Source organism: Strongylocentrotus purpuratus, unplaced genomic scaffold (genome assembly GCF_000002235.5).
Source record: "Strongylocentrotus purpuratus isolate Spur 01 unplaced genomic scaffold, Spur_5.0 spur5_scaffold_1, whole genome shotgun sequence".
Taxonomy (NCBI): domain Eukaryota; kingdom Metazoa; phylum Echinodermata; class Echinoidea; order Camarodonta; family Strongylocentrotidae; genus Strongylocentrotus; species Strongylocentrotus purpuratus.
In genome coordinates, this window is record NW_022145594.1 from 51777037 (window position 1) to 51921215 (window position 144179).

The 144179-nt window shown below is 37.9% G+C and overlaps 2 protein-coding genes across 3 annotated transcripts; one reads left to right on the forward strand and one right to left on the reverse strand.

Moving 5' to 3' along the window:
• Window positions 1-28360: 28360 nt before the first annotated feature.
• On the reverse strand, window positions 28361-37482 carry LOC588082 (succinate dehydrogenase [ubiquinone] cytochrome b small subunit B, mitochondrial). The gene is made up of 4 exons (XM_787783.5): window positions 37319-37482; window positions 31765-31872; window positions 30975-31119; window positions 28361-30369 (listed from the first exon to the last, which is right to left on the reverse strand). Exons 1-4 carry the CDS (start codon window positions 37344-37346, stop codon window positions 30204-30206), a joined length of 447 nt encoding a protein of 148 aa, XP_792876.1. The 5' UTR covers window positions 37347-37482; the 3' UTR covers window positions 28361-30203.
• A 551-nt stretch (window positions 37483-38033) lies between these two features.
• On the forward strand, window positions 38034-81281 carry LOC583615 (probable glucuronokinase 2). 2 transcript variants are annotated; one of them, XM_030978455.1, is made up of 20 exons: window positions 38034-38188; window positions 39176-39282; window positions 39692-39736; window positions 40427-40513; window positions 41507-41573; window positions 42057-42128; window positions 43573-43661; window positions 44173-44329; window positions 55075-55152; window positions 55853-55947; window positions 65472-65577; window positions 69169-69317; window positions 70140-70200; window positions 70719-70793; window positions 71309-71386; window positions 72703-72950; window positions 74001-74133; window positions 74902-74973; window positions 79966-80113; window positions 81089-81281. In XM_030978455.1, the coding sequence occupies exons 1-19, from the start codon at window positions 38132-38134 to the stop codon at window positions 80062-80064; spliced, it is 1875 nt and encodes a 624-aa protein (XP_030834315.1). In that variant the 5' UTR covers window positions 38034-38131; the 3' UTR covers window positions 80065-80113; window positions 81089-81281. The 2 variants fall into 2 exon arrangements, with proteins under 2 accessions (XP_030834315.1, XP_030834314.1); XM_030978454.1 differs by lacking the exon at window positions 81089-81281 and having other exon boundaries at window positions 79966-80385.
• The last annotated feature ends 62898 nt before the right edge of the window (window positions 81282-144179 follow it).

Below are 144179 nucleotides of genomic sequence, written 5' to 3' on the forward strand. Positions count from 1 at the left end.
AGAGAGAGAGAAGGAAGGTAAAAATCTAATCAGGAGCTGCAAAGACGTGTAGATAATCATACTCTACTCTTAAGGACCGCTAGATGAACCTCCATAGTAATATACTATACAAAAAAAACTGCAGATCACAGCTATCCAGTATACAGTGTAGGGTAGGCCCCGATGGTACATTTATAATTACTCTCAACATGAACTTCACCAGAATCTTGGACCTGATTTTTTTTACATGTAAGTTTAAAAGAATAAATAATAAGTAAGCACAAATTATTTGCATCAGAAATTCCTTGGAGCACTCTCTTTTGGTTCTAGTACTATGTATTTCAACTAATATATATTCATGACATTTCAGAGATTGCTAATGAAATAGCAATTTGAAATGTATCAGTGATGATTATCGGTGATGCCATGCATCATGCTTTCTTTGTAACATCTAAAATATGACACATATACATGTAGCAAAACAAATCCTAACTTGCAGATTAGATCCCCGTACGATTCATAAAGAGTACTCAGAAGATACTAAGACGGCACTACTGGCGAAATGGATGAATGAGTGCTGTTTAAGATGTTGCCAATCAACATCTTGTTGCACATTTTTTTGAGATGCCGTGTATAAACAAAAAGATTCATATCATGTTAGTGCCAGCTATGATTATCATTTGACATGGCAATTATATAATAATAAAGTTTTGCCAAACCTTGCTATGGACTGTCCACAAAATTGGTCTCAAAGTCACTATAAAGGTTGTTCTAATCCATCGCAGTCATTAACTTTGAACAGAAGAGGGGTGAGGAAAACAAATCATCCCCAACCCTCCTTAAAATACTAAAGCCAAGGGATGGCTCTACATATTAAATAATATATGAAACGCAAATGAAATCATGCTGGAGTTAAAGAATAACATTTTATATTGAGTGCTGTGCTTAAGCATAACAGTGACCACAAAAAAACGCGCACTCACCACACACACACAAATCCAATAACGTTTAAAAGAAAGGCCAATCATTATGTGTAGGAGATTGTATTTGCATAAGGAATATCCTTATCACATAGAGCAACAGAGTGGAAATGGGATCAAAATAGAGAAACATTTTATTTGAAGTAGAAAAATTATGCAAAGAATAACTTTGCACACAGAAATTATAAAAACAAGTTATGCTTTAGTTTGCTCTATTTGTATAAATATTGAAAGAAATTTCAAAGTATCATGGCCATGGGCAGATAACTGACCATAGTTAGTTACATCTTGGGTTATTAATGCTATTTGGTGGTTAGGATCCTCAGGGAGAAGGGATTTATAAATAAAATAATAATTATTATTTTAGCTTTTACCAAATCTATAGGACAGAATGGAAATTAAATGGACAAACTGCATCTTTCATTCAAGCGCATGACTGATCAGAAAATATGTGCATGTATGTACATGTAGGGCCATGCATGTCATTTTAAGAGCAAACATGGATGCTTGAAATTATACCATAGCTCATTCTGTCTTCAACATTAAGACACATACTAGGATATTTTCTTTACATTGTTTGTCACAAGATTAGTAAAAAAAAAAAAGAAGCTGTCCAGTTTTTTGTTAGAGGAATATGTGACCGATATATAAAAAAAAAGGGCGATAACAGAGTTGATACAAAAGGGCCGATTAGGAAATACAAAAGGAATACACTTTTATAGTATAAACATATATGTACTTAAAAGGGAATTTTGGTACTTAAAAAAACAGCAAATTTGATTTCTAGACCATTCTAGATGCATTTGACTGAAATAAGTTGAGTTCCACAAATTACTTCATGAAATTAACTTCATGAAAGCAGAAATGGATCCATCACCACTTTCAAAACATCACAGCTCTCTGTACTACTGTTAAATTTTAAACAGGCTAATCTTCCACATGTTCAGGGTGGTCCACAAACAAATATTCAAACAAGTAAAATTAGAATGTGGAATAAGTATGATTTGATGCAAATGACAAAGTCTCTTGTGGCTGGGCTCAAGGGCTTGTTTAAGGGTTCGCAGGTTCCTAGATGTATTGTAGTACAATATGTGCCATCTAATGAACCATTTCCATGACTACTATTTCGAAAATGATTTTTTGGTTGAGAAGTACTATTAACCTACTGGTAGCGATGATTTTCAAACCTGTACAATCACATTTCGAAACTGTTGCTGTTACATAGTATAACCCTTATAAGTATGTGAGAGCTATTGGCAAAATGGTATTAAAGGAAGGTATTTTGGAGAGACTTTGTTCAGTTCTGCATTCCAACTAATTGAATAACAATTAAATCTCTCATATCTAGCTGCAGATTCTACAATGTTCATGTAGCTGCACAAATCTAGAGTCAATATGTAGTGACTGACAATCAAAATGAAGCTGAACACTTCCAAATGTAAAGTTATGCGCATTACCGAATAAAAAATCCCAGGTCAACCCCATTACCATATTAATGATTATACAGTGTACATTTTAAGTTGCTACGCGATATAAATACCTTGGCATTGTTTTGAATAATAAAATGACCTGGTGAAATCATGTTGATTATGTTGTATCAAAGGCTAATGGAATGTTAAGTTTCATCATCAGTGTAGCAAACAATCTGTCAAGTGACTCTCTGCTGTGTTTGTACAAATGCCTCGTTCTCCATAAGCATTATTGAATATGGCCAACGTGCCTGGTTCATACACAGTAGAGAACATGTTGAAAAAATGAATAGATACAAAGATGAGCTAGACGAATTATTCTCAAACATAGAAAACAGGAAATGGAGTATTCTGTACCAGGCGACATTATCTTATGACTAGCTTTGTTCTCAAAGTCTTTGTTGGCCTTATAAAATGTGAAGCTGTCCAAAATGCTATCTGCATAACCAAAGATATTCTGACACTGTTTGATTCAAACATTTGACAGCTTGCACTCAAAGACTCCATGGCTCTGCCATCCACACATTTCCCAGTGTCTAGTATACTCTCAATACTGATTTGAAGACTGTTGTTGTGTTATTATTTCTTACTTGACTTTAAAACTAAAAGAACAAATTCTCAGTATACAGATGAGTTAACATAAATTAGTTAATTATGATGAGCTGTCTCTGTCTCAATTTTGTTTGTTTGCTGTTTTTGTTATCATACCCAGCTGCACAGTGCCATCTTCAGGTAAAATTCCAGGTTAAGAGTCGGATTTGAGTGCATGTATTCACCCTCCCCCCCCCCCCCCATTTTTCCATGGTGCTATATAATGTACATGTACATGTACACAAAGCGACATTTTCCCTCTTTTTTGTTCAGAGGGGGGGGGGGGGGGGGTAAGTTTTTTTACAGGGAATAATTTTCCTCAAATTTTTTGATTAGCAATTTCAGACGATGGATAAATATTTCAAATGAAATTCTGTACATTTCTATGGAAGAAAACTGCTACACAAAAGATATTTTGTATAGCAGTCATGCAAAAATGCATAGCAAATTGCGATGCGATACCAGGAAAATTATTCCCTGATTTATGTTTTTAATAAATTTTTATCTTATCAATGATTATTGTTGATTAATAGTGATTTATAAATTGTTATGTATACCTCACAATTTTATTGTTACCATTTCTGTAAAGTCACATAGATTGGAAAAGAAGACCTCTGGGAAATAGTTATTAAGTTAATCTTTTTCTTTTCCCAGCATCCATGTGGCTCTTTTCCAAATGTACTCTTTTGGTATTCAATGATTTTCTTTGTTTTTTCCGAATAAAAAATATTAACAAATTTACAGAAACACTTGATTCTAATCTAAAAATCAATGTTTTGAAACAAACTTTTAAATTTGATGATTTCTTTCTTTCGTGCAAGCAGTTAAAATAACATGGCCCCTATTCTACTACAATTATAACATAATGCTGAATTTGATGTACATGTAGTCTGAAGTCTAAGATATCCTTTTGTTTTATATAAAGAGAAAATACAAACCCATAGATTTATTTAGACTATCTTTTGATTTGATGGTACAATTAGTTTGAATTTAGAAAAAAAAAGATGTCTAGAGTCAGTTTTACACGTTAAACAATGAGTGGTTGACGCCCCCCCCCCCCCCCCCCCTCCCCCAGGGTAAATAAATTTAAAAAGCAAAAAGAGAGGAGAATAGGAGGAACAAGAGGGCTGATGACCTTATTAACATTAATTAAAAAAAACAAAAAACAGAAGCCCTACCCTTCCTGGAAATTGATAAAAATAGTATTTAGGTACATATATGTACCTTACTTCTCTGGAGCAAATTCTGTAAACAAAATAATTAAATGCTACAGTGTCCTAAAGCTTTGGGTACAAGTATGCAGTTTAACTCCATACATATGCACATGTTCACACAACCATTAAGGTAGATTCTCACTGGAACTCTTAACAATGTAGCTTTTGAATAATATTATTCATGTTTTGACATTTCAAAGGGAAAGTAAATCAGATGCCCTGACTGGGCTGGGTTGCACCTCCCTAACTGCCTAGGTCTAAGTTTACATTATCCAAAATATATGATGTTCTCATGGTTAATTTCGTAGAGCCATGTCTACATGTTTGTTTATTTGGCTTGGTGTACAAATGTCAGAAGTAAAAATACAAGTAAAAATGTCAAATAAGGCAAAATGTTCAGTTTTATTTGCTGTGAAAGATCAAACTCTGAAATTGACAAATTCATGATCATGAGCAACATATCAGAAACATAGTTTTACTGTACAAATTCATAGAATCATGAGACTGCTTGTACATGTATACGATAATATTGTTTGAAGGATATTCCAATATTTGGTGCAGGATTGATAAAATGTGTGCTGGCATACACTGTATTCCAGCAAGTATATATTTGTACAAGTCTACACATTAAAAAAAATGCACCATAAATTTGGCAGAAAACAACGAGTGGAATTTGAAGGACTTGAACTGTATTTCTCTCACGTTTCTTAATCACAAACATGATGTTATTACAGTATATACAGTTACACTGTGTTATGTTTAAACCAACAAATAGAATAACTTCTGCCATAAAAGGCGAAAGCACATTACAAAATACCTGGCTAAATATGTCTCAACGTTTACTACATGTACATGTAGGCCTACTATCTGACATTCTTCAAGCAAAGCTCTGACATTGTTTGTTAAAATTTTGTAATAAAGTATTGATGAGGGGGGAAGCATATGTGTGTCTTTTTCTTGATGTTTTCTTATACAGTAGGCTTGTTGGTGCACCGTGTTCTTGTCATAATAAGAGGCTCTGCTCAGTCTGCTGGGATCAACATGAAGATGGGTCTGATGTCTGAATTTGTGGAATTTCTTTGCAATCTTTATAACTGATTCCCTGTTTTATCTCATTCAATCTTAATATTCTATGTAATTACTTCCTCAAAACCAAATAAACATTAAAACATCAACCTACTTTAATAGAAAATCGAAAAAAAGGTTAGAAATTCATACAATGTACATATGCAAACCTGATCACAAAATATAAGTTTCGAATTTCCACATAGTATTATCCTTAGGACATACTTGTACAAAGTAAAATACACCACAGTCATTTAGAAAATATACATTATGATATGGAAGAAGGAGATATAATGGACTGGCCCGGTAGCTTGAATCTTGACATTTTGTGTGATACAGTGCTTAGATATTATGACAGCACTAATTTCCCCTCCCCCTACATTTTGTTGCTGTACCTCTTACTTGTTTAGTTATTACCTCTGACTTTTTAAATCTGAAATTTTACCTCTGACATTTTTACCTGGCACCGTCTCTCCATACATGAAATTATAGTCATCCATTGTCTGAGATTTTTTCATGGGTGGGGAGGGGGGAGGGGGGGGGGGGGTAATTGTCCACTGGGGTCATTTTCCGGGGGGTGGGGGAGGGGGGTTGTCAAAGGGGTTAATTGTCCTGATATGGCTTGTAGGGTATCACAGCGGTGCAAATGTATGAGGTAATTCAGGGTTATCTTATGGATAACCTTGCACTTGTGTCAGAACCCATGTATGAAGTTACACATGTAGGACATGCACTGGAGCTGACAATAACCATAACCCAGAACCATACATACACATGTAATTGAAATGAGCCATGACAACGAGACTAGATATGACTGAGGCTGCAAGTTCCATCTGACCAAGGGCCCATAATAAGTTTCTGGTATGGGTTCCAGGGGCGGATCTAGCTTTTTGCCAAGGGGGGGGGGGGGGGGTGACCCAATGGCGATGCAGAGCCATTGTCCACGAGCCATAGAGCGGCAAGGCGATTTTGTTTTTGCTATTTTTAAGTTTTCCTGGCATCTACTAACATCTACTAATACTGTGTGGGTCTGGACACATGATGGCGTTATTCTATGCACATCACATTTTCACCTGGGAGCCCAAGGAGGGGGGGGGGGGAGTAACCCCCTAACCTAACCCCCCCCCCCCCCCCCTGTAGATCCGCCCTTGGGTTCCCGTGTGGTCATAACTCCAGTGGTTTAAATCGGAGCGGTATCATTGTATTATACAAGTGTGGAAGAACATTAGATTACAAAATGTTTCCGGAAAAGCATGGCTCTTCAAATGCCTCAATTTTCTAAATATGGCATGTAACATAACAATCGGGACAGAATGTTATGCCACATGTTGGTGTAGTCCCATACACATCTTTTTGTGTACAGTTATTGTATATTCCACGTTTCTTTCACAATGCAAATCACATAACAAGAACTCAGCTTTATTTTTAACTGACAATTTATACTTTGTTCACACTTCTCTTTTATTTTCTACAATATTTACTTGAAAATTTTGAAGGATATTACAAGAGGGAAAAGATTTTGGCATTTGTATTGGTCTAAACGCTGCTCTCTTGGACCCTCCAGATCCTAAAGGTGTGTTGCAGTCTTTATATAGTAAGTGTTTGTTTTGGGGGGCACTTTTGGAAATTTTCCGGGGAGGACGACCCCCCTAAACGAATTGCCACGCCCCCCTTCCCCCCCCCCCCCCCCCCCCCCCCCCCCGGCCCTGTGTAAAATCTAGATCAGGATTTTCAACCTCTTTCGGGTCACAACAACATTTTACGAAACAATGTTTTTGTGTAGGCCCTAACCCTAATCTCATCACGCAGGCACTGGAGCTGGAGGAGGGAAGTTGGCTCAGCTCAGTCGGTCAATTCTCTGCCTGTCAAACAAAAAATTATGTGTCGGATTGTGGCAAAAGTCAGCCATTATCCCCCTGTTGTGTGTTGCGACAAACAGTACCGTCTGTGTACGGAAACGTACCGGTAGACAGAATTCAGTTTTATCAGGGATATGAGATACCCTGGTTTTATTAAAGAATTCATCCCCATACCAGATGGCTTTGTTATTGTCTGGTCCTAGCGGATGCCACCACCTCCGGGGCCCCTTTCTCAGCTCAGCTCCCATTGCGAAAAATACAATTATAAAATAACAATAATAACAAACATGATTGATACACTAGATCTAGGCGAGTAGATCTATCATCAATTAACATTGAATTAGGTTGTAGTGTAGACAGTGATATTTTCTACATTACAGACATAGTCTTAGATAAACAGATTTGAAAGAAACTCACGTTATATCCTGTGTGATGGCTGAGATATTGCCGTCTACTGCACTGCTTCTCGCACGTATCGTGAGTGGATCTACCCTGGTACCCAGTACCCCAGTTCGTTTACAGCAGCCACCCCGGGCTCAGGCGGGTCAGGCCTCATGATCTCCGTTGCTCTAGCTCACTGCACTGTGATACTAGCCCTGCAGGTATCGTGGGGCTCTCGCTAGCCAAATGTCCGGTATTTCGCAGGTCTCGATATGCATGCGCGCGTGTACCTACGCGGGAGCAGCCTTAATGTGCACAGAGAATATGATTGCCATTCTGCCTTGATTAACCTTGGAGAGTCCAGCAACTAATGACCAATAGACGCACTGGAGAAGGAAAAACCCGGGAGACTGAGGTAAAATCTCCCTTGATTATCTTAGGGAGAGTTTGTGGATCAGGTGCCCTCTTCATGAATTCCGCGACATCGAAATCCTCATCGGTCTCTTGGAACTCGAAGGCCATGGCGACCACCAGCATGGCCATGAAAGCGATCAGGATCTTGGAAACCATTGTCTGACAAGAAATGAAAACAATAGATCTTGATGGATACTCGAACGGCTAGGTTTGATTTTAGAGAGCTGGAAACGACCGCTAAAGCACTAGATCATCATAATAATAATAATAATTATATTTGCTTATATAGCGCCTAACACTTACTTTATCAGAAGTCTCTAAGCGCTCTACAATAATGCAGCATAATTACCCTGGCTTTAGCAGTGCAGCTGTTACGCGCGCTGCGTTTCAAGGAATAAATTCCTACCAGGTACCAATTTACTTCACCTGGGTGGAGTGTGCTGGTGTGACTGGGGTATTAGTGAGGAAAGAAGCTATAGAGGGGAAAGAAGGAGATGAGAGAGAGAGAGAGAGAGAGAGAGAGAGAGAGAGAGAGAATGGGAATAAAGACAGAGAGAGGGTGGGGGCGAGAGAATAGTCTGCAGGCACAGACCCTAATTTGACACTATCAACAAATCAATGTGCCTTGAGAGAAGTCTAACCCAGCTACCTACTGTGTCAGGAGCAGCTACACTACATGGCCTAGGGTAGTCTTATAATGCAGACTCTCTTTTACTACTGACCAGGGTTTGTGCTTGCAGACTAGCGAGAGAAGAGTAGTGGAGACAGAGAGAGGGTGGGGGCGAGAGAAGAGAGAAAAGAGACAGGGAGAGAGAGAGAGAGGGTGGGGCGAGAGAAGAAAGAAAAGAGACGGGGAGAGAGAGAGAGAGAGAGCGAGAGAGAGAGAGAGAGAGAGAGAGAGGGTGGGGCGAGAGAAGAGAGAAAAGAGACAGGGAGAGAGAGAGAGAGGGTGGGGCGAGAGAAGAAAGAAAAGAGACGGGGAGAGAGAGAGAGAGAGCGAGAGACAGAGAGAGAGAGAGAGAGAGAGGGTGGGGCGAGAGAAGGGGAGTGGATACAGAGAGAGGGTGGGGCGAGAGAAGGAGAGTGGAGACAGAGAGAGGGTTGGGCGAGAGAAGAGAGAAAAGAGACGGGGAGACGGAGAGAGGGTGGGGCGAGAGAAGGGGCGTGGAGACAGAGAGAGGGTGGGGCGAGAGAAGGGGAGTGGAGACAGAGAGAGGGTGGGGCGAGAGAAGGGGAGTGGAGACAGAGAGAGGGTGGGGCGAGAGAAGAGGAGTGGAGACAGAGAGAGGGTTGGGCGAGAGAAGAGAGAAAAGAGACGGGGAGACGGAGAGAGGGTGGGGCGAGAGAAGGGGCGTGGAGACAGAGAGAGGGTGGGGCGAGAGAAGGGGAGTGGAGACAGAGAGAGGGTGGGGCGAGAGAAGGGGAGTGGAGACAGAGAGAGGGTGGGGCGAGAGAAGAGGAGTGGAGACAGAGAGAGGGTGGGGCGAGAGAAGAGAGAAAAGAGACGGGAGACAGATAGAGGGTGGGGCGAGAGAAAAGAGACGGGGAAAGGGGGAGATGGAGAGAGAAAGACATAATCCTCATCTACCTACAGACCCAACGTTGGAAACTGTCAAAATGTAGTATTGTTGTTACGATGCATTTGTAGTACTTCACTGGCACGATTAAGTCTCAAAAGTAAATCTGACTAGGTTTTATGTATACCTTTTTACGCTTTCCGAAATTCTCCAAAACAAAGAAGAAGAATATACAAGTCATTAGCACATGGTTTTCCTTTTCTTATGTTTTCCTCCTTTTTGTGTGGGAGGTGGGTGGTTGTCACTTGCCCTCTCCCTATATCCACCGTCGGTCTGTTACTACGCTAGTTTAACGATGATTTTAGAAAGTTTGGGACTTTTTGCTCATAAAGTTGTGCTATTTTAAAAAACTCATTTTATCTACACTTTCACCTCAATCACTTATAATTATCAGTGTAGGCTATCTAAATATCCCCCCTTTTTTGAGTTGAGTTTGAGTTTGAGTTGAGTTTGAGTTTGAAGTTTATCCAAAACAAAAAAGTACATCAATATAACAATCAAATGTGAATGATTAATTAACATTGAAAGGATAAATGGGACCAGAAAATAGCATTTAATGCTAATCGTGTCTAGTACCACTAACACACAAAAAGTAACACAGCAATAAATGAGAATGTAATGAATAAATATGAATAACTAGTGAATTCATACCTAAGCTACAAACTATTCTACATCTAGGGTAAATGTGTTCTGTGCTTATATACAAAGCTTTGGTATTTTACACTAAATAAAAGATGAAGAATTATATAACAAAATATTTACAAAAAGGCAAGAGCCTTGGTTCTAAGTTATAAACAACTATTCTATTAACATTTGTGATATAAGAGTTCTACGAAAGCAAGACACTGATGCTTTCTCCCTTACAGAAAGGGGTAGATCATTCCAATAGCGTGTGCCTCTGAATGACATTGAAAATTTACCTTGCGTTGTCCTTACTTTAGGCACACTTAACTTCTTACTTTCTCTTTGTCTAGTCTCATAGTTGTGCTCTATGAAACAGCAATACTGAATTAGAGACTGTGGCAATTTATCATTCAATAATTGATACATAAAAAACACAAACAGATAATTTATGGAGTTGATACACATTCAATAATTTTAGCTCCTGGAATATCGGTTGTGAATGAGTCCTAATTGGACTAAACGTTATAACTCTTAGTGCCATCTTTTGGCTTAATAATAAACACTTCATGTTCATTTCATAATTACTTCCCCAAACCTCAATTCCGTAGGTCATATGCGGTTGGATTAACGTCTTATACAGTAACAACAAAACACGCCTTGGCACAAACTGTCTTAATCTATATAAAACACCAACCCTTTTCCTGATAAACTTATTAACCCTTTGGATATGAGGTTTCCACGTCAAGTGTTGATCTATATAAATTCCTACAAATGATGCAACATCAACCTGGGCTATTTCAGTCTCTGCTATTTTTAGCACCCCTTGAGTCACTACTGATTGCCTACTCCCTCTTATTAACAAATAATTAGTCTTTAATAAATTGACTGTAAGTTTATTTACCTTACACCATATGGTCACCTTATCAAGATGCATATTAACTATATTATCCATATCAATTGAATTCTGTCTCGGTGGAAACGTATGAAACAAGTTAGAATCATCGGCAAAAAGTCTAAAATTAAAATAATTTGTTGAGTTTGGTAAATCGTTTATGTACAACAAAAACAGTGTAGGTCCCAACACAGAACCCTGAGGAACACCACATGTTATTATCCGCTTCAATGAGCTATGTCCATCATAGTTCACAAACTGAAATCTATTACAAAGATAATCTTTAAACCACTGGAGAGGCAGGCCCCTTATTCCATAATGTTCTAATTTTCCAGCCAATATTGCATGATCAATTGTATCAAAAGCTTTCTGGAAATCTAGGAATACACCTAGTGTTACACTGCCCTTATCCAGTGATTTAAGCACATCATTAACCAAATTAATTAAAGACAACTTAGTACTGTAATGTTTACGAAAGCCATACTGGTGCTTATACAAGACATAATTTCTTTCAAAATAATCAAGTAGCCTCTTGTTTACTAATTTCTCAAATATTTTGGCCAATAGAGGCAAAACTGAAATAGGTCTGTATAAATTGCCTGGGACATTTCTATCTCCCTTTTTAAAAATTGGTGTAACTTTGGCTACTTTCATTGCATCTGGGAACACACCGTTCAATAATGATTGATTATAAATATAAGATAGTGGTTTTGCAATTACTTCAGCAGCATCCTTCAGTAATCGGGCTGGAATATCATCAAAGCCGCAAGCTTTCTTTACATTTAAAGTTAATAAATAGTCCCGTACCTCATAATGAGTAACTGGTTCCCAAAACATGGAGTCAATTATTCCATCACTAAGATAACCTTTGAATGTAATAACATCGTCAACATTACCATTAATAGATTTAGCAAGGTTAGGCCCAACGTTCACAAAAAATTCATTAAAGCCTTCTGATATTTCTTTCCCTGAGGTTACAACTTTCTTACTACCATTATCATCAACACAGAGCTTATCTACATGTGACGTTTTTACTTTACTGTTTCCACTCTTCAATAGCTTATTTATTGACTTCCATGTTTGCGCTGTGTCACCTTTATACATTTCAAATACATCACTATAATATTTCCTCTTCGCATTCCTCAAAACTGTATTTTTTATTTTTCTCTTTCTTTCTTTCTTTCTTTTGTCTCCCCTCTTTCTTTCTCTCTCTCTCTCTCTCTGTCTCTCTCTCCGTCTCTCTTTCTTTATCTCTATATATCTCTCTTTCTCTCTCTCTCTCTCTCTCATACTCTCTCTTTCTCTCTCTCTCTCTCTCTGATACTCGGCTATTGTAACGTCCCGATAGTGATGCATGCAGATACTTCTTACAACAATACTCAGAACACACATCAAATCATTGCATAATTCTACATACATCCATTTATTTCAAGCTATCCAATATTCTTAGATCCAGATAGAACCACTGATGACATGATGTGACGTCACATTTAATACTGCGCAGTAATTGGTCAAATCAGCTTCTAGTCTTCTCTCGGGTCGTATTTGCGCATCCCTAAACAGTCGATGGTCGGGTTTGTTGGCAGTGAGATTCAGCGGGTTAGTCTAGATTCCATTACCGGTTCCTTGGCCTAAAGAAAAACGGACAAACATAATGACATGTAAGATGCGATGAACAAGATATGACCAATTAAACCCCTCAACAACAATAACCACGAAGAGAAAGCAAGCAAGAGAGAACAGGAAGGAACGGAGGAACAAAGGAAGGACTGATGAGGGAAAGAAAAAGAGAGGGAGGGATAATCAAACAAACAAACAAATAAAATAAAATTCACCTTATAGGTAATTGTGTAAAGCATGTGCAGATGAGAGACCATTGCTGCAGTCAGCTTAATGTGACCCCCTCTTGACATGGACATGCAATTCAAGGATTTTAGCTGTATTTCTTTGGGATCAATCCATTATAAACATCCGATTACTCCAACTATCAATTATGACAAGAATATGGTAGATGGCAAGTTCAAATCCCACTGGTTCCGAACCTTTATCTGATGAGCACCACTCGATCTGTGTTTACTGGATGCGAGCCGAAATTTATTCATCAATTGAAATTACTCCCAAGAAGTCTAACATTAAAAAATAGCGGAGCATGTGTTGTACAACCATCATAACAATGTTGCCCCCCCCCCCCCCCCCCCTCTCCATGTTATCAATGCCCCTACGCCACCGGGAGCAAATTGTTTTGGTTCAGAGTTTTGACAATGGTTAAAATATATGTGTACGTAAATTTGAGCCATTAAATCTGAGAGTGACTTACCGGAGCAGAAAGCGACAGCGCCTCCTCGTCTATTGCACCAACAGTGCACAAGATTGTCACAAGCTAAAAAAATGATAGCAGAAATGAAAATTAATAACCATGAATTATAGATTGAGAATGAACGCACGAATAAAGAATGGATAGAAAGGAGGCATTGAGGGCGTGGCTAGGGGCGATTAATATCCCATATTATCAGCAAAATTGTCAGTTTATTTGTTGTTTTGCAAAAGAGATTTTGAACACGTATAGGCTAACCGTTTCTCAAAATTGTGAGAAAGTTTCTTTTATTTTTTATATTTTCTAAATTAGTTTTTGTTTTGTCCCAGGGTGTTTGCCTCGTTGTTTTTTTTGTACTTTCTTCCTTTCTTTTTCTTTACAAACGTTTTAAGACATGTGCCCCTTGATAATGTCCTATCCCATTTTTCTTTTCTTTTTTAGTTCAGAGATTATCAGAGATGCATTTATCTAAATTATCTTTAGATATTATAATAAATAATGATAATGAATTACATTTATAAAGCGCTTAATATAATGTTTATAAGCGCACATAACGTTACTACACAAACTCTGTATGGAAAGGAATATCAGCCTAATCCTTTGGCTTTATAAACAAAGAAAATGGTAGTTCATGAATTAGGATTCGCTCGCACGATTCGTTACTGAGTTGGTAGTTTCTGGTCGATTGATTCCAGCTTTTTCGTATGGATTTTGCGTAAATCTATCGCCGACCAGTTTCTCTCATAATTGGGTGGTCCAGGCGCGGATCCAGGGGGGGGGGGGGGGCCGAGCGGGCCTTGCCCCCCCCCCCCGCAAAAAAAAAAAAAAAAAAAAAGAGAGAAGAAAGGAAAAGAAGGGAAAGAGAAAGAAGAGAGAAAGGGAAAGAAAGAAGAGGAAGAATAAAAGAAAAGGGGGAAGAAGGAGATCGGGAAGGGCGAAAGGGCCTTGCCTCCCAGGCTGTTAACCCCCCCCCCCCCCCAATCAAAAAATAAGAGAGAAGGAAGGAAAGGGAAAGAAAAAAGGAAAAGAGGAGATACTGGCGTACTGATAGGGGGGGGGGGGTGCTTGGGGGAAATCAAATTCAAACGTGGTTTATTTCTAATTCCACAACGGTGGATTACAAATAATGCTGAAATGACATAATTTCCGAGATTTTTCCTCACTTTTTAGTAGATTCCTACATGTCAGGGCCCGAGGGAGCCCCGAGCCCCCCCCCCCCCCCCACTTTTTTGAAAAAGTATATTAAAGAGAAATAAAATAGAATGAGAGCAATGAAAGCTTCCGGGGGCTCTGCCCCCTGGATTTCACCTAGGGCCCTACGGCGGGCCCTTAGATGCTCATCTGACGGTAATTTAATGCCTAAAAACCCCTGATTTTTTGGGGCTCCGCCCCCTGGACCCCACGCCAAATAGTGACGTGCCAGTCTCACAAAATAATAAGGTATACAAAAAAAATGCTCATCTGACCTTAATTAAACGCCTAAAACCCCTGAGCTTCCGGGGCCGGCTCCGCCGCCTCGACCCCCCCCCCCCCCCCCCCCACAGGGGCCCTAAGACGGCTCCTGATTCAGACAAGGATTAAGAGTATAGAGAACGATACAACGCATCGTCTTCTTTCTCTAATAATATAATGAAACGTCAAAGCTTCGCGCAGGAGGGGAGGGGGGGGGGACTGAATTCAGACAAGGATTAAGAATCGAGAACGGTACAACGAATCGTCTTCTTTCTCTCATAATCTTATGAAACGTCAAAGCTTCTGCGCTTCGCGCGGGAGGGGGGAACCTGAATTCAGATGAGGATTCAGAGGCGAGAACGGTAATACGAATCTTTAATGATTTAATGAAACGTAAAAGCTTCCGCGCTTCGCGCGGGATGGAGGGGGAACTAAATTCCGATGAGGATTATTTTCGAGAACGGTACAACGAATCGTCTATTTTCTCTAATGATTTAATGAAACGTAAAAGCGTCCGCGCTTCGCGCGGGAGGAGGGGGTTGGGGGAGAATCTAAATTCAGACGAGGATTATTTTCGAAAACGGTACAACGAATCGTCTTCTTTTTCTAATGATTTAAGGAAATTTAAAAGCTTCCGAGGATTAAGAGTCGAGAACTGTACAGCCAATCGTCTTCTTTCTCTCATAATCTTGTGAAACTTAAAAGCTTCCGCGCTCCGAACCTATTTTTAGACGAGGATAAAGAGTCGAGAACTCGACAACGAATCGTCTTCTTTCTCTAATAATTTAATAAATCGTAAAATTTTGGGGGAAAACTAAATTCAGACGAGAATTATTTTCGAAAACGGTACAACGAATCGTCTTTTTTCTCTAATAATTTAATGAAACGTCAAAGCTTCCGCGTTTTGAGGAGGAGGGAGGGGGATAATCGCCCCTTCCTGCACCGACCCCCCCCCCCGCATTACGTCACTGTTGGTCACCATTACGTACCAATATTTGGCTCGTAAAATTTCAAATTTGGGCCCCCCCCCCCCCCTAAGAAATCCTGGATCCGCGCCTGGGGTGGTCTTCGATCATTGGATTCGACCTTGCTAATAAAAGGGACTTGGTAACATAGTTCAGATGAGAGAAAATGGTGCGTGGTAGCATAATAATAATAATAATACATAACATTTATTAGGCGCTTAATACTGATGTTTCTAAGCGCACAGTGTTCTGATTAAGAGAAGACTATAACCCGTAGAATTAAATTAGAAGAAAAAGCAAAAATACAAAAGTAACATAGATAAGGTAAGAAAAACAGTGGCAATCAACTAAATAAAGACAAATATGGTGCGCACCTCCATTGACCGACGCACAACTGCAATTTACAATTTGAAAAGATAGGTTTTGAGTAGAGATTTGAATTGAGATACAGAGGGGGCGCAGTGAATAAAGGCGGGCAGTTTGTTCCAGAGAGCGGGGGCAATAACTGAAAAGGCGCGGTCACCATACCGGGTGTTAGTGTTAGCATAGACGTAATTACGTCTATGGTGGTAGTGACTTCAATGCTAGGTGTACAATTAAAGATAATCTGAAAGTGAAAACGGACCACCATGAACGATAAGAATTATTGGGGAAAACTGATCTGATCTGATCGATTCCTTAATTCTCCCAAATATGTTATCAAAATTTGATAACATTTTAGGCGACATTAAAGTGTTGAAAGATTTTCGAAGCCTGTCTTATGTCTTATGTCTTATTTTTAAGGAAAAACGGTTAGGAAAATTCAAAAAATGGTTGGGAGAATTTACTGTTAATCACTGTAAGAGAGTGTTGCACATTGATGCCTTCAAAGAAAACCATACAAATATCCTTTAGTTTGAGAATTTCTCAGGATTTTTTGCCTGAGTTATAGAGGGTAAGTACAGAAGAAGGAATATAATAAGTAACATTTCATACACAAATTACGCAGCTTTTTTTAATGAATAACTCACGTTTGTATTTCTTCATGGACTTTCCTCTCTTGACAGCTAGCTGGTAGTCTTGCATGACGGTGTCCCTCTTCATGAATTCCGCGACATCGAAATCCTCATCGGTCTCTTGGAACTCGAAGGCCATGGCGACCACCAGCATGGCCATGAAAGCGATCAGGATCTTGGAAACCATTGTCTGACAAGAAATGAAAACAATAGATCATGATGGATACTCGAACGGCTAGGTTTGATTTTAGAGAGCTGGAAAACGACCGCTAAAGCACTAGATCATCATAATAATAATAATAATTATATTTGCTTATATAGCGCCTAACACTTACTTTATCAGAAGTCTCTAAGCGCTCTACAATAATGCAGCATAATTACCCTGGCTTTAGCAGTGCAGCTGTTACGCGCGCTGCGTTTCAAGGAATAAATTCCTACCAGGTACCAATTTACTTCACCTGGGTGGAGTGTGGCAAATGCAGATCAATGTCTTGCCAAAGGACATTAGTGCGAACCGCGGACCTTGTGATCGACAGTCCGGCGACGTATCCACTCGACCACAACACCTCTACTATGAGCATATGAGCATAAATTAAGGGTTATCTTTGACATGTCGGTGGGTTTCTTTAAAAAATAAAAATATTTTTTTTTGTTTTTAAATACAAGTGTTTAATATGGGTATTATAAGTCCAAAGGAAGATGATAAGGTATGCTACGGAGAGGTTAAAACAAGAGTACATGACGGAAAGCGATGGAGGTTTATAGCCACCAAGCCCTTCCGAAGGGACGACACTAGATGATTAGTGTCGGGAAATCTACTATAAGCACCACCCTGAATCTCTTATAAAAAAGGGTAATACTTTTACAACCTTTTAAAACATAGATTTTGGATGGGTGTGTCAACTTTCTTAGAGAACACACTAGTTTTATAATTGAAAAAATGCTATCATTGACGAAAACAAGGGCAGGGATGGCAGTAAGTTTTAAATTAGGCAAGAAGGGTACCGTCCAGTTTGATGTCCTCTTATGATATTGATCAAATACAAATTATTAAACATTTAAAATGGAGAAGAGCAGACGCATCGTAATGTCACAAGTTAGATACAAAATTAGTTTGTATGTTTTATTTTTAGATCTTGAAAAAAGCTCTTCAAAAATATTGTTATAACTGTGGCAATAAAGCAGCTATATACTTCACACAAACGAAATAAATTATAGAAAAATGATGAAGTTACCATTTATATCAGCAAAAATCATTTTCTAACATTGAGAGACAGCAAAATGTTGTGAATTGCAGCAATACTTACGATTTTGTGAAATTGGCTGGCTTGGTGAGTAAAGTTGAATGATGCTCGTTGATCGCCTTAGCTCTTGTTCTTCCGAGCCTAACCCATCCTCCCTTATATACTATAATCCCGTCTCTCATGACTGACCCATCCTCGGTTGCGGTAATAAACCTGACATTTGATCCCGGCATTTGATTGACTGTTTGTTAATTTGGTTAGATTAATGGAGATCACGAAGTAACTCAACCAAGAAGTTCATTCCTTTCCTTTCTTTCGTTTTAATAGCTTAAGCATTACCAAGGTTGCTTCATATAGACATAAGTTTGATTCGTCTTATATGTCTTTGTTTCGGGTATCCAGTCACACAGTGGGACCCACTGCATACTAATCTAGAATGGTTGTTAATAAAAGGTCAGTCCGGGGTTAATTGGAGTCGGTTTGTCTGTTTGACTGAGGCACTCATAATGAAAAAGCGTTTTATTTAAAACTATGCATGTTGAAGAAGCACTTATCTCTTAGGTTTCAAAACCAATGTTAGAAATAAAAATTTCTCGAAAGTTTCTATGATCATAATGGTATTTTCTGATATGTTTTTTTAAACACCGTTTTATAAACATATAGGTATCTTGACAACAGTGTCATTTTTTTTCCAACCAGTGATATGCCTATATGATGTACATATAGAGGTGTCGTGGACGAGTGGATATGTCACCGGACTGTGGATCACAAGGTTCGCGGTTTAAGTCCCGCCGCGGCACTAATGTCCTCTGGCAAGACATTGATCTACATTTGCCACTCTCCACCTTTGGCAAGAGGTATATAAGAACTAGCTCTTGTTCTTCTAGCTATATTATTATTATTACATTTAAATGTATATATTCGACTAGACCTATACTTCTATGCTGGTCTTCTTGCAAGCAGTACAAGTAGAATTCTGCTTCTAAGGGTTCCTAACCATTATATTGTGTAATTGTCATTGTAATTTTTTTTTTATTGGTTGAATAAAGATTCGAATTGAATTGAAATATTGTAATATAATGATTACGAAGATGGAAAGATTTCACTTTACTCCATATCGGTGTGATACTGTTTGTTACTGCAGGACTTAAATTAATCCAAGGCCAACATGGCCATGGCAGTGGATGCCCCTTTGGTTGGCCTCAATGCCCCTCTCATTGGCCTTGGAGAATTTGTGTGCCCTTTCCAATTCTTCCTATTTGTGCTGTAATATAGGAATGTGCCCTAGAGAAAAGTGGCCTTGCCCTAAAGATATTGAAATTTAAGGCCTGCATCATCATCCCGTGTGCCCCTTCTAATGGGGAGAGATTGGGGGGGGGGGGGGGTCGGGTCCGGTCCGGTTTACTCGTTAAACCGGTGCTGAACACGCTTTGCATGTGGCTACCCAAAAAAAAAATCAATAATTTGAAAGTCCTTATTATTTTCGTCATTATGTAAAAATTCGAATTGCTTGAAATATAAAGCTATAACTTAAAAGGCAGATATCCTGACCTGACCTATAATATTCACATTTCACAAGTATAATGTGTGCATCCATCGTTCTTAAAGTTGAAGATTCTTAAATGGTTGAAAGAAATCTTAGTGGTGATAAGATAATATTGCTTACATTTTTTTGTTAATGTATTATTTCCTACAATGGGATAGCCTTCCCATGCCCGCACCCCATACGCATATCCTATCTACCCCCCCCCCTCTCTCTCTCTCTCTCTCTCTCTCTCTAGCTCTCATGCTCTCTCTCTCTTTCTCTATCTCTCGCTCTCTTGCTCTCTCTCTCTCTCTCTCCCTCCCTCTCTCTTTCCCCTCTCTCCCTCTCTCTCTCTCTCTCTCCCTCTCTCTCTCTCTTACTCTCTCCCATTTCTCGATTTTCTTTTGCCAAGTCCTTGATAAATAGCCGGAAACAAATTCGGACTCTTCATACGGTAGGCGCCCTATACTTCGATCAACCCATTCATCAAATAAAGCAATACTCATAGCTGATGATGAGAGGAAGGAATGAAATAAATGTAACAGAGGAAGATAACGAAAGTGAAATTATTACAATGACAGTCAGACAGATAAACAGTTTAGAAGGGAAAACTTGTCTCGGCGAAGGGACAGAGGGGGAGGTATGAAAAGGGAGGTATGCAGTATAACATCGGCTTGATTAAGCATTACTTTCCTTCTAGACAGCTACGTTCTCAAAACTCTGGCTTACTTGTTACTCCTAGGGTTAAAACAAAGTGGGGGGAGCGAACCTTCGCTCATGCTGGACCTTCATTATGGAATACTCTCCCTCAATGGATTAAGAATAGCAGTTCTGCTGAAGTGTTAAAAAACAATCTTAAGAAATATCTGTTTAATTTAGCTTATAATTGATTACCATAACCTTTCATGTCTGTACCTTTCCTATTGCATTTTGTATAAATGTATCATGTATGTATTTCATCTTTTGCACAAGCTGCGCCTTGAGCATTTGACTATCAAGTGGATTTGGCGCCTAATTATAAATCATATGTATTATTATTATAATTATTATTATTATTATCATGAAGAGGGGGAGAGAGGTATAGAGAGAGAGAGAGAGAGAGAGAGAGGAAAAAGAGAAAGAGAGAGAGAGAGAGGGAGAGAAAGAAGGATAGAGAGCGTCAAAATACATGAACACAATTGAGATTAGTATCGGTATTTCAGAGCAACTATCTACATGTCACTTCTGATTGGTCCAATCTAATTAGTCATCTGCCAATGTAATCATGCAAGTAAATTCTTCATTTCGTTTCCGCACCCTTCGCCTGACTGAAGATCAAAAGTCCCATCACCAGTTCGCCACACATGGATGACCAATATAATATTTGAACAGGCAAGGAAATATCATCACACAGCTGAATAGTCTTTTAACGTGTCTTATATTATGGATTTACTTAATTACTGTTCTATTTGTATTTCTTCATGTCGTGCTCAATCAACAGTACGTACGTATATATATATTTAGAGGCAATTAGGTGCAAAGTTTGATATCTTGGATAAATAAAGTAGGGTATCTAATTAAGAATCTAACTGGGGCAAACTCTGTCTCTCTGTCTCTCTCTCTCTCTCTCCCCCGTCTCTCTCACCCTCTCTCTCTCTCTTTCTCCGTCTCTCTCTCTCCGTCTCTCGATCTCTCTCTTATAGTTACATTTTAATAATAATAGTATAGAGTATTTGTGATGCGCCAATTAACTCCACATGACTAATGTGTTCGAGGCGCATGGAAAAGAAAAACTATAAGTATACACAAAAATACACACAAAAATGAACGACAATTTTGAAGAAAAAACCCAGAAATGACAGTTTAATTTGAATGATTCAGTCCAAACATTGAAGCCTTTCTATCTATAAATGTAGAAATAAAGGTGTTAGCATACTTTTTTCCAGCAGTTCAAAGGCGAAAGCCTATGCTTGCACCATCAAACACGGTCAAAATTACCAAAATGATTTCAGTGCTAATTCAGAACCATTCAATGATTGGGTTATAGATGACTGAGCAAGTTCGAAGTATTGTTTTGCAATAGCGCCCTCACTTGTTTAGCAATCGGGGAGCTGCTTTTGGACTAAATATATTGTGAAGCGTCAGGAGTGTCAATTTTGACTATATATGAGCGCTATATGTATATATATATATATATATATGTTGTATTGCCCTTTGCGACCGACCCACAAATCTTGAAATCTACGGTCGGCTTTTAATTTTTTTTTTTTTTAGCAACCGTTTTTTTAGAGAGAAACAACAATTTAAGCATTAAAAACTGAGAAATATCAACCCAAAGAGAGAGAGAGGGGAGGGGGGGGGGGGGGGGGGGGGAGACTTCCGACCGACCGACCCATGTTTTGGCCCCTAAAGGGCAATACAACATATTTTTTTTAGGCCTAAGTCATTTCATATAACTAATTGTGTTGACACTTTAATACAAGAAAGCAGACTGGGAGGGCTTCGCAGAACTCATGCAACATGTGGCAGACTACATATGTAGCAAGTCATCCAGTGCATCAGTCCATGACCTGTGGCAACTCTTCAAGAGTGGAATTGAAGGGGGTATTCAATCATTCGTCCCCCACAAGATGCTCAAACAGAAACAAGACTTGCCGTGGATTACTAGCGGTATCCGTAAACTCATCTATAAGAGAGATAGGTTACACAAGCAAGTGACCAGGCTCAGGAAACAGAACATGCTGGTCCCTTTCCCGCTTGAGACAGAATTGCAGCATTTGAAACGCCTCATCCAAGCAGAATCAAGAAAGGCATATTGGAGCCATCTTGAGTCAATCTTCACTGCTGATGGACCCAATGAGTACGAGGGAATGAAGAGGTTCTGGAAGTTTGTGAAGAACAATCGTACTGACCGCTGTGGGATACATACTCTGAAAACTGATGAGCATACTATCACTAGCCCCCAGGACAAGGCTGAAGCACTGAACAAACAATTCAAGATGGCTTTCACCAATGAAACTGATGTTCCCGCTGATCTCCTTCCTGAAACATCTCCGTATGACTCCATGCCAGACATCCACATCTCAACCGAAGGCATTGTTAAGATGTTAAAGAAGTTGAAAGTCCGGAAAGCCCCGGGACCAGATGGAATACCAGCATTGGTACTCCGCAAGCTTTCAAGAGTGGTAGCTCCATCTCTGCGTGCCATCTTTGATGTCTCATACAGGACCAGTGAAGTTCCAGATGATTGGCGCCTTGCGAACGTGGTCCCCATCTACAAGAAGGGAGATAAAACAGATCCTGAGAATTACCGCCCAATCTCTCTCACAAGTATCATCTGCAAAATGATGGAGCACATATTTGCAAGTAACATCATGGGTCATGCGCGCAGAAACAGTATCCTCTGCCCACTTCAACATGGTTTCCAAGCTAAGAAGTCGTGTGAACTCCAACTGACTGGCTTTGTCACCGACCTCTTGAACAACATGGAGGACAACAATCAGACGGACATAGTAATCACAGACTTCAGTAAAGCCTTCGACAAGGTTGGTCACCTGAGGCTTCTGAAGAAGATGGAATACTATGGTGTGAGAGGCCACAACATTGACTGGATATCCAGTTTTCTCTCCAACCGTAAGCAGCAAGTTGTTCTAGATGGTCATACGTCATCAACGGTAGAGGTCCAGTCAGGTGTGCCTCAAGGGTCAGTACTCGGACCCTGCCTCTTCCTTTTCTACATAAATGACCTGCCAAACCAACTTTCAACGAAAGTCAGACTCTTCGCCGATGACACGGTTCTGTACCATACCATCCAGACACCTGAGGATGCAGACTTGCTACAGCAGGATCTTGATCAACTTTGTAGGTGGTCAAGCAAGTGGATGATGGCACTAAATCCAAAGAAATGCCAGGTCATAACTGTCTCCAGGAAGAAGACCAAGTATGTCCATCGTTATTCACTCAACGGAGAAATCTTGGAGTCTGTGTCAGCTGCCAAATACCTTGGCATTACTCTCACGTACTGCTGACCTCAACTGGACACAGCATGTATCTGCCACTTGCAAGAAGGCAAACAACACCCTAGCCTTTCTTAGAAGGAACCTGCGTGTCAACTCCCCTCGGCTTAAGACTACTGCATACCAGGCTCTCGTTCGCCCTCTTCTTGAGTACGGGAGTGCTGTTTGGGATCCACACACCATCAGATGTGTAAACCAGTTGGAGATGGTCCAGAGACGAGCAGCGAGATATGTTCTCAACCGCTATCATCATACATCTAGCGTCTCTGATATGCTGAGTCAACTTGGATGGACCTCCCTCCAGAAGAGAAGAGAGCATCAACGTCTCACTTTACTGTACAAGATCGATGCACTACTCTTTGGTTGACTTTGACATCCACCACTACATCCAACCGGCAACAGTCGTAAGAACTACAAGATCGTCTCGTCCTTACTGTTATCGTGTCATGCAGTCACGAACAGAGCAACATATTCACTCCTTCTTTCCTCGCACTGTTCGACAGTGGAACGCTCTCCCTCTTGAGGTTGTCCTGGCTCCATCAGTGGAAGCCTTCCAGCGACAACTAAAGACCGGGGGGAAGTAAATTCCGGCAATGTTTTTTTTACTGGCACTATGTATATATACACCTCTCACCTGCACACCTGGACATCCCCATGTCGCAACACACATGCACTCGCACACATCTGCAAGAATCTTCAGCAGTGAAGGAGGCAGATTATTTTGAAGAAGAAGAAGAAGAAGAATAACAATAATAATAATGGGTTCTTGTATTATACAACAACCCAATACAACATCTTTTTTCTTTTTTTTACAGTGGATAATATTCTAGGCCCTGTATTTAAAAATCGACCCACTATACCAATCGTAAAAATCAATAGTTTCACCATGCAGTCTTTATCCTACCATTCTTTACCAAACGTTGTATTACATTACTTCATCATTTACTATTTATTGTAAAGTTACAATTGATAAAATTTATTTTGAGGAGACGCTTTTGTAAAACAAAAAATTCATGTAGTGTTTAACACGAATGCAAATTACAAGTTCTCGTTCAGTGCTCTTTGAGTAAATCATCAATTAAGAAACATAAAGTGTTTTCAGTTTTAAATTGGGCTTGATACTGCGAAGCTAAAGATATGTTTCATATCACAAAATGTATTATTTGCCACTAGGCTCGTTTCTGAATGCAGAAAGATAAAGAAAGCAGTCAAGGTTGGTCTACATGAGGAGGATGCTTGAGACAAGAAGTGGATGGAGGGAGTGTCATCATGGCGCGAAAGATAGAAAATGATGACTTTAATAAATGATGATGAAGATAAATAAAGCTGCAATTCCCCCAAAAAATATGTTTTCCCCAAATGATGTGCATTGAGAATAAATTACATGAAGTCACGAGACTAGCTAGGCCCTTCTATCTGCTTATCTCAAACGAGAAGGGGTAATGGTCATGGGACATGAAACTCAAACTTAAAATCAATCGTAAAATGTATTTTATGGTTTCTATCTCTGATTTTGCTGCAGTTGATTGAATCTTGCAACGCATTGCATCTACCTGTAATATAAAAATAAATTACTTTAAATAATCAATGATGGAGAAATTATTTAATTTGGGGAGATGCGATTAACCATAACCGTTTAACGTTTTATGTTACAGGCCAGCATTTTAATACTTGGTTAAAACATTTTGGATAAGAGAGAAAAATACGTCTACATACAAATTAGGCTATTTATCAATAAGAATATACAGTATTATTATTATTATTTATTTGACCAATCGGCCTACAATGAGTATAACAATCAGATAATACATAGAAATGTCATAATACTTGCAAACAGTTTTAGGAAAGTGGAGCGGAGGGAGAGAAGGATACAATCTGCTGGTCAGGGGTGACAAAAGCAATATGGAGACACTGTATTGTTTTCTTTGTTTTTTATTAGGATATAAGGATATGTAATCTCTATATTCATATACATATCAAGACATTTCAAATACAAATTGTATGTTACTTCATCGTACCTGTTCCTCTGTGTAACATATTTCATCAATGGTTTCACAACAGTATGAGCTTGCTTGTATCCACTCAAGACTGAACTCTGTGTAAAATAAATGCAAGTTAAAACACCTCTGGCTCTCTGCAGAATTACTGAATCCAAGTTGATAATACAGGGTTGCCAGTTAGAATTGATCAGAGGGCCTGAAAATCACCTAGAATGAGCTATTTTGTACACAAACAAGCCTAAACCATGGCCTGAAAATGACTCGCCAGGGCTTGAATTCAGGCTATTGCCTGAAAACTGGCATCCCTGATAACAGACAAGGTAGTATCTGTAACACAGAGCTAAAATGATTCGAGAATGAAAGCCTTTGTCCCTCGTTAATCTCTCAATGCGGTTTACAATTGATTGAGTTCTATAACTCTTTGTAAGTTTGATGTTCAACGACTTAACCGATTGAGGTACGAGCAAGGAATCCCACAGGCCTGGTTCATACACAAGTCCAAACTCTGTGCATGAATCTATAGGTTTATGAGGAAAGCTCCCAAAACACATTTACAGCTTTATGCTTATTCACACTAAAATAACAATTTTCACCTTCTTTTAACATATATCTGCTATACACAAATCATAATTGTTTGTAATCTAAAGAATTATACTTGAACCTCAACTGGAACATCAACCAAACACAACAATAAAACCTTGGTTCAGGTTCAATTATAAGAAGAGAAGTATGTTACATATTGACCGATACACGTACACTGTACATCACATTAATAAATCACATTCATTATTATTACTCATATAGTCCGCCTCACCTACATGGTTCATAGGCTGTGCTGAAATTCAATGATTGACCTTTGACCTTACAAAACCCTCGTTCACACACAATGCTGTATTAACCCGTTGAATACTGAATTATCTAATTCCCATAGGCTTAACACAGGGACCACCAGGTTCCAGTAAGCAAAGGGTTAAAGCTGGTTTACTCACAGCTGGTGTGTAGGTCACCCATGTTCAAAGAACAGGCAATACAATATAGGCCTGTCCTAATCAGCTCGACATTGCCAAATAACCTGCTATTTTAGCTATCCCGATCACAAATTAGCCAGTTAATTTGCGTCTTCATCAGCCCGCAGTTTCAATCAGCGGGATATTTGGTCAAGAAAATATCCCAAGAAATATTGGTATTGTTTCTAACATATCCCGCTGTTTGGGAAATAGCGGGCTAATTAGCGCTCATCCAAGGTAGTTTGTGATGAGCATATTGGTCTGGTGAAGACGCAATTTTCAGCTTTGGGATAATATCTTGAGTCTGAAAATAGCGGGTTATTTGGCAAACTGGAGCTGATGAGGACTGGCCATACCCTTTGGCACGCTTATTTACTCTATTTTAGTTAAACCATGGTTTAGACTGGGTAAAAGCTTAAAATAAATTGTGAATTCGACCCAGTGTATTTAAACAACATCATGTGTGAACAAAGCTTTAGTAAGTTTTCATAAGAAACATGTGCAATAATTATTGAAATGAGTTATCATACTATACCACTGGTTTACATGTTTGTATAGCAATAGAAAAAAAGTCAATTTGATATTTAGAACTACTATTGTGTTTGTGTAATAATTAATAATCATTACTTGAAATAGGCTCACCTCCTATGACCAGATGACATCATCATGTCTGTCATCTTGTAGTGGACAAACAAATAATTGTACAAGCGTTTATTGATCACGCAGCAAAGGTAAATAATAAAGTAAGGTCGTAAATATTTTATGATGTTTGATCTAATGTCGAGTTCTGGTATAATGAAATGAATGGCAACGTGCTGGAACTCACGTTCACAAATCTAACATGCATGTAGGGGACAACATGGTATACATGCTAAGACAGTATCTTCAGCTTACCTCTCATTTAACCCCTTGACTACTGAATTCTTTCATTGCCATAGGATTAATACAGGTACCACCCGCTTCCGGTAGCCAATGGGTTAATTGATAGTTTCAGTGAATTTATCAGCTCACGACCAGAAGAGGGTAACTCCTAGATTTGAATACAGAGTTAAAGGTAAAGACCAGTTTTGGAAATGCCCCCCTCTCAAAAAATGAAATGGAAGTGAAATGTTTTGACTAATACGTGATGATACAAATGGAAACCGCCTACTAATTGATATTGGTAAATTATTATATCTATTTCGTTATGATTTTAAATGTTTCTGGGCTGCAAGCGTATCAAGCTGTCACGCTTAGGCTGTAGCCCTTCTGTATCATCACCTCTTCGAGCGTATGTATCTATGATTTACTGAATGTGGAAATGTAATTTAACTTATGTTTTATACTCATGTAAAGACATTGTCACATCATTGTTATAACCTATGATGATTCAGTAACCAATAAATATTTCAACTATTTCAACTTGAATAGATATCGCGCAGTCCCATTGCTTGTAACTTTACTAAAACTGGGCCAAATTTCTTATCATTTTAATGATTCCAGAACCTTGGAGTACACACCAATACTTATATGCTAGATGATCAACCTTTTCTGATCGATTCCACAACGTTTCTTACACAATGTAATCGCATGACCGGAACTGGTCTATACCTTTAATACCCTTCTGGCTCTCAGCAGCTGAGCTGTAATCTTGAACATTCAGAGAAAAATCATTTGAACTTCTGTATCTATTCTCTGTCATCATTTGACCTAAAGATGACCTCTTGAGATAAAGGAAAACAAATGCACAATTTATCCAGACATTTGTACGGAAAACACTCCTAAAAAGGAGAACAGAGCTGGCATATATCATGATTTTTATATTTATCCTATCTTTTTGGTTCGTGAGTATTTGCTACCTGCTCCTATCCTTGAGATATAAAATACTTGTCTTGTCTAAAGGTAAATATCAATCAAACTTAACTGCAGTCATTTATGATTTCCATACAGGAACATTGAACGTGTAACCACTGTGCCATTGTGGTATGCATATCGTGAGATCTTTTAATGTTGTTTATAATAATAAAAATCTAGAGACGATAGACAATGTATTACATGAGTGCTGGAAGCAGTATTTGGAGATTGAATATTTGCATTTCCTACAATGCAAGTGATTTATGAAGGCTGAAAACTAATTACAAAGTTCACTGAAGATAGTCATAACATTTTTATGGTTGATATAAATTTGGAAAAAAATAACATATAAACGTTACGAGAACCAGCATGTGTGGTGTAATTTAAACTGATTACATACGTTTCATCCATGAAATGTGTCACTAAGTCATGAACCAACATCTGTCAAATTAACGTTTATTTTTGTCCATTTTACCTTGCAGCTCTTCACACCAGAATGATTTCATGCATCTCTTCTTTCAGATCAAGAAGGACTTTAATCATTTTTTCTCATAACTCTGGTCAGAGTTTCAGGCCTGATATAAATGCAATGTCTGCTGCCCTCAGTAGGGTCGTATTATTTAGCCAGTAGTCCTCCAGTATAGAAGGGAAAAGTGTTTTCTGGAGTTCTGGTAATATAACCAAAACAGAGTAAAGTACATGTCTTATTAAAGATTATAAATGTCTAACCAATCAATCTATGGAAAAATACTATCCTTGAGTGGTGTGCAAAGACGGAGAAATAACTTTGTGATCTAGCTGATTGGTAAAATACCTAGTCCAATATATATGCATGTTTGTTCTTTAAAGTTGATTTGATTGTCAGAAAGTCTCTGCAAGTTTGCAACAATCCGACATTAATTTACATTTGCTTACTCTCCACCCAGGTAAAGTATAAGCAGTAGGGACAACATTCCATGAAAGCTTTAGAGCCTTATTATGGCAGCTCAGCTACAGCCGGGGTAATAATGTACTTTATATTAAACGCAGCAGAGTAAATTCTGCTGCGCTTTATAAATGGACCTATAATTAAGTAGCAAACTTACGACATTCTCAACAGGATTGCTGAATTCAAACATGTCATATATGCAATCAAACATGTCATCTATGCATTCAAACATGTCATCTATGCATTCAAACATGTCATCTATGCATTCAAACATGTCATCTATTGCATGTTAAACATTTCAGTGCGACTGTTTTTAGTGAGTTCCTCTCCGAATATACATTTCTATTATTACCAGAACTCAAGATTTCTTTTAATGAAATCTAAAGGCTGGCCATACTGGGCGTATGCATGGTACATCATGGTCACGACATGCTTTTTATCAAACATTTACATGACTGGGTTTAAAAAACTATAAATCATTCATTCAGTTATTAATCAGGTGCCTGGCAGAAGTCTGTCAATGAACGCACGACAGGAAGATTTTGAAAATACACATTTCTAAATGTTGACCATTAATCAACTACATTACTCAACATGTGTCTGGCCATACATTATCAAAATTGTCAACAGTGATAGAGAATTCAAACCTGCTTTAATGACCACCTGCCTATAAAACCCACTTTCTACGTCTCCCTTTGGTAGTCTTTATAGACAGGTTTTACTGTACTTCAGCATTGAAAAAAAAAATTGGAACAGGACAAAGTTGTGCAATTGGACCTTTCTGCCCGGCACATATTAAACAAACTGAAATCAAACACTTTGGGCCAGTATGTGAAGTACCACACATATACACCCAGTATGATCAACCTCATAGAATACAAGTTTGACCGGTTTACTGGACTATGATGACCACAGCATCATAACTGCCTTTGTGAGCCCGACATCGTTGTAGTTGAAGTAGCAGAGACCGGCGAAGGAAAGGGCGGAGATGGCGAAGAGGGAGGCGTTGGCGACCTTTGACATCGTCTCACCGTGAACGTAATCCAGGAATACCTGCTCCATTCCCCTGCGAAAGGCAAGAAAAGCAAATGATACATTGTTACACTCTGACACCTAGCCAAGTATAGTGGACAGATTTCACTATCCTGTGGTCAATTTAGTGGACAAGTGTAGTACCCGATGGTTGCAAGAGAAGGAAAACAAGCACAGCAGAAAGCAGAAAACATACTTAAATACCTACTGTACAGTGTATATAGGTAGTAACAGCGATCTTAAATATCATTGCAAAAGCACAATGAAACAGGAAAAGGAAAGGGTATTTCATTGTCATTTCAGCCAATGTAATACTTGTAAACTTCTTCTTCTCCTGATTTCTCTGTCTAAGCTTAGTCTTACTTGGTACCATCATCACCACCACTATCATCAATTACTATTACTACTACTTCTGTTAATACCACCTCTACAACTACTACAACTACTACTACCACTACGACCACTACCATCACTACCATCACTACCACCACTCCTGCTACTGCTACTGCTACTACAAGTACCACTACCACTACCACTACTACTACTAATAATAATACCACAACTACTACTACTACTACTACTACAGTACTACTACTATAACTACTATAACTACTACTACTTCTATTACTCCATCCTTACCAGTGCCCATGTAAGACAAGGCTTGCTGCGAGGGCATAGTCTAGCGCTGGGTTCTGAATGAGGAAAGCCGCTGGGATGATACCAATCAGACCTATAGATAACACTCTCTCAGCATTCCAGTGCTTGGACGGAAGTAAACCTGCGGCTGAAGGGTAGAAAGATAGAAGATTTCAATGAATGAATGAATGAATGGATGGATGAATGAATGAATGAATGAATGAATGAATGAATGAATGAATGAATGAATGAATGAATGAATGAATGAATGGATGAATGAATGAATAATAATAATAGATCACATTTAAAACGCGCCTACATGTACATGTTAGACATTGTTTCTCGGCGCAGTGGTGCTGCACCACGATTACACAATATTTTTTTTTAATGAATGAATGAATAAATGATTGAAAAAACAAATGATTTCATGAATAAATTAATGATTGAATAATTAAATAAAATAATGAATGAATGAAAGACATTTATCACCCAAATACACAAATACAGCACAAGTTTGAGAATTGTTATGCAAATGTTTGGAGTAAATAAATTTGATATCAAGGCTTGAAAGTTACAGATGAATGAAATACACTGTATGTGGTCATCCCAATTCCAACTCAAAGCCCCCAAAATGTTGGACGTTGCAACGGGGGGGCTTGTGCATAAAGACCCCCAATTACAACCTGGACATAGAGACAAAATACTGGAGCTCTGGAAAAGGACTCTTTTAAGGAATTAGAGAGTCATTAAACTACCGGTACTCTTCAATTTGCGCTCTCTTTTTTTTACTTACTGTGATTGTTGTGAGTGGTGTGTAACGTGTTGAGCATAGCGGGATAGTTGGCTTGATAAGGTGACTTCAGAAACGCACTGGTCATCAGCCGTGGACTCGTCAGCAGAGCTGAAGAACAGGAAGAGAGAAAGAGAAAATTGGACTGAATTCTCTTTTTATACAACTCACTACTAGATCCATGACTATATGGTGTAGGTCCCCTCCTATGGGAAATTATGATTTTAACACGCAAAGGGGACCACAAGGAATACATGCATACATACAGTTACATGGTGTTTTTTCTTAACTCTTTATGCGCCACTTAAAAAAACCCCCTGTGCCACATTCTTTTAGGGTCACACATTTCGAGGGAATCTTTATTGACTCTGCTGAATCAAGAGGCTATAACTCTTCACTGGATGATCATGATGAAAAATATTGTGCAGCAAAGTTGTAGACCGGAAAACGTGCTTTTCGATGAACCGTCATTTGTTATATTTTGAATTATCATTTTTATAATAATCATAATTATATAATGTTTAATTTTTCTTATTTACGGCAGTTTTTTATCCCTCTAGAATTTCTTATTTAGCAATGATAAGACATCTTCAAATCGAATCTATTAGAAAGGTGGACTTCTTACCTTTCTTTACATACCTTGCTCAAGTATTCTAACAATTCAGAAGGTTAGTATTTAGGTTGTTGAAGAAAAGAAGTTCAATAGGGAGAGACTTGAAAGTACCCCGCTCAGCCACCCTTGACAATGGGCTAATCTGCCCATTGAAATCCCTATTACCCCAGGTTATTGTCAATGTCCGGTTTAGCGGGGCATGAAAAGGGACGTCGTGGGGATGTTTTTCTTTGTTGTGCCATGATAAGTCAATAAGAAATAAGAGAATGTTATTGATTTTGCCCACTGGTATGAGCATGTAAAAATGGTATAGGCATAATATATTATATGTGATATACATGACATAATCAGCATCTTATTGAAATGTCTCATTATGAATGTTCACCGCATCTGTTCTCTCACCTTCTTTACCCCTCAATAAAATTGATTTCAAGTACATTTATCACAGCCATAGATATACAAAGAAAGAATGAATCAATCTTAAAATATAAACTATATTGCATTGTTTTCCATTTACTTTATTGTGAGAGAGCTTATTATCAGAAATGATTGACGAGTGGAGTATGCAATGAATAAAATATGGAGAACGGACGTGAGAGACATTATGAGAGAGAAATAGTGATATGAAATGAAAGGACTTTACTGTGAATAAAGATTATAAGAGAAAGAGATAAAGATGACGGCAAGACAGGATACATATTGATACGAAAATAACAATAATAATGAGATAGAGATGACGGAAAGAAAGAGAGTAAACACTGATAGCATAAGAATGAATAAAGATAATAAGAGAAAGATATAGAGATGACGGCAAGACATAGGGTACATATAGATAGGAAAATGATAATAATAATAAGATAGAGATGACGGAAAGAAAGAGAGTAAACACTGATAGCATAAGAATGAATAAAGATAATAAGAGAAAGATATAGAGATGACGGCAAGACATAGGGTACATATAGATAGGAAAATGATAATAATAAAAAGATAGAGATGACGGAAAGAAAGAGAGTAAACACTGATAGCACAAGAATGAGTAAAGATAATAAGAGAAATATATAGAGATGACGGCAAGACATAGGATACATATTGATAGGAAAATAATAATAATAATAAGATAGAGATGACGGCAAGAAAGAGAGTAAACACTGATAGCATAAGAATGAATAAAGATAATAAGAGAAAGATATACAGATGACGGCAAGACATAGGGTACATATAGATAGGAAAATGATAATAATAATAAGATAGAGATGACGGCAAGAAAGAGAGTAAACACTGATAGCATAAGAATGAATAAAGATAATAAGAGAAAGATATAGAGATGACGGCAAGACATAGGGTACATAATTATAGATAGGAAAATGATAATAATAATAAGATAGAGATGACGGAAAGAAAGAGAGTAAACACTGATAGCATAAGAATGAATAAAGATAATAAGAGAAAGATATAGAGATGACGGCAAGACATAGGGTACATATAGATAGGAAAATGATAATAATAATGAGATAGAGATGACGGCAAGAAAGAGAGTATTACACTCATAGCATAATAATGAATAAAGATAATAAGAAAAAGATATAGAGATGACGGCAAGACATAGGGTACATATAGATAGGAAAATGATAATAATAATAAGATAGAGATGACGGAAAGAAAGAGAGTAAACACTGATAGCATAAGAATGAATAAAGATAATAAGAGAAAGATATAGAGATGACGGCAAGACATAGGGTACATATAGATAGGAAAATGATAATAATAATGAGATAGAGATGACGGCAAGAAAGAGAGTATTACACTCATAGCATAATAATGAATAAAGATAATAAGAAAAAGATATACAGATGACGGCAAGACATAGGGTACATATAGATAGGAAAATGATAATAATAATAAGATAGAGATGACGGAAAGAAAGAGAGTAAACACTGATAGCATAAGAATGAATAAAGATAATAAAAGAAAGATATAAAGATGACGGCAAGACAGGATACATCTTTCTTTCATTAGTTTTATTCATTCTTATTCTATCACTGTCTACTCTCTTTCTTGCTGTCATCTCTAGCTCTTTCATTAATTTTTATTCATTCTTATTCTATCAGTCTACTCTCTTTCTTGCTGTCATCTCTATCTCTTTCTTTCATTATTTTTATTCATTCTTATTCTATCACTGTCTACTCTCTTTCTTGCTGTCATCTCTATCTCCTTCTTTCATTTTTTTTTATTCATTCTTATTCTATCAGTCTACTCTCTTTCTTGCTGTCATCTCTAGCTCTTTCATTAATTTTTATTCATTCTTATTCTATCAGTCTACTCTCAGGGAACACTTTTATCACTAGAGTCTTCGTCACTGCTCGATTCGTCGGAATCAGAGTCCATGCTCCATGCTTCCATAGTAACAAGATCTCGAGCCTCCTCTACACTAAACACACGTTGACGTTTTCCAGCAGGTGCCATCGTAACATCAGTAAAAAAAATCCAAAGAAAACCGCTAAATACACGGTAATTTCGAATGTAACACTATGAAGAAAAACAGTTTACCGGAAAGTGTGCGATGTATACAATGTAAACAATAGTAAACGCAACGCGTGGCTACACACTGCGAGCGGTATTATGAATGTCTAATTGACTCGTATACATCTGTGCAAAAATGCGAAGTTGGCACGCCTACGTCCGTGCAAATCGGCGAACAAAGCAAACAAAGAGTTAATAGGCCAACTAGATAAATTGGCTTGACTTAAAGGGAAAGTCCACCCCAAAAATAAGTTTGTTTCGATAGAGGCAGAATAATAAGAAAATCAGGTGAGTGAAAGTTTGAGCAAATTCTGAATGAAAATAAGAAAGTTATGAATTATTGAAGTTGTGATCAATCAAATACAAATTGGCAACTCTGTGACTTATTATACGAGCTCTCCTTCATTTGCTTTGTGCATAATATTCCATAAAATCATGTTTTCTTTGTTATTGATGACGGAATATATATTTGTTCCTTGCAGGGGGAGTATAGAAACATATTTGCAATTATTATATTTAGGGTGCATGTATGGTTGAAATTTTTCTTGAGGGAAAATGAAAATTTTAGATTTTTTTAGTACTGAGCAAATGGAAGATGAGCTCGCATGATACGTCATAGAGTTGCCAATTTGTGTTTGATTGATCACAACTTCAAAAATCCTAACTTCCTTATTTTTAATCGGAATTTGCTCAAACTTTCACTGACTTGTTTCTCTCATTTTTCTACTCCTATTAAAACTAACTTAATTTCAGGGTGGACTTCCCCTTTAATAAAGCAATAATATCATTCAAAGAAAAATTGTAATGAAAGTAATATTTCGTCTTCAATAACCCTTAAAGGGACTTGGTAACATTGTTAAGATGAGAGATAGTGGTTCTAAGGTAGCGATTTCAATGCTAGATGTACAATTAAAGATAATCTGAAGTTTGAGTGAAAACGGACCATTATTCATGGTACAATTAGGGAAAAACTGATCTGATACGATTCCTTAATTCTCTCAACTATATTATTACAATTTAATTACATTTTAGGGGAATGGAAATTGTCACAAAGCAATAAAATGGCTCTACATTCCATTCCAGACATTAAAGTGTTGACAAATTTTTTATAGCCTGTTTTAAGTCTTTTTTTCATGGAAAAAACGATTGGGAAAATTCAAAAATGGTTGGGAGAATTTACTGTTAATCACTGTTAGAGGGTGTCATACATCGGCCTTTTTAAAGAAAACCATAGATATCTTTGTGGTTTGAGAATTTTTTCAGGATTTTCTGCATGTCATAGGTTTAGTACAGTAGAAGGAATAGTAACATTACATAAAAAAATTAAGCATTTTTTTCATGAACCTTCAACAATGTTACCAAGTCACTTTAAAGGCATGATGAAATTAATCAACTCATTCAGCCTACCAGTATTAATGCTTCACTAAATAAATGTGAATTATAGTTCAAATGCTTTATTTAGTGAAAGACTTCTACCAGGAGGGGCACTGGTCAAAGAATGAGGATCGCCCGCATAAACGAGGATAACGCAGACTAAATGCTTCCTTCAAAATAAGGATCGTCCGCATTTTCATGGAGGTATTTATTTCTTTGGCACTCTGCGGGTTTCGGGTTCCCGATCCGCGGGCTGGCAATGCGAAAAACAGATTCTGCAGAATAAAATACCTCTAGGTCTAGTTCTGAGTTCACCGTCTTCCCAAGGATTTATCACTAATCACATGAAAGTCCCTGTTCAGAGTCAATGTGAAATGCATCAAGAAATCATCACGGAATCCGTTTTTCACATTGTCAACACATGGATCGGAAATCAGAAACATCAGCAAAAAATCGGACTATCCTAATTTTTGCGGACACGTCTGTCTGTCAGTGTTTTCGAAGATGATCCTCGTTATTGCGGACGGTCCTTATTCTCGGACCAGCGCCCTTACTTAATAGACCTACTAGATAAATTGGTTTGACTAAATAATATAATTATACATGCGCTTTGGTTGATACAATCTTGGAAGGTAGATCTGACTCTAGAAGAAGAACATGTTTTTTTTTAGTAAACAGGTGGTAAGAAGTGTCTGTGCCTGTGGATCCGAGTCCCAAGAGACTTGGATCACCGATAATGCAGGTTTGTTTACCTCCCTCTATACGCAGGGGTACAGGTGCTAATGAAGACTAGGTGATTTCAATATCATATTCCATTTATAATTATCAACCAGGCCAGCCCGCACTGCACTCCCTCCCCGTCGTCCCTCCCCAGCCCAGTGCCAACATGCCAGCAGGCGCAGTTGTAAGTTCACACAAAACACACGTAACGCGTAACTGGCACATACATTTAACACACAGGCAGAGTTGCAGTTTCACACTCGCTCGTTGAGCATAAACACTATCACGCAAAACCAATTATTTAATGAACATTTCACTGATTTTCATTACCTCTGGACCTGAGAATATTCATCGCCATCTTGTTGGATGGTTCCTTTACAAATTTATTTCAAATGATTCACAAAATAAGGAGTAAAAACAAACTTCGTCGGTGATTCCTTCTCGAAAACGACACGAAGCGAAAAGTTTGTTGACCTCTAGCTCTCCATTAGTTTTTATTCCAAGCTACTTTGTTTTATTATATGTTTATATCGTTCAGCAATATCGTCCAAGGCTAAATATTATAATTCATTGAACGAATACAGCTCTTAATTATTTTTATTAAAAATTATTGATATCGCTTTCATCCAGTTCCATATACATGTACAAAGGGTTAAACCCCCCCCCCCTTGAGTTTTTTTTATGTGTATGTTTTGTGTATGATTTTTGTGAACCCCCCCCCCCCCCTTTGATTTTTTTTGTTTTTTTGTAATAATAATAAAAAATAAAAAATTATGCCAATGGCTGACCTAAAAATGGTGACCTTACCCCCCCCCCCCCCCCAACGGAACAAAATGTCAAATTTTCAAATTTCGAGACCAGAAAAAAAGTGTCCTCTTACCCCCCCCCCCCCCCCCCCCCCCCCCCCCCCCCCCCCTTGAAAAAATCCTGCGTACGCCACTGCATGTACTTCTGGTAAAACATCAAGATAAATATATTTATTACTGATATAGCGTAGATCCAAGACTAAGCAAAACACGTCATTTTGTATACAATTCTGTCTGTCTATCGCATCCGTAAAATATCCCGTTTGTGTTTGTCCTTTTCGAAATCAAATTTATCCAATTTTACCTCTTTTCCTCGATTATTATTAACCTGTCGACGATGATTTGCATTATTCTTGTTGCTGGACATGGGACAATTTTAGAAAATGAAATTAAGGTAACGTAGATTTAGTTCGTCGACTGGCGAGTAATATGATATGATTATGACAATATGAGCAGGGGTGTCACTATGTACCGACACACATAGGTGCATTACTATCCTGGCTGTGTATTACAATTTGTGCTATTGATTGTCAACATTTCAAACACCACTGTACAGAACTCGACTGATTTCACCCAAAGTCGGTACTTTAGTAACAATTGATAACAACTAAAATTGCAATAAAATACAATTTTTTCAATTTTCCGATATTAGAAAAAATAATTTAAAGATTCAAATTGTGAGTCCACTGTCAAACTTGCCGATCAATCGCATCGGCATGATTGTGTAGATTTGCGTGTTATGAGTGTATTGACTATTCATGTATTTAAATGCTGCCTATTAACACGTAGTGCATTGCTAAAGGTCAATGCGCATTAGCATCGACTCTCTTTATGCTTTGCTGTGGAGTGTGTACCGAGGGCTCTCTCGATATCTTTGGGCGGGGATTAGTTAGGTGCTGTAAACTTGGGGCGCCGAGCTGATCCAAAGTCCATTTAATTTAGGGCGTGGTGTTTTTGTTTCTTTCTTTAAGTTAATGTTTTATTTAATCACTTGAGATGAGCTAGCTAGCCTTGAATGATAATAATAAAGTTAAGATTATAGAGATTTTGTTTTCCTTTGAACAATGTGAATGTTGAAGTTGTGGACCCTGACCATAAATCTGATGCCCTCTTATTCTAATTTATCCTTGAATCACTGCAAATAGTGTGAGTCCTCTGCTTTGGCTCCCTCCCCCATCTCTCTCTCTCTCTCTCTCTCTCTCTCTCTCTCTCGATCCCTCCGTCCCTCCCTCCCTCCCCCCCCCCTTCCACCCGAGTCCCACCCTCTCTCTCTCTTTTTGTGTATCACCTTGATCCCTCACCTCCCTCCCTCCCTCGGCCTCCCCCACTTCCCTGTATGTCTCGATCTGCCTCACTCTTGGCTCTTGGTTTGTCATTGCAGGAAGATTCATCAGGTAGATACTGTTCTCTGGAAGGAATCCCCAAGGCTCTTCTTCCTGGAGTTGGTGGCAGAAAGATACTTGATTACTGGTGGGATGCCATCAATACGTAAGTAGGCTATAGCAACCCTCAAAATAAACAGGCTGTATAGGTAGTTGTTAGACACATGCTCCCATCTCCCATGACGATGTCTCTGCATCCATTTCCTGCACTAACCAAACTCATCATTTGAATACAATACTATTAACTAACTATAACTAGCCCTAAATCTAACATTATTAGGAAAGGGTGATGATGATGATGATGATTATGATGGTATGAATCCGGATTTGTATAGCACTTTATACTAAATACCGTCTCTAAGCTTTATGCAGATTATCACGTTACCACCCAAAATTTATTAACAAAGATGCAGTGAGAAGAATAACCTTTCAGGCCATCGCATTACACTGTACGTCTATAAAAATCAATGAAATTAATGAGGAAACACTTTAACCTTATTCTTCTATTTTTCCAGGAGACAGCACTTCAAAGAGGTCTACTTGGTGACTAATGCTGACAAGTAAGTCCCAATCTCATGTGTTCTCCTTAGCTGTGCCAAAAAAATCATCCAAAATGTTTTTCAAACAGTCATATTTTCAATTTTGCTGGTTGTGTTTGACTCACTGAATAAACAAGACATATATATCAAAATTAATATCGCTAGTGATATTCGTTTGTGATGCAATGTATGGTCAACAAGGGATCTAAAAGATCACAATGGATATATGTCCCAAGGGGAAAAAACTTCCTCAGCAAATAATAAAAAAAATGTAAAGGTGCACATGGGCACACAATGCATCGTTGCTACAAAGTAAATGGTCATATTATAGAGGCAGGACCATAGTATTGAGGAATTTAGGATCTCAAGCCAGTCTAGCATAGACGTGTGTCTGTCACACCTTAAAGCCCATCTGTATTAGTTTACAGGAGGGATTAGACCACCCTGCTTAGCTCTCAAGTAACATAAGAAAAAGAGGATCATGGGGGACCAATGGTCACGGATTAGGCATTGTTTTCTATATAGAGGGAGCAAGTAGCTACAAGTAGGACAGTGTGGCTTTAAGATGCACCAACATCTATAATAAATGTTTATCTTGCGTTTATTGATTGATTTGTCTTGTATTTGCAGCACATCTTGGCATTGATTTCTGTGAGCTTTGTAGTTTGTTTGCAATTTTGTGATCAGTTTATCTCTTTTTTTTTATGGTAGATACAAGCACTATGAGAGGTGGGCTACAGCCAGAGACTTCCCTGTGGATAACATCATCAATGATGGAACCACAACATTCAATGGAAGGTAATTACTTAGACAGAATTACATAGGAGAGAGAGAGATAGAAAGAGACAGACAGAGAGAGAGAGAGAGAGAGAGCGAGGGAGAGAGAGATAGAGAGAAAGAAAGAAAGAGAGAGAGACAGAGACAGAGAGAGAGAGAGAGAGAGAAAGAAAGAGAGAGAGCGAGAGAGAGAGATAGAGAGAAAGAAAGAGACAGACACACAGAGAGAGACACAGAGAGAGAGAGAGAGAAAGAAAGAGAGAGAGAGAGAGAGAGAGAAAGAATGAGGTGGAGGAGATGGGGAGAAACACGTACAACAATCAATTTGTACAGACTAGCTCTATCAAACTAAGAACCACTACATTCATTGGGAAATAGTTACCAAGTAAGGAAGACAGAATTAGAAAATGCAAAAGAGAGAGAGAAGGCTCGCAATTACTAGCTTCTATGATGTAAGACTCTAGACACCTGGTATATGACAGGGTGTAAATGTGTAAATTGTGTAAATGTGCAGACCAAAAGTAAGAGATAGCCCCTGTGAATGTATTATAAACACTAGAAAATTTGGGCCATAAAACACTTCTGCTTTTGAGAAAATGAATACTCAAATATTTACCGGTGCTTCTGGTAAATTTCAAATATTCCAAATAGCGCCTAAGGCCATTCCAAATAATTTTCAGACGAGAATAGCAAATCGGTCGATTGTAGTCCAGAAAAATTGTTTGAAAGCTAAAGGAATATCAGTCTTGAGAGGGCGCTATACAACATAAAGAGTTTATTATTTACTATTTCATCACTTTAGACTCGAATTCAACCGCGACAATAATCATTGAATATGTTCCAATACAGTATGTTCATTTGAAACAAATTCATGACCCCATACCAAAACTTTGTATTACCTTTAAGACCTTTAAGACAAGTAAATGGGTGAAGGTTGTATGATTTAAGTAGTGAAGGAAATGCTACCTTGACTGTGTAACCCTCCTCTTGTCTCTATTTCTTGTTTGACTTTAGATTAGGATCTGTAGGTGATCTTGATCTTGTGTTGAGAAACAAACATATTCAAGATGATATCCTTGTGGTAAGTTTATTCATTAATGGAGTATATTTTAATCTCCTAAACAAATGTACTTGTATTGCCCAAAATTTAGAGTGTTAAATACTGCACAACAAATGAGAAAATTACTCAGTTTATGGTTATAGGTTTATTTGTATTTTTTTTTTTTTTTTGGTTAATATGAGATTGTTTTTTATTTGTTATAGGGCTTTACTTCTGTGGTGCTTTATAAGCACCGTTTTCATAATTATTTATTGTTATATTAAACTTCCCTGAATTTAGTTGATTTTGTAGTAGCATATTGATGGATAGGGGGATGCACAGCCTGTCTTTGCCCCCCCCCCCCAGGGCCCCACCCCCTTTCAGTGTCTTGGGGATCCCCCTTTACAAAAAGCTAGATATAGCACTGATGTAATGCACTATAATATCTGTTGTTTGTTGTTATTTTTGTTGTTTTTAAAGAATGTTGTTAATGTTGTTCCTAATGTTGTTCCTAATGTTCTTCAGGTGGCAGGAGACATGCTTTTTCAAGATCACAAGTTTGATATCACTCAAGTGATACACTACTTCAGGAGAAAGGTGAGACATGATAATAATAATAATAAATTTATATGGTGCAGCTTTTATACAAAATATATTCAGCTGCGCTGGTTCAGAGCTTTTAGTTTTACAAAATTCTACAAATAGGATCTCTCAAAATGTATTATCAATCCGTCAATTTTAATGTAATCAGATTTTAGCTCCAGTGTTAAACCAGGTTTTAGTTGCAGTGTTGAATATTGTCAAATAGAATTAGTCAAGTCAATCTGTTAATGATAATGTTGGTAATGAACATTTTATAACCCAGTCATAAAGAAAATTCCTAAACTGCCAAATGTGATTTAGAAATACATGTGACACTAGCTGTAACACAGATATTTTGAGTAAGATGTTAAAGGGGGTGTAGCATGGCAAATAAATGCCATCTTTGACTTCTTTAGACAACTGCACTTTATAAACAAATGGACTTGATAAATGGTCAGCACGCGCTAGTGTTCACGAAACAGACCAAAGTTCTCCTCACGCTTCGGTTTCGAATAATTATGTTGCATGCACATGAATACTGCGGTCGCGTCGTCCTTAGTCGTATTATACCTGATTGGCCCTGGGTCATACCACAGGAAAGACAAGTAGTCTCGTCACACTATACACCCCCTTTAACCCTTACTGTACTGGGCTATTTTGAGCACCTCCTGACTGGGGGGGGGGGGGCCTGGGAAGCCCCCCCCCCCCCCTATGATCTCGGCCGTCGGATGTCCGATGAACACGAAAATTTGCATGTTTGTAGATATTTACGTAACGAACAAGATGGTGTAATTAGTTTTTTGCGAATATGCAAATTTTTGTCGTTATAGCCTAATTAATTATGCAAAATGCTAATTTTATGCATTTTACAGAAAACGTGTCAAACTTCACTTTTTGAACGTTGAAACTCATTATTCATATGAAACTTCTTTTCTAACACAAAATATTTATTTGGATGTAATTAATAATGATAATTTATGCAAATTTGATGCGATTTTCAAATACTTATTTTCTTATGTATTTTCTTGTTTTTTTATTTCTTATTATATCTATTATTTTTATTTCTTATGTATTCTTTTGTTCTGGAATACATCAAGTTACTTTGAGAAACATATAAAAGCAATTCGATATCAATTCATATCACCCACTTAGGAAGGAATACATCTAAACCTGTATTCACATTTCTGCTTGTACATGAATATATGCAATTATAGCATATTTTTGATGACATGCGCATACTAATTGTTATGTAACACCTCACAGGTATATCCGATTGGGACGAAAATGGTATCAAAACGTGCGTAAGACTTGAGGGAAAAAAGTCATGAAACGACAATTCAAAATTTCAAGCGGTTGCGGCGCAATCTCCGAAAATGTCGAGGGGGGGGCCTCCCAGGCCCCCCCCCCCCCCAGTACAGTAAGGGTTAACATTATATAACATTTATTCCTTGTTTTTCAGGAAGGTGAGCTGGCCATATACTATGACATGGAACCAACAGAGAACATAACAAGTAGAGGCATAGTGGAAGTGTGCCCTCAAACTAATAGGTAGGATTTACAAAATACTTTATTAGAATAGACATAGTAGAGGCTTGCGTTCAAACTTTCATTGGTTCTTGAAAGCATTTTGACTCATACTTTATGATCGGTGTTGAAAAAAATTGTGAAAATCATGATTTTTAATGGAACTCAGATCAAAATTAAGGCAAGGTATGCTGCTCAGATTAAACCGAGCTCTAGAAATGTTAATTGTTACTTGTTAAAGCCTGGCTCAGTCGAATCATTGACCTTCAACCTAGCTATAGAAACGTTCATTGTTACTTGTTAAAGCCTGGCTCAGTCGAATCAATGACCTTCAACCTAGCTTTAGAAACGTTCATCAAGACAGTCCGTTTAACTTGTGAAGGCCTGATGAGACATTCTTTTGATTTATATCATATTGTGGTTTACAATAGAGGGGCTGAAACGATGTAAAATTTACATAAAAATCCATCACATTTGCAAATTGACATTAAAGGAACAGTAAATATATCTTGTTCTTGTAAATCTACTTTTTCAGGATCACCCAGTTTCTTGAGAAGCCCAGTAAGACCGAGACCCAGTCTCGTCAAGCTAGTGTTGTCTTCTACTGCTTCCAGAGAGAGACTCTTTCATCCATCCCAACATTCCTCCAAAACAATCCTGATGTCAAGCAAAGGACATTTGGTGAATACATGGTCAGTATTAAATCTCCAAGACCAGTGGTCATTTCACCCATATGTCATTTGTTGATGTTGTCCAGCAGATAGATAGATAGTTTATTGGTTTCATTTGTAGCGCCCGCACCCCGAGGGAGGGGGCATACCTATGAAAGGAAGACAAAATAAGAAAGGTGTTGACTAGGATGCATGGCAAAACAAAGTCTTTATTACTTAATCTTCTACAATAACAGTCTTTTCTTACAATAACATATATACGATCAAATGGCATAACAATACTCTTCAAGTATTAAACACAAATAAATCTACCTGTTCGCATACATTGAATTCATTAGCTCTCCGTGTTCTCTTACTATATCACTAGGAACATCATCTGGTTAGTTTCATTACTTTACTATCTCTAAACGAAACTATCCTTACTTCCATGCTTTATGTAAAAGTGCAACTCTTCATCGATCTCATAATCATAACTTGGCTACTAATAAATAACTTAACCCTTATCAAATGTCTATAACATTGCGGTATCAGTCAATCTACTTTAGCTTCTAATCATATAACTCTTCACTTAGCGTCTCTTTCAAGAAATCACATATATAGACCTAATACAAGAATGTTGGCATAATCATCCCTATAATACTGCCTAATAAGCTTTCTACTCTTTACGCTCCAAGACTGAGGATCCACTGTACCCATAGACCCTTAGAATGCAATTCTACTCTCAGCCTCCACTAATCCCTAAATTCACAAGTTACTTCCTTGTCTCAGGCATTTACATTAATACTGAATAAACTCATAACTCTTCCTTAACTAGCTCATGTATTTCCAATAGTCATCTGCATCACTTTGATCTAATACTATCTTTTTCAGCGAGATTGCTGAGCTTGAAAAGATACATCTTCAACAACTTATATCCTAAACTTCTTACAATATTCACAGAACTGGCAAATAGTCTTAGTCTGCAGTCTGTACTAATAGCTCTAACAAACTTACAACCAATATTACGAATTCCTCTTACTGTATAATCTCATCTTCACATACAGTTCATATTCTAATTCTAAACAACAACCAATAGTTTTACTAAATACATGTATATTCATTTCATGGTTATATACAAAGCAAAGTGAGAGTGAAAGAGAAAGGGTGAACCATACAGAGAGAGAGAGAGAGAGAGAGAGAGAGAGAGAAAGAGAGGGAGAGAATATAAAGAGAGAGGGGAGAGAGAGAGGGAGATATATATATATATATATATATATATAGAGAGAGAGAGAGAGAGAGAGAGAGAGAGAGTAATTCCCAATAACATTTAACCTGAATTATCATTCCTAACAATATAATACAATGAATTCCAGACAGTGATTATGCAAGTCTTCAACTACAATATCTCATCAACCCATCCATCACTAGCTAACTATTAGACAATTTGACCATGTGTTTCTCAACAAGTGTATTCCCCAACTCAAATCCTTTGTCTTCTCATTTTGCTGACTCTACCAAACTTTCATTCCCGCCTAAGATACCATTTCCAGCATGGGTCAAAAACAAACACATTCTATCTCTAACACTTCTCAGCATAGCATTTGGGTATAGCATATACTCTATCTACACTGTGTGCGTGTAATGCATTGCAGTGGATGGTCAAGCTTGGGGGGAGAGGGGATTAAGAACTCTGATAAGAAGTTGTGTTCACATTGAACGCACTGCCATATCCTAATAACACACTAGTATTGTACACATGGTGCGTCCACACTCACTCATACCATAATACTGAAAGTTAAAGATAATCTGGACTCGAACAACCCATTTCGCTATTAAACTGTATCTAACCAAACTATAAATATATATATATATACACATGAATATCGAGCAAAAGACAAATATACTGACAGTAATAAAGTATATTCTCTTCTCAAAACTTCTTAAAATGTTGTCTAAGTCAAACAACATAATCATCAATCTCACATACACACAGTAATAATTTCCTATCATTTCTACAAGTGATTACTATGTTCATCAATGACATTATCTCTCCCCACATGGCATCTCTTCCCACATGGCATTTCTTATATATTTTCCTCTCATAGTCCACATGTCATATAATCCAACAAGTCATTGGCAAAGATCATTAATATCTCTTTTTACACAGTAATACAAGATATGTGAATAGTGAAGCTATAATAGTTTAGAAATACACATATTATGAAGAACAAGAATATAACACAATTGAATAATATAAGATTCTTTCTTACCTATGAAAGGAAGACAAAATATGAAAGGTGTTGACTAGGATGCATGGCAAAACAAAGTGAGAAGCCACTCCTGGTATCCCAGCTGGTGTGTTTAGGTTAGTTGAGGGTGAGGCCACTCTCGCAGGAGGGGGTACCTAATTAACTAAGAGGAGGGACTATATGGGGGCTAGAAATATACTTGTGTCATACATACATAGTCAAAGATATACAAAAAAATAGGGGGGGGGGGTATTCTGTGGGGCTCCACACCTTCCCCTCCAAAAATAAATGTCTCCTGGACATTTCAACTTTCAAACATTTATAACAATTCATTAATATAGCACAACAATCTAATGTTCATATAGTTCTCGTTCAATGTCGTTATGAACTTAAGACAGATCAGGGAGGTGAGACTTATCACCAAAGTCCATGAAAGTCTATGTCCTTGCAACGCTGACAGATCATCGTGCTCCAATTCTTCTGCGAGATACATGTAGTACATCGAGTTCATATATATACACTTGTTGCAACTTGTTATAGCGAAACCTAATAGGTACTTGAAGTCTCAGACTTACATATCATAATATCGTATCAGAATTACGTGGCTTTTTCTTCCATACAAATAAACTTTGCGAAACATTAACCCATTCTACGGGCGCGCCTGACAAACGGTGAAGGTTTCTTGGAAAGCTCGAGACTCATTCCGAAGACTTTATCACAAAGATCAATTGATCACTATCGAGTGTCATCGCTTGTTTCCTTATATTACACCACAATTCATGAAACGATTTACAACTTGTTTCATCTTACTACTTCTCATTACTCGTATTTCTGGTTTACTAATCAACACACATGATTCTATACATCGATGCATCTACTGTAAAAAGGGAAATCCGTTAACACGCATAACAAAAATGGTGTAATGCTAGTGTTCTCCTCCGTCATTATCTATTCAGCATCGCAACTGGTAGGGCATTCCTCGCGGGTCGAATGATTGACTCGCTCGCTGTGAAAAGTGAAGCTGGTCATCCGTCATCTGTCGTTGGTAGTGAGCTGGCTGCTGGTGGGCTATCGGCGTCTGCATCTGTAGAGGCATTTGATGAGGGTAGAATGGTGGTAGGTGTTGGTATTGGAGGGGTGGCATAGGTGGGTGATACGTATAGGGGTAAGGTGCAGGTGGCTGGGCTGTTGAGGGTGGCGGCTTGGAGAACCACTGGACAGATGCTTCTTGACTGGGATTTGGTGCATCGGTGGGGTTGTTGCGGCTTTGAACCATGGAAATATTCGGAGTAAGTATGCTAGGCTCACCCAGGGATTCATAACTGAATGTGGTGGGAGCTCTGCGGCGTCGATTCCCTCTCCTTGGAGCATCCTCTATATTGGACTGGGGATCGCTATCTGGACTATTACCTCCACTCACTGCTTCATCACTTGGTTCTGGGGTTGTTAGGGGTATAGGATGGTCGTCAGATGAGCCGCTAGTTTGGGTGTTCCTGGCCTGTGTTAGGTGGTCAACCTCGCTCACCACCTCTACTCTGTCCGTGTATGGAGTACGAGGCCTCATACCTGGTCTATGGTATGCGGCCCGGAAGTACCCATCCTCGCCTGATGCTGAGCCAACCTCATTTCCAATCAGGGATGGTCTTCTCCGGCTTTGACTTCTGGTCCTTTTTATCCTAATCGTTACATCACTGCTTCTTCGATTATCCAACTGTTCGTGTCATAGGACGACACATCGTCCTCGTGTCTCTTCGACGATGGCCGTCCTGGCAAGGTCGCCAAATTTGTAGCGCCCGCACCCCGAGGGAGGGGGCATACCTATGAAAGGAAGACAAAATAAGAAAGGTGTTGACTAGGATGCATGGCAAAACAAAGTCTTTATTACTTAATCTTCTACAATAACAGTCTTTTCTTACAATAACATATATACGATCAAATGGCATAACAATACTCTTCAAGTATTAAACACAAATAAATCTACCTGTTCGCATACATTGAATTCATTAGCTCTCCGTGTTCTCTTACTATATCACTAGGAACATCATCTGGTTAGTTTCATTACTTTACTATCTCTAAACGAAACTATCCTTACTTCCATGCTTTATGTAAAAGTGCAACTCTTCATCGATCTCATAATCATAACTTGGCTACTAATAAATAACTTAACCCTTATCAAATGTCTATAACATTGCGGTATCAGTCAATCTACTTTAGCTTCTAATCATATAACTCTTCACTTAGCGTCTCTTTCAAGAAATCACATATATAGACCTAATACAAGAATGTTGGCATAATCATCCCTATAATACTGCCTAATAAGCTTTCTACTCTTTACGCTCCAAGACTGAGGATCCACTGTACCCATAGACCCTTAGAATGCAATTCTACTCTCAGCCTCCACTAATCCCTAAATTCACAAGTTACTTCCTTGTCTCAGGCATTTACATTAATACTGAATAAACTCATAACTCTTCCTTAACTAGCTCATGTATTTCCAATAGTCATCTGCATCACTTTGATCTAATACTATCTTTTTCAGCGAGATTGCTGAGCTTGAAAAGATACATCTTCAACAACTTATATCCTAAACTTCTTACAATATTCACAGAACTGGCAAATAGTCTTAGTCTGCAGTCTGTACTAATAGCTCTAACAAACTTACAACCAATATTACGAATTCCTCTTACTGTATAATCTCATCTTCACATACAGTTCATATTCTAATTCTAAACAACAACCAATAGTTTTACTAAATACATGTATATTCATTTCATGGTTATATACAAAGCAAAGTGAGAGTGAAAGAGAAAGGGTGAACCATACAGAGAGAGAGAGAGAGAGAGAGAGAGAGAGAGAAAGAGAGGGAGAGAATATAAAGAGAGAGGGGAGAGAGAGAGGGAGATATATATATATATATATATATATATATAGAGAGAGAGAGAGAGAGAGAGAGAGAGAGAGAGAGAGTAATTCCCAATAACATTTAACCTGAATTATCATTCCTAACAATATAATACAATGAATTCCAGACAGTGATTATGCAAGTCTTCAACTACAATATCTCATCAACCCATCCATCACTAGCTAACTATTAGACAATTTGACCATGTGTTTCTCAACAAGTGTATTCCCCAACTCAAATCCTTTGTCTTCTCATTTTGCTGACTCTACCAAACTTTCATTCCCGCCTAAGATACCATTTCCAGCATGGGTCAAAAACAAACACATTCTATCTCTAACCAGGGCTTGTAATAAATGGATTCCGCATCTAAGAGGGCCCTTTGAAGCAGTCCGTTGCACCGAGAGTCTTTTTTCCCCCTATCATAATCCCGTTAATCCCCCACCCGGACCGCACAGCTCGTAAATCTCACTCCCGAAACTGAGTGACATAGGGCTCGCGAAATGCATTGTTGGAAATACACATCGGCTGCTATCGACAAAAATGGCGGCGTACAGTAGGGAAGAGTATTTGGTAGGCGACGATTTAGACTTTCTGACTGATTTTGAGGAAGATTTTCTTGAGCCTGGTGTATGGGAAGTTGGAGACCAATACAAGTTATGCACGTGTGAAATTCCATCAACGGAAAATCTTATTCGTTGCAGCGAACCAGAATGTACGGTTAAATGGTTTCATCGTGAATGCGTAGGCCGCTCCATGTAAATAGGCAGCATTTGAATACATGAATAGTCAATACACTCACAACATACAGTACAAATGCACATAATCATCCCGATGCGGTTGATCGGCAAGTTTGACAGTAGACTCACAATTTTAATTTTTAAATTATTCTTTCTAACATCAGAAAGTTGAACAAATTGTATTTTAATGCTCTTTAGGTGTCATCAATCGTCACTATAGTACTGCCTTTGAATGAAATCAGTTGAGTTTTGTACAGTGGTGTTTGAAATGTTGAGAATCAATAGCACAACTTTCAATACACGGCCAGGGTAGAAATGCAGCTATGTGTGTTTCCACCAACAACATCCAGCATGTACAGCCCAGCGAGCACGGCGGCTTTCGCGTCGCCGGCGCCGGCCCGTACTCGGGGTGAAAAGTGGTGATGAATTGACAACTTCTAACCCTCATTAAACCAAATGCGCAATTATACAACACAGTTTCATTTAGTTATTTTAAGAGATAAACTTATGGACTACCTTCCTAGCTATGTAAAAATTTCGGAAACTTTCGGAAAATGTCAATAATTAGAAGAGAACGTGATGATGATGAGAAACTTGCATTCACTCTAACTCACGATTTCCTTGGTCGATTTTGCTGGTTCAGATGGCTACGTCTTCAGAAGAGTTATCCGAGCACAGCGAAAGCATTTGATAACCAATAGCAGGTTGCCTTGTGCCATAAGTTGTCGATTTTGTATTTTTGTCTGTTATAGCTATATACATCTTCAATGAGTATGACGTCATTTTCTCGGTGACTCGCATGGCTTCAAAGCCTTTTTTTTACGACCAAGTGTTTGGAGAGCTTAGGGAAGCAGGCCGCGTTGCGTAACACTTCGTAACATTTGGATCGCCAGAGGGCATCTGTGGTCTGATAAGGGCGGCTGTTGATGGATTTGATGGCTGAAGAGGGTTACATTACTTGTTGTTAAGCCAAGTTAATCTTGAATATCTTTCCCTCGGGAAATTCTTTCGAGACGCAATCTCCATAGTCTCACCTCCCTGCTCTAACACTTCTCAGCATAGCATTTGGGTATAGCATATACTCTATCTACACTGTGTGCGTGTAATGCATTGCAGTGGATGGTCAAGCTTGGGGGGAGAGGGGATTAAGAACTCTGATAAGAAGTTGTGTTCACATTGAACGCACTGCCATATCCTAATAACACACTAGTATTGTACACATGGTGCGTCCACACTCACTCATACCATAATACTGAAAGTTAAAGATAATCTGGACTCGAACAACCCATTTCGCTATTAAACTGTATCTAACCAAACTATAAATATATATATATATACACATGAATATCGAGCAAAAGACAAATATACTGACAGTAATAAAGTATATTCTCTTCTCAAAACTTCTTAAAATGTTGTCTAACTAATCATCAATCTCACATACACACAGTAATAATTTCCTATCATTTCTACAAGTGATTACTATGTTCATCAATGACATTATCTCTCCCCACATGGCATCTCTTCCCACATGGCATTTCTTATATATTTTCCTCTCATAGTCCACATGTCATATAATCCAACAAGTCATTGGCAAAGATCATTAATATCTCTTTTTACACAGTAATACAAGATATGTGAATAGTGGAGCTATAATAGTTTAGAAATACACATATTATGAAGAACAAGAATATAACACAATTGAATAATATAAGATTCTTTCTTACCTATGAAAGGAAGACAAAATATGAAAGGTGTTGACTAGGATGCATGGCAAAACAAAGTGAGAAGCCACTCCTGGTATCCCAGCTGGTGTGTTTAGGTTAGTTGAGGGTGAGGCCACTCTCGCAGGAGGGGGTACCTAATTAACTAAGAGGAGGGACTATATGGGGGCTAGAAATATACTTGTGTCATACATACATAGTCAAAGATATACAATAAAATAGGGGGGGGGGTATTCTGTGGGGCTCCACACAACAATACCTCATTCAACAAAGAGTGTAACAATTAACATATTGAAAATGATTATAATATACATGTACATGCAATACCAGTACAAACTGTTAAGAATATTGTCCATGGAGTTGAACTTAAAGGCCCACTGCACTACTTGTAGCTACTTGCGCCCTCTATATAACAAACAGTGCCTAATCGGTGACCATTGGTCCCCCATGATCCTCTTTTTCTTATGTTAACTGAGAGCTGAGTTGATGAGATAACCACCTGTCCAGTGACCTTGCAGGGCGGTCTAATCCCTCCTGTAAACTACGGCAGATAAGCGTTAAGAGATATAGTGGTGGAGCCTATGGAAAAGCAGAGCCTGTTGTGGATAGGCTCCTTAAACTACAAATGACATAATTAAAGGAAATAATAAGTAGGACTATTGATGGATGCATTTGTGGTAAAATTGCATTAAATGGTAAGCAATCGTCAGGAAACTTAGGAATCAAGGGTTAATGATGTCCAAGATATGACATTTTATGAATAAATGGTCAGTATAAAATCTCCCAGAGCAGTGGTCAATAAACTCATAGGTTAATGGTCACTGGTGTCCAGTAGAAGACTAATGTGGACTGCATGGTTAGTAACCTCCTACATCAGTTGTCAGTAATTCATGTCGGTCAATGGTCTATGCTGACCAGTAGAAGATGTTTGTTGAATACAAGGTGAATTCCTGTGTGGATGGTCAGACTTTTCTGGTCAGCATATGGTCACTTAACTCTTAGCTCACGCATCGTAGACATTTATTTGAGTAGTCCAATGCAATCTTTCCTATTAATCTTGGGGATTTGTCTAAAATGTTAGTTTTGGTCTCAAATAAGTGCATTCCCAGGACCAAAATCCAGTTGAAACCAATTGGAGCAAAACCAATTGAAACCAGTTGCCAACTGGTTTCAATAGGGAAATTGGAACAACTGGTTCCAATTGAAACCAGTTGCCAACTGGTTCCAATTGAAACCAGTTGAAACCAATTGCCAACTGGTTCCAATTGAAACCAGTTGAAACCAATTGCCAACTGGATCCAGTTGCCTAATTGGTTTCAACTGGAACCAGTTGTTCCAATTTCCCTATTGAAACCAGTTGGCTTCAACTGGTTTCAACTGGTTTCAATTGGTTTCAATTGGATCCAATTGAAACTTACAGTAATTGGCATAAACTTAATTAGTTATAAGTTAATTAGCTCTTGCACTAATTATCGCTCATGTCAACACAGAAACATTGTTATATGTGTCTACATTAAGTACAATGTAAAGGGCATTATAATATGCAGACCATATAATAATACAAGGAAGGCATTGCCATTATATATGTTTGTAATTGATGTATTTTGTACATGGTTAGTGTTTTACTCATCAACTTTTAATCTGTGTAATTACAAAAATATGTTACTAATGAACATGCTTATCATTGCTAATTAATCTTTATATTTATCTAAAACAAATGCATTACTTGCAAATGAAAATTAATTAATAAGTACATTGTAAATCAAAATAAATTACATAAAACATTGATCTGCACACAAGCATATAATATGCAAATTAACTGGTTTCAATTGGATCCAGTTGGGTAACTGGAAATATTTCCAATTGGAACCAATTGGGTAACTGGAAATGAATTCTAACTGGAACCAGTTGGGTAACTGGAAATTATTTCTAACTGGAAATGAATGCTAACTGGAACCAGTTGGGTAACTGGAAATGAATTCTAACTGGAACCAGTTGGGTAACTGGAAATGACTTCTAACTGGAAATGAATGCTAACTGGAACCAGTTGGGTAACTGGAAATTATTTCTAACTGGAACCAGTTGGATAACTGGAAATAAATTCTAACTGGAACCAGTTGGGTAACTGGAAATGACTTCTAACTGGAACCAGTTGGGTAACTGGAAATGACTTCTAACTGGAAATGAATGCTAACTGGAACCAGTTGGGTTACTGGAAATGAATTCTAACTGGAACCAGTTGGGTAACTGGAAATGAATTCTAACTGGAACCAGTTGGGTAACTGGAAATGACTTCTAACTGGAACTGAATGCTAACTGAAACCAGTTGGGTAACTGGAAATGACTTCTAACTGGAACCAATTGGGTAATTGGAAATGAATTCTAACTGGAACCAGTTGGGTAACTGGAAATGACTTCTAACTGGAAATTAATGTTAACTGGAACCAGTTGGGTAACTGGAAATGAATTCTAATGGAACCAATTGAGTAACAGGAAAATCATCTTACTGTTTCCAGTTGAACTTCTAACTGGAACCAGTTGGGTAACTGGAAATGACTTCTAACTGGAACCAATTGAGTAACTGGAAAAATTACCTTACTGGTTCCAGTTGCACTTCTTATTGGTTTGAACTGGAAATGAGTACCCATAACAATATTTTCCAGTTCGGCAATTGGTTTCAACTGGAAATTTTCTATTCCAATTGAAACCAATTGAAACCAATTGAAACCAGTTGAAACCAATTGAAACCAGTTGGAGATTTCAACTGGTTTCAATTGGATTTTGGTCCTGGGTTAACTTCCATGTAACATTAGTGCTTGGAAGAATGTCTGGAGGATTATGTCCGTCCCCCCCCCCCCTTCGTTTTCATTTTTTAAATGAGATTAGTGTTGTAAGTTGACCCAGAGTAATGGGAATTACTTTCTGTCAATCCTTCATGTTTTGTTCAAAATTTGCAAACTGTATATGTCTTTATAATCAATGTGTGACTGTTTTGTTATTATGAACTGTCCCATCCCAATGGTTGATGTAACAAATTCCTCTGGATAGTACGAGAGAGGCTCTTCCATCTGCCACGTTAAAACATGGGAGTCAATGCATGCACAACGTTTGTGCAATGCGATTGCAGTTCTAGTATTCAATGTCTGACTATTTTCATTTTTGATCTGTCCATGCACAGCAATGGTTGATAAATGAGACACAGCACGAGGTCTACGGTATGAAACTACCAACAGGATTCCAGCTTATCGGACAGGTGGTGAGTATAGAAACATTATTCAATCTTCAACTCAATTCAATTCATTTCAATTCATTTCAATTCAATTCAATTTGATTCAATTTCTTTCTCAAGTGTCAAAATAACTGCAAAAAAAATATATATTTGTCAATAATTTTGTATATAAACCGCTTAGTTTTTCTTGTAAAAAAAAGCTCAAGGCTGACAGAGTGTCAGCAATCAGATTCAAATCAAAATCTATTGAAGAAAACAAACATAGACCCTAAAACAAGGTTAGACCAATAATGTGGATTTGGCTACAGGACTAATAAGTAGGGGTCAGAGATTCCCAACTCTAAATTTTCTCTAGAGATCTAAGCTCCTGGTTATGTTCATGAAAGGGATAATAATAATAATAGGCATTTCTATAACGCCGTTCATCTAGAAATTCTATTCCGAGAGGCACTTATTATTACCCCGGCTTTAGCCTAGCTGCCATTACAGCGCTCCAGCATTTCAAGGAATTAATTCCTGCCAGGTACCCATTTACATACATCACTTGGGTTAAGTGTGGCAAATGTAGATAAATGTCTTGCCGAAGGACATTAATGCCGCAGCGGGACTCGAACCGCGGACCTTGTGATCGACAGTCCGGCGACGTATCCACTCGACCACGACACCTGCGTTTACTGTCCTTCAAAATGATCATTCTAGCTGTTATGATACTTCTCCTTGTATACAGGGATTAGCTGACTATGAGAAGTGGCTGCTGTTCTTCTCAGATAAACAGACCGACCAGAGATGTATGGTACCATACACAGCCAAAGCTTATGCAAGGTAAGAGATCGTTTACAAAGATTTGGATGCCTGTAACATTAAGCTGTATACCAATTCCTGTGTTTAGTTTTGTTTTGGCCGTTTTGTTTCTGCTAGTTGCAAGTTTGAAGTATCAAGTTTTATTAAAATTGCTTGTGTAGTGGATTCATAATATTTTCCAATATCATTTGTATGCTTTTCACTTGCCTTAATTATCTCTTGTGCTCTATTTTCTCACTCTATTTAAATCTCTTCTCTTCCTCTCTCTTTCTCGCTCTCTCTCTCTCTCTCTCCCTCGCTCTATCTATCTCCTTCTCTCTCTCTCTCCCTTCCTCTCCCTCTCATTCTCTCTCTATCTATATCTCTCCCTCCCTCTATCTATCTTTATCTCTCTCTCTCTCTCCCCACCCACCCCCCCCCCCCCCCCCCATCCTTTCTCTCTCTCTCAGTTTCTGTCTCTCCTGTTCCTTCTCCATATTGAGTTGTGTAACCTTTCTCTCGCCAAATTCTCTGTGTCTCTCTTTCTGACTCTCATGTTCCTTCTCCCTCTCCCACTCTCTCTCTCTCCATATGGATTAGTGTAACCTTGAAGACCATCAGTTTTTGCATGCAAAGAGGAAATGATTTTCTGACATTAAACTAGAAATTTGTTTTCCGTGCAAACAAATAACCTCTGTATAATCTAACCATTTCACCCAGTTTTGTTCTCTCACAACCTTTTCACATCTTCTCAACATTATGTTCTTGCTTTCCTAACTGTTTTATCCATTATTCATTGCGATTCTATTTTATCGTTGGAGCCATTGTAGGCAGGCATGACTATGGGCTTTACAACGATATAGATTAAAAAAATTATACGCTGATACATTATGAAGGACGGGCAATGGCAAGATCAACTGCAAAAGCAGGCCGTATGGTGTTTTCAAATCGACTTATTCTTGGAATTACTTTATTGATTATCTTTTTTGATTTAAATGTGGAAAGCTATCACAGAACCTCTGGCTGGAATAATGGAATTGAATTTTTTGATTCAATACTCTTTTTTTTCACCTAATTTTACATGACAATAATAATAATAATATTAACAATAACGTTTTATTTACACCAGGGTAGCTACTTCAGTTATGAAACTGCTCTTCCAGCGGGCCCTGCATAACATAATGTTATTACCACCCTGAGCGCCTAGCTAGAAGGCTGAAGGTCCCATTGTTATAAGTCTTTGGTATGACTCGGCCAGGGATCGAACCCACGGCCTCCCGTTCATGAGGCGGGCGCTCTAACCACTGACCACAATGACCTTGTTCACTAGCGGATACTGCCTTTAAATCAGGGCTTGCATACTGCATAGCGTAGCACATTAAAATTAGAGGCGCCGTATTCGTGATCGTGAACAGACCGGACAGGTACGTAAAAGAACAACAACCTACCCCCCGCCGTCTAGCATTTTAATATGCATAGATTCATGGGTATAAATCATTTATCCAGGTGGCTGACATATTTTACGTGATTATGAACTTTCATTGCTTCTGGTTTGTATTTATGGGATGACCCCTATTTTAAGTATAGAGGCCATTAATCTGATTGGATATTTCACAGATTTTAGCTAAGACGCGGCACCGATTTTGTGAGGGATGTAGCCTGTTTTAGAGGTAGTGTATCCTTTGTACAGCCAACATCAAATTCTGTAGAACTTTGCAGGAAATATGAATATGTCACAGAGGCGGCGCTCCCGGGAGGGGGGGGGGGCACAGTGCCCCCCATTTTTCAAGAAACCCAAAGTGTCCCTTTTTACATAGGAAATGTGCCACTTTTACTTTGACAAGTGCCTCTATTAATTTTTTAAAGTGCCCCTTCCCCTTTCCACCTCTGATAAGTGCCCCTTTTATGTTGACACGTACCCCTTTGTTGGACAACGATAACCACATTTTTCTGAAAGAATTTCGATCCCGATCCGTGCCACCTTTTCTCAGTCGAGTACATCATGAAACATAAAACATTTAATTGGTCACATGATCTAAATGACTGAATAATTGTAATCAAGATGAACCGAACATAATGAAAGATTAGGCGGCTCATCCTTCAATGAGTGTTCAGCTTGAGAACGTCAAATGTTAGTAATCATGTTTTCAAATCTACACAATTAATTAAAAAATGGGAATTATTGAAACATCTTCTAGAACATTATAGAGTTTGATCAAACCCTTCCATTGTGGCACGGAACTCTTGGTATTGCAGCGTGGATATTGAGTGAAATCACTTTGACAAAGAAACTGTTTGATTTCTTCTTAAAACGGGTTCCTTGATTGAGCAGTGGTATCATGCTGAGTACAGCTTGGAGTGACAGAGTCTTTTACTGGACCTCAGCTGTGGAATAACCTTTCACGATCTATCAGGAGCGCTGAGTATATCATGTCAGTCCTCAAGACTTTCCAGTGCCTAGGTGCGACATCATCTCACCGATGCCACAACGAATAATTGAAAATAATCTTGATTCGAACACTGACCAAAAATGTTGAGTTTATGAGACATTGTAAATTTTAACTCCACGCTAAAACTTCAGCGGCGACCGAGCGGTGCCCTAAAAACGAGCAGTTCCTGGGTGTACAGCAAGAGGAGGACAACGGCGCTATTGAAGGAAGCCATCGATCATCATTATGGAAAATGCTTTTGTGTTCAATAAGGACTTAAGAAGAACACAATCAAAAAATGTCTTTCTCTCTCTCTCTCACTCTCTCTCTCTCTCGAGTTCTCCTCCTGCCTCTCTCTCTCTTTTCCTCTCCCTCTCTCCCTGTCTTCCTCACTCTCTTTCTCTCGCCAAACCATTCTCTGTGTCTCTCTTTCTGACTCTCATGTTCCTTCTCCCTCTCCCACTCTCTCTCTCTCCATATGGATTAGTGTAACCTTGAAGACCATCAGTTTTTGCATGCAAAGAGGAAATGATTTTCTGACATTAAACTAGAAATTTGTTTTTCGTGCAAACAAATAACCTCTGTATAATCTAACCATTTCACCCAGTTTTGTTCTCTCACAACCTTTTCACATCTTCTCAACATTATGTTCTTGCTTTCCTAACTGTTTTATCCATTATTCATTGCGATTCTATTTTATCGTTGGAGCCATTGTAGGCAGGCATGACTATGCGCTTTACAACGATATAGATTAAAAAAATTATACGCTGATACATTATGAAGGACGGGCAATGGCAAGATCAACTGCAAAAGCAGGCCGTATGGTGTTTTCAAATCGACTTATTCTTGGAATTACTTTATTGATTATCTTTTTTGATTTAAATGTGGAAAGCTATCACAGAACCTCTGGCTGGAATAATGGAATTGAATTTTTTGATTCAATACTCTTTTTTTTCACCTAATTTTACATGACCCAGGTTCCAGGATTTCTTAGGGGAGGGGGGAGGCACAAATTTGAAATCAATTTGAAATTTAGTGTGCTGAAAGTGAAAATCATGCCGGCCGATCGCTCAGTGGGGGGGGGGGGGGGGGGGGGGGGGGGGGGGGGGGGGGGGGGGGGGAGGGGGGGAGGGGGAGGGGGGGAGGGGGGGGGGGGGGGAGGGGGGGGGGAGTGAGCACTATTTTATTTTGACCCCGGAAATTTTAAAATCTGGCCGGCCACTATTTCACTCAACACATTCGCACCCCAACCCCCCCCCCCCCCCCAAGCAAAATAAAAAGGGGAAAGTTTCTAGTCACAATCATTTGTTTTCCCTTCAGTGCAATTCTATTTGATCCTTGGGGCCTAATTATAGGCATACAAGGCATCAATGGCAAGATTAATTGCAAAAGCAGGCCATATTGTGTTTTCCAATCGACCCATTTATTAATTACTTTTTTCATGTTCCAATTTAAATGTGGAAAGCTATCACCCAACATCTGGCTGGAATAATATAATTAACATTTTTAATTTCATAACCTTTTTTTTCACCTAGATTTACATGAATTTGTTCACTAGCAGATGCTGCCTTTAAAATCGGGGCTTGCATACTGCATAGCGTAGTACATTAAAATTAGAGGCGCCGTATTTGTGAAAATCGTGATTGTAAACAAACAGGACAGGTACATAAGAGAACAACAACCTACCCCCCCCCCCCCTTTTTGGGGGTATTTATGAGAGGGCGTTAATCTTATGGCACATTTCACAGATTTTGTGACCCAGTGCCCCCTAATGCAGACCAATGCCCCCCCCCCCCCCATCATGGACGACCTCGCGCTACACCAATGCAGACTTGCTGCAGACCTGCCGCAGACTCTTCGTCATGAATATTCATATCTCATATAGACCTGCTGCAGACCTGCCGCATACTCTTTCATATCCAGTACGTGGCAATAAAGTATGCATGTAGAAGAACCAGTGATAAACTGATTGATACTTCATTATCGATTTTGGCAATATCGATATTACCAATTAGGTAATACCAATATATATATATATATATTACCAATTAGGTATATTCTATTCTCAATTGTATTAACTTCATCACATTGATCATTTGAAGCGTATTCAAGAGTAACAATGAAAGTGACACAGGCTCGTACACATATATATACTAAATATGTATATTGTTTCTCGGTTAGTAATCATAATTTCTTGGTTAGTAATCAATATATCTATTGCTTAAACGTGAATGTAATTGTAACATGATCAGACAAAATAATCTATTGGTTAATAATGGCAAAAGGAAAATAGAAATCACAAAAATGATGTGCATTGTCTTAATTTGCTTAACAAATCATGATAAATGTATTTTTCTGTCACACGTGTAAAGTAATAATGAATATGCATGAGATGATTGGTTTCAATTGGCCCTATTAGACTTTAATGGGATTTCCTGTGGCAGACCTGCCGCAGACTGTTCCTGTGGCGTACTGGTATGCGGCAAGTCTGGAGCAAAGTTTCGCCCTGCCGCAGATCTGCCGCAGACTGTTCCTGTGGCATACTAGTATGCGGCAAATCTGGAGCAAAATTTCATCCTGCCGCAGATCTGCCGCAGACTGTTCCTGTGGCATACTAGTATGCGGCAAGTCTGCAGCAAAATTTCATCCTGCTGCAGATCTGCCGCAGACTGTTCCTGTGGCATACTAGTATGCGGCAAGTCTGCAGCAAAATTTCATCCTGCCGCAGATCTGCCGCAGACTGTTCCTGTGGCATACTAGTATGCGGCAAGTCTGCAGCAAAATTTCTTTCTGCCGCATACTTCGGCATACTCTTTGCCGCAGACTAAAAGTCTGCGGCAGGTCTGCGGCAGATCTGCGGCAGGTCTGCGGCATACTTTTCACTTTCCTATGGGCACGCTTTCAGTATATTGGTTAAGATGAGAGCATTAAAATCGTCATATCCTAGCATGTAATATCTTAGAAAGTTCTCATCTTTGGTGTTTCCGGTCAACACACAAACTTCTTCTAACTCGTCTATTGGCACAAAGTTGGTTCTGGGCAAAAAATATTGCCGCCATTATATCACCACGAAAGATACAACAACCCCCTACCTGTTGTAAATATTGTTGTAAATACCATGCGAGATAAGATAAGATAAAAGATACAACAACTTTCAAAATACCAATTATCTCGACATATTATCTCCCGTGCGCATATGCAAATGAGGATTAAATGCCACTTTATTAATCAGAAACTGAATTTTTCTCCTCTTAGTCTAACTAGAATTTTGTCTAGTTAATTACTGGCTGAGAGACGGTGTTCCGTTAATGATGAGCCTACCGGGCCAGCACATTATCCTGTAGTTGAACGGGACGCCCTGTAACTTTTTTTTTAATGTAGGGCTTTGTTTTGTCAGAAACCGAATTTTTTTCTCCTCTTAGTCTAACTAGAATTTTGTCTATTTTACTGGCTGAGAGACGGTGTTCTGTGAATGATGAGCCTACCGGGCCAGCACCTTAAACTGTAGCTAATGCAGACCGATGCCCCCCCCCCCCCCATGGGCGAACCCATGTTACGCCAATGCAGACCAATCCCCCCCTCCCCCCAAATGGGCGAAATCACACTATGCCAATGCAGACCGATGCCCCCCCCCCCCCCATGGGTAAACTCACGTTATACGCCACGGTAGAGGTATATATGTCTTAATTATATCATTGTCATAGTATTAGGCAAGAAAGATGTACACATTCACACACACACACACACACACACCCCACACTATTTCTTTTATTCCACTTTTCACAGTTCGACAGGAAATGACGACTTCACGTTTTTCCAAAACAATGTCTGTAGCACTGAACAAAAATGAAAGTACAAAGCACATAATTCTGTTGCTTGTATAAACACACTTTATTTATCACCGCGATTATGTAATCCAAATTGATATCACGAACTGGAATTATATAGTACACAGAGAGGGTTGTATATCAGTTGTATATTAGCATATGTACATTAATAAATAAGAGTATTTATTGATTAATTAATAATTTGGCGATAATATCTGTTTGAAATATCTTACATAGTCCGGCTATTAAACACAGAATTTTAATCTCTTATACTTAACATTTTAATTAGAAATTGATATAAATTGCATTATTTTGATTATGTAACCATTTGCTGTTTTTTGAGAAGAGATTTTTTTTTGATATATCGTACTTTCCTAAAATCTTTCTTTTTAAATTTTATTTGTGTGTACTTTCCTAAAAAATGTGTGCAATACATTTAACTTATTACCATGTCTTTGTAAATCGATGATGTACTGTCTTCTAATGAACAAATTTATCTTTTATCACTCGAAATTTGAGTTTTTAATTAGAAATATAATCTTCTGCAATTTCTCGTCTTGTCTTTAGATGTTTACAATTATGGTTTTAAATAATCACTAAACTCCTGATATAATTTGAACAACCCATTTTTTTCTGGAACTCACATTTGAACCCGTTTAGTTTTCTGTTTATATATTTTAAAGCCAACTGATTAATATACTCTCGACATACATTGCGTTGAATCGATATCACATTATTTTAACTATAATTTCAACTGTAATTCTGTACTCTAATTTCTATTTCGTTTTAAATTCATGCCAATCTATGTTCATTGTAGTTAATATGTTTATTTTGTAATTTTGCATGTTTTTATCTGTGAACTTTATCGCAAGTCAGCCATCTAGCAACGACTGCGAAGATATATTTTAATAAACCTTGAATCGAATTGAATTGAATTGAAATACAGCCCACCTTTTAAAAAAAAAAAAATTCGGGGGAGGGGGGGGGGGGTAGGGAAGTTGGTGGCTGTCACAGTAACGCTGAGCTTCCGTTGTCATGGATGAAATGAGAGTGACGTTGATTGTACGATGATGATGTGTAATTGTTTCACAAGTTCCACTAGACGTTACCAATTACTCCGAAGATGCCTTGTAATAAAAGTATAAAAATAACACACATGAAAACGACGTAGTTAATCAGCCGAAAATTAACTGTACGTTACATGAAAACGTGAGGGTCTGCGCTTGAAATATAAATACAATATAGCAATAATAATGATACAGCGTGCATGAACAAGGGAAAGATAATCCTAGGAGAGTTCCCAACTGGTCAGCTAAAGATTCTTAATTAGGCTCAGCCTCAGGAGGGCGATAATATTCATAACATGACGTTGAGGGCCACCGTTCGTTACACATTAAAATAATACATTATTATGAAAACAATTGTATCTTTATTTTTTTCTCGTTAGACGTCATGATTTTTTTTATTATATCGTTTTTTGTTTCGTGTGGTAGCTTTACAAGCCTACTGATATGGGCATGGTGCGGAAGATAGTCCATGCCTTTTTTCGTTTCTCTTCTCATTTTCTCTCTTTTCTGGCCTTTTCTGGATTTTTCTACATTCTGACTACTCAGTGAGATGAGTGGCCGGGGCACGTCCACCCCTACCCCGTAGCTTAAGAAATGGTAACATATAATAATATTGAGCTAACAGTAATTAAAAATGTGAGAAATAACTTATCAGAAATTCATGGTAAATCTTACTTTTTGCCCTCCGAATGAGAAACCAAACACATCCATATCACCCTTTTCCTCGATAGCAGCGGTGTCTATATCTCCAGATTCAACTAAATATAATAACATGATGATATAAAGGCTATAAGCAATACCCTATTGGTTGAATCAATGTTTATCGTCGAATAACGTGACATGTATCTTTGAGCAAAATTCTGATAGATTTAATATTTCCTAAATAATAAACTGTATTCTTTAATGTGTTACTCAATTGACATCTTCGGTTGGTTTGGTAGTTTTTATAAATTTTGTTTAAACGTTACACTATAGACTACAAACTTCAGGATAAACATTCAAAGATTAGAACATACATAAATAATCGATATCATTTTCAATACAATTACAAACTGAAGGAATCAGAAAGACGTCTCATGTGCAACAAGCATAACGTAAGGGATGTTGGTCCTACCTGATTTTGATGCGGTGTTCGAGTAGAATTCTGTGAGATGATGATATACTTTCTCGTAGCTTGATGTGACGAAGTGTCTCTACCCAGATATCTGTTGAATTACTGTCGAGACAGCTTCTAGTATTATAGAAAATCAAAGCCTGCAATGACCTTCTGCTCATAACCGACAAGTCACCACATTCAAATTAAATTGGAAATAGTGTTTAACAACACGATGGTGGATGACCCTCAGACCATATTGTTTCATTATTTTTCAATCAAAGTTTTAATCATTGTCAATGTCATCATTCTGGCATCTCCATTTTTATGCCTCCGTTACGAAGTAGCCAGAGGCATTATGTTTTCGGGTTGTCCGTCCGTACGAACGTACGTACGTCCCGTTCTTGTGATCGCGTTATCTGAAGAACCGATAGATGGATTCCTGCCAAACTTTGGTCATGCATGTATCTTGCAGAGCCGATGAACTGATTAGATTTTGGGGTCACGAGGTCAAAGGTCAAAGGTCACAGGGCTCATTAGGTATGCAAAAACAGCTCGTGATCGCGTTATCTGAAGAACCGATTGATGGGTTCCTGCCAAACTTTGGTCATGTATGTTACTTGCAGAGCCAATGAACTGATTAGATTTAGGGGTCATGAGGTCAAAGGTCAAAGGCCACAGCACACATTATGTATGCAAAAACAGCTTGTGATCGCGTTATCTCAATAACCGATTTATTCCTGTGGCATTTACTGCTGAGCCTGGCATATGGGTCCAGATCCTTATTACTCTTGGGTAGTACGAGAACTTGAAGGTGTCAATAGTTGCAACAGGAATTACATACTTCAGGTTGTGGTCGTGTCTTCCAAAGTATGTAGCAGAGATGACAATAGTTTGTGCGGGTATGGAGACAAGACGGTGATGGATCTTGTAGAGAAGGGTGCATTGGTCGAGGATTCAACGTATGCAAAGCGTGTCCCACCCTAGAGCTGCCACAAGAGCAGATGGCGATGTGGTGTATTCAAGGTACACAAAGTGAGCCGCTGTTCTTTGTACTTGCTCTAGCATTTTGTTACCGTGAGGCTTTGTGGGTGCATGCAAGCCTCCGAGGCATACTCCAATCTCTAATGCTCTCTCTCTCTGTATACAGGATAGGTTTAATGGGTAACCCGTCTGATGGTTTCCATGGTAAGACCATCTCTGTTTCCATCAAGAACTTCTGGGCCGAGGTGACCATAATTGAGAGTCCCAAGCTGGTAAGCTTTCTTCATCTCAAATCATCTTCTCTCTCCCTCCCTCCCTCCCTCCCTCTCTCCCTCCCTCTCTCTCTCTCTCTCTCTCACTTCTGGGCCGAGGTGACCATAATTGAGAGTCCCAAGCTGGTAAGCTTTCTTCATCTCAACTCATCTTCTCTTTCCCTCTCTCTCTCTCTCTCTCTTCTGGGCCAAGGTGACCATCTTTGAGAGTCCCAAGCTGGTAAGCTTTCTTCATTTCAACTCATCCTCTCTCTCCCTCCCTCCCTCCCTCCCTCTCTCTCTCTCTCTCTCTTCTGGGCCGAAGTGACCATCTTTGAGAGTCCCAAGCTGGTAAGCTTTCTTCATTTCAACTCATCCTCTCTCTCCCTCCCTCCCTCCCTCTCTCTCTCTCTCTCTCTCTCTTCTGGGCCGAGGTGACCATCATTGAGAGTCCCGAGCTGGTAAGCTTTCTTCATCTCAACTCATCTTCTCTCTCCCTCTCTCTCTCTCTCTCTTCTGGGCCGAGGTGACCATCATTGAGAGTCCCAAGCTGGTAAGCTTTCTTCATCTCAACTCATCTTCTCTCTCCCTCCCTCTCTTCCTCCCTCCCTCTCTGTCTCACTCTCTCTTCTGGGCCGAAGTGACCATCTTTGAGAGTCCCAAGCTGGTAAGCTTTCTTCATTTCAACTCATCTTCACCTCCCTCTCTCTCTCTCTCTTCTGGGCCAAGTTGACCATCTTTGAGAGTCCCAAGCTGGTAAGCTTTCTTCATCTCAACTCATCTTCTCTCTCCCTCCCTCCCTCTCTCTCTCTCTCTCTCTCTCTCTCTCTCTCTCTCTCTTCTGGGCCGAGGTGACCATCATTGAGAGTCCCAAGCTGGTAAGCTTTCTTCATTTCAACTCATCTTCACCTCCCTCTCTCTCTCCCTCCCTCTCTCCCTCTCTCTCTCTCTCTCTCTCTTCTGGTCCGAGGTGACCATCATTGAGAGTCCCAAGCTGGTAAGCTTTCTTCATCTCAACTCATCTTCTCTCTCTCTCCCTCTCTCCCTCTTTCTCTCTCTCTCTTCTGGGCCGAGGTGACCATCATTGAGAGTCCCAAGCTGGTAAGCTTTCTTCATCTGCAACTCATCTTCTCTCTCCCTCTCTCTCTCTCACTCTCTCTTCTGGGCTGAGGTGACCATCATTGAGAGTCCCAAGCTGGTAAGCTTTCTTCATCTCAACTCATCTTCTCTTTCCCTCTCTCTCTCTCTCCCTCTCTCTCACTCTCTCTTTCTCTCACTCTCTCTTCTGGGCCAAGGTGACCATCATTGGGCGCGTTTATGCTTCACTTTTGAAGGCAGAATGAGCGATCTGAAACGCTCATCATAAATGCCCATCGTGATCGCAGTTCCACGATGTACTGTTCATGCTTACTTCTCCGGCTCCTACAGGCAATTCTCCCTTGGTGGCCTTAATTGGTATTCCAGCTGGATTCGCAAACCTTCACTGTGCATGCTACGTAGACCCACTAGAGGTCAGTGCGTTGACCCCATTTAAACGCGTTTACAAATTGTAAACGCATCTTTTGTGAGTTTACGATCGGTGATCGTGATCGCCGTTTTTCGGTGATTCTACAAAAGTGAGCATGGACGCAACGGTGTTTTAAACTAAACGCGTAACAGATGCCTGATTTTGGCCAGAAAAAGTGAAGCATAAACACGCCCATTGAGAGTCCCAAGCTGGTAAGCTTTCTTCATCTCAACTCATCTTCTCTCTCCCTCTCTCCCTCTCTCTCACTCTCTCTTCTGGGCCGAGGTAACCATCATTGAGAGTCCCAAGCTGGTAAGCTTTCTTCATCTCAACTCATGTTCTCTCTCCCTCCCTCTCTCTCTCTGTCTTTCTCTCTCTCCCTCTCTCTCTCTTCTGGGCCGAGGTGACCATCATTGAGAGTCCCAAGCTGGTAAGCTTTCTTCATCTCAACTCATCTTCTCTCTCCCTCCCTCCCTCCCTCCCTCTCTCTCTCTCTTCTGGGCCGAGGTGACCATCATTGAGAGTCCCAAGCTGGTAAGCTTTCTTCATCTGCAACTCATCTTCTCTCTCCCTCCCTCCCTCCCTCTCTCTCTCTCTCTCTCTCTCTCTTCTGGGCCGAGGTGACCATCATTGAGAGTCCCAAGCTGGTAAGCTTTCTTTATCTCAACTCATCTTCTCTCGGTCAACAGGCTGTTGAAGAGTGACAATTAATGATGATGATAATTGTAATAATGATAATGATATGACCGTATACAAATAATACATGTTCGTGAGTGCATTAGTGAATATGCACTGCACGAAAGTTAAGTCACAGTAGGATAATGAACAAGACTTGTCAAGTTCATTATTCGTCCCATAGTGACTTAACCAAGTGCAGTGCATATTAAACATGGCCTATCTAAAAAACATATGTATTATTTGTTTTATAAGATGGGTCTTCAATATGAGTATAAAGTTGAGAAATTGACAGTTCTTATCACCAAAACGCTCTCCCTGTGCATATGGTACAAATCAAGCACGGACATGTGATCCATTTCGACGCTTCTCATTGGCTGCACTCTTGAACCCATTTTATAGGGCTTGTACATGTTTGATTAGACTGTTACTTAATTTTAAGTTCTGTACACTCGCAAGTCATGTCACACATGACAGCTAAAACACTCATTCCTTTCCTTCCTTCCTCCCTGATGGGTTCTACAGATCCTAGATCTCTGAATGAATTTGCTATCAAAATGTTCTTATTGAAAAGATTATCCTGTCTTTCAGGACGCATAGGAGTGGGTTTGCTGTAAGCAGATTTGTACAAACATTAATATTATTTTCAACAAGACTGGTGTCAGCGAAATATGGCCTTGTGCACTTGGAAACTGAAGACCCCCTCCCTTTAAAGCCCCACTGTACTACTTGTAGCTACTCACATGCTCCCTCTTTATAGAAAACATTGCCTTATCGGTGATCATTGGTCCCCCATGATCCTCTTTTTCTTATGTTAATTGAGAGCTGAGTTAACGAGATAGCCACCTGTCAGTGACCACCCTGGGTGGTGTAATCCCTCCTGGCCAAAGTAGTACAGACAGGCTTTAAATAAATCATAGTGAAATAAATATTTATAATCAAACAGGCAATCGGCTTGTAAAAGTTATGGGATTCATAACTGACCTAAAGGTTTATAAATTATGATTGCAGCATGAGCTAAATCCAGGATTTCAGAAGCTGAAGCAATGTTACCGAGTCACTTTAAAGATGCATAAGAGTGGGTTTGCAGTGTGCATGACTTGTACAAACATTAAGGGTATTTTCAACAAGTGTGGTGTCAGCGAAATATGGTCTTATATATGCACTTGGAAACTGAAGACCCCCTCCCTTTAAAGCCCCACTGTACTACTTGTAGCTACTCGCATGCTCCCTCTTTATAGAAAACAATGCCTTATCGGTGATCATTGGTCCCCCATGATCCTCTTTTCAAATGTTAATTGAGAACTGAGTTAATGAGATAGCCACCTGTCAGTGACCACCCTGGGTGGTCTAATCCCTCCTGGCCAAACTAGTACAAACAGGATTTAAATAAATCATAATGAAATAAAATAATTAATTTCTTGTTGCAGATCTTGGTGCCGCACCCTCTGAATGACCCGACTGAGTTTGGTAGTCTTGGTGACCTTCATGGGATCAGTCGTAAGGAAGGCTACCTAGGAGGGCTGAGACTCCTGCAAGCTACCTGTAAGAAGTTCTACCAGTACTGCTCAGAACAAGGGTAACAATCTTAATTGTACCCGTCAATTCAACAAATAGAATCATTGTTTTAAAGTCCCACTGCACTACTTATAGCTACTTGCGCCCTCTATATTGCAAATAATCCCTAATCGGTGCCTGTTGATCTCCCATGATCCTCTTTTTCTATTTGAGAGCTGATTTGATGAGATAACCACCTGTCAGTAACCTTGCAGGGAGGTCCAATCCCTCCTGGCCAAACTAGTACAGACGGGCTTTAAGCGTACACAATATGTGACTGATTTTCCTCCAATCTACTTGTGAATGTTCTCCTATACTGCTGTTCAGAGTAGGGGTAAGGATTTACTCTACATTTCAACCCTATCCTTATTTGGGGGGGGGGGGGGGGGTCAAAATGCCCCTCCTTAGTTAGGATAAGCTCTTGAAATTTACCTTCATATGCAGTAGTGTTACGATACTATAATTTCTTGGAAGAGGTTTTTTTCAAACTGGACTCAGCGTTCATTGCTGTGCAAGTGGTATGATTGTTGTTGAATAGTTTATTTAAAAATGATGATAATAGCAGCCAAAGAAGTGAATTACATTTAGTTTACAATAAAAGCACATTAAGAACAAAGCAATGTTAAAACATGCAGTTATACATAAAGTTTATGAGATTTCATTCAAAGATGAAATTAACAAGAGATAATAGTATTTCTAAACTCTGCTGTATAAGTAAAATACAAAAACATTCTCAGGTTGACAGAATAGGTATTTCATTTTAACATTTAACATATACATGAGTATCACAGTGTCATCTTAGTTGATTTGATGTTATATATCATCTTCTTTTCAATTCAATTAGGATTGCCCTTCCCAAGAGAAATTTCAAGCTGAAATACGACACCAACATTCCTCGACAAGTGGTAAGGAGAAGTCAAGAACTTTAGCATAACTCTTGAAGTCAGAGATGAATCTATCAATACCTCCATGACAGCCATTCCTTTGTCTTGCCAATCAAGGAATAAAGATTTTCTGTTTTGTCAATTTCTGGAGAGGTATTGGACCTTTAGGAATGAGAATTATAATGTGTGTATATACCATATTTTTATGAATAATTTGTATGATAAAATGCAGTAATCATGTTTTGTCTTGCAATTTTAATTTGTATATATTCTGTAGTGTTAAACATGATACACTAGAAAAATAACATCCCCCCCCCCACCTTATCTCTCTCTCTCTCTCTCACGGTCACCCTCTCTCCCTCCCTTTTTCTTTCTGTCTTTACCTCCCCCTCCCTCCCTTTCTTTCTCTCCCCTCCCTCCCACCCCTTCTGTCTTTCCACGTTTCCTCCCTCCTCTCTCTCTTCTTCCCTCTCTCTCTCTCTTTCTCTCTTTCTCTCCCTCCACCTTCCCTCCCATCTCTCTCTCTCTCTCTCTCCCAGGGATTGGCTGGTAGCAGTGCCATTGTAGCAGCCACTCTCAGATGTCTGATGCATTTCTTTGATCTCAATAACTCAGTAAGTTCCATTCATGTAAGTCGATAGTTATCCAAGCAGTGCCTTTGATGATTTTAATCACGGCCCTTTTCAGATATTTCTATTAATAGGGCATTTTGTTCCTTTTCAGGGGAAATTTATACTAAGATATTCTTTACCTAAAGAAAAATGGGTAAAGATTACAGTGTATGTATTACCCTTACCAGAACTTAACCTCTCTTTAAAGGCCCACTGTACTACTTGTAGCTACTTGTGCCCTCTATATAGAAAACAATGCCTAATCGGTGACCATTGGTCCCCCGTGATCCTCTTTATCTTATGTCAATTGAGGGCTGAGTTGATTAGATAGCCTCCTGTCAGTGACCTTCCTGGGTGGTCTAATCCCTCCTTGCCAAACTAGTGCCTATGGGCTTTAAGTCTTTATTCATTCTTTGAAATAAAACAAATGTGGCTTAAACAATGTCTTCATTCTAGACTTTGTGGTAAATAAGTCCATGAATATTCTGATTAGAATGAGTCCATCGTTGTATCTTCAGGACCTTCCGAAGCCTCTGCAGCCTCAGTTCATCCTAGATGTTGAGATTGATGAGCTCTTCATCAGTGCAGGTCTACAGGTAAGATCATAGGGGACCAATTTCACAAAGATCCCAAGTCAAACTTAACTCTAAGTTGGACTTAAACATTATGGAGAGCCATTTGTAGCCTTAAAATTAAATATATTCAAAAGCAAAAATTCAAATATTTTAGACTTTTTATAAATTCCACATCAAGAACATGAAATATCCTTGATAATAGAAAATTTGAATGATTTGAATCAACATTTTATGCTCTTTAAAATAACTTTTACTAAATATTTTCATAGATGCTAACGGCTTTCCATAACTTTTAAGTCCAACTTAGAGATGAGTTCAACTTATGATCTTTGTGAAACAACCCCTGTTTCACATAGCCTGTTTTCAATGACAAATGACAAAATTCAGTGACAAATCTGCTGTTAACCAATAAGAAGAAAGGATTTCACTAGCTTATAATCAAAACTGTCTTTTGTTACCGATGACAAGTTTTGTAAAATGGGGCCAGGGTATGTTTTTTTAATGTGTGCGAACACTTGTACAACTTCCAATTAGGTATAATGCTACCATTGAGAACAAGGTATATGTACTGTGTATGAACATGAAAGTATATATGCAAAGAGTAAAACATGATGATGATGATAATTTCATTGGATTTTACCTTATTTCTGTTACATAAAAAAAGACAACTAAATCAAACAAGAAAAACATTAAAAGGGGCAGCCTCCTAAAAAGAAAGTCATCTGCTTCAAAGAGGTAAGTATTGAGGCTTGATTTGAAGTGCCAATACAGCATGGAAATGTATACCGTAAATCTCCGTGTTTAAGGCGCACTTTTTTTTTTTTTTTTTTTTAGTTTCGATTTATGGCGCTATGCCTGGCAAGTCGCATATGTTTTCTATAACAAATGGTGTACCACAAGGTTCTATCCTAGGTACTCCATTATTAGAAAGATAGAGGATGCTATTCATATCATGCATGACTATTGATGTTTGGCATAGAACACAGTGCTTCTGCTAGGTGATGTGAAGAGGCTGGTGTGGGACACTTGGTATCATGAAGCCTTAGACTGTTGTTACTATTATTTGTGACAAGTTCACAACTTCTACTGCACCTGGATGGAAAATGAAGGTCCTTCCCCGCGTGGGTTTTCGGCAACAAAACAACAAAATAGGGGTGCGCCTTATACACGGAGATTTACGGTACTGAGAAATGTGCTGTATTCATCATTTATGAGCCATGGTAATTAATTATGAGTGAAAGAAACACTAGAGTTGGTAGCTATACTCCACTTCTTGTAATATCCCTTAAATCTATTTAACAAACTCACTGTTTATTTGACTTTTGTTTGTTTTCCAGGACCGTGTGATCCAGGTCTATCATGGAGCTGTCTACATGGACTTCTCTCAGACCATCATGGAGCGACAGGGCCATGGGATCTATGAGTACATAGATCAGGACCTGATCCCTGGTCTATGGTTGGCCTACATCAGGAACCCCAGTGATTCAGGGAAGATTCATCATGATGTGAGAGAGAGATGGATAGCGGGAGATAAGGATGTTCATGAGGCAATGAAGACCTTTGCTAATCTTACCGATCTAGCCAGGTAGGGATTAAAAGATTTCACAGAATTTTAGTAATAATAATGATAAGTTCTAAAAAAATGATGTTGTATTTCCCTTTAGGTGCCAAAACATGGGTAGGTTGGAAATCTTTTTTTTTTTTTTAAACTTTTTTTTCTCCCTCTTTGGGCAAATATTTATCAATTTTGAATGCTCCAACAAATTTGTATTCATTCTGTTAAACATGTTTTGTTATGCCTAACATTTGATATTTTCATAACACACATATCATGCAAGGCATCCAATATCACCCCGCCTCTAGCTAAGTTACTGGATTCAGTGCTCACAGCATTCATTGGTACCCATTTAGCACCTTCACGAATAGACGCAAATATTAATGATTGTTACGTAACACCCTACAAGGCATTTTAGCTGTAAAATAAAAAGTCGTATTTTGCACACTAATCCGAGTACGAAACCGAAGCAGGCAATATTTGCCATATTGCCTTCTTCCAGGTTTTCCCTGTAGACCGCTAGTAAAACAGAGGGCAACATTCTGCCAAGTTCCACTCTTTCTTGGCAGTGCGCTTTTATTAAAGTGCCTACGCGCAGTATTTTGTACGCGTTACAGTTTACACAGGGTAACAATTTACGTTACATTTTCATACATTTTCATCTCTGGACAAGAGTAAGGGAAATACATGCATACATAGTGAGTAAAAATCATGCTTGATACCAAAGTTGTATATCATTTGTAAAAAAATGCCTTGTATAAGTAACATTAACTATATTGACAGGGCTTCTTTCGGGGTACATCAGACATATTGACCGCGCTAAGACCATATTGCCCTCATCTTCGACTCGGGGCAATATGATTTTAGCGCGGTCAATATGTCTAATGTGCCCCTCAAGCCAAGTCAATATAATATAAATGTTTTGACAAGGAAAACTAGTGCCGTGTAGGGGGCTTGAACCTTTGCCTTTCATGTTTTTATTACCATGTGGGATTCCCCTGTGGTCCTCTGACATTCGTCACACTCAAAACAATTGGTTTTTACAAATCAATTTTCATTCTTGCATTGTTCTTTAAACAGATCTGCTCTTCAAATTGGCAACCACAGTGAACTGCTAAAGCTGATGAATTCAAACTTTGACCTACGCAGAGTGATCTATGGTGATGCAGTGATTGGAGCAGAGAATCTGAGAATGATACAGCTTGCTAGACAGGTGATAATAATAATACTCAGTTTTTATATAGCGCTTCATAGAATCACTAAGCGCTTCCAAACTTGGAGATTATTACCCCTGCTTTAGCTGTGCTGCCATTTCGGCGCTCTAGCATTTCAAAGAATTAATTCCTGCCAGGTATCCATTTACATCACCTTGGTTGAGTGTGGCAAATGTAGATCAGGTAGGCTTAATGAAAGTGTACCAATCACTTAAAAACATAACTTGTTTGTATATACAGCAAGAACATATCAATTCAACCGAAAAAATACTTTACCCTAGCATCCCCCCCTCCCTTAAAAAATAATATATATATACATGTTTATACATGAAAATAACAAGTCGCCCAATTTAGGGACAAAAATTACACATTTTGATCGATAGTTGGCTTGATAGAATCATTAACATAATGGCTTATAGATGATGCATTGAATGTATAAAGGATCATCAGCATGATGTAATTATTATGAACAAAATGTTTGTTTCTATGATTTTAATAACGCATAAATGATCCACTAAGTTTCAATCACCATGAACAAATTATATTATGTTACTATATGTTTTTAATGCAGTATGAAATATCAACTAAGTTTCAATTATGATGAACAATTTTTAAAACTTATCTATTTGATGTAGTATTGATCATCGCTAGATGTAATGACTAAGTCTTTATGTTTCTCTGTATTTAATGAATATTGTGGATCGTCAGCTAAGTTGTTCTCATTATGAGATAATTCATTGCTTCACAATTGTGTGTTTTGAATGCAGTATGGATCATCAGCCAAGTTCTCAGGCAGCGGAGGTGCAGTCATAGGTCTTTGTTTAGATACAGATAAACTGGTAAGTCAGTCAGCTTGAAGATAATCTACCTACCTGGCTGCCGCCGTCAGGTGCTGGCGATTGGCAACCACATCTGCACATCTTCTTGTTGTCTTTCTCCATTTGTTTCTATCCTGTGCTAATCTTTCGGCTTCTGAATATGTGAGACCTGTCCATTCTTTGATGTTGTCAAACCACTGCTTTCTTTGTCTGCCTCTTTTTCTTTTTCCTTCTACTATTTCCTTCTAAGATAGTCTAGAGCTCTGGTAATTATTCAAATAGATTCAAATAAAGTTGCTGCTACCTCGTTTGGCGTTCAACAATAAGGAATAGAGCAACGTCGATCTGGGCTGCTCAGTGGCTGCCGGGCTCACGATCAATTGGGCAAAAAGAATTTCCATTTTCAGTTTAACTTAATAAAATTTGGAGTTTTTAAAAGATAATTATTATCACATGTTGATTTGAATATAAATGAATATCATCTGCCAATTAATTTAGACAAAAAACTGCTGAGTGATAAGCAAATAATCAAGCAATCTGTGAAAAGTACCACAGCGGTACTCGATCTGCAGAGATTTACCATGATGAACGTTAACAAAACGTTAGCATTCTGAAAATGACTGTAAGAACCATAGAATGTCAATGCATAGTTTATTTTTAACTGTTTTACATGGGTTTGTGTTGTACCATGTGATAGGTGTATCGAGAGGTCCTGGGTTCGACTCCCGGACGAGCCCCCATTTGTTACGAGTGGTTTCCTCTACCCGTTGTCCCCAGGTCCTTTGTTCACAACAATAGATTATATTACAACACAAAGTGTTGAATGTCAATGCATAGTTTATTTTTAACTGTTTTACATGGGTTTGTGTTGTACCCAAGCCTTTTATTAACCGGGCGCCGGGCGATTTTTACCCTACGGTCCCTGACTTTTGGCGCCCGGTAAGACGGGGAAAATGAGTACCGGGCGCCGGTTCATTATTATTTCTGGCGCCCGGTCTGGGAGAATTAACATTTTCTGTTTCATAAACTCCCACATGTCTAGCACTAAATGTTCACAAATGTGACAAAAACTTACTTGATACGAGTTAAACATGGACTGAATGAACCCTAACAAATCATTACATAATGAGAATCCTAATTAAAATCGCCCAGAAACAATTGCAGCACTAATAACTAGAAATGCAATCGTGTCACAACGATGTGCGTGCAATGACGCCGTGTTTCTACGTGTCAAACGAAAGAGCTTCTCTCGCCCTATCCAGAGCAATTTGTACGAAGTATGTAGCTTCTGTGATATTGGAGATAGGTAGGGCGAAAGAAAGACCTCAACAGTGACCTTGATGGGATGGTAGTGACTATGCCTACGAAGTTTGACAAAAATTGGGATAGGGGAAAGAACGTAGAAAGGGCTCGCAAGCACTGCGTGCAAAAACCAAGGGGATTTGGTGCATGTTCGTCATTGCAATCAAGATCGTTCTGGGGGTCAAAAGCGTGAACCCGATATGCCCCATAGACAATGCGTGTAATGCCTGAGCGGAAAACGTACAGGATCTGTATTATGACCGGAGTTAAATTGTTTTTTCTCTCTCTCTTTATGTCTCTTTATGGGCCGTATTTGGTATCATTAGAAAGAAAATTTCATGATTGTTATTGTAAACCACTCTCTTTTTTTCTATGATAATCCTATCGAAACACGTGATGTAATATAGATTTATAGGACAAAATGGCGTCTTAAATGGCCCCCTTGACCAATTTCAAAAATCCGGCCAAGAGGTGCCCTGCGTATTGGAACTCGTCATGTCACTGCAAATTTTCAAGGAAAAAAAAGGACGTTTAAGGGGCGAAAAGTAGTCTGAAAAAATGACGTCATAGTCGATACGTGTTAGATTCGGGCGGAAACTCGGCGGAATTCGTGTAGTGACCTTTGTTCAAATGCGATTTATTCACAATTTTCTGTGTGAACATATACTATACTTGGTATCATTCGAAAGGGCACTTCATTGCGGTCAGTTTGACACCATTGTTATCTTCGCGCAATGTATTGCACGCATTTAACGCGCTATCACGCAATGCATAGTAAATACATCATTTTTTTAGATAACTTTGCGCTGACATAATCAAATTTTACCAAACTTTGCGGACAGTTGTCACGTATATAAATACATGTGTGTGCCAAGTTTTATTGACGTAGGTCAAAGGATCGTAATTTTAGAGCAAGTTGAAGTTATTTTGGAATTTTCTTGAAAATGGCGAATTTGGAGGGCAATTTTCTCAAATTTGGTCAGTGATAGGGTATATAATTTTGTATATGGCTGGAAAGGGCATATCTTCAAGTATCTAAATCCAAAAAAGGGTACGGGTTTGCCAAGCCATTATGGAGATACGGCCACAGAGAGAAAGCCAATTCCCAGAACTTTAGAGGGCGCTATTTATGTTGTGCAAAGTCATTGGAGCGTGAAATTTGGCATGGCTATGTGCAATTATGAGATAAGGATACTGTGAGATTTAAATACAAAACGGAATTTATATGAGAAAGTTATGGCAGTTTTAGATTATTTAGGTGTCAATTTTTCAAGAATTTGAGAGATAGTTGACGGAGTCGGTTTCAGATTTGAATTTTGAGTATGAAGATGGCATTTTGAAGGGCAGGTTATACGTCGCAGATAAAAGAACATCTCTTAGACTATCTAGAGGAATTTGTTAGAAATGTGTAGGATCTAGGATAGTGGAGATAGGAAGGAAGAAAGAAAGGCCTTAAAATGGACCAGAAACGGACAAAATGGCGCCTGGACGGTTATGCATGAGTGATTTCGAAAATCGAAGAATGTAGTGACCTTGAAGGGATGTTAGAGACTATGCCTATGAAATGTGAAAGGAAAAGGACATGAGAAAAGCACCTAACTAGGAATAACAAACATTACGTGCAAAACGAATGCGATTTCCTGACGATAAGGATAAGGAAAAGGAGGAAAAGGAGAATATTAATGGGGCAGAATGTGAACGAAAACAAGGCAATGACGAAGGTTCGTCATTGCAAATACGAGCGGCCGCTATCTCCTACTCCTAGCGGAGTACGGAGCACACAATACAGGGGATGTACACCACTCAAAGCTAAGACGAGCGCATTTCCCCAAGCCATGCATACACACACAAATGACATCAGTGCTGTACTGCACTACACACACAGTGTCAGTACAAGAAAGTCTCGATGTAACTTCCAAAAATCCATCCCAAAAGCCAAATTTTGCCGTCAAAAATGCGGAATCGGAGTCATATTTCCAAAGCTCACGGGGGTTTAGCCCAGGTTTAAGAAACAGTTTCATCAAAATAGCGCTAAAAATCAAGAAATCAGCGATTTTGTTGCCAGTTTTTTTGCCTATCGCATGCCCTTCGGATGTAATGGTATCTTCAAAAAGCCAAATGAAAAACAGAACACCGGACCTGCTGATGCATTGACTTTATGTACAAAGTTGATTGCAACTCCAGACTTGCCTTGATTCAGCGGTCCTCGTACTCATTGACTAAAATTTTGTGATGTTTTAAATAATGGATTTTTTTGATCAAATAGGTAAATATATTTAACAATTTTTTTTTTTTTAATTATTATTATTTTTATTTTATTTTTTTAAAATATTTTTTTAAGTGACAGGTCTAAATAACAAACCCGTTAAACAGGCAAAAAAAAAATTTTTCACCTAAAATATGCTTTTTCAAGCTGAATACCAGTAATATGTTTTTTGAAAGTGACAGGTTGGCAGCTCTGCATTGTCATTATAGATGGTTTTTCTTAAGTATTTTTTTATAAAAATAATTTAATTCCCCCTTTCCTAAAATTTTCAATTTTTGACATTTAACGGCATGAAAATAGTATTAAACATGAACTACAACAACTACAGATTTATCCAAGGTATGAGTGATTTAATATAAGAGTGCTCAAAATGTAAACTGTAGAAATTAAACTACCGTATGTATAAATAAAAGGTAACGTTTAACAAATAATTTAAAAGAATACATATTTTCATCAATTTTGGAAACGGCTCCTGGTCCTGGAAAACGGCTCCCGGTTCTCTAAAAAAATTAAGGACCGGGAGCCGCTTTTTCAGATATTTGGCTCCCGGTCTGCTTTGACTTAATAAAAGGCTTGGTTGTACCATGTGATAGGTGTATCGAGAGGTCCTGGGTTCGACTCCCGGACGAGCCCCCATTTGTTACGAGTGGTTTCCTCTACCCGTTGTCCCCAGGTCCTTTGTTCACAACAATAGATTATATTACAACACAAAGTGGTTAGATTTCAGAGACTAATCTTCATTATTTTGAGCTTCGTTCTTTAACTCCAAAACTAAACTAACTCGTCCGCAGGACGGTTCGTACACTGTATCTAGAATCGGTCGATACACCCATCACAACCAACATAATATATTTCTAAGATTTTCTAGCCTTTGTATTCAATAGTGTCATATAATCAATAAAAATCCTATCCTATTTCTCTATTTCTTTCTTATTTGCATTACCTGGGGGGGGGGGGGTGTTTCACAAAGATCCTAAGTCAAACTTAACTCTAAGTTGGACTTAAAAAAGTATTTTAGACTTTACATAAATTCGAGTATTTTAGACTTTATATACATTCCAGATAAGGAACATGAAATCTCCTTGATAATAGAAAATATGAATCATTAAAATCATTTTATGCCTTTTAAAAGAACTTTTACAAAATATTTTCAAAGATGCTCACGGCTTTCCATACCGGTAATCGTGAAGTCCAACTTAGAGATAAGTTCAACTTAGGATCTTTGTGAAACACCCCCCTGATACAGGTACTTGCCTAATTTTTTTCTTCTCTATCTCACCCTTTTCTCTCTATCCTTTCTCCCTCTCTCACTCACTTTTTTCTGCTTTGCATACTCTGTTTCCTTTATCTCATTCTACATCCTGTTTCCAAATATCTTTATGTCTAAATTTGTAACCTCTCCCACATTGTCACTAACTGAACTTTTTTTATTTCTTTCTATCCAGGCTGAGCTGAAATCTGCGTTCCAAACAGAGGGCTTCGTAGTTTGTGATGTCATCCCTAATCCACCAATCACAGACAACAATGGCTCAGCCGCCAGATGACTTGTAGATTGATCTATTTCTTGCAATGACCCAATCATGAGATTGACCTATTTTATTTTTTATTTATTTATTTATTTATATTTCACCAGGGTAGCCCATTCAACAAAAAGTTGGTCTTCCATGAGGCCCTGTAAAACATGTATATACAATTAAAAAGATAAAACAAACAATTAGGTATGAATACATTAATAGAACAGTATTACATATTGAAAATAAATATACAATATCAAACATATTAATCAGTGTCAATTATGATGAATGCTATTATAAATAGATCACTTGCTAAGAGAGTAAAGGATTAAGTAAAAGAAGCGAGAGAGAGAGAGAGCTTAAAGAAAAATAGAGGCAGACTAGCAGTAAAAAATAATTTAAAAAAGGTGTTCCTCAAAACCTATCCTAATTCAACAGCAAGGTGGAAAAAATATTTCTTAAGTGCCAATTTGAAGGTCTTTACATTACTTATCTGCTTAATATTAGAAGGTAATTTATTCCATAGAGAAGCACCATCATAACTTATTGCATTCTTAAGGTATTCAGTATGACATTTATCAATAATCAGGTCATGACGAGTACATTGCCGTGTGTAAAAAATTATGTTGAGTTGATACTTCTTGAAAAACATCTTTGTGAAAGTCTGAAGATAAATCGTTAAGACATTTAAAAACAAATATACATCTAAAATATTTAATCCTCTCTTGAAATGGTATCCATTTCATGCGAGTAAATAATTCCTTTGATGGGGTATACATATTACAGTTTAAAATCATTCTTGCAGCCCTCTTTTATAGTTTAGTTATCTTATCTATATGACTTAAAAACCTGTTTCCCCAAATTTCACAACAATAATCAATTTGTGATTGTATGAGACATGTGTATAATAATTTCAATGAAATGTCATCTACATATGGTTTAACTCTTCTAAGCATGGCAAGTCCGGCAAACACTTTTCTACATAAATAATCTACATGATCAGACCATAATATGTTTTCATCGATCATAATACCTAGACATTTAAAGATCTTACATTTCTTGCAATGACCCAATCATGAGATTGACCTATTTCTTGCAATGACCCAATCATGAGATTGACCTATTTTCTTGCAATTACCCAATCAATTTAATGCAATTCATTCAATTCAAATTTTATTGTACCATTATCGAAAATTTGTTTCGTTTGCATGTCAATACAAAATTAAAGATTATAAACATCAATAAGATACAAATGGATACAGAATCATGAGATTGAAGTATTTGTTTTAATGACCCAATGAGATTGATCTACTTAATTGAACGGTAATCCTCATAATTGATCATGGATATAATCAAAAGCTATTTTAGGTATCTATATATTTATTTATTCAAGTTTTATTTAAAATAGAGGGTAGGTATATTCAGTTTATAAAACTGCTTTCCAAATACACCCTCTAGAATGACATAACAAGTTTGTAAAATACAAAAGTACAAGGAATACATGAAAATATAACATTCATACAAAATAAACATTGACATAATATAGAGTATAAACATATATCACATAAGAAATATAATTATATCGGTAGAGGGAAATAAGAACAGAGATTCTATTATAATAAACAGCATAACTCATTGACTGCCAAATGTTTTCATTCATGTAAGTTTGACACGGTAAATCTTGGTCAATCCTTGGACGATAGGTAAACCCAAAATCATGGAAAGAAGAAGAAATTGCCAAAATCTGCAAAAAGAAGAATTATAGTACTCTTTTTAACAATTTTATGAATGTTGCATGCACCACACTAAGCTTGATAGAAAGGTCCAGTGAAGTGAACAACCTTGTATTCACAGCTTTGCTACAAGTACAATTGAAAGGCTACAAGAAAATAAAACTTAGCACTATATACCTGTGAGATAGCACTTCAATACGATAGAATTTTATACTGGCATTACAGAGGCTTGCTCCATGACAATCCATGTGCCAAGAATTCCATTCAGGGATGTTGCTTTTCCTTTAATCAGGACCATACAATCATACCTGCCAACCCTTCAGATAATTTGGAATGTTCTGATTTTCTGGATTTTTAGGACCTGAAAATTCAGAATCTTCTGATTTTTCATTTTTTCATTAAGCTTGTTTTATCATGTGCCGCGATGTGAGAGTTCACGTAATGTGTGCGTTAAATGGCTGCATGATCGAGCAGCGAACTTGTATTCATTTTAGGTACATATTTACCGCGTATTGCCAGTTACGCTGCCGCTGCAAGTGCAATTTCTTATTTTCGAAGGCATACCGTGTAAAAATTCCTTATTCTTATTTTTAAATGTTGGCAGGTATGTACATTTACACAAAAAAGAATGAGAGTCATACATGTCTTAATTAGCCTAAGCAGTAGCTTACACTATATAAAGACAATGTTCTTATCAATTGCTTGACTCGGCTAGCATCAATCTCACTACATTAACAGGGTAAACGTCCATATTCTGTATATAAACTATATTTCTATGAATATATGTTGATAAAACTGCCAACATACTATGGCGCAAATGAATGTAGACCAAAATAAAGGGGTTATTTGCTCAGGTATCAGTTGCTTGGTAGTCAATATCTAGTACTGATTCAATTTGGACCAATTAGCATCATTCCTAACCCTCACATGAAACCAGTGGAAACACAAACCCTGAGGATGCCTGTACAGCGCATAGAGCAAATATTGCTTGTATTTACATCGTGTTGGAGCCAAAAGGTCATCAACAATAATAATAATAATACAATATTTATATAGCTCAAAATAAACATAAGTTTCTCTTTGCGCTGTACAAGCATATATATAATCACATGAAATGAATCAGCACAGAGAAATATACAAATCTTATACCACTAAAATGACTAACTTAACATAGTAAATAACATAATAAAGAGATAGCTAACATGGTCAAAATAAAACAAAGAACGTAAGTAAGCAGTGAAAAAAATACACGGGGGCTAAGGGCGAAATAGCCCCCAAAATGCCCAAAAGAGCCCCCGAAAATCAGAAAAGAGCCCCCTTAAATTTGCATAGAGTTCAATGCAAAACAAATTTTAGAATGTTATTTTCATGCAGGTTAGATTCTTCTAACCTTGAAAAGGTTGAAAAGTAGCCCCCCTAAAATAAATATTAATTTTTTCCCTGTAAGTAAGGATAGCTTAAACTAATTAATTTCGGCCAAAGAGGTGCGTTTTTAGTGAAGATTTGAATGTTGCAGAAGTGGGTGCCTGTCGTATGAAATTGGGGAGATTGTTCCATAACTCTGTAACATGTAACTCTGTAACATGATGCAAGTTAATGCCCTTCTGGCTCCAAACAGGTGATAATTGAATCAATAGATAGGATCCACAGAGGTGCCACTGTTCTGTTTTTGTTGTATTCTTTTTTCTTTTTTTTCTTTTTTTTAATAACTTGTTTGTGTAACTTTTTCTTCTTTTTTTCCTTCTTAATTTCCGATCATGGGCTTTGTGTCGTATGTATATTATGCACATATGTCTTCAAACGTTGCAAGCAGTACGCTGCACTGTGCACGTTGCAAACAACCCACGTGTACAGTATGAACGTCGCTTCGATTTTTTAAAAATAATGTTTTTTGTCAAAAAGTAGTTGTTATTTTTCCTCTTAAAAAAACTTTTTTTTTGTCGATGAAGGATGTCATCTTTGGATCCGTGTAATTTGTTTATATTATTCAATTAAATGCTTTCTATCCAGGGTAGATTGGTTCACCAAGGTATTAAACTATCATTACACAGTGTATTCATCCCAGAACCTTGCAGTACACACCAATACTTAGTTGATCAACCTTTTCTGATCGATTCCGCAGCGTTTCTTTCACAATGCAATCGCATGACCAGAGCTGGTCTTTACCTTTAATGTGGTTGGATTGGCGTGTGTATTGTGGTTCCTGGCAGGAACAATTCCCAGGGAGTGGACTGTGCGCTATCATGTGCAGATTTGTGTTGAATCCAATAGTTAAGTTTAGTTTATGAACGCAATAACCCCATTAGGGTATGTCAGTACATAATAAAGATGACACAACGACTTGGGTAATGATAATAACAATATAAAGCAATGAGAAATGTAGTATTTAATAAGCACTATTCAGCAGTGACTATTATTATTATTATTCTCTGTAAGCTATGGTTACCTCCCAACTAATCTCAAGAATAGTAAGACCGTAAAACAATTCAAACGATTATTTAAAGATAAACTTTAGTACTGGTAATGCGATTGCATTTTGAAAGGAAAGGTGTGGAAAGGATCAGAAACAGTTGATCATGTAGCATGTAAGTAATGGTGTGTAATGCAAGGTTCTGTAGTCATCAAAATCATCATAAATTTGGCAGTCTTGGTAAAGTAACAATCACTTACACAGAAAGATGTATATGGGACAACACGCGTGGTGTCGGGGCTGGTACTACCCTGATTTCCTTATCTTTCTATGCTCATTACTCAGCCAGTAAACATTTTCTTCCAAAATTGTTTGGCATATGACATTTATTTGTAATCTTGAACATTCAGTGTAAGTTTTGTTCAATTCTGTGAGAATTCATTTTCTTTTTTTACCAGAACTCAAGTTTATCTTTAAGCAGCACCCCCTGAACACATAAATGATGAATATTTTGTTGATGTTTCCTATCTTTTTTTCCTTATAAATGTTGTTATATTTTTAATTTTGATGTTTTTGTTATGCTTTTCCTGTTATAACTTTTGATATTTTCTTACAATTTATAATAAGTCAATTAGTGCTTTTCATGATCCTGCCACTATTATTCAATTAAGTGTCAGGAACTGCATCCATCCTTTTGTAGGTCATGCTATAATGACCGGCACTAAATCTCACAGTAATAACAAAAACACGTACAGGAACAAGATGCAAAATTGTTGTTCCTATACTGTCAAGGCCGGCATATTTATGTGCCTAGAATTAAAGGGAAAGTCCACCCCAAAAATAAGTTTGTTTCGATAGAGGCAGAATAATAACAAAATCAGGTGAGTGAAAGTTTGAGCAAATTCTGAATGAAAATAAGAAAGTTATGAATTATTGAAGTTGTGATCAATCAAATACAAATTGGCAACTCTGTGACTTATTATACGAGCTCTCCTTCATTTGCTTTGTGCATAATATTCCATAAAATCATGTTTTCTTCGTTATTGATGACGGAATATATATTTGTTCCTTGCAGGGGGAGTATAGAAACATATTTGCAATTATTATATTTAGGGTGCATGTATGGTTGAAATTTTTCTTGAGGGAAAATGAAAATTTTAGATTTTTTTAGTAGTGAGCAAATGGAAGTTGAGCTCGCATGATACGTCATAGAGTTGCCAATTTGTGTTTGATTGATCACAACTTCAAAAATCCTAACTTCCTTTTTTTTAATCGGAATTTGCTCAAACTTTCACTGACTTGTTTCTCTCATTTTTCTACTCGTATTAAAACTAACTTAATTTCAGGGTGGACTTTCCCTTTAAGATAATGAATATATGCTACCAGTCCCAAGTCATAGAAGAATCCATACACTTGTTTTCAATCATGAATTAGCAAGATGCAATAGCTTGAGATTTTCTTGTTTTTATGTTTTTCCCAGATTTTGGGAACACCTCTCTGAGGAAGACAGAGACTTGTGTCTTGGTACCAATGTCCTTCCTTTTCTGAATGTGCTCCGAAAGTTCCTATTTGAATTGCCTCCCCTTGTAGAAGCATACTAGCTTGCTTTTTTTTTTTTTTCTTTCTTTTTTTTCCCCTTATTCTTTTCTTCTCTATCATAGAATAACTCACACTTTGATATGTATTATTGATTTCTTAATGCGTTTGTCGTTATTATCAAGTTCGTATTTAATGTACGTTCTCTATCAATGTATTCTATCACATCATTCTTACTTTGATTACTATGTCTTTTTAATTTGTATAGGAATCAATAATAATGTTCCCCAATTTTGATAAATTCCAAACATACAATGTATCAATAATAATGTTCCACAATTTGTAAAACTTCCAATCATATCAATAATATTTTTCCATAACTTGGATAACTTCAAATGAAATCAAATTATTAATAATAATGTTATACAGTTTTTCTAACTTCCAATATTACCGTATCCATATATGACTGTATAAACAGACAGTTTCTGCATTTTGATATGTATTATTGATTTCTTAATGCGTATGTTGTTATTATTATGTTCTTATTTAATGTACTTTCTCTATCAATGTGTCCTATCACATCCTTCTCACTATGACTGTATAAACAGACAGTTTTCTGCATTTTGATATGTTTTATTGATTTCTTAATGCATATGTTGTTATTATTAAGTTCTTATTTAATGTACTTCCTCTATCAATGTGTTCTATCACATTCTTCTACCTTTGATTACTATGTATTTTAAATTTGTCTATAAATCGATAATAATGTCTCCCAATTTGGATAACTTTCAATCATCAATAATAATTTTCCATAATTTGGATAACTTCAAATCAAATCAACTCAAATTCATAATGTTATACAGTTTTGCTAATTTCCAATATTACCGTATCCACATGACTGTATAAACAGACAATTTTCTGCATTTATCATACATGCATAGTTTGAACAGCTCTTTTTCGAATCCTTCTTTAAAATAATCCTAATAGTATTTGATCTACATGTATATTACCGTTAGTTTTAGTTACACATTCATTTATAAATTATGTTGACCTTATCTTTATATTTTGTTTTATGTATGCACCAGCCAATGTGGAGAGCCTCTCGACAGAATTTTTTTAATTCTTTTAGGTGATCCTCAGGCATTGGCTGGTGCTAAATATCATTATGTTTACAGTATGTTCTATCATTTGTTAACCTTGTGATATTTTGTATGTTATCATCTTGCCTGGAAATGAAATAAATAAATAAATAAATAAATAAATGATTCTGTATTTAGACGGTACAAAGTCGAGGGTGAATTATTAAGTGACTGTAGTGCCGACTTTTTAGCCTTAGGCCACACACCAAAAGACACACATGGGACCAAGCAAATTTTGCAGACGATATCGGCCGGCAAAAATAACGAGGTTAAAACATGATTTAATGATACAGTTTGCTATAATTCTCTAAAAAATGTACATGATAAATCATTACTAGTATAAAAGGGACTTGAATACTGGTTATTTACACTTTACACAGAAATACAGACGAAATTATATAACATTTTAAAGTCCTCTTACCAAAGATTGCACTGTCTTGCAGCGGCGGTAAAGTGAAGTTTTATTCGCTGTTGACGTATGCAAACGATATGCAAATTTTTATTTACATGAAGTCACTCATAATTAAGCTAGGAGAGTCTTCGAAGATCTTGATGAAACGAAAAATAAATTTTCACGGGAGTCTCTGGTAGCTTAAGAGAGACTTTCCATGATTTACACTAAGAGAGACTTTTAAGAGAGACTCTTTATGAAACATCCCCACTGGTCCCTTAGGCCCTATATTTTGTTTTGCATAGTAAAATAGTAATTGTCCATTGTGCATTGTGTACTTTTTTCTAAACATTACTGTACCATGTATATGAAATGGATCAAATTTAAAACTTATTTCTTTTTTTTTTTCAAAGAAAGGAGTTCTGATGGCTGTGCATCAAACCGGTTTAATAGTGTCGGCCTACAGGTTGATGTTATTGCTTCTCTTTTGAAATACATTTTTACATTTTACATTGTTTGATGTTCGGGGGGGGGCACATACATGTAATCGATCGACGTCCTTTTTTGGGGGGGCACGTGCCTCCCCCCCCCCCCCCCCCCCCCCAAGTGGCTACGTGCCTGCCGGGGGTCGCTCCAGTCAAGTTTTTCATTGATAGAGACACCAAGGAGTCTCTGTATAGAAACATCATCTAGTTTATTATTTAGAGCAAGGTTGTCATTAGATGTTCTACCTCTATGATATATCAATAGAATCATATCTATCATTAATTCTATCAATTCGTATTATGAAGTCATTGACAGTTCCCTATTATTTTATGGATATATGGGCTTGTGCAATGCTGGATCAAGAACAATGACTAAACTTCTAGACAAGGAAACATATTTCAGTAAATACATAGGACTGCTACAAAGCTACTGAAACGCAGTGCAGTACATACAATTATTGCACAGCGCAAGTTGAGCAATGCAGATGACGTATCATGACGTCATATAATCATGTTCATACCGATACCGATAGAAAAGTACAAGTTGCTCGCAATGCATGCCGGACAGGCGTATGAAAGATGACGTAATGCTATCGAAATACAGTGAATGAATATTCAAAAGAAATGGCGTACGAACGAAGTCTATTATGTAGAGGCTCTGCATGTATCCTTGTCTGGGACTGGGGTTGTAGTCTGATTTCAAGAAAGGAAAACAATTTCGGGACAGTTCAAAATAATGCTGGGAAATGAAAATTCAAATGATACCGTTTTAAAATCCAGGAATTAGATATGTTTTTAGGACAAGAAGCAGAAGATAATTCATTGCTCGACAGTCTAATTGATTGTATTTAAAACAGAGTATCTAATATACCTAAATGTAAAAGTACTGTCAATTAAAACAAATAACTAAATAAACAAAAAAATATAGACCTCGATCTTGACCCAAGACTGTGGGTTTTTATTGTTGAGCACCATTTAATTCTGCTCGGGTATACAGGCGAGGTGGGGTGAATGCTTTCAAATGTAAAAGGCCCTTTGTCTCACCTCGTGCAAGATTAGGGCGCTTTTATAAAATTTATAGGAGGAGTAAAGCACCGTTCATTGCATGCATGCTGCAAATGAGTTGTTTACAGGCTGGAAAAGGATAGTATGGGACAGTAGAGAGTGATTTAAACGAGGAAATTGTGATTGAAAATGTAAAAAAACGTTGTTAACCTGGCAATAAGAGGCTCTTGAATCTAGATTTTAAAATGGACATGACTCTGTGGCTACCGCTACCGGCCGCAGGCCACGCTGACGACCGCCAGCTAGCTGACGACCGCCAGCTACCCCCCCCCCCCCAGCTAGCTGACGACCGCCAGCTAGCTGACGACCGCCAGCTAGCTGACGACCGCCAGCTAGCTGACGACCGCCAGCTACCCCCCCCCCCCCCCAAAAAAAAAAATAATAATAATAATATTTAAAATAAAAAAAAAATTGTATCAATCAATTAAAAGAATTATAGCAATAAATATGGACTTTGAGTGAGATAAAAAGGGGTTTAACATAAGTTTTTCTCTTACAAAGATTTTTTTTTAAAAGCACTTGCTGTGTTTCGAACCCGGTACCTTCCAGTTACCAGGCAATTGCTTATCCACTAGACTAAATGTGTCACACTGCCAATCTCTATGTATTTTTTCATATTGATACTTATCGTGTAGATGTAGCAAAAGACGTTTTTCTGTTTTAAAGATTAAAAAAAAAAAAACACTAGCTGGGTGTCGAACCCGATACCTTCCAGTTACCAGGCAATTGCCTATCCACTAGACTAAATGTGTCACACTGCCAATTTCTATGTATTTTTTCATATTGATACTTATCGTGTAGATGTAGCAAAAGACGTTTTTCTTTTTTAAAGATTAAAAAAAAAAAAAACACTAGCTGGGTGTCGAACCCGGTACCTTCCAGTTACCAGGCAATTGCCTATCCACCAGACTAAATGTGTCACACTGCCAATCTCTATGTATTTTTTCATATTGATACTTACTGTTGTAGATGTATCAAAAGATGTATTCTAACGACTAAGTAATTCAAAAAGTCGCTCTTAAAAAAAAAGGAAAGAGTATCACATGTTATTTACTCCTTTTTTAGGAGGTGGGGGGAGGGGGGGGTGTCCCCTTTAAAAAAAAGAGATGGAAAGTCAATATCATGGGGTGAAGAAAAATAATAATAAAAAAAAAAAAAAGGAGAAGCTGGGAGTCAAACCGGATACATTGCATTGTGAAGCGATCAGTCTTATCCACAAGACCACTTTGCCTCATTGCTATTCTCTGGTTCGTTTGTTGTTGTTAACACTTTCTGCATGATAATGACTTTACAAAATATGCCGATTTACTGATTTCACGCTTTCGGGAGGCATATTTATTATTATTTTTGTAGTCCGATGTTGTCAAGATTGCCCCTATTTTTTTCTTTCAGTTACTGATATTACTGATATATATAGGGAGGTTTTATGTTATTTTCATTTATTCTGCAAACTACTGACTTTAACTTAAAGTGATATGACAATAGGTCACTGCCCTGACATAGCATAATAAATAGAACACGGGTCTATTCAATTAAGTATACGCTACGAATTCTATAAAAGGGCACCAAGGAATAAAAGAAGCTTGGCTTTTCAATAGCTTGCACCTGCAATTTTTGAATAGTGACGTAACAAACTACTCAGCTCTTTCAGACATGGCATCCATTAATGAATTGAAGAAAAAAAATCCGACCCTCCCTTCATTGAGCGAATACTTTTGGCAAATACGTGGATTACCAAAGAGGTAATAATAGCATTCCTGACATTGCAACAATGACAGCATTATTTTAAAGTATTGTCCCTAAAGGTAGCCTACTGAATGAGCTTTTTATCCTTGTCTGGGAGGACAAGGCCTTTCAATATCCCCATGCATAAGAAAAGAATAGACTGGGGCTGTAGTCTGATTTCAAGAAAGGAAAACAATTTCGGGACAGTTCAAAATAATGCTGGGAAATGAAAATTCAAATGATACCGTTTTAAAATCCAGGAATTAGATATGTTTTTAGGACAAGAAGCAGAAGATAATTCATTGCTCGACAGTCTAATTGATTGTATTTAAAACAGAGTATCTAATATACCTAAATGTAAAAGTACTGTCAATTAAAACAAATAACTAAATAAACAAAAAATATAGACCTCGATCTTGACCCAAGACTGTGGGTTTTTATTGTTGAGCACCATTTAATTCTGCTCGGGTATACAGGCGAGGTGGGGTGAATGCTTTCAAATGTAAAAGGCCCTTTGTCTCACCTCGTGCAAGATTAGGGCGCTTTTATAAAATTTATAGGAGGAGTAAAGCACCGTTCATTGCATGCATGCTGCAAATGAGTTGTTTACAGGCTGGAAAAGGATAGTATGGGACAGTAGAGAGTGATTTAAACGAGGAAATTGTGATTGAAAATGTAAAAAAACGTTGTTAACCTGGCAATAAGAGGCTCTTGAATCTAGATTTTAAAATGGACATGACTCTGTGGCTACCGCTACCGGCCGCAGGCCACGCTGACGACCGCCAGCTAGCTGACGACCGCCAGCTACCCCCCCCCCCCCAGCTAGCTGACGACCGCCAGCTAGCTGACGACCGCCAGCTAGCTGACGACCGCCAGCTAGCTGACGACCGCCAGCTACCCCCCCCCCCCCAAAAAAAAAAATAATAATAATAATATTTAAAATAAAAAAAAAATTGTATCAATCAATTAAAAGAATTATAGCAATAAATATGGACTTTGAGTGAGATAAAAAGGGGTTTAACATAAGTTTTTCTCTTACAAAGATTTTTTTTTAAAAGCACTTGCTGTGTTTCGAACCCGGTACCTTCCAGTTACCAGGCAATTGCTTATCCACTAGACTAAATGTGTCACACTGCCAATCTCTATGTATTTTTTCATATTGATACTTATCGTGTAGATGTAGCAAAAGACGTTTTTCTGTTTTAAAGATTAAAAAAAAAAAAAACACTAGCTGGGTGTCGAACCCGATACCTTCCAGTTACCAGGCAATTGCCTATCCACTAGACTAAATGTGTCACACTGCCAATTTCTATGTATTTTTTCATATTGATACTTATCGTGTAGATGTAGCAAAAGACGTTTTTCTTTTTTAAAGATTAAAAAAAAAAAAAACACTAGCTGGGTGTCGAACCCGGTACCTTCCAGTTACCAGGCAATTGCCTATCCACCAGACTAAATGTGTCACACTGCCAATCTCTATGTATTTTTTCATATTGATACTTACTGTTGTAGATGTATCAAAAGATGTATTCTAACGACTAAGTAATTCAAAAAGTCGCTCTTAAAAAAAAAGGAAAGAGTATCACATGTTATTTACTCCTTTTTTAGGAGGTGGGGGGAGGGGGGGGTGTCCCCTTTAAAAAAAAGAGATGGAAAGTCAATATCATGGGGTGAAGAAAAATAATAATAAAAAAAAAAAAAAGGAGAAGCTGGGAGTCAAACCGGATACATTGCATTGTGAAGCGATCAGTCTTATCCACAAGACCACTTTGCCTCATTGCTATTCTCTGGTTCGTTTGTTGTTGTTAACACTTTCTGCATGATAATGACTTTACAAAATATGCCGATTTACTGATTTCACGCTTTCGGGAGGCATATTTATTATTATTTTTGTAGTCCGATGTTGTCAAGATTGCCCCTATTTTTTTCTTTCAGTTACTGATATTACTGATATATATAGGGAGGTTTTATGTTATTTTCATTTATTCTGCAAACTACTGACTTTAACTTAAAGTGATATGACAATAGGTCACTGCCCTGACATAGCATAATAAATAGAACACGGGTCTATTCAATTAAGTATACGCTACGAATTCTATAAAAGGGCACCAAGGAATAAAAGAAGCTTGGCTTTTCAATAGCTTGCACCTGCAATTTTTGAATAGTGACGTAACAAACTACTCAGCTCTTTCAGACATGGCATCCATTAATGAATTGAAGAAAAAAAATCCGACCCTCCCTTCATTGAGCGAATACTTTTGGCAAATACGTGGATTACCAAAGAGGTAATAATAGCATTCCTGACATTGCAACAATGACAGCATTATTTTAAAGTATTGTCCCTAAAGGTAGCCTACTGAATGAGCTTTTTATCCTTGTCTGGGAGGACAAGGCCTTTCAATATCCCCATGCATAAGAAAAGAATAGACTGGGGCTGTAGTCTGATTTCAAGAAAGGAAAACAATTTCGGGACAGTTCAAAATAATGCTGGGAAATGAAAATTCAAATGATACCGTTTTAAAATCCAGGAATTAGATATGTTTTTAGGACAAGAAGCAGAAGATAATTCATTGCTCGACAGTCTAATTGATTGTATTTAAAACAGAGTATCTAATATACCTAAATGTAAAAGTACTGTCAATTAAAACAAATAACTAAATAAACAAAAAAATATAGACCTCGATCTTGACCCAAGACTGTGGGTTTTTATTGTTGAGCACCATTTAATTCTGCTCGGGTATACAGGCGAGGTGGGGTGAATGCTTTCAAATGTAAAAGGCCCTTTGTCTCACCTCGTGCAAGATTAGGGCGCTTTTATAAAATTTATAGGAGGAGTAAAGCACCGTTCATTGCATGCATGCTGCAAATGAGTTGTTTACAGGCTGGAAAAGGATAGTATGGGACAGTAGAGAGTGATTTAAACGAGGAAATTGTGATTGAAAATGTAAAAAAACGTTGTTAACCTGGCAATAAGAGGCTCTTGAATCTAGATTTTAAAATGGACATGACTCTGTGGCTACCGCTACCGGCCGCAGGCCACGCTGACGACCGCCAGCTAGCTGACGACCGCCAGCTAGCTGACGACCGCCAGCTACCCCCCCCCCCCCCCCCAGCTAGCTGACGACCGCCAGCTAGCTGACGACCGCCAGCTAGCTGACGACCGCCAGCTAGCTGACGACCGCCAGACCCCACCCCCCCCCCCCCCCCAAAAAAAAAAATAATAATAATAATATTTAAAATAAAAAAAAAATTGTATCAATCAATTAAAAGAATTATAGCAATAAATATGGACTTTGAGTGAGATAAAAAGGGGTTTAACATAAGTTTTTCTCTTACAAAGATTTTTTTTTAAAAGCACTTGCTGTGTTTCGAACCCGGTACCTTCCAGTTACCAGGCAATTGCTTATCCACTAGACTAAATGTGTCACACTGCCAATCTCTATGTATTTTTTCATATTGATACTTATCGTGTAGATGTAGCAAAAGACGTTTTTCTGTTTTAAAGATTAAAAAAAAAAAAACACTAGCTGGGTGTCGAACCCGATACCTTCCAGTTACCAGGCAATTGCCTATCCACTAGACTAAATGTGTCACACTGCCAATTTCTATGTATTTTTTCATATTGATACTTATCGTGTAGATGTAGCAAAAGACGTTTTTCTTTTTTAAAGATTAAAAAAAAAAAAACACTAGCTGGGTGTCGAACCCGGTACCTTCCAGTTACCAGGCAATTGCCTATCCACCAGACTAAATGTGTCACACTGCCAATCTCTATGTATTTTTTCATATTGATACTTACTGTTGTAGATGTATCAAAAGATGTATTCTAACGACTAAGTAATTCAAAAAGTCGCTCTTAAAAAAAAAGGAAAGAGTATCACATGTTATTTACTCCTTTTTTAGGAGGTGGGGGAGGGGGGGGTGTCCCCTTTAAAAAAAAGAGATGGAAAGTCAATATCATGGGGTGAAGAAAAATAATATAAAAAAAAAAAAAGGAGAAGCTGGGAGTCAAACCGGATACATTGCATTGTGAAGCGATCAGTCTTATCCACAAGACCACTTTGCCTCATTGCTATTCTCTGGTTCGTTTGTTGTTGTTAACACTTTCTGCATGATAATGACTTTACAAAATATGCCGATTTACTGATTTCACGCTTTCGGGAGGCATATTTATTATTATTTTTGTAGTCCGATGTTGTCAAGATTGCCCCTATTTTTTTCTTTCAGTTACTGATATTACTGATATATATAGGGAGGTTTTATGTTATTTTCATTTATTCTGCAAACTACTGACTTTAACTTAAAGTGATATGACAATAGGTCACTGCCCTGACATAGCATAATAAATAGAACACGGGTCTATTCAATTAAGTATACGCTACGAATTCTATAAAAGGGCACCAAGGAATAAAAGAAGCTTGGCTTTTCAATAGCTTGCACCTGCAATTTTTGAATAGTGACGTAACAAACTACTCAGCTCTTTCAGACATGGCATCCATTAATGAATTGAAGAAAAAAAATCCGACCCTCCCTTCATTGAGCGAATACTTTTGGCAAATACGTGGATTACCAAAGAGGTAATAATAGCATTCCTGACATTGCAACAATGACAGCATTATTTTAAAGTATTGTCCCTAAAGGTAGCCTACTGAATGAGCTTTTTATCCTTGTCTGGGAGGACAAGGCCTTTCAATATCCCCATGCATAAGAAAAGAATAGACTGGGGCTGTAGTCTGATTTCAAGAAAGGAAAACAATTTCGGGACAGTTCAAAATAATGCTGGGAAATGAAAATTCAAATGATACCGTTTTAAAATCCAGGAATTAGATATGTTTTTAGGACAAGAAGCAGAAGATAATTCATTGCTCGACAGTCTAATTGATTGTATTTAAAACAGAGTATCTAATATACCTAAATGTAAAAGTACTGTCAATTAAAACAAATAACTAAATAAACAAAAAAATATAGACCTCGATCTTGACCCAAGACTGTGGGTTTTTATTGTTGAGCACCATTTAATTCTGCTCGGGTATACAGGCGAGGTGGGGTGAATGCTTTCAAATGTAAAAGGCCCTTTGTCTCACCTCGTGCAAGATTAGGGCGCTTTTATAAAATTTATAGGAGGAGTAAAGCACCGTTCATTGCATGCATGCTGCAAATGAGTTGTTTACAGGCTGGAAAAGGATAGTATGGGACAGTAGAGAGTGATTTAAACGAGGAAATTGTGATTGAAAATGTAAAAAAACGTTGTTAACCTGGCAATAAGAGGCTCTTGAATCTAGATTTTAAAATGGACATGACTCTGTGGCTACCGCTACCGGCCGCAGGCCACGCTGACGACCGCCAGCTAGCTGACGACCGCCAGCTAGCTGACGACCGCCAGCTACCCCCCCCCCCCCCCCCCCCAGCTAGCTGACGACCGCCAGCTAGCTGACGACCGCCAGCTAGCTGACGACCGCCAGCTAGCTGACGACCGCCAGCTACCCCCCCCCCCCCCCCAAAAAAAAAAATAATAATAATAATATTTAAAATAAAAAAAAAATTGTATCAATCAATTAAAAGAATTATAGCAATAAATATGGACTTTGAGTGAGATAAAAAGGGGTTTAACATAAGTTTTTCTCTTACAAAGATTTTTTTTTAAAAGCACTTGCTGTGTTTCGAACCCGGTACCTTCCAGTTACCAGGCAATTGCTTATCCACTAGACTAAATGTGTCACACTGCCAATCTCTATGTATTTTTTCATATTGATACTTATCGTGTAGATGTAGCAAAAGACGTTTTTCTGTTTTAAAGATTAAAAAAAAAAAAACACTAGCTGGGTGTCGAACCCGATACCTTCCAGTTACCAGGCAATTGCCTATCCACTAGACTAAATGTGTCACACTGCCAATTTCTATGTATTTTTTCATATTGATACTTATCGTGTAGATGTAGCAAAAGACGTTTTTCTTTTTTAAAGATTAAAAAAAAAAAAACACTAGCTGGGTGTCGAACCCGGTACCTTCCAGTTACCAGGCAATTGCCTATCCACCAGACTAAATGTGTCACACTGCCAATCTCTATGTATTTTTTCATATTGATACTTACTGTTGTAGATGTATCAAAAGATGTATTCTAACGACTAAGTAATTCAAAAAGTCGCTCTTAAAAAAAAGGAAAGAGTATCACATGTTATTTACTCCTTTTTTAGGAGGTGGGGGAGGGGGGGGTGTCCCCTTTAAAAAAAAGAGATGGAAAGTCAATATCATGGGGTGAAGAAAAATAATAAAAAAAAAAAAAAGGAGAAGCTGGGAGTCAAACCGGATACATTGCATTGTGAAGCGATCAGTCTTATCCACAAGACCACTTTGCCTCATTGCTATTCTCTGGTTCGTTTGTTGTTGTTAACACTTTCTGCATGATAATGACTTTACAAAATATGCCGATTTACTGATTTCACGCTTTCGGGAGGCATATTTATTATTATTTTTGTAGTCCGATGTTGTCAAGATTGCCCCTATTTTTTTCTTTCAGTTACTGATATTACTGATATATATAGGGAGGTTTTATGTTATTTTCATTTATTCTGCAAACTACTGACTTTAACTTAAAGTGATATGACAATAGGTCACTGCCCTGACATAGCATAATAAATAGAACACGGGTCTATTCAATTAAGTATACGCTACGAATTCTATAAAAGGGCACCAAGGAATAAAAGAAGCTTGGCTTTTCAATAGCTTGCACCTGCAATTTTTGAATAGTGACGTAACAAACTACTCAGCTCTTTCAGACATGGCATCCATTAATGAATTGAAGAAAAAAAATCCGACCCTCCCTTCATTGAGCGAATACTTTTGGCAAATACGTGGATTACCAAAGAGGTAATAATAGCATTCCTGACATTGCAACAATGACAGCATTATTTTAAAGTATTGTCCCTAAAGGTAGCCTACTGAATGAGCTTTTTATCCTTGTCTGGGAGGACAAGGCCTTTCAATATCCCCATGCATAAGAAAAGAATAGACTGGGGCTGTAGTCTGATTTCAAGAAAGGAAAACAATTTCGGGACAGTTCAAAATAATGCTGGGAAATGAAAATTCAAATGATACCGTTTTAAAATCCAGGAATTAGATATGTTTTTAGGACAAGAAGCAGAAGATAATTCATTGCTCGACAGTCTAATTGATTGTATTTAAAACAGAGTATCTAATATACCTAAATGTAAAAGTACTGTCAATTAAAACAAATAACTAAATAAACAAAAAAATATAGACCTCGATCTTGACCCAAGACTGTGGGTTTTTATTGTTGAGCACCATTTAATTCTGCTCGGGTATACAGGCGAGGTGGGGTGAATGCTTTCAAATGTAAAAGGCCCTTTGTCTCACCTCGTGCAAGATTAGGGCGCTTTTATAAAATTTATAGGAGGAGTAAAGCACCGTTCATTGCATGCATGCTGCAAATGAGTTGTTTACAGGCTGGAAAAGGATAGTATGGGACAGTAGAGAGTGATTTAAACGAGGAAATTGTGATTGAAAATGTAAAAAAACGTTGTTAACCTGGCAATAAGAGGCTCTTGAATCTAGATTTTAAAATGGACATGACTCTGTGGCTACCGCTACCGGCCGCAGGCCACGCTGACGACCGCCAGCTAGCTGACGACCGCCAGCTACCCCCCCCCCCCCCCCAGCTAGCTGACGACCGCCAGCTACCCCCCCCCCCCAAAAAAAAAAATAATAATAATAATATTTAAAATAAAAAAAAAATTGTATCAATCAATTAAAAGAATTATAGCAATAAATATGGACTTTGAGTGAGATAAAAAGGGGTTTAACATAAGTTTTTCTCTTACAAAGATTTTTTTTTAAAAGCACTTGCTGTGTTTCGAACCCGGTACCTTCCAGTTACCAGGCAATTGCTTATCCACTAGACTAAATGTGTCACACTGCCAATCTCTATGTATTTTTTCATATTGATACTTATCGTGTAGATGTAGCAAAAGACGTTTTTCTGTTTTAAAGATTAAAAAAAAAAAAACACTAGCTGGGTGTCGAACCCGATACCTTCCAGTTACCAGGCAATTGCCTATCCACTAGACTAAATGTGTCACACTGCCAATTTCTATGTATTTTTTCATATTGATACTTATCGTGTAGATGTAGCAAAAGACGTTTTTCTTTTTTAAAGATTAAAAAAAAAAAAAACACTAGCTGGGTGTCGAACCCGGTACCTTCCAGTTACCAGGCAATTGCCTATCCACCAGACTAAATGTGTCACACTGCCAATCTCTATGTATTTTTTCATATTGATACTTACTGTTGTAGATGTATCAAAAGATGTATTCTAACGACTAAGTAATTCAAAAAGTCGCTCTTAAAAAAAAGGAAAGAGTATCACATGTTATTTACTCCTTTTTTAGGAGGTGGGGGGAGGGGGGGGTGTCCCCTTTAAAAAAAGAGATGGAAAGTCAATATCATGGGGTGAAGAAAAATAATAATAAAAAAAAAAAAAAGGAGAAGCTGGGAGTCAAACCGGATACATTGCATTGTGAAGCGATCAGTCTTATCCACAAGACCACTTTGCCTCATTGCTATTCTCTGGTTCGTTTGTTGTTGTTAACACTTTCTGCATGATAATGACTTTACAAAATATGCCGATTTACTGATTTCACGCTTTCGGGAGGCATATTTATTATTATTTTTGTAGTCCGATGTTGTCAAGATTGCCCCTATTTTTTTCTTTCAGTTACTGATATTACTGATATATATAGGGAGGTTTTATGTTATTTTCATTTATTCTGCAAACTACTGACTTTAACTTAAAGTGATATGACAATAGGTCACTGCCCTGACATAGCATAATAAATAGAACACGGGTCTATTCAATTAAGTATACGCTACGAATTCTATAAAAGGGCACCAAGGAATAAAAGAAGCTTGGCTTTTCAATAGCTTGCACCTGCAATTTTTGAATAGTGACGTAACAAACTACTCAGCTCTTTCAGACATGGCATCCATTAATGAATTGAAGAAAAAAAATCCGACCCTCCCTTCATTGAGCGAATACTTTTGGCAAATACGTGGATTACCAAAGAGGTAATAATAGCATTCCTGACATTGCAACAATGACAGCATTATTTTAAAGTATTGTCCCTAAAGGTAGCCTACTGAATGAGCTTTTTATCCTTGTCTGGGAGGACAAGGCCTTTCAATATCCCCATGCATAAGAAAAGAATAGACTGGGGCTGTAGTCTGATTTCAAGAAAGGAAAACAATTTCGGGACAGTTCAAAATAATGCTGGGAAATGAAAATTCAAATGATACCGTTTTAAAATCCAGGAATTAGATATGTTTTTAGGACAAGAAGCAGAAGATAATTCATTGCTCGACAGTCTAATTGATTGTATTTAAAACAGAGTATCTAATATACCTAAATGTAAAAGTACTGTCAATTAAAACAAATAACTAAATAAACAAAAAAATATAGACCTCGATCTTGACCCAAGACTGTGGGTTTTTATTGTTGAGCACCATTTAATTCTGCTCGGGTATACAGGCGAGGTGGGGTGAATGCTTTCAAATGTAAAAGGCCCTTTGTCTCACCTCGTGCAAGATTAGGGCGCTTTTATAAAATTTATAGGAGGAGTAAAGCACCGTTCATTGCATGCATGCTGCAAATGAGTTGTTTACAGGCTGGAAAAGGATAGTATGGGACAGTAGAGAGTGATTTAAACGAGGAAATTGTGATTGAAAATGTAAAAAAACGTTGTTAACCTGGCAATAAGAGGCTCTTGAATCTAGATTTTAAAATGGACATGACTCTGTGGCTACCGCTACCGGCCGCAGGCCACGCTGACGACCGCCAGCTAGCTGACGACCGCCAGCTAGCTGACGACCGCCAGCTAGCTGACGACCGCCAGCTAGCTGACGACCGCCAGCTAGCTGACGACCGCCAGCTAGCTGACGACCGCCAGCTACCCCCCCCCAGCTAGCTGACGACCGCCAGCTAGCTGACGACCGCCAGCTGACGACCGCCAGCTAGCTGACGACCGCCAGCTACCCCCCCCCCCCCCCAAAAAAAAAATAATAATAATAATATTTAAAATAAAAAAAAATTGTATCAATCAATTAAAAGAATTATAGCAATAAATATGGACTTTGAGTGAGATAAAAAGGGGTTTAACATAAGTTTTTCTCTTACAAAGATTTTTTTTTAAAAGCACTTGCTGTGTTTCGAACCCGGTACCTTCCAGTTACCAGGCAATTGCTTATCCACTAGACTAAATGTGTCACACTGCCAATCTCTATGTATTTTTTCATATTGATACTTATCGTGTAGATGTAGCAAAAGACGTTTTTCTGTTTTAAAGATTAAAAAAAAAAAAACACTAGCTGGGTGTCGAACCCGATACCTTCCAGTTACCAGGCAATTGCCTATCCACTAGACTAAATGTGTCACACTGCCAATTTCTATGTATTTTTTCATATTGATACTTATCGTGTAGATGTAGCAAAAGACGTTTTTCTTTTTTAAAGATTAAAAAAAAAAAAACACTAGCTGGGTGTCGAACCCGGTACCTTCCAGTTACCAGGCAATTGCCTATCCACCAGACTAAATGTGTCACACTGCCAATCTCTATGTATTTTTTCATATTGATACTTACTGTTGTAGATGTATCAAAAGATGTATTCTAACGACTAAGTAATTCAAAAAGTCGCTCTTAAAAAAAAAGGAAAGAGTATCACATGTTATTTACTCCTTTTTTAGGAGGTGGGGGGAGGGGGGGGTGTCCCCTTTAAAAAAAAGAGATGGAAAGTCAATATCATGGGGTGAAGAAAAATAATAATAAAAAAAAAAAAAGGAGAAGCTGGGAGTCAAACCGGATACATTGCATTGTGAAGCGATCAGTCTTATCCACAAGACCACTTTGCCTCATTGCTATTCTCTGGTTCGTTTGTTGTTGTTAACACTTTCTGCATGATAATGACTTTACAAAATATGCCGATTTACTGATTTCACGCTTTCGGGAGGCATATTTATTATTATTTTTGTAGTCCGATGTTGTCAAGATTGCCCCTATTTTTTTCTTTCAGTTACTGATATTACTGATATATATAGGGAGGTTTTATGTTATTTTCATTTATTCTGCAAACTACTGACTTTAACTTAAAGTGATATGACAATAGGTCACTGCCCTGACATAGCATAATAAATAGAACACGGGTCTATTCAATTAAGTATACGCTACGAATTCTATAAAAGGGCACCAAGGAATAAAAGAAGCTTGGCTTTTCAATAGCTTGCACCTGCAATTTTTGAATAGTGACGTAACAAACTACTCAGCTCTTTCAGACATGGCATCCATTAATGAATTGAAGAAAAAAAATCCGACCCTCCCTTCATTGAGCGAATACTTTTGGCAAATACGTGGATTACCAAAGAGGTAATAATAGCATTCCTGACATTGCAACAATGACAGCATTATTTTAAAGTATTGTCCCTAAAGGTAGCCTACTGAATGAGCTTTTTATCCTTGTCTGGGAGGACAAGGCCTTTCAATATCCCCATGCATAAGAAAAGAATAGACTGGGGCTGTAGTCTGATTTCAAGAAAGGAAAACAATTTCGGGACAGTTCAAAATAATGCTGGGAAATGAAAATTCAAATGATACCGTTTTAAAATCCAGGAATTAGATATGTTTTTAGGACAAGAAGCAGAAGATAATTCATTGCTCGACAGTCTAATTGATTGTATTTAAAACAGAGTATCTAATATACCTAAATGTAAAAGTACTGTCAATTAAAACAAATAACTAAATAAACAAAAAAATATAGACCTCGATCTTGACCCAAGACTGTGGGTTTTTATTGTTGAGCACCATTTAATTCTGCTCGGGTATACAGGCGAGGTGGGGTGAATGCTTTCAAATGTAAAAGGCCCTTTGTCTCACCTCGTGCAAGATTAGGGCGCTTTTATAAAATTTATAGGAGGAGTAAAGCACCGTTCATTGCATGCATGCTGCAAATGAGTTGTTTACAGGCTGGAAAAGGATAGTATGGGACAGTAGAGAGTGATTTAAACGAGGAAATTGTGATTGAAAATGTAAAAAAACGTTGTTAACCTGGCAATAAGAGGCTCTTGAATCTAGATTTTAAAATGGACATGACTCTGTGGCTACCGCTACCGGCCGCAGGCCACGCTGACGACCGCCAGCTAGCTGACGACCGCCAGCTAGCTGACGACCGCCAGCTAGCTGACGACCGCCAGCTAGCTGACGACCGCCAGCTAGCTGACGACCGCCAGCTACCCCCCCCCCCCCAGCTAGCTGACGACCGCCAGCTAGCTGACGACCGCCAGCTAGCTGACGACCGCCAGCTACCCCCCCCCCCCCCAAAAAAAAAAATAATAATAATAATATTTAAAATAAAAAAAAAATTGTATCAATCAATTAAAAGAATTATAGCAATAAATATGGACTTTGAGTGAGATAAAAAGGGGTTTAACATAAGTTTTTCTCTTACAAAGATTTTTTTTTAAAAGCACTTGCTGTGTTTCGAACCCGGTACCTTCCAGTTACCAGGCAATTGCTTATCCACTAGACTAAATGTGTCACACTGCCAATCTCTATGTATTTTTTCATATTGATACTTATCGTGTAGATGTAGCAAAAGACGTTTTTCTGTTTTAAAGATTAAAAAAAAAAAAACACTAGCTGGGTGTCGAACCCGATACCTTCCAGTTACCAGGCAATTGCCTATCCACTAGACTAAATGTGTCACACTGCCAATTTCTATGTATTTTTTCATATTGATACTTATCGTGTAGATGTAGCAAAAGACGTTTTTCTTTTTTAAAGATTAAAAAAAAAAAAAACACTAGCTGGGTGTCGAACCCGGTACCTTCCAGTTACCAGGCAATTGCCTATCCACCAGACTAAATGTGTCACACTGCCAATCTCTATGTATTTTTTCATATTGATACTTACTGTTGTAGATGTATCAAAAGATGTATTCTAACGACTAAGTAATTCAAAAAGTCGCTCTTAAAAAAAAAGGAAAGAGTATCACATGTTATTTACTCCTTTTTTAGGAGGTGGGGGGAGGGGGGGGTGTCCCCTTTAAAAAAAGAGATGGAAAGTCAATATCATGGGGTGAAGAAAAATAATAATAAAAAAAAAAAAAAGGAGAAGCTGGGAGTCAAACCGGATACATTGCATTGTGAAGCGATCAGTCTTATCCACAAGACCACTTTGCCTCATTGCTATTCTCTGGTTCGTTTGTTGTTGTTAACACTTTCTGCATGATAATGACTTTACAAAATATGCCGATTTACTGATTTCACGCTTTCGGGAGGCATATTTATTATTATTTTTGTAGTCCGATGTTGTCAAGATTGCCCCTATTTTTTTCTTTCAGTTACTGATATTACTGATATATATAGGGAGGTTTTATGTTATTTTCATTTATTCTGCAAACTACTGACTTTAACTTAAAGTGATATGACAATAGGTCACTGCCCTGACATAGCATAATAAATAGAACACGGGTCTATTCAATTAAGTATACGCTACGAATTCTATAAAAGGGCACCAAGGAATAAAAGAAGCTTGGCTTTTCAATAGCTTGCACCTGCAATTTTTGAATAGTGACGTAACAAACTACTCAGCTCTTTCAGACATGGCATCCATTAATGAATTGAAGAAAAAAAATCCGACCCTCCCTTCATTGAGCGAATACTTTTGGCAAATACGTGGATTACCAAAGAGGTAATAATAGCATTCCTGACATTGCAACAATGACAGCATTATTTTAAAGTATTGTCCCTAAAGGTAGCCTACTGAATGAGCTTTTTATCCTTGTCTGGGAGGACAAGGCCTTTCAATATCCCCATGCATAAGAAAAGAATAGACTGGGGCTGTAGTCTGATTTCAAGAAAGGAAAACAATTTCGGGACAGTTCAAAATAATGCTGGGAAATGAAAATTCAAATGATACCGTTTTAAAATCCAGGAATTAGATATGTTTTTAGGACAAGAAGCAGAAGATAATTCATTGCTCGACAGTCTAATTGATTGTATTTAAAACAGAGTATCTAATATACCTAAATGTAAAAGTACTGTCAATTAAAACAAATAACTAAATAAACAAAAAAATATAGACCTCGATCTTGACCCAAGACTGTGGGTTTTTATTGTTGAGCACCATTTAATTCTGCTCGGGTATACAGGCGAGGTGGGGTGAATGCTTTCAAATGTAAAAGGCCCTTTGTCTCACCTCGTGCAAGATTAGGGCGCTTTTATAAAATTTATAGGAGGAGTAAAGCACCGTTCATTGCATGCATGCTGCAAATGAGTTGTTTACAGGCTGGAAAAGGATAGTATGGGACAGTAGAGAGTGATTTAAACGAGGAAATTGTGATTGAAAATGTAAAAAAACGTTGTTAACCTGGCAATAAGAGGCTCTTGAATCTAGATTTTAAAATGGACATGACTCTGTGGCTACCGCTACCGGCCGCAGGCCACGCTGACGACCGCCAGCTAGCTGACGACCGCCAGCTAGCTGACGACCGCCAGCTAGCTGACGACCGCCAGCTAGCTGACGACCGCCAGCTAGCTGACGACCGCCAGCTAGCTGACGACCGCCAGCTAGCTGACGACCGCCAGCTAGCTGACGACCGCCAGCTAGCTGACGACCGCCAGCTACCCCCCCCAGCTAGCTGACGACCGCCAGCTAGCTGACGACCGCCAGCTAGCTGACGACCCCAGCTACCCCCCCCAAAAAAAAAAATAATAATAATAATATTTAAAATAAAAAAAAATTGTATCAATCAATTAAAAGAATTATAGCAATAAATATGGACTTTGAGTGAGATAAAAAGGGTTTAACATAAGTTTTTCTCTTACAAAGATTTTTTTTTAAAAGCACTTGCTGTGTTTCGAACCCGGTACCTTCCAGTTACCAGGCAATTGCTTATCCACTAGACTAAATGTGTCACACTGCCAATCTCTATGTATTTTTTCATATTGATACTTATCGTGTAGATGTAGCAAAAGACGTTTTTCTGTTTTAAAGATTAAAAAAAAAAAAACACTAGCTGGGTGTCGAACCCGATACCTTCCAGTTACCAGGCAATTGCCTATCCACTAGACTAAATGTGTCACACTGCCAATTTCTATGTATTTTTTCATATTGATACTTATCGTGTAGATGTAGCAAAAGACGTTTTTCTTTTTTAAAGATTAAAAAAAAAAAACACTAGCTGGGTGTCGAACCCGGTACCTTCCAGTTACCAGGCAATTGCCTATCCACCAGACTAAATGTGTCACACTGCCAATCTCTATGTATTTTTTCATATTGATACTTACTGTTGTAGATGTATCAAAAGATGTATTCTAACGACTAAGTAATTCAAAAAGTCGCTCTTAAAAAAAAAGGAAAGAGTATCACATGTTATTTACTCCTTTTTTAGGAGGTGGGGGGAGGGGGGGTGTCCCCTTTAAAAAAAGAGATGGAAAGTCAATATCATGGGGTGAAGAAAAATAATAATAAAAAAAAAAAAAAGGAGAAGCTGGGAGTCAAACCGGATACATTGCATTGTGAAGCGATCAGTCTTATCCACAAGACCACTTTGCCTCATTGCTATTCTCTGGTTCGTTTGTTGTTGTTAACACTTTCTGCATGATAATGACTTTACAAAATATGCCGATTTACTGATTTCACGCTTTCGGGAGGCATATTTATTATTATTTTTGTAGTCCGATGTTGTCAAGATTGCCCCTATTTTTTTCTTTCAGTTACTGATATTACTGATATATATAGGGAGGTTTTATGTTATTTTCATTTATTCTGCAAACTACTGACTTTAACTTAAAGTGATATGACAATAGGTCACTGCCCTGACATAGCATAATAAATAGAACACGGGTCTATTCAATTAAGTATACGCTACGAATTCTATAAAAGGGCACCAAGGAATAAAAGAAGCTTGGCTTTTCAATAGCTTGCACCTGCAATTTTTGAATAGTGACGTAACAAACTACTCAGCTCTTTCAGACATGGCATCCATTAATGAATTGAAGAAAAAAAATCCGACCCTCCCTTCATTGAGCGAATACTTTTGGCAAATACGTGGATTACCAAAGAGGTAATAATAGCATTCCTGACATTGCAACAATGACAGCATTATTTTAAAGTATTGTCCCTAAAGGTAGCCTACTGAATGAGCTTTTTATCCTTGTCTGGGAGGACAAGGCCTTTCAATATCCCCATGCATAAGAAAAGAATAGACTGGGGCTGTAGTCTGATTTCAAGAAAGGAAAACAATTTCGGGACAGTTCAAAATAATGCTGGGAAATGAAAATTCAAATGATACCGTTTTAAAATCCAGGAATTAGATATGTTTTTAGGACAAGAAGCAGAAGATAATTCATTGCTCGACAGTCTAATTGATTGTATTTAAAACAGAGTATCTAATATACCTAAATGTAAAAGTACTGTCAATTAAAACAAATAACTAAATAAACAAAAAAATATAGACCTCGATCTTGACCCAAGACTGTGGGTTTTTATTGTTGAGCACCATTTAATTCTGCTCGGGTATACAGGCGAGGTGGGGTGAATGCTTTCAAATGTAAAAGGCCCTTTGTCTCACCTCGTGCAAGATTAGGGCGCTTTTATAAAATTTATAGGAGGAGTAAAGCACCGTTCATTGCATGCATGCTGCAAATGAGTTGTTTACAGGCTGGAAAAGGATAGTATGGGACAGTAGAGAGTGATTTAAACGAGGAAATTGTGATTGAAAATGTAAAAAAACGTTGTTAACCTGGCAATAAGAGGCTCTTGAATCTAGATTTTAAAATGGACATGACTCTGTGGCTACCGCTACCGGAGGCCACGCTGACGACCGCCAGCTAGCTGACGACCGCCAGCTAGCTGACGACCGCCAGCTACCCCCCCCCCCCCCAGCTAGCTGACGACCGCCAGCTAGCTGACGACCGCCAGCTAGCTGACGACCGCCAGCTACCCCCCCCCCCCAAAAAAAAAAATAATAATAATAATATTTAAAATAAAAAAAAATTGTATCAATCAATTAAAAGAATTATAGCAATAAATATGGACTTTGAGTGAGATAAAAAGGGGTTTAACATAAGTTTTTCTCTTACAAAGATTTTTTTTTAAAAGCACTTGCTGTGTTTCGAACCCGGTACCTTCCAGTTACCAGGCAATTGCTTATCCACTAGACTAAATGTGTCACACTGCCAATCTCTATGTATTTTTTCATATTGATACTTATCGTGTAGATGTAGCAAAAGACGTTTTTCTGTTTTAAAGATTAAAAAAAAAAAAACACTAGCTGGGTGTCGAACCCGATACCTTCCAGTTACCAGGCAATTGCCTATCCACTAGACTAAATGTGTCACACTGCCAATTTCTATGTATTTTTTCATATTGATACTTATCGTGTAGATGTAGCAAAAGACGTTTTTCTTTTTTAAAGATTAAAAAAAAAAAAACACTAGCTGGGTGTCGAACCCGGTACCTTCCAGTTACCAGGCAATTGCCTATCCACCAGACTAAATGTGTCACACTGCCAATCTCTATGTATTTTTTCATATTGATACTTACTGTTGTAGATGTATCAAAAGATGTATTCTAACGACTAAGTAATTCAAAAAGTCGCTCTTAAAAAAAAAGGAAAGAGTATCACATGTTATTTACTCCTTTTTTAGGAGGTGGGGGGGGGGGGGGGGTGTCCCCTTTAAAAAAAAGAGATGGAAAGTCAATATCATGGGGTGAAGAAAAATAATAATAAAAAAAAAAAAAAGGAGAAGCTGGGAGTCAAACCGGATACATTGCATTGTGAAGCGATCAGTCTTATCCACAAGACCACTTTGCCTCATTGCTATTCTCTGGTTCGTTTGTTGTTGTTAACACTTTCTGCATGATAATGACTTTACAAAATATGCCGATTTACTGATTTCACGCTTTCGGGAGGCATATTTATTATTATTTTTGTAGTCCGATGTTGTCAAGATTGCCCCTATTTTTTTCTTTCAGTTACTGATATTACTGATATATATAGGGAGGTTTTATGTTATTTTCATTTATTCTGCAAACTACTGACTTTAACTTAAAGTGATATGACAATAGGTCACTGCCCTGACATAGCATAATAAATAGAACACGGGTCTATTCAATTAAGTATACGCTACGAATTCTATAAAAGGGCACCAAGGAATAAAAGAAGCTTGGCTTTTCAATAGCTTGCACCTGCAATTTTTGAATAGTGACGTAACAAACTACTCAGCTCTTTCAGACATGGCATCCATTAATGAATTGAAGAAAAAAAATCCGACCCTCCCTTCATTGAGCGAATACTTTTGGCAAATACGTGGATTACCAAAGAGGTAATAATAGCATTCCTGACATTGCAACAATGACAGCATTATTTTAAAGTATTGTCCCTAAAGGTAGCCTACTGAATGAGCTTTTTATCCTTGTCTGGGAGGACAAGGCCTTTCAATATCCCCATGCATAAGAAAAGAATAGACTGGGGCTGTAGTCTGATTTCAAGAAAGGAAAACAATTTCGGGACAGTTCAAAATAATGCTGGGAAATGAAAATTCAAATGATACCGTTTTAAAATCCAGGAATTAGATATGTTTTTAGGACAAGAAGCAGAAGATAATTCATTGCTCGACAGTCTAATTGATTGTATTTAAAACAGAGTATCTAATATACCTAAATGTAAAAGTACTGTCAATTAAAACAAATAACTAAATAAACAAAAAAATATAGACCTCGATCTTGACCCAAGACTGTGGGTTTTTATTGTTGAGCACCATTTAATTCTGCTCGGGTATACAGGCGAGGTGGGGTGAATGCTTTCAAATGTAAAAGGCCCTTTGTCTCACCTCGTGCAAGATTAGGGCGCTTTTATAAAATTTATAGGAGGAGTAAAGCACCGTTCATTGCATGCATGCTGCAAATGAGTTGTTTACAGGCTGGAAAAGGATAGTATGGGACAGTAGAGAGTGATTTAAACGAGGAAATTGTGATTGAAAATGTAAAAAAACGTTGTTAACCTGGCAATAAGAGGCTCTTGAATCTAGATTTTAAAATGGACATGACTCTGTGGCTACCGCTACCGGCCGCAGGCCACGCTGACGACCGCCAGCTAGCTGACGACCGCCAGCTAGCTGACGACCGCCAGCTAGCTGACGACCGCCAGCTAGCTGACGACCGCCAGCTAGCTGACGACCGCCAGCTAGCTGACGACCGCCAGCTAGCTGACGACCGCCAGCTAGCTGACGACCGCCAGCTAGCTGACGACCGCCAGCTAGCTGACGACCGCCAGCTAGCTGACGACCGCCAGCTACCCCCCCCCCCCCAAAAAAAAAAAAAATAATAATAATATTTAAAATAAAAAAAAATTGTATCAATCAATTAAAAGAATTATAGCAATAAATATGGACTTTGAGTGAGATAAAAAGGGGTTTAACATAAGTTTTTCTCTTACAAAGATTTTTTTTTAAAAGCACTTGCTGTGTTTCGAACCCGGTACCTTCCAGTTACCAGGCAATTGCTTATCCACTAGACTAAATGTGTCACACTGCCAATCTCTATGTATTTTTTCATATTGATACTTATCGTGTAGATGTAGCAAAAGACGTTTTTCTGTTTTAAAGATTAAAAAAAAAAAAACACTAGCTGGGTGTCGAACCCGATACCTTCCAGTTACCAGGCAATTGCCTATCCACTAGACTAAATGTGTCACACTGCCAATTTCTATGTATTTTTTCATATTGATACTTATCGTGTAGATGTAGCAAAAGACGTTTTTCTTTTTTAAAGATTAAAAAAAAAAAAAACACTAGCTGGGTGTCGAACCCGGTACCTTCCAGTTACCAGGCAATTGCCTATCCACCAGACTAAATGTGTCACACTGCCAATCTCTATGTATTTTTTCATATTGATACTTACTGTTGTAGATGTATCAAAAGATGTATTCTAACGACTAAGTAATTCAAAAAGTCGCTCTTAAAAAAAAAGGAAAGAGTATCACATGTTATTTACTCCTTTTTTAGGAGGTGGGGGGGGGGGGGTGTCCCCTTTAAAAAAAAGAGATGGAAAGTCAATATCATGGGGTGAAGAAAAATAATAATAAAAAAAAAAAAAAGGAGAAGCTGGGAGTCAAACCGGATACATTGCATTGTGAAGCGATCAGTCTTATCCACAAGACCACTTTGCCTCATTGCTATTCTCTGGTTCGTTTGTTGTTGTTAACACTTTCTGCATGATAATGACTTTACAAAATATGCCGATTTACTGATTTCACGCTTTCGGGAGGCATATTTATTATTATTTTTGTAGTCCGATGTTGTCAAGATTGCCCCTATTTTTTTCTTTCAGTTACTGATATTACTGATATATATAGGGAGGTTTTATGTTATTTTCATTTATTCTGCAAACTACTGACTTTAACTTAAAGTGATATGACAATAGGTCACTGCCCTGACATAGCATAATAAATAGAACACGGGTCTATTCAATTAAGTATACGCTACGAATTCTATAAAAGGGCACCAAGGAATAAAAGAAGCTTGGCTTTTCAATAGCTTGCACCTGCAATTTTTGAATAGTGACGTAACAAACTACTCAGCTCTTTCAGACATGGCATCCATTAATGAATTGAAGAAAAAAAATCCGACCCTCCCTTCATTGAGCGAATACTTTTGGCAAATACGTGGATTACCAAAGAGGTAATAATAGCATTCCTGACATTGCAACAATGACAGCATTATTTTAAAGTATTGTCCCTAAAGGTAGCCTACTGAATGAGCTTTTTATCCTTGTCTGGGAGGACAAGGCCTTTCAATATCCCCATGCATAAGAAAAGAATAGACTGGGGCTGTAGTCTGATTTCAAGAAAGGAAAACAATTTCGGGACAGTTCAAAATAATGCTGGGAAATGAAAATTCAAATGATACCGTTTTAAAATCCAGGAATTAGATATGTTTTTAGGACAAGAAGCAGAAGATAATTCATTGCTCGACAGTCTAATTGATTGTATTTAAAACAGAGTATCTAATATACCTAAATGTAAAAGTACTGTCAATTAAAACAAATAACTAAATAAACAAAAAAATATAGACCTCGATCTTGACCCAAGACTGTGGGTTTTTATTGTTGAGCACCATTTAATTCTGCTCGGGTATACAGGCGAGGTGGGGTGAATGCTTTCAAATGTAAAAGGCCCTTTGTCTCACCTCGTGCAAGATTAGGGCGCTTTTATAAAATTTATAGGAGGAGTAAAGCACCGTTCATTGCATGCATGCTGCAAATGAGTTGTTTACAGGCTGGAAAAGGATAGTATGGGACAGTAGAGAGTGATTTAAACGAGGAAATTGTGATTGAAAATGTAAAAAAACGTTGTTAACCTGGCAATAAGAGGCTCTTGAATCTAGATTTTAAAATGGACATGACTCTGTGGCTACCGCTACCGGCCGCAGGCCACGCTGACGACCGCCAGCTAGCTGACGACCGCCAGCTAGCTGACGACCGCCAGCTAGCTGACGACCGCCAGCTAGCTGACGACCGCCAGCTAGCTGACGACCGCCAGCTAGCTGACGACCGCCAGCTAGCTGACGACCGCCAGCTAGCTGACGACCGCCAGCTAGCTGACGACCGCCAGCTACCCCCCCCCCAGCTAGCTGACGACCGCCAGCTACCCCCCCCCCCCCAAAAAAAAAAATAATAATAATAATATTTAAAAAAAAAAAAATTGTATCAATCAATTAAAAGAATTATAGCAATAAATATGGACTTTGAGTGAGATAAAAAGGGGTTTAACATAAGTTTTTCTCTTACAAAGATTTTTTTTTAAAAGCACTTGCTGTGTTTCGAACCCGGTACCTTCCAGTTACCAGGCAATTGCTTATCCACTAGACTAAATGTGTCACACTGCCAATCTCTATGTATTTTTTCATATTGATACTTATCGTGTAGATGTAGCAAAAGACGTTTTTCTGTTTTAAAGATTAAAAAAAAAAAAACACTAGCTGGGTGTCGAACCCGATACCTTCCAGTTACCAGGCAATTGCCTATCCACTAGACTAAATGTGTCACACTGCCAATTTCTATGTATTTTTTCATATTGATACTTATCGTGTAGATGTAGCAAAAGACGTTTTTCTTTTTTAAAGATTAAAAAAAAAAAAACACTAGCTGGGTGTCGAACCCGGTACCTTCCAGTTACCAGGCAATTGCCTATCCACCAGACTAAATGTGTCACACTGCCAATCTCTATGTATTTTTTCATATTGATACTTACTGTTGTAGATGTATCAAAAGATGTATTCTAACGACTAAGTAATTCAAAAAGTCGCTCTTAAAAAAAAAGGAAAGAGTATCACATGTTATTTACTCCTTTTTTAGGAGGTGGGGGGAGGGGGGGGTGTCCCCTTTAAAAAAAAGAGATGGAAAGTCAATATCATGGGGTGAAGAAAAATAATAATAAAAAAAAAAAAAGGAGAAGCTGGGAGTCAAACCGGATACATTGCATTGTGAAGCGATCAGTCTTATCCACAAGACCACTTTGCCTCATTGCTATTCTCTGGTTCGTTTGTTGTTGTTAACACTTTCTGCATGATAATGACTTTACAAAATATGCCGATTTACTGATTTCACGCTTTCGGGAGGCATATTTATTATTATTTTTGTAGTCCGATGTTGTCAAGATTGCCCCTATTTTTTTCTTTCAGTTACTGATATTACTGATATATATAGGGAGGTTTTATGTTATTTTCATTTATTCTGCAAACTACTGACTTTAACTTAAAGTGATATGACAATAGGTCACTGCCCTGACATAGCATAATAAATAGAACACGGGTCTATTCAATTAAGTATACGCTACGAATTCTATAAAAGGGCACCAAGGAATAAAAGAAGCTTGGCTTTTCAATAGCTTGCACCTGCAATTTTTGAATAGTGACGTAACAAACTACTCAGCTCTTTCAGACATGGCATCCATTAATGAATTGAAGAAAAAAAATCCGACCCTCCCTTCATTGAGCGAATACTTTTGGCAAATACGTGGATTACCAAAGAGGTAATAATAGCATTCCTGACATTGCAACAATGACAGCATTATTTTAAAGTATTGTCCCTAAAGGTAGCCTACTGAATGAGCTTTTTATCCTTGTCTGGGAGGACAAGGCCTTTCAATATCCCCATGCATAAGAAAAGAATAGACTGGGGCTGTAGTCTGATTTCAAGAAAGGAAAACAATTTCGGGACAGTTCAAAATAATGCTGGGAAATGAAAATTCAAATGATACCGTTTTAAAATCCAGGAATTAGATATGTTTTTAGGACAAGAAGCAGAAGATAATTCATTGCTCGACAGTCTAATTGATTGTATTTAAAACAGAGTATCTAATATACCTAAATGTAAAAGTACTGTCAATTAAAACAAATAACTAAATAAACAAAAAAATATAGACCTCGATCTTGACCCAAGACTGTGGGTTTTTATTGTTGAGCACCATTTAATTCTGCTCGGGTATACAGGCGAGGTGGGGTGAATGCTTTCAAATGTAAAAGGCCCTTTGTCTCACCTCGTGCAAGATTAGGGCGCTTTTATAAAATTTATAGGAGGAGTAAAGCACCGTTCATTGCATGCATGCTGCAAATGAGTTGTTTACAGGCTGGAAAAGGATAGTATGGGACAGTAGAGAGTGATTTAAACGAGGAAATTGTGATTGAAAATGTAAAAAAACGTTGTTAACCTGGCAATAAGAGGCTCTTGAATCTAGATTTTAAAATGGACATGACTCTGTGGCTACCGCTACCGGCCGCAGGCCACGCTGACGACCGCCAGCTAGCTGACGACCGCCAGCTAGCTGACGACCGCCAGCTAGCTGACGACCGCCAGCTAGCTGACGACCGCCAGCTAGCTGACGACCGCCAGCTAGCTGACGACCGCCAGCTACCCCCCCCCCCCCCAGCTAGCTGACGACCGCCAGCTACCCCCCCCCCCCCAAAAAAAAAAATAATAATAATAATATTTAAAATAAAAAAAAATTGTATCAATCAATTAAAAGAATTATAGCAATAAATATGGACTTTGAGTGAGATAAAAAGGGGTTTAACATAAGTTTTTCTCTTACAAAGATTTTTTTTTAAAAGCACTTGCTGTGTTTCGAACCCGGTACCTTCCAGTTACCAGGCAATTGCTTATCCACTAGACTAAATGTGTCACACTGCCAATCTCTATGTATTTTTTCATATTGATACTTATCGTGTAGATGTAGCAAAAGACGTTTTTCTGTTTTAAAGATTAAAAAAAAAAAAAACACTAGCTGGGTGTCGAACCCGATACCTTCCAGTTACCAGGCAATTGCCTATCCACTAGACTAAATGTGTCACACTGCCAATTTCTATGTATTTTTTCATATTGATACTTATCGTGTAGATGTAGCAAAAGACGTTTTTCTTTTTTAAAGATTAAAAAAAAAAAAACACTAGCTGGGTGTCGAACCCGGTACCTTCCAGTTACCAGGCAATTGCCTATCCACCAGACTAAATGTGTCACACTGCCAATCTCTATGTATTTTTTCATATTGATACTTACTGTTGTAGATGTATCAAAAGATGTATTCTAACGACTAAGTAATTCAAAAAGTCGCTCTTAAAAAAAAAGGAAAGAGTATCACATGTTATTTACTCCTTTTTTAGGAGGTGGGGGGAGGGGGGGGTGTCCCCTTTAAAAAAAAGAGATGGAAAGTCAATATCATGGGGTGAAGAAAAATAATAATAAAAAAAAAAAAAGGAGAAGCTGGGAGTCAAACCGGATACATTGCATTGTGAAGCGATCAGTCTTATCCACAAGACCACTTTGCCTCATTGCTATTCTCTGGTTCGTTTGTTGTTGTTAACACTTTCTGCATGATAATGACTTTACAAAATATGCCGATTTACTGATTTCACGCTTTCGGGAGGCATATTTATTATTATTTTTGTAGTCCGATGTTGTCAAGATTGCCCCTATTTTTTTCTTTCAGTTACTGATATTACTGATATATATAGGGAGGTTTTATGTTATTTTCATTTATTCTGCAAACTACTGACTTTAACTTAAAGTGATATGACAATAGGTCACTGCCCTGACATAGCATAATAAATAGAACACGGGTCTATTCAATTAAGTATACGCTACGAATTCTATAAAAGGGCACCAAGGAATAAAAGAAGCTTGGCTTTTCAATAGCTTGCACCTGCAATTTTTGAATAGTGACGTAACAAACTACTCAGCTCTTTCAGACATGGCATCCATTAATGAATTGAAGAAAAAAAATCCGACCCTCCCTTCATTGAGCGAATACTTTTGGCAAATACGTGGATTACCAAAGAGGTAATAATAGCATTCCTGACATTGCAACAATGACAGCATTATTTTAAAGTATTGTCCCTAAAGGTAGCCTACTGAATGAGCTTTTTATCCTTGTCTGGGAGGACAAGGCCTTTCAATATCCCCATGCATAAGAAAAGAATAGACTGGGGCTGTAGTCTGATTTCAAGAAAGGAAAACAATTTCGGGACAGTTCAAAATAATGCTGGGAAATGAAAATTCAAATGATACCGTTTTAAAATCCAGGAATTAGATATGTTTTTAGGACAAGAAGCAGAAGATAATTCATTGCTCGACAGTCTAATTGATTGTATTTAAAACAGAGTATCTAATATACCTAAATGTAAAAGTACTGTCAATTAAAACAAATAACTAAATAAACAAAAAAATATAGACCTCGATCTTGACCCAAGACTGTGGGTTTTTATTGTTGAGCACCATTTAATTCTGCTCGGGTATACAGGCGAGGTGGGGTGAATGCTTTCAAATGTAAAAGGCCCTTTGTCTCACCTCGTGCAAGATTAGGGCGCTTTTATAAAATTTATAGGAGGAGTAAAGCACCGTTCATTGCATGCATGCTGCAAATGAGTTGTTTACAGGCTGGAAAAGGATAGTATGGGACAGTAGAGAGTGATTTAAACGAGGAAATTGTGATTGAAAATGTAAAAAAACGTTGTTAACCTGGCAATAAGAGGCTCTTGAATCTAGATTTTAAAATGGACATGACTCTGTGGCTACCGCTACCGGCCGCAGGCCACGCTGACGACCGCCAGCTAGCTGACGACCGCCAGCTAGCTGACGACCGCCAGCTAGCTGACGACCGCCAGCTAGCTGACGACCGCCAGCTAGCTGACGACCGCCAGCTAGCTGACGACCGCCAGCTAGCTGACGACCGCCAGCTAGCTGACGACCGCCAGCTACCCCCCCCCCAAAAAAAAAAAAAATAATAATAATAATATTTAAAATAAAAAAAAAATTGTATCAATCAATTAAAAGAATTATAGCAATAAATATGGACTTTGAGTGAGATAAAAAGGGGTTTAACATAAGTTTTTCTCTTACAAAGATTTTTTTTTAAAAGCACTTGCTGTGTTTCGAACCCGGTACCTTCCAGTTACCAGGCAATTGCTTATCCACTAGACTAAATGTGTCACACTGCCAATCTCTATGTATTTTTTCATATTGATACTTATCGTGTAGATGTAGCAAAAGACGTTTTTCTGTTTTAAAGATTAAAAAAAAAAAAACACTAGCTGGGTGTCGAACCCGATACCTTCCAGTTACCAGGCAATTGCCTATCCACTAGACTAAATGTGTCACACTGCCAATTTCTATGTATTTTTTCATATTGATACTTATCGTGTAGATGTAGCAAAAGACGTTTTTCTTTTTTAAAGATTAAAAAAAAAAAAACACTAGCTGGGTGTCGAACCCGGTACCTTCCAGTTACCAGGCAATTGCCTATCCACCAGACTAAATGTGTCACACTGCCAATCTCTATGTATTTTTTCATATTGATACTTACTGTTGTAGATGTATCAAAAGATGTATTCTAACGACTAAGTAATTCAAAAAGTCGCTCTTAAAAAAAAAGGAAAGAGTATCACATGTTATTTACTCCTTTTTTAGGAGGTGGGGGGAGGGGGGGGGTGTCCCCTTTAAAAAAAAGAGATGGAAAGTCAATATCATGGGGTGAAGAAAAATAATAATAAAAAAAAAAAAAAGGAGAAGCTGGGAGTCAAACCGGATACATTGCATTGTGAAGCGATCAGTCTTATCCACAAGACCACTTTGCCTCATTGCTATTCTCTGGTTCGTTTGTTGTTGTTAACACTTTCTGCATGATAATGACTTTACAAAATATGCCGATTTACTGATTTCACGCTTTCGGGAGGCATATTTATTATTATTTTTGTAGTCCGATGTTGTCAAGATTGCCCCTATTTTTTTCTTTCAGTTACTGATATTACTGATATATATAGGGAGGTTTTATGTTATTTTCATTTATTCTGCAAACTACTGACTTTAACTTAAAGTGATATGACAATAGGTCACTGCCCTGACATAGCATAATAAATAGAACACGGGTCTATTCAATTAAGTATACGCTACGAATTCTATAAAAGGGCACCAAGGAATAAAAGAAGCTTGGCTTTTCAATAGCTTGCACCTGCAATTTTTGAATAGTGACGTAACAAACTACTCAGCTCTTTCAGACATGGCATCCATTAATGAATTGAAGAAAAAAAATCCGACCCTCCCTTCATTGAGCGAATACTTTTGGCAAATACGTGGATTACCAAAGAGGTAATAATAGCATTCCTGACATTGCAACAATGACAGCATTATTTTAAAGTATTGTCCCTAAAGGTAGCCTACTGAATGAGCTTTTTATCCTTGTCTGGGAGGACAAGGCCTTTCAATATCCCCATGCATAAGAAAAGAATAGACTGGGGCTGTAGTCTGATTTCAAGAAAGGAAAACAATTTCGGGACAGTTCAAAATAATGCTGGGAAATGAAAATTCAAATGATACCGTTTTAAAATCCAGGAATTAGATATGTTTTTAGGACAAGAAGCAGAAGATAATTCATTGCTCGACAGTCTAATTGATTGTATTTAAAACAGAGTATCTAATATACCTAAATGTAAAAGTACTGTCAATTAAAACAAATAACTAAATAAACAAAAAAATATAGACCTCGATCTTGACCCAAGACTGTGGGTTTTTATTGTTGAGCACCATTTAATTCTGCTCGGGTATACAGGCGAGGTGGGGTGAATGCTTTCAAATGTAAAAGGCCCTTTGTCTCACCTCGTGCAAGATTAGGGCGCTTTTATAAAATTTATAGGAGGAGTAAAGCACCGTTCATTGCATGCATGCTGCAAATGAGTTGTTTACAGGCTGGAAAAGGATAGTATGGGACAGTAGAGAGTGATTTAAACGAGGAAATTGTGATTGAAAATGTAAAAAAACGTTGTTAACCTGGCAATAAGAGGCTCTTGAATCTAGATTTTAAAATGGACATGACTCTGTGGCTACCGCTACCGGCCGCAGGCCACGCTGACGACCGCCAGCTAGCTGACGACCGCCAGCTAGCTGACGACCGCCAGCTAGCTGACGACCGCCAGCTAGCTGACGACCGCCAGCTAGCTGACGACCGCCAGCTAGCTGACGACCGCCAGCTAGCTGACGACCGCCAGCTAGCTGACGACCGCCAGCTAGCTGACGACCGCCAGCTAGCTGACGACCGCCAGCTACCCCCCCCCCCCCCAAAAAAAAAAAAAATAATAATAATATTTAAAAAAAAAAAAAATTGTATCAATCAATTAAAAGAATTATAGCAATAAATATGGACTTTGAGTGAGATAAAAAGGGGTTTAACATAAGTTTTTCTCTTACAAAGATTTTTTTTTAAAAGCACTTGCTGTGTTTCGAACCCGGTACCTTCCAGTTACCAGGCAATTGCTTATCCACTAGACTAAATGTGTCACACTGCCAATCTCTATGTATTTTTTCATATTGATACTTATCGTGTAGATGTAGCAAAAGACGTTTTTCTGTTTTAAAGATTAAAAAAAAAAAAACACTAGCTGGGTGTCGAACCCGATACCTTCCAGTTACCAGGCAATTGCCTATCCACTAGACTAAATGTGTCACACTGCCAATTTCTATGTATTTTTTCATATTGATACTTATCGTGTAGATGTAGCAAAAGACGTTTTTCTTTTTTAAAGATTAAAAAAAAAAAAACACTAGCTGGGTGTCGAACCCGGTACCTTCCAGTTACCAGGCAATTGCCTATCCACCAGACTAAATGTGTCACACTGCCAATCTCTATGTATTTTTTCATATTGATACTTACTGTTGTAGATGTATCAAAAGATGTATTCTAACGACTAAGTAATTCAAAAAGTCGCTCTTAAAAAAAAAGGAAAGAGTATCACATGTTATTTACTCCTTTTTTAGGAGGTGGGGGGAGGGGGGGGTGTCCCCTTTAAAAAAAAGAGATGGAAAGTCAATATCATGGGGTGAAGAAAAATAATAATAAAAAAAAAAAAAGGAGAAGCTGGGAGTCAAACCGGATACATTGCATTGTGAAGCGATCAGTCTTATCCACAAGACCACTTTGCCTCATTGCTATTCTCTGGTTCGTTTGTTGTTGTTAACACTTTCTGCATGATAATGACTTTACAAAATATGCCGATTTACTGATTTCACGCTTTCGGGAGGCATATTTATTATTATTTTTGTAGTCCGATGTTGTCAAGATTGCCCCTATTTTTTTCTTTCAGTTACTGATATTACTGATATATATAGGGAGGTTTTATGTTATTTTCATTTATTCTGCAAACTACTGACTTTAACTTAAAGTGATATGACAATAGGTCACTGCCCTGACATAGCATAATAAATAGAACACGGGTCTATTCAATTAAGTATACGCTACGAATTCTATAAAAGGGCACCAAGGAATAAAAGAAGCTTGGCTTTTCAATAGCTTGCACCTGCAATTTTTGAATAGTGACGTAACAAACTACTCAGCTCTTTCAGACATGGCATCCATTAATGAATTGAAGAAAAAAAATCCGACCCTCCCTTCATTGAGCGAATACTTTTGGCAAATACGTGGATTACCAAAGAGGTAATAATAGCATTCCTGACATTGCAACAATGACAGCATTATTTTAAAGTATTGTCCCTAAAGGTAGCCTACTGAATGAGCTTTTTATCCTTGTCTGGGAGGACAAGGCCTTTCAATATCCCCATGCATAAGAAAAGAATAGACTGGGGCTGTAGTCTGATTTCAAGAAAGGAAAACAATTTCGGGACAGTTCAAAATAATGCTGGGAAATGAAAATTCAAATGATACCGTTTTAAAATCCAGGAATTAGATATGTTTTTAGGACAAGAAGCAGAAGATAATTCATTGCTCGACAGTCTAATTGATTGTATTTAAAACAGAGTATCTAATATACCTAAATGTAAAAGTACTGTCAATTAAAACAAATAACTAAATAAACAAAAAAATATAGACCTCGATCTTGACCCAAGACTGTGGGTTTTTATTGTTGAGCACCATTTAATTCTGCTCGGGTATACAGGCGAGGTGGGGTGAATGCTTTCAAATGTAAAAGGCCCTTTGTCTCACCTCGTGCAAGATTAGGGCGCTTTTATAAAATTTATAGGAGGAGTAAAGCACCGTTCATTGCATGCATGCTGCAAATGAGTTGTTTACAGGCTGGAAAAGGATAGTATGGGACAGTAGAGAGTGATTTAAACGAGGAAATTGTGATTGAAAATGTAAAAAAACGTTGTTAACCTGGCAATAAGAGGCTCTTGAATCTAGATTTTAAAATGGACATGACTCTGTGGCTACCGCTACCGGCCGCAGGCCACGCTGACGACCGCCAGCTAGCTGACGACCGCCAGCTAGCTGACGACCGCCAGCTAGCTGACGACCGCCAGCTAGCTGACGACCGCCAGCTAGCTGACGACCGCCAGCTAGCTGACGACCGCCAGCTAGCTGACGACCGCCAGCTAGCTGACGACCGCCAGCTACCCCCCCCCCCCAAAAAAAAAAAAATAATAATAATAATATTTAAAATAAAAAAAAAATTGTATCAATCAATTAAAAGAATTATAGCAATAAATATGGACTTTGAGTGAGATAAAAAGGGGTTTAACATAAGTTTTTCTCTTACAAAGATTTTTTTTTAAAAGCACTTGCTGTGTTTCGAACCCGGTACCTTCCAGTTACCAGGCAATTGCTTATCCACTAGACTAAATGTGTCACACTGCCAATCTCTATGTATTTTTTCATATTGATACTTATCGTGTAGATGTAGCAAAAGACGTTTTTCTGTTTTAAAGATTAAAAAAAAAAAAACACTAGCTGGGTGTCGAACCCGATACCTTCCAGTTACCAGGCAATTGCCTATCCACTAGACTAAATGTGTCACACTGCCAATTTCTATGTATTTTTTCATATTGATACTTATCGTGTAGATGTAGCAAAAGACGTTTTTCTTTTTTAAAGATTAAAAAAAAAAAAACACTAGCTGGGTGTCGAACCCGGTACCTTCCAGTTACCAGGCAATTGCCTATCCACCAGACTAAATGTGTCACACTGCCAATCTCTATGTATTTTTTCATATTGATACTTACTGTTGTAGATGTATCAAAAGATGTATTCTAACGACTAAGTAATTCAAAAAGTCGCTCTTAAAAAAAAAGGAAAGAGTATCACATGTTATTTACTCCTTTTTTAGGAGGTGGGGGGAGGGGGGGGGTGTCCCCTTTAAAAAAAAGAGATGGAAAGTCAATATCATGGGGTGAAGAAAAATAATAATAAAAAAAAAAAAAGGAGAAGCTGGGAGTCAAACCGGATACATTGCATTGTGAAGCGATCAGTCTTATCCACAAGACCACTTTGCCTCATTGCTATTCTCTGGTTCGTTTGTTGTTGTTAACACTTTCTGCATGATAATGACTTTACAAAATATGCCGATTTACTGATTTCACGCTTTCGGGAGGCATATTTATTATTATTTTTGTAGTCCGATGTTGTCAAGATTGCCCCTATTTTTTTCTTTCAGTTACTGATATTACTGATATATATAGGGAGGTTTTATGTTATTTTCATTTATTCTGCAAACTACTGACTTTAACTTAAAGTGATATGACAATAGGTCACTGCCCTGACATAGCATAATAAATAGAACACGGGTCTATTCAATTAAGTATACGCTACGAATTCTATAAAAGGGCACCAAGGAATAAAAGAAGCTTGGCTTTTCAATAGCTTGCACCTGCAATTTTTGAATAGTGACGTAACAAACTACTCAGCTCTTTCAGACATGGCATCCATTAATGAATTGAAGAAAAAAAATCCGACCCTCCCTTCATTGAGCGAATACTTTTGGCAAATACGTGGATTACCAAAGAGGTAATAATAGCATTCCTGACATTGCAACAATGACAGCATTATTTTAAAGTATTGTCCCTAAAGGTAGCCTACTGAATGAGCTTTTTATCCTTGTCTGGGAGGACAAGGCCTTTCAATATCCCCATGCATAAGAAAAGAATAGACTGGGGCTGTAGTCTGATTTCAAGAAAGGAAAACAATTTCGGGACAGTTCAAAATAATGCTGGGAAATGAAAATTCAAATGATACCGTTTTAAAATCCAGGAATTAGATATGTTTTTAGGACAAGAAGCAGAAGATAATTCATTGCTCGACAGTCTAATTGATTGTATTTAAAACAGAGTATCTAATATACCTAAATGTAAAAGTACTGTCAATTAAAACAAATAACTAAATAAACAAAAAAATATAGACCTCGATCTTGACCCAAGACTGTGGGTTTTTATTGTTGAGCACCATTTAATTCTGCTCGGGTATACAGGCGAGGTGGGGTGAATGCTTTCAAATGTAAAAGGCCCTTTGTCTCACCTCGTGCAAGATTAGGGCGCTTTTATAAAATTTATAGGAGGAGTAAAGCACCGTTCATTGCATGCATGCTGCAAATGAGTTGTTTACAGGCTGGAAAAGGATAGTATGGGACAGTAGAGAGTGATTTAAACGAGGAAATTGTGATTGAAAATGTAAAAAAACGTTGTTAACCTGGCAATAAGAGGCTCTTGAATCTAGATTTTAAAATGGACATGACTCTGTGGCTACCGCTACCGGCCGCAGGCCACGCTGACGACCGCCAGCTAGCTGACGACCGCCAGCTAGCTGACGACCGCCAGCTAGCTGACGACCGCCAGCTAGCTGACGACCGCCAGCTAGCTGACGACCGCCAGCTAGCTGACGACCGCCAGCTAGCTGACGACCGCCAGCTAGCTGACGACCGCCAGCTAGCTGACGACCGCCAGCTAGCTGACGACCGCCAGCTAGCTGACGACCGCCAGCTACCCCCCCCCCCAAAAAAAAAAAAAAATAATAATAATAATATTTAAAATAAAAAAAAAATTGTATCAATCAATTAAAAGAATTATAGCAATAAATATGGACTTTGAGTGAGATAAAAAGGGGTTTAACATAAGTTTTTCTCTTACAAAGATTTTTTTTTAAAAGCACTTGCTGTGTTTCGAACCCGGTACCTTCCAGTTACCAGGCAATTGCTTATCCACTAGACTAAATGTGTCACACTGCCAATCTCTATGTATTTTTTCATATTGATACTTATCGTGTAGATGTAGCAAAAGACGTTTTTCTGTTTTAAAGATTAAAAAAAAAAAAAACACTAGCTGGGTGTCGAACCCGATACCTTCCAGTTACCAGGCAATTGCCTATCCACTAGACTAAATGTGTCACACTGCCAATTTCTATGTATTTTTTCATATTGATACTTATCGTGTAGATGTAGCAAAAGACGTTTTTCTTTTTTAAAGATTAAAAAAAAAAAAAACACTAGCTGGGTGTCGAACCCGGTACCTTCCAGTTACCAGGCAATTGCCTATCCACCAGACTAAATGTGTCACACTGCCAATCTCTATGTATTTTTTCATATTGATACTTACTGTTGTAGATGTATCAAAAGATGTATTCTAACGACTAAGTAATTCAAAAAGTCGCTCTTAAAAAAAAAGGAAAGAGTATCACATGTTATTTACTCCTTTTTTAGGAGGTGGGGGGAGGGGGGGGTGTCCCCTTTAAAAAAAAGAGATGGAAAGTCAATATCATGGGGTGAAGAAAAATAATAATAAAAAAAAAAAAAGGAGAAGCTGGGAGTCAAACCGGATACATTGCATTGTGAAGCGATCAGTCTTATCCACAAGACCACTTTGCCTCATTGCTATTCTCTGGTTCGTTTGTTGTTGTTAACACTTTCTGCATGATAATGACTTTACAAAATATGCCGATTTACTGATTTCACGCTTTCGGGAGGCATATTTATTATTATTTTTGTAGTCCGATGTTGTCAAGATTGCCCCTATTTTTTTCTTTCAGTTACTGATATTACTGATATATATAGGGAGGTTTTATGTTATTTTCATTTATTCTGCAAACTACTGACTTTAACTTAAAGTGATATGACAATAGGTCACTGCCCTGACATAGCATAATAAATAGAACACGGGTCTATTCAATTAAGTATACGCTACGAATTCTATAAAAGGGCACCAAGGAATAAAAGAAGCTTGGCTTTTCAATAGCTTGCACCTGCAATTTTTGAATAGTGACGTAACAAACTACTCAGCTCTTTCAGACATGGCATCCATTAATGAATTGAAGAAAAAAAATCCGACCCTCCCTTCATTGAGCGAATACTTTTGGCAAATACGTGGATTACCAAAGAGGTAATAATAGCATTCCTGACATTGCAACAATGACAGCATTATTTTAAAGTATTGTCCCTAAAGGTAGCCTACTGAATGAGCTTTTTATCCTTGTCTGGGAGGACAAGGCCTTTCAATATCCCCATGCATAAGAAAAGAATAGACTGGGGCTGTAGTCTGATTTCAAGAAAGGAAAACAATTTCGGGACAGTTCAAAATAATGCTGGGAAATGAAAATTCAAATGATACCGTTTTAAAATCCAGGAATTAGATATGTTTTTAGGACAAGAAGCAGAAGATAATTCATTGCTCGACAGTCTAATTGATTGTATTTAAAACAGAGTATCTAATATACCTAAATGTAAAAGTACTGTCAATTAAAACAAATAACTAAATAAACAAAAAAATATAGACCTCGATCTTGACCCAAGACTGTGGGTTTTTATTGTTGAGCACCATTTAATTCTGCTCGGGTATACAGGCGAGGTGGGGTGAATGCTTTCAAATGTAAAAGGCCCTTTGTCTCACCTCGTGCAAGATTAGGGCGCTTTTATAAAATTTATAGGAGGAGTAAAGCACCGTTCATTGCATGCATGCTGCAAATGAGTTGTTTACAGGCTGGAAAAGGATAGTATGGGACAGTAGAGAGTGATTTAAACGAGGAAATTGTGATTGAAAATGTAAAAAAACGTTGTTAACCTGGCAATAAGAGGCTCTTGAATCTAGATTTTAAAATGGACATGACTCTGTGGCTACCGCTACCGGCCGCAGGCCACGCTGACGACCGCCAGCTAGCTGACGACCGCCAGCTAGCTGACGACCGCCAGCTAGCTGACGACCGCCAGCTAGCTGACGACCGCCAGCTAGCTGACGACCGCCAGCTAGCTGACGACCGCCAGCTAGCTGACGACCGCCAGCTAGCTGACGACCGCCAGCTAGCTGACGCTGACGACCGCCAGCTACCCCCCCCCCAAAAAAAAAAAATAATAATAATAATATTTAAAATAAAAAAAAAATTGTATCAATCAATTAAAAGAATTATAGCAATAAATATGGACTTTGAGTGAGATAAAAAGGGGTTTAACATAAGTTTTTCTCTTACAAAGATTTTTTTTTTAAAGCACTTGCTGTGTTTCGAACCCGGTACCTTCCAGTTACCAGGCAATTGCTTATCCACTAGACTAAATGTGTCACACTGCCAATCTCTATGTATTTTTTCATATTGATACTTATCGTGTAGATGTAGCAAAAGACGTTTTTCTGTTTTAAAGATTAAAAAAAAAAAAACACTAGCTGGTCGAACCCGATACCTTCCAGTTACCAGGCAATTGCCTATCCACTAGACTAAATGTGTCACACTGCCAATTTCTATGTATTTTTTCATATTGATACTTATCGTGTAGATGTAGCAAAAGACGTTTTTCTTTTTTAAAGATTAAAAAAAAAAAAACACTAGCTGGGTGTCGAACCCGGTACCTTCCAGTTACCAGGCAATTGCCTATCCACCAGACTAAATGTGTCACACTGCCAATCTCTATGTATTTTTTCATATTGATACTTACTGTTGTAGATGTATCAAAAGATGTATTCTAACGACTAAGTAATTCAAAAAGTCGCTCTTAAAAAAAAGGAAAGAGTATCACATGTTATTTACTCCTTTTTTAGGAGGTGGGGGGAGGGGGGGGGTGTCCCCTTTAAAAAAAAGAGATGGAAAGTCAATATCATGGGGTGAAGAAAAATAATAAAAAAAAAAAAAAGGAGAAGCTGGGAGTCAAACCGGATACATTGCATTGTGAAGCGATCAGTCTTATCCACAAGACCACTTTGCCTCATTGCTATTCTCTGGTTCGTTTGTTGTTGTTAACACTTTCTGCATGATAATGACTTTACAAAATATGCCGATTTACTGATTTCACGCTTTCGGGAGGCATATTTATTATTATTTTTGTAGTCCGATGTTGTCAAGATTGCCCCTATTTTTTTCTTTCAGTTACTGATATTACTGATATATATAGGGAGGTTTTATGTTATTTTCATTTATTCTGCAAACTACTGACTTTAACTTAAAGTGATATGACAATAGGTCACTGCCCTGACATAGCATAATAAATAGAACACGGGTCTATTCAATTAAGTATACGCTACGAATTCTATAAAAGGGCACCAAGGAATAAAAGAAGCTTGGCTTTTCAATAGCTTGCACCTGCAATTTTTGAATAGTGACGTAACAAACTACTCAGCTCTTTCAGACATGGCATCCATTAATGAATTGAAGAAAAAAAATCCGACCCTCCCTTCATTGAGCGAATACTTTTGGCAAATACGTGGATTACCAAAGAGGTAATAATAGCATTCCTGACATTGCAACAATGACAGCATTATTTTAAAGTATTGTCCCTAAAGGTAGCCTACTGAATGAGCTTTTTATCCTTGTCTGGGAGGACAAGGCCTTTCAATATCCCCATGCATAAGAAAAGAATAGACTGGGGCTGTAGTCTGATTTCAAGAAAGGAAAACAATTTCGGGACAGTTCAAAATAATGCTGGGAAATGAAAATTCAAATGATACCGTTTTAAAATCCAGGAATTAGATATGTTTTTAGGACAAGAAGCAGAAGATAATTCATTGCTCGACAGTCTAATTGATTGTATTTAAAACAGAGTATCTAATATACCTAAATGTAAAAGTACTGTCAATTAAAACAAATAACTAAATAAACAAAAAAATATAGACCTCGATCTTGACCCAAGACTGTGGGTTTTTATTGTTGAGCACCATTTAATTCTGCTCGGGTATACAGGCGAGGTGGGGTGAATGCTTTCAAATGTAAAAGGCCCTTTGTCTCACCTCGTGCAAGATTAGGGCGCTTTTATAAAATTTATAGGAGGAGTAAAGCACCGTTCATTGCATGCATGCTGCAAATGAGTTGTTTACAGGCTGGAAAAGGATAGTATGGGACAGTAGAGAGTGATTTAAACGAGGAAATTGTGATTGAAAATGTAAAAAAACGTTGTTAACCTGGCAATAAGAGGCTCTTGAATCTAGATTTTAAAATGGACATGACTCTGTGGCTACCGCTACCGGCCGCAGGCCACGCTGACGACCGCCAGCTAGCTGACGACCGCCAGCTACCCCCCCCCCCCCCCCAAAAAAAAAAAATAATAATAATAATATTTAAAATAAAAAAAAAATTGTATCAATCAATTAAAAGAATTATAGCAATAAATATGGACTTTGAGTGAGATAAAAAGGGGTTTAACATAAGTTTTTCTCTTACAAAGATTTTTTTTTAAAAGCACTTGCTGTGTTTCGAACCCGGTACCTTCCAGTTACCAGGCAATTGCTTATCCACTAGACTAAATGTGTCACACTGCCAATCTCTATGTATTTTTTCATATTGATACTTATCGTGTAGATGTAGCAAAAGACGTTTTTCTGTTTTAAAGATTAAAAAAAAAAAAACACTAGCTGGGTGTCGAACCCGATACCTTCCAGTTACCAGGCAATTGCCTATCCACTAGACTAAATGTGTCACACTGCCAATTTCTATGTATTTTTTCATATTGATACTTATCGTGTAGATGTAGCAAAAGACGTTTTTCTTTTTTAAAGATTAAAAAAAAAAAAAACACTAGCTGGGTGTCGAACCCGGTACCTTCCAGTTACCAGGCAATTGCCTATCCACCAGACTAAATGTGTCACACTGCCAATCTCTATGTATTTTTTCATATTGATACTTACTGTTGTAGATGTATCAAAAGATGTATTCTAACGACTAAGTAATTCAAAAAGTCGCTCTTAAAAAAAAAGGAAAGAGTATCACATGTTATTTACTCCTTTTTTAGGAGGTGGGGGGAGGGGGGGGGGTGTCCCCTTTAAAAAAAAGAGATGGAAAGTCAATATCATGGGGTGAAGAAAAATAATAATAAAAAAAAAAAAAGGAGAAGCTGGGAGTCAAACCGGATACATTGCATTGTGAAGCGATCAGTCTTATCCACAAGACCACTTTGCCTCATTGCTATTCTCTGGTTCGTTTGTTGTTGTTAACACTTTCTGCATGATAATGACTTTACAAAATATGCCGATTTACTGATTTCACGCTTTCGGGAGGCATATTTATTATTATTTTTGTAGTCCGATGTTGTCAAGATTGCCCCTATTTTTTTCTTTCAGTTACTGATATTACTGATATATATAGGGAGGTTTTATGTTATTTTCATTTATTCTGCAAACTACTGACTTTAACTTAAAGTGATATGACAATAGGTCACTGCCCTGACATAGCATAATAAATAGAACACGGGTCTATTCAATTAAGTATACGCTACGAATTCTATAAAAGGGCACCAAGGAATAAAAGAAGCTTGGCTTTTCAATAGCTTGCACCTGCAATTTTTGAATAGTGACGTAACAAACTACTCAGCTCTTTCAGACATGGCATCCATTAATGAATTGAAGAAAAAAAATCCGACCCTCCCTTCATTGAGCGAATACTTTTGGCAAATACGTGGATTACCAAAGAGGTAATAATAGCATTCCTGACATTGCAACAATGACAGCATTATTTTAAAGTATTGTCCCTAAAGGTAGCCTACTGAATGAGCTTTTTATCCTTGTCTGGGAGGACAAGGCCTTTCAATATCCCCATGCATAAGAAAAGAATAGACTGGGGCTGTAGTCTGATTTCAAGAAAGGAAAACAATTTCGGGACAGTTCAAAATAATGCTGGGAAATGAAAATTCAAATGATACCGTTTTAAAATCCAGGAATTAGATATGTTTTTAGGACAAGAAGCAGAAGATAATTCATTGCTCGACAGTCTAATTGATTGTATTTAAAACAGAGTATCTAATATACCTAAATGTAAAAGTACTGTCAATTAAAACAAATAACTAAATAAACAAAAAAATATAGACCTCGATCTTGACCCAAGACTGTGGGTTTTTATTGTTGAGCACCATTTAATTCTGCTCGGGTATACAGGCGAGGTGGGGTGAATGCTTTCAAATGTAAAAGGCCCTTTGTCTCACCTCGTGCAAGATTAGGGCGCTTTTATAAAATTTATAGGAGGAGTAAAGCACCGTTCATTGCATGCATGCTGCAAATGAGTTGTTTACAGGCTGGAAAAGGATAGTATGGGACAGTAGAGAGTGATTTAAACGAGGAAATTGTGATTGAAAATGTAAAAAAACGTTGTTAACCTGGCAATAAGAGGCTCTTGAATCTAGATTTTAAAATGGACATGACTCTGTGGCTACCGCTACCGGCCGCAGGCCACGCTGACGACCGCCAGCTAGCTGACGACGACCGCCAGCTAGCTGACGACGACCGCCAGCTAGCTGACGACGACCGCCAGCTAGCTGACGACGACCGCCAGCTAGCTGACGACGACCGCCAGCTAGCTGACGACCGCCAGCTACCCCCCCCCCCCCCAAAAAAAAAAAATAATAATAATAATATTTAAAAAAAAAAAAAATTGTATCAATCAATTAAAAGAATTATAGCAATAAATATGGACTTTGAGTGAGATAAAAAGGGGTTTAACATAAGTTTTTCTCTTACAAAGATTTTTTTTTAAAAGCACTTGCTGTGTTTCGAACCCGGTACCTTCCAGTTACCAGGCAATTGCTTATCCACTAGACTAAATGTGTCACACTGCCAATCTCTATGTATTTTTTCATATTGATACTTATCGTGTAGATGTAGCAAAAGACGTTTTTCTGTTTTAAAGATTAAAAAAAAAAAAACACTAGCTGGGTGTCGAACCCGATACCTTCCAGTTACCAGGCAATTGCCTATCCACTAGACTAAATGTGTCACACTGCCAATTTCTATGTATTTTTTCATATTGATACTTATCGTGTAGATGTAGCAAAAGACGTTTTTCTTTTTTAAAGATTAAAAAAAAAAAAACACTAGCTGGGTGTCGAACCCGGTACCTTCCAGTTACCAGGCAATTGCCTATCCACCAGACTAAATGTGTCACACTGCCAATCTCTATGTATTTTTTCATATTGATACTTACTGTTGTAGATGTATCAAAAGATGTATTCTAACGACTAAGTAATTCAAAAAGTCGCTCTTAAAAAAAAAGGAAAGAGTATCACATGTTATTTACTCCTTTTTTAGGAGGTGGGGGGAGGGGGGGGGTGTCCCCTTTAAAAAAAAGAGATGGAAAGTCAATATCATGGGGTGAAGAAAAATAATAATAAAAAAAAAAAAAGGAGAAGCTGGGAGTCAAACCGGATACATTGCATTGTGAAGCGATCAGTCTTATCCACAAGACCACTTTGCCTCATTGCTATTCTCTGGTTCGTTTGTTGTTGTTAACACTTTCTGCATGATAATGACTTTACAAAATATGCCGATTTACTGATTTCACGCTTTCGGGAGGCATATTTATTATTATTTTTGTAGTCCGATGTTGTCAAGATTGCCCCTATTTTTTTCTTTCAGTTACTGATATTACTGATATATATAGGGAGGTTTTATGTTATTTTCATTTATTCTGCAAACTACTGACTTTAACTTAAAGTGATATGACAATAGGTCACTGCCCTGACATAGCATAATAAATAGAACACGGGTCTATTCAATTAAGTATACGCTACGAATTCTATAAAAGGGCACCAAGGAATAAAGAAGCTTGGCTTTTCAATAGCTTGCACCTGCAATTTTTGAATAGTGACGTAACAAACTACTCAGCTCTTTCAGACATGGCATCCATTAATGAATTGAAGAAAAAAAATCCGACCCTCCCTTCATTGAGCGAATACTTTTGGCAAATACGTGGATTACCAAAGAGGTAATAATAGCATTCCTGACATTGCAACAATGACAGCATTATTTTAAAGTATTGTCCCTAAAGGTAGCCTACTGAATGAGCTTTTTATCCTTGTCTGGGAGGACAAGGCCTTTCAATATCCCCATGCATAAGAAAAGAATAGACTGGGGCTGTAGTCTGATTTCAAGAAAGGAAAACAATTTCGGGACAGTTCAAAATAATGCTGGGAAATGAAAATTCAAATGATACCGTTTTAAAATCCAGTAATTAGATATGTTTTTAGGACAAGAAGCAGAAGATAATTCATTGCTCGACAGTCTAATTGATTGTATTTAAAACAGAGTATCTAATATACCTAAATGTAAAAGTACTGTCAATTAAAACAAATAACTAAATAAACAAAAAAATATAGACCTCGATCTTGACCCAAGACTGTGGGTTTTTATTGTTGAGCACCATTTAATTCTGCTCGGGTATACAGGCGAGGTGGGGTGAATGCTTTCAAATGTAAAAGGCCCTTTGTCTCACCTCGTGCAAGATTAGGGCGCTTTTATAAAATTTATAGGAGGAGTAAAGCACCGTTCATTGCATGCATGCTGCAAATGAGTTGTTTACAGGCTGGAAAAGGATAGTATGGGACAGTAGAGAGTGATTTAAACGAGGAAATTGTGATTGAAAATGTAAAAAAACGTTGTTAACCTGGCAATAAGAGGCTCTTGAATCTAGATTTTAAAATGGACATGACTCTGGGGCTACCGCCAGCTAGCTGACGACCGCCAGCTACCCCCCCCCCCCCCAAAAAAAAAAAAAATAATAATAATATTTAAAAAAAAAAAAAAATTGTATCAATCAATTAAAAGAATTATAGCAATAAATATGGACTTTGAGTGAGATAAAAAGGGGTTTAACATAAGTTTTTCTCTTACAAAGATTTTTTTTTAAAAGCACTTGCTGTGTTTCGAACCCGGTACCTTCCAGTTACCAGGCAATTGCTTATCCACTAGACTAAATGTGTCACACTGCCAATCTCTATGTATTTTTTCATATTGATACTTATCGTGTAGATGTAGCAAAAGACGTTTTTCTGTTTTAAAGATTAAAAAAAAAAAAAACACTAGCTGGGTGTCGAACCCGATACCTTCCAGTTACCAGGCAATTGCCTATCCACTAGACTAAATGTGTCACACTGCCAATTTCTATGTATTTTTTCATATTGATACTTATCGTGTAGATGTAGCAAAAGACGTTTTTCTTTTTTAAAGATTAAAAAAAAAAAAAACACTAGCTGGGTGTCGAACCCGGTACCTTCCAGTTACCAGGCAATTGCCTATCCACCAGACTAAATGTGTCACACTGCCAATCTCTATGTATTTTTTCATATTGATACTTACTGTTGTAGATGTATCAAAAGATGTATTCTAACGACTAAGTAATTCAAAAAGTCGCTCTTAAAAAAAAAGGAAAGAGTATCACATGTTATTTACTCCTTTTTTAGGAGGTGGGGGAGGGGGGTGTCCCCTTTAAAAAAAAGAGATGGAAAGTCAATATCATGGGGTGAAGAAAAATAATAATAAAAAAAAAAAAAAAGGAGAAGCTGGGAGTCGAACCGGATACATTGCATTGTGAAGCGATCAGTCTTATCCACAAGACCACTTTGCCTCATTGCTATTCTCTGGTTCGTTTGTTGTTGTTAACACTTTCTGCATGATAATGACTTTACAAAATATGCCGATTTACTGATTTCACGCTTTCGGGAGGCATATTTATTATTATTTTTGTAGTCCGATGTTGTCAAGATTGCCCCTATTTTTTTCTTTCAGTTACTGATATTACTGATATATATAGGGAGGTTTTATGTTATTTTCATTTATTCTGCAAACTACTGACTTTAACTTAAAGTGATATGACAATAGGTCACTGCCCTGACATAGCATAATAAATAGAACACGGGTCTATTCAATTAAGTATACGCTACGAATTCTATAAAAGGGCACCAAGGAATAAAAGAAGCTTGGCTTTTCAATAGCTTGCACCTGCAATTTTTGAATAGTGACGTAACAAACTACTCAGCTCTTTCAGACATGGCATCCATTAATGAATTGAAGAAAAAAAATCCGACCCTCCCTTCATTGAGCGAATACTTTTGGCAAATACGTGGATTACCAAAGAGGTAATAATAGCATTCCTGACATTGCAACAATGACAGCATTATTTTAAAGTATTGTCCCTAAAGGTAGCCTACTGAATGAGCTTTTTATCCTTGTCTGGGAGGACAAGGCCTTTCAATATCCCCATGCATAAGAAAAGAATAGACTGGGGCTGTAGTCTGATTTCAAGAAAGGAAAACAATTTCGGGACAGTTCAAAATAATGCTGGGAAATGAAAATTCAAATGATACCGTTTTAAAATCCAGTAATTAGATATGTTTTTAGGACAAGAAGCAGAAGATAATTCATTGCTCGACAGTCTAATTGATTGTATTTAAAACAGAGTATCTAATATACCTAAATGTAAAAGTACTGTCAATTAAAACAAATAACTAAATAAACAAAAAAATATAGACCTCGATCTTGACCCAAGACTGTGGGTTTTTATTGTTGAGCACCATTTAATTCTGCTCGGGTATACAGGCGAGGTGGGGTGAATGCTTTCAAATGTAAAAGGCCCTTTGTCTCACCTCGTGCAAGATTAGGGCGCTTTTATAAAATTTATAGGAGGAGTAAAGCACCGTTCATTGCATGCATGCTGCAAATGAGTTGTTTACAGGCTGGAAAAGGATAGTATGGGACAGTAGAGAGTGATTTAAACGAGGAAATTGTGATTGAAAATGTAAAAAAACGTTGTTAACCTGGCAATAAGAGGCTCTTGAATCTAGATTTTAAAATGGACATGACTCTGTGGCTACCGCTACCGGCCGCAGGCCACGCTGACGACCGCCAGCTACCCCCCCCCCCCCCCAAAAAAAAATAAAATAATAATATTTAAAAAAAAAAAAAAATTGTATCAATCAATTAAAAGAATTATAGCAATAAATATGGACTTTGAGTGAGATAAAAAGGGTTTAACATAAGTTTTTCTCTTACAAAGATTTTTTTTTAAAAGCACTTGCTGTGTTTCGAACCCGGTACCTTCCAGTTACCAGGCAATTGCTTATCCACTAGACTAAATGTGTCACACTGCCAATCTCTATGTATTTTTTCATATTGATACTTATCGTGTAGATGTAGCAAAAGACGTTTTTCTGTTTTAAAGATTAAAAAAAAAAAACACTAGCTGGGTGTCGAACCCGATACCTTCCAGTTACCAGGCAATTGCCTATCCACTAGACTAAATGTGTCACACTGCCAATTTCTATGTATTTTTTCATATTGATACTTATCGTGTAGATGTAGCAAAAGACGTTTTTCTTTTTTAAAGATTAAAAAAAAAAAACACTAGCTGGGTGTCGAACCCGGTACCTTCCAGTTACCAGGCAATTGCCTATCCACCAGACTAAATGTGTCACACTGCCAATCTCTATGTATTTTTTCATATTGATACTTACTGTTGTAGATGTATCAAAAGATGTATTCTAACGACTAAGTAATTCAAAAAGTCGCTCTTAAAAAAAAAGGAAAGAGTATCACATGTTATTTACTCCTTTTTTAGGAGGTGGGGGGAGGGGGGGGGGTGTCCCCTTTAAAAAAAAGAGATGGAAAGTCAATATCATGGGGTGAAGAAAAATAATAATAAAAAAAAAAAAAAAGGAGAAGCTGGGAGTCGAACCGGATACATTGCATTGTGAAGCGATCAGTCTTATCCACAAGACCACTTTGCCTCATTGCTATTCTCTGGTTCGTTTGTTGTTGTTAACACTTTCTGCATGATAATGACTTTACAAAATATGCCGATTTACTGATTTCACGCTTTCGGGAGGCATATTTATTATTATTTTTGTAGTCCGATGTTGTCAAGATTGCCCCTATTTTTTTCTTTCAGTTACTGATATTACTGATATATATAGGGAGGTTTTATGTTATTTTCATTTATTCTGCAAACTACTGACTTTAACTTAAAGTGATATGACAATAGGTCACTGCCCTGACATAGCATAATAAATAGAACACGGGTCTATTCAATTAAGTATACGCTACGAATTCTATAAAAGGGCACCAAGGAATAAAAGAAGCTTGGCTTTTCAATAGCTTGCACCTGCAATTTTTGAATAGTGACGTAACAAACTACTCAGCTCTTTCAGACATGGCATCAATTAATGAATTGAAGAAAAAAAATCCGACCCTCCCTTCATTGAGCGAATACTTTTGGCAAATACGTGGATTACCAAAGAGGTAATAATAGCATTCCTGACATTGCAACAATGACAGCATTATTTTAAAGTATTGTCCCTAAAGGTAGCCTACTGAATGAGCTTTTTATCCTTGTCTGGGAGGACAAGGCCTTTCAATATCCCCATGCATAAGAAAAGAATAGACTGGGGCTGTAGTCTGATTTCAAGAAAGGAAAACAATTTCGGGACAGTTCAAAATAATGCTGGGAAATGAAAATTCAAATGATACCGTTTTAAAATCCAGTAATTAGATATGTTTTTAGGACAAGAAGCAGAAGATAATTCATTGCTCGACAGTCTAATTGATTGTATTTAAAACAGAGTATCTAATATACCTAAATGTAAAAGTACTGTCAATTAAAACAAATAACTAAATAAACAAAAAAATATAGACCTCGATCTTGACCCAAGACTGTGGGTTTTTATTGTTGAGCACCATTTAATTCTGCTCGGGTATACAGGCGAGGTGGGGTGAATGCTTTCAAATGTAAAAGGCCCTTTGTCTCACCTCGTGCAAGATTAGGGCGCTTTTATAAAATTTATAGGAGGAGTAAAGCACCGTTCATTGCATGCATGCTGCAAATGAGTTGTTTACAGGCTGGAAAAGGATAGTATGGGACAGTAGAGAGTGATTTAAACGAGGAAATTGTGATTGAAAATGTAAAAAAACGTTGTTAACCTGGCAATAAGAGGCTCTTGAATCTAGATTTTAAAATGGACATGACTCTGTGGCTACCGCTACCGGCCGCAGGCCACGCTGACGACCGCCAGCTACCCCCCCCCCCCCCCCCCCAAAAAAAAAAAAATAATAATAATATTTAAAAAAAAAAAAAAAATTGTATCAATCAATTAAAAGAATTATAGCAATAAATATGGACTTTGAGTGAGATAAAAAGGGGTTTAACATAAGTTTTTCTCTTACAAAGATTTTTTTTTAAAAGCACTTGCTGTGTTTCGAACCCGGTACCTTCCAGTTACCAGGCAATTGCTTATCCACTAGACTAAATGTGTCACACTGCCAATCTCTATGTATTTTTTCATATTGATACTTATCGTGTAGATGTAGCAAAAGACGTTTTTCTGTTTTAAAGATTAAAAAAAAAAAACACTAGCTGGGTGTCGAACCCGATACCTTCCAGTTACCAGGCAATTGCCTATCCACTAGACTAAATGTGTCACACTGCCAATTTCTATGTATTTTTTCATATTGATACTTATCGTGTAGATGTAGCAAAAGACGTTTTTCTTTTTTAAAGATTAAAAAAAAAAAACACTAGCTGGGTGTCGAACCCGGTACCTTCCAGTTACCAGGCAATTGCCTATCCACCAGACTAAATGTGTCACACTGCCAATCTCTATGTATTTTTTCATATTGATACTTACTGTTGTAGATGTATCAAAAGATGTATTCTAACGACTAAGTAATTCAAAAAGTCGCTCTTAAAAAAAAAGGAAAGAGTATCACATGTTATTTACTCCTTTTTTAGGAGGTGGGGGGAGGGGGGGGGTGTCCCCTTTAAAAAAAAGAGATGGAAAGTCAATATCATGGGGTGAAGAAAAATAATAATAAAAAAAAAAAAAAAGGAGAAGCTGGGAGTCGAACCGGATACATTGCATTGTGAAGCGATCAGTCTTATCCACAAGACCACTTTGCCTCATTGCTATTCTCTGGTTCGTTTGTTGTTGTTAACACTTTCTGCATGATAATGACTTTACAAAATATGCCGATTTACTGATTTCACGCTTTCGGGAGGCATATTTATTATTATTTTTGTAGTCCGATGTTGTCAAGATTGCCCCTATTTTTTTCTTTCAGTTACTGATATTACTGATATATATAGGGAGGTTTTATGTTATTTTCATTTATTCTGCAAACTACTGACTTTAACTTAAAGTGATATGACAATAGGTCACTGCCCTGACATAGCATAATAAATAGAACACGGGTCTATTCAATTAAGTATACGCTACGAATTCTATAAAAGGGCACCAAGGAATAAAAGAAGCTTGGCTTTTCAATAGCTTGCACCTGCAATTTTTTAATAGTGACGTAACAAACTACTCAGCTCTTTCAGACATGGCATCAATTAATGAATTGAAGAAAAAAAATCCGACCCTCCCTTCATTGAGCGAATACTTTTGGCAAATACGTGGATTACCAAAGAGGTAATAATAGCATTCCTGACATTGCAACAATGACAGCATTATTTTAAAGTATTGTCCCTAAAGGTAGCCTACTGAATGAGCTTTTTATCCTTGTCTGGGAGGACAAGGCCTTTCAATATCCCCATGCATAAGAAAAGAATAGACTGGGGCTGTAGTCTGATTTCAAGAAAGGAAAACAATTTCGGGACAGTTCAAAATAATGCTGGGAAATGAAAATTCAAATGATACCGTTTTAAAATCCAGTAATTAGATATGTTTTTAGGACAAGAAGCAGAAGATAATTCATTGCTCGACAGTCTAATTGATTGTATTTAAAACAGAGTATCTAATATACCTAAATGTAAAAGTACTGTCAATTAAAACAAATAACTAAATAAACAAAAAAATATAGACCTCGATCTTGACCCAAGACTGTGGGTTTTTATTGTTGAGCACCATTTAATTCTGCTCGGGTATACAGGCGAGGTGGGGTGAATGCTTTCAAATGTAAAAGGCCCTTTGTCTCACCTCGTGCAAGATTAGGGCGCTTTTATAAAATTTATAGGAGGAGTAAAGCACCGTTCATTGCATGCATGCTGCAAATGAGTTGTTTACAGGCTGGAAAAGGATAGTATGGGACAGTAGAGAGTGATTTAAACGAGGAAATTGTGATTGAAAATGTAAAAAAACGTTGTTAACCTGGCAATAAGAGGCTCTTGAATCTAGATTTTAAAATGGACATGACTCTGTGGCTACCGCTACCGGCCGCAGGCCACGCTGACGACCGCCAGCTACCCCCCCCCCCCCCCCCAAAAAAAAAAAATAATAATAATATTTAAAAAAAAAAAAAAAATTGTATCAATCAATTAAAAGAATTATAGCAATAAATATGGACTTTGAGTGAGATAAAAAGGGGTTTAACATAAGTTTTTCTCTTACAAAGATTTTTTTTTAAAAGCACTTGCTGTGTTTCGAACCCGGTACCTTCCAGTTACCAGGCAATTGCTTATCCACTAGACTAAATGTGTCACACTGCCAATCTCTATGTATTTTTTCATATTGATACTTATCGTGTAGATGTAGCAAAAGACGTTTTTCTGTTTTAAAGATTAAAAAAAAAAAACACTAGCTGGGTGTCGAACCCGATACCTTCCAGTTACCAGGCAATTGCCTATCCACTAGACTAAATGTGTCACACTGCCAATTTCTATGTATTTTTTCATATTGATACTTATCGTGTAGATGTAGCAAAAGACGTTTTTCTTTTTTAAAGATTAAAAAAAAAAAAACACTAGCTGGGTGTCGAACCCGGTACCTTCCAGTTACCAGGCAATTGCCTATCCACCAGACTAAATGTGTCACACTGCCAATCTCTATGTATTTTTTCATATTGATACTTACTGTTGTAGATGTATCAAAAGATGTATTCTAACGACTAAGTAATTCAAAAAGTCGCTCTTAAAAAAAAAGGAAAGAGTATCACATGTTATTTACTCCTTTTTTAGGAGGTGGGGGGAGGGGGGGGGTGTCCCCTTTAAAAAAAAGAGATGGAAAGTCAATATCATGGGGTGAAGAAAAATAATAATAAAAAAAAAAAAAAAAGGAGAAGCTGGGAGTCGAACCGGATACATTGCATTGTGAAGCGATCAGTCTTATCCACAAGACCACTTTGCCTCATTGCTATTCTCTGGTTCGTTTGTTGTTGTTAACACTTTCTGCATGATAATGACTTTACAAAATATGCCGATTTACTGATTTCACGCTTTCGGGAGGCATATTTATTATTATTTTTGTAGTCCGATGTTGTCAAGATTGCCCCTATTTTTTTCTTTCAGTTACTGATATTACTGATATATATAGGGAGGTTTTATGTTATTTTCATTTATTCTGCAAACTACTGACTTTAACTTAAAGTGATATGACAATAGGTCACTGCCCTGACATAGCATAATAAATAGAACACGGGTCTATTCAATTAAGTATACGCTACGAATTCTATAAAAGGGCACCAAGGAATAAAAGAAGCTTGGCTTTTCAATAGCTTGCACCTGCAATTTTTTAATAGTGACGTAACAAACTACTCAGCTCTTTCAGACATGGCATCAATTAATGAATTGAAGAAAAAAAATCCGACCCTCCCTTCATTGAGCGAATACTTTTGGCAAATACGTGGATTACCAAAGAGGTAATAATAGCATTCCTGACATTGCAACAATGACAGCATTATTTTAAAGTATTGTCCCTAAAGGTAGCCTACTGAATGAGCTTTTTATCCTTGTCTGGGAGGACAAGGCCTTTCAATATCCCCATGCATAAGAAAAGAATAGACTGGGGCTGTAGTCTGATTTCAAGAAAGGAAAACAATTTCGGGACAGTTCAAAATAATGCTGGGAAATGAAAATTCAAATGATACCGTTTTAAAATCCAGTAATTAGATATGTTTTTAGGACAAGAAGCAGAAGATAATTCATTGCTCGACAGTCTAATTGATTGTATTTAAAACAGAGTATCTAATATACCTAAATGTAAAAGTACTGTCAATTAAAACAAATAACTAAATAAACAAAAAAATATATAGACCTCGATCTTGACCCAAGACTGTGGGTTTTTATTGTTGAGCACCATTTAATTCTGCTCGGGTATACAGGCGAGGTGGGGTGAATGCTTTCAAATGTAAAAGGCCCTTTGTCTCACCTCGTGCAAGATTAGGGCGCTTTTATAAAATTTATAGGAGGAGTAAAGCACCGTTCATTGCATGCATGCTGCAAATGAGTTGTTTACAGGCTGGAAAAGGATAGTATGGGACAGTAGAGAGTGATTTAAACGAGGAAATTGTGATTGAAAATGTAAAAAGACGTTGTTAACCTGGCAATAAGAGGCTCTTGAATCTAGATTTTAAAATGGACATGACTCTGTGGCTACCGCCAGCTAGCTGACGACCGCCAGCTAGCTGAATTAATTACTGTATACTCTATGTTGAAATAATTGTTACATATATCATGTATATATACATTGTGTTTTATATTGTGCTGTTGGGAAGGAAATAAATGTTAATAAATACAAATACAAATACAAATTAATGTAACTCATTTGCAGGGTGTATCTGTCCGGTGTATAAATCATTTCATATTGTTGGGAGACTAAATGATGTCTGCATGTAGTTCTACACCTCATGATCATTGTTACATGATAGTCGATTAAGCATTATTCTATTTTATTCACATACCAATATGAAATAAAATCATGGCCATGTTTATTTTTATACATTTTTCTCTCAAGAAGTTTATTGAAGTAGCTTAATTTATTAAGTATTCATCAAATAAAGTCTGTGAAGATTATGGACCACATAAATCATTATTTATATGTTTGTACCATGCATGGTGATTACACTAAACCTGTATGTATGTTATGATAACATTGTATTGAACCATTAATAAAAAGTGTACAGTTTTATAGAGATAATTATTGATATCTTGTTGGAAAGGAGCTTCTTTTCTTGTTGTAGAATCGTGTGAATTGAACTGTCTCCATAAGAAGTGAAATATGCACATACACGTATTCTGAAATTTAGTCAGCAATAATAAGGAAGACATCCTTTAACAAAGATGGCATACTAGGTAGAGAGGGGTAGAAATAGAAAAGAAGAGAGGGGTAGAAAGAGAAAGGAAGAGAGGGGTAGAAAGAGAAAGGAAGAGAGGGGTAGAAAGAGAAAGGAAGAGAGGGGTAGAAAGAGAAAGGAAGAGAGGGGTAGAAAGAGAAAGGAAGAGAGGGGTAGAAAGAGAAAGGAAGAGAGGGGTAGAAAGAGAAAGGAAGAGAGGGGTAGAACGAGAAAGGAAGAGAGGGGTAGAAAGAGAAAGGAAGAGAGGGGGAGAACGAGAAAGGAAGAGAGGGGTAGAAAGAGAAAGGAAGAGAGGGGTAGAACGAGAAAGGAAGAGAGGGGTAGAAAGAGAAAGGAAGAGAGGGGGAGAAAGAGAAAGGAAGAGAGGGGTAGAAAGAGAAAGGAAGAGAGGGGTAGAAAGAGAAAGGAAGAGAGGGGTAGAAAGAGAAAGGAAGAGAGGGGTAGAAAGAGAAAGGAAGAGAGGGTAGAAAGAGAAAGGAAGAGAGGGGGAGAAAGAGAAAGGAAGAGAGGGGTAGAAAGAGAAAGGAAGAGAGGGGTAGAAAGAGAAAGGAAGAGAGGGGTAGAAAGAGAAAGGAAGAGAGGGGGAGAAAGAGAAAGGAAGAGAGGGGGAGAAAGAGAAAGGAAGAGAGGGGTAGAACGAGAAAGGAAGAGAGGGGTAGAAAGAGAAAGGAAGAGAGGGGGAGAAAGAGAAAGGAAGATAGGGGGAGAAAGAGAAAGGAAGAGAGGGGGAGAAAGAGAAAGGAAGAGAGGGGTAGAAAGAGAAAGGAAGAGAGGGGTAGAAAGAGAAAGGAAGAGAGGGGTAGAAAGAGAAAGAAAGAGAGGGGTAGAAAGAGAAAGGAAGAGAGGGGTAGAAAGAGAAAGGAAGAGAGGGGTAGAAAGAGAAAGGAAGAGAGGGGTAGAAAGAGAAAGGAAGAGAGGGGGAGAAAGAGAAAGGAAGAGAGGGGGAGAAAGAGAAAGGAAGAGAGGGGTAGAAAGAGAAAGGAAGAGAGGGGTAGAAAGAGAAAGGAAGAGAGGGGTAGAAAGAGAAAGGAAGAGAGGGGTAGAAAGAGAAAGGAAGAGAGGGGGAGAAAGAGAAAGGAAGAGAGGGGTAGAAAGAGAAAGGAAGAGAGGGGTAGAAAGAGAAAGGAAGAGAGGGGTAGAAAGAGAAAGGAAGAGAGGGGGAGAAAGAGAAAGGAAGAGAGGGGTAGAAAGAGAAAGGAAGAGAGGGGTAGAAAGAGAAAGGAAGAGAGGGGTAGAAAGAGAAAGGAAGAGAGGGTAGAAAGAGAAAGGAAGAGAGGGGTAGAAAGAGAAAGGAAGAGAGGGGGAGAAAGAGAAAGGAAGAGAGGGGTAGAAAGAGAAAGGAAGAGAGGGGGAGAAAGAGAAAGGAAGAGAGGGGTAGAAAGAGAAAGGAAGAGAGGGGTAGAAAGAGAAAGGAAGAGAGGGGGAGAAAGAGAAAGGAAGAGAGGGGGAGAAAGAGAAAGGAAGAGAGGGGTAGAACGAGAAAGGAAGAGAGGGGGAGAAAGAGAAAGGAAGAGAGGGGGAGAAAGAGAAAGGAAGAGAGGGGTAGAACGAGAAAGGAAGAGAGGGGGAGAAAGAGAAAGGAAGAGAGGGGGAGAAAGAGAAAGGAAGAGAGGGGTAGAACGAGAAAGGAAGAGAGGGGGAGAAAGAGAAAGGAAGAGAGGGGGAGAAAGAGAAAGGAAGAGAGGGGGAGAAAGAGAAAGGAAGAGAGGGGTAGAACGAGAAAGGAAGAGAGGGGTAGAAAGAGAAAGGAAGAGAGGGGGAGAAAGAGAAAGGAAGAGAGGGGGAGAAAGAGAAAGGAAGAGAGGGGAGAAAGAGAAAGGAAGAGAGGGGGAGAAAGAGAAAGGAAGAGAGGGGGAGAAAGAGAAAGGAAGAGAGGGGTAGAACGAGAAAGGAAGAGAGGGGGAGAAAGAGAAAGGAAGAGAGGGGTAGAAAGAGAAAGGAAGAGAGGGGGAGAAAGAGAAAGGAAGAGAGGGGGAGAAAGAGAAAGGAAGAGAGAGGTAGAACGAGAAAGGAAGAGAGGGGTAGAACGAGAAAGGAAGAGAGGGGGAGAAAGAGAAAGGAAGATAGGGGGAGAAAGAGAAAGGAAGAGAGGGGTAGAAAG

Coding starts and splice junctions, on each gene's coding strand:
- LOC588082 (XM_787783.5), bottom strand. CDS start 37,346: ATGGCGATGAATATTCTCAGGTCCAGAG. Junction 31,873..37,318: donor GAATATTCTCAGGTCCAGAG/GTAATGAAAATC, acceptor CCTGTTCTTCAG/CTCTGCTGACGAGTCCACGG. Junction 30,370..30,974: donor CTTGTCTTACATGGGCACTG/GTAAGGATGGAG, acceptor TGCCTTTCGCAG/GGGAATGGAGCAGGTATTCC.
- LOC583615 (XM_030978455.1), top strand. CDS start 38,132: ATGATTTGCATTATTCTTGTTGCTGGACATGGGACAATTTTAGAAAAT. Junction 39,737..40,426: donor TTGGTGACTAATGCTGACAA/GTAAGTCCCAAT, acceptor TTTTTATGGTAG/ATACAAGCACTATGAGAGGT. Junction 65,578..69,168: donor TAATTGAGAGTCCCAAGCTG/GTAAGCTTTCTT, acceptor TTCTTGTTGCAG/ATCTTGGTGCCGCACCCTCT.